This window comes from Buteo buteo, chromosome 12, assembly GCF_964188355.1.
Source record: "Buteo buteo chromosome 12, bButBut1.hap1.1, whole genome shotgun sequence".
Classification (NCBI taxonomy): domain Eukaryota; kingdom Metazoa; phylum Chordata; class Aves; order Accipitriformes; family Accipitridae; genus Buteo; species Buteo buteo.
This window is the reverse complement of record NC_134182.1, coordinates 5,887,678-6,028,622: the sequence shown is the minus strand read 5'-3', so window position 1 is coordinate 6,028,622 and position 140,945 is coordinate 5,887,678. Positions and strand designations below refer to the sequence as shown.

The following is a 140,945-nucleotide window of genomic DNA, read 5'->3' as shown; positions in this document are numbered from 1 at the left end:
ATTCCTCTTTTTGTTAAATAAATGTTCCACTTTTACAGTGAGGCACAGAGACTCATGGAATAAGCTTATAGCTAAGATAGAGAGAGGTGTGTAGTTCAGAACATGAATTCAGGTCTTGGCTTCCAAGACTTATGCTAACATTTCAGCTGTTGGGAAGCCCTACTATTCTGAAAATCAAAACCTAACCTCCTGGACTTTTAAAAAGTGAGATGGTCTCTAGTCAAAGATCCAAATTTAGGGAGGGACCTTCCCAATCTACCTTCCAGTTCCAAACATACTGCAAAATATGGCTGTTAGGAGCTTAGACTTAATTTTATTTTCAGTTCAAACCATTCTCCATTTGCTTTGAGACTCATTGCTTACACAGGTACAGGTCTCTAGTATGAGTCTGCTGTGTAAGTAGGGATAGAATGAAAGGTTTATTTTCCTTCTGTTTCTCTTCCTTGTATACAGGCCACAAAGGTCCTGAAGAATGGGCTTGTTGCTGGCCATGCCTACACTGTAACCAGTATTAGAAAGGTAAGACTAGCCCTAATGTCCTGGGTCCAGGTTTGTTTGGATGTCAGCAATTTTTATTGCAGTCATAGGTTCAACCCTTAATCAGGGCAACTACTGTATCTCTACCCCAATGCTCTTCTCTTAGTCTAAGGCTAAAAGAGGCTGCGTGGTTTGTAAAGATTCACTTTCAAGTGTGTCCACTTTAGTATCATGAACCTGATGTAAAGGACAATGGTTATAGATCAGCATATCTCTAAGGGTGGGAATGATTCACAGGGCTCTGCTGAAAGCATCACCTACAAATGAATCTTAGCTGTTAAGGATGAAAGAACTGGCCTTTGGGGATGCTGGGAGGATGTGCTGAAACCTACTTCAGGTAAAAAGCCTTCATCTGAAGTCAGAGGAGAGGCCATAGAGAAGTAAAGATAACTGAATACAAAGGCCAAAACATGAAAAACTGCAGATGGGAATGTGAGTCAAGGCTAAAGTAAGGGAACTGAACTAGGCTCCTGTGCAGAGTACCAGGTAGACCCCACTGACCTGCAGAAGTATCATTGGGAGTCCCCTAAGGATATTTGTCTAGGGGCAAGGGACAGTAAAATAATAGGTCCCAAAGAGTGGGAGAAGGCTCAAGCTTTCTCTTCCTGGATTGATGGATGACTATCTTGTCCAACGTCAAAAGGAGGTTGACAAGGGTAGTGAAGAACTTTATGGGGCTTTGTGGGTGAAAGCACATTCAGTACCTCTAGCAAGAGATACTAGGGAAGCTGGAAGTGATACTATGAGCTGGATGATGCACACCTGTCTCCCACACACAGCAGGAGGGTTTTAGGTATGGACTTTATCAGCGACATGTCTGTCAGTCTGGCTCCTCTGATGGGATGAAGAACCAGGCAGGAGTAAGGGACTGAGTGAGCACGTGGAGCTGTATGCTGCCAACAAAGCCCCTAGTCAGCCTGGCTCCCTCTTCTCCCACCATGGCATCCCATTTCAGGAGACACTAATCTATGTGGTTACCCCATGGGCTGCATTGTGCTATGCCATTGCACTGGGGTAGGACTTAGCTTTCACAGTAGTACGATCCTGCCCCCACATAAGCACAAAATGAGCAGATGTTGGAAAGGAAGAGGAATTTACGGACAATCCTCCAAATTAGGAAACTGTGAGGTCTCTGGTTTCAGTTATAGAAGGTAAGATAAAGCATCTTAATAATTTTGTGCCAGCATTCAGAGTTGTTCATAGATTTTTATCATCATACTTGCTGGCATTTATGAGAACAAACAAAATCTTTGTTAATATCTGACATAGTACAGTGATATAAACCAGATGAGAACTGCTGAGACCTTGGTAAGCACAGTGTTACTGTTTTATACAGGTGACCTGTCAATGTGGACCAGAAAACCTAGTGAGACTGAGAAATCCATGGGGAAAAATTGAATGGAAGGGAGACTGGAGTGACAGGTGAGTTTAAAAAAGGGAAGGTCTGATGCTGAGTGGGAGGAAGGGTTTCTCGGAGGAAAGATGCTGCCATCTTCAGGCATGAATTAGTGCTGAGAGCAGCATTAGGATAAGTAACAGTTGCTTGCACAGACCGTCTGGTGTCAAAGCAATGACTCAATAGATTTGTATTTCTCCAGCAGGTAGTGCTCACGTAGTTGGGCTCACTTCACACGTGCAGTTTCAACAAGCTCAGTTCTGCTTTTCCATTCACTGAATGCCAGAGGAAACATAATATGAACATCAGATGCCGACCATGTTGCTGTGATCTTGATGGCATGCAAAGTGACAGATAGCTGTGCAGAAGGCTCTAAACAAAAAGCATGTTTCAGGGCACACAATCCTTTATCACAGGAGGGACTGTGCTAAGTCCTCCATGGGTGGGAAAGTGTTGGAGCTAGGTGGCTGCAAAGGAGTCCTCCGTCCTGGCTGTTTGGGGAACTACAATTGTGTATCCAATCAGCGGAAGCAACTAGTGAAGCAAATGGGCCCTATTTTCATCTGCCTGAATTTTTTGACTGGGATCCATGAAAGACAGTGTTTTGCATTCTAGACCATGGGCAACTGTAGACTTGTGTCCTATTCCTCTTTGAAGTGGTGCATATTCCTTCCTTCCAAGCTTCACTTCATTCCCTGCACAGGCCCTGTTAGCTAAGGCTTGAAGATAGGGAGGAGGGAAGAGCATAGGGAGGTGTTGGGAATCTGAGTGACTTTCACCTTGTCTGCAGAGCAGTAACTTCTCTGATGCATGTCTGTCACATAATGACAACATACCAGCTGTTCCTGTTGAAGAGCATAATGAGCAACATACTGTAGGCCTGCCTTTTAAATGACTCCCAGCTGCCTCTTGTGCTGTCCTAGTCATTCATTCATTATGCCAAACACTCTTCCTATTATGTCTCCTTTGACAGAAAATTAACCAACAAAACAGGTCTAGATTTTTATATTTTAAGCACTTGGAAGCTGTGTGTGCAAGTGAATGGACTGGGTAATGGAAATGGAGCATTTCTGGCTTCTGCCAGAGAAAACTGGAACCACTTAGCTACAGCTCACGGGGACCAGAATGCTTGTGGAGAGTCTTCTGTGGCTGAAGGCATAGGGGGCCTGTGTTTAGTGGGGTATAAATGTGGAGATATATGGGGACAGGGATTTGGCCTCTTTTTGTAGAGGAAAGCTATGTACTCTACCTTGAATTTGAGGACATTTGGTTAGTCACCTCATGTTTTTCCCCTCAGCTCTTACAAATGGGAGCTGCTGAGCCCGAAGGAGAAGATTTTGCTGAGGAAAAAGAAGGACGATGGAGAATTCTGGTAATGGCATAATCTCGCCTTTTCTCTCCTTGCCAGTAGCTCTGGGGCTGCGTCTGGAGATGAAGCAGCACATTGCCACTTAGGTTGAGGCATATGTGATCTGCTTTATAACAGCCCATGCTTGCTTTCTTGCTCTCCTCCTCTGCTTGATGATGTGAGAAGCAGTAGCTGTGCTGACACAGAAGAGATGCACTGTTCTTCAGTGGCAAGAGTGGGGAGAAGCAGGATGCTGCCAGGTCTCCCAGGGCTCCTGGAGACATGGGCAGCTTTCAGGAACTTTTGTCCTGCCTTTTATTTTTAAGGTAGCTTTGGGAAGCTCTTGCTTGCCTTATATTTGTTCCTGGTTTCTCCACAGCTTCTGCCAAGAGGTGGCAATGTTGTTGCCTGTGTCATTTCACTGCGGTCCCTTTGGTGGCAATATTATTTTAATCTCTGTGCTGCTATACTTTGCTGAAATCTTAGTCGTGCATTTGCTACTGCTAGATGCTGCTGTTGGAGCAGACGCTCTCTTCTTTACTGCCTAATACAATATGAGCATTACCATATGTAACACAGAATGGTGCAGCTTCGAAGTTCCCTGTTCCCTTTCCTTTTCTTTTTATAAGCCATATGGACTAAACTAAACTGCTGACAAGATGTCTCTTGGCACTCTTTTCTCAGGATGTCTCTGCGAGATTTTAAGATCCATTTTGTAGATCTGATGATCTGTAAATTAACTCCAGACCTGATGAGCCAGGAAGATGGGAAGAAGTGGATGTACTCCCTGAAGAGTGGGAGATGGGTTAAAGGAAGTACAGCAGGAGGAAGTCTGGGATTCTGTAATGGTGAGAGGTGCTCTTTTGGATGACTGTGGGGCAACATTGCTCTGCTGTTGCAGTTACCAGCACCTTATACCTGTTAACACGAAATTGACAACAGAAACATGCTTTTCCTGCTTAAACGTCCACACAAACATCAGAAATAAGCAGCTGAAGGACTTGACTAGCTTCTGCTATCATAAAAGCTGCATGACTCGCAAACACAGGGCAATGGGCTGGTTATGGCATGAAATGAGCTGCAGAATCCTAGGATCAGTTGCCAACGCTGGGCTGCTTTGGGGCATTAAACTTGTCTGTTAAAATTTGCATCCTCAGCATCTCCAGGGAGTGGTACTTTAAGTAAAGTGAATGGGAAATGCAGAGCCTCAGCCTTTCTGGAAGCAGAGCAGGTGGGGTCTGAAGTCAGCTAGCCCATATACCAGAGGTGATAAAGGAATAGTGATACATTTGTAAACAAAATGACCTCTTAGTTGTAGGTGACTGGAAATGTAGTTCCTTGTTCCTGGGCCTTCCTCCTCTCTTACTTAGTGGTTGCACTGCTAAACTCGTAAACTGCACCCTAAGGTCAAATCCCTGCGAGGTCTTGAGATCCAGACAACCTGTGACCTATTCAGTCTGATGCCAGGCATCATGTGGGAAGCTGGCAACCAATTTTGTGATGGAAAATGACATAAAAATGTTTTTCTTGTTTTGCTTAGGCGCCTTTTGGATGAATCCTCAGTACTGGCTGAAAGTTTTACCAGCTGAAGACAGTAAGAAAAGCCTGGGTTCCTGCAATGTGGTTATATCCCTGATGCAGAAACACAGCAGCAAACACCGGAACCGAGCTCCTCACCTCTTCATTGGATTTTCACTCTACAAGGTGCGAAGAATTGTTTGCCTTTCTTGCTTTCACCAAATAGGAAAATTTCCAGCCCCTGTAAATTGTAGAGCTTTGCAGACCAAAAGTTTTGCTACGCACAGGGTGATCTGTGCTCTTTTCTCCTCGCCTGTGCCCAGTCTCCTCACATATCAGGGCTAGGCTACCTCAGGCTCTGTGGCCTGCTTGCTGCCTCTCCGGCATGCTGGGTGTCAGGCTGCAGAGCAGTGAGAAATGCCACTTGCTTCAGAGCACGCTGGGCTTTATTTTATTCTCTCTGAGAGTATGTGCAAGAGCTGGGAGAGGGTGCCAGGAGTCCACTTTGAGGCAGGGAGAGTGCTGCCATGGTAAAATTGTGCTTGAGAAGTATTCCTAGTAAGATGTGGCACCTGCCCATGTGTGAATACTGCTAGTTCTCTGTGTATCCAGGGGTAAGTGGATATCACTAGAAGGAGTGAGAGTTTCCCTGCCTCAATTCTCTGCTTATCTGTGAGCCTTGCAGAGCCACTCTCCTCCCGTGAACAGAGCCACAGCTCTTGTTGCTGCTGTGAGTTTACACAGTTATGGAGAGATGGCTGTGGGGCAGGGTTTTCAGGTGGAGGGGCTGACATTTCTGAAGGCAAAGACCCCAGCTGGGCGTATGTAGCTGCTTCCCAGCAGTGATATGGCTATGTTGTGTGAGACCCAAAGGTCCCTGTCTGACAGATGCTCTGTTTCTTCTCTTCCTGCAGGTGGGCCTAGAGGTAAGTCCCTTGTCACCGCTGCTGGCTGTTTGCTGGTGGACCTGGATTGGTGCAGCTGTTATGACAACACTGAAGGTGTTGTGTTTGCCTTTGCTCCTTGGCTGACAGCTAGTAACAGTGTATTTGAGTTCAGTGAGGCACCACAGTAAGTCACTATTAATGCAGAGCTATCCACTGACTCTTCCAAAAAGCAGCCATATCAGGAGGGCTCAGGGATCAGAAGCCTTAAAATGGGGCATTAGTTGTTCAGCTTCTGCACTAGGTCTTCAAAGGTATTAGAAGTGGCATCAGTGTTTACCTGATCAGCACTCCATCCCTGCTGCAATTGTAAGATGGTGCCCCAGTTCTTGGCTGTGTCTAAGCTGGACTCACTGCAGCAATCAGGGGAGCCAGAGCTACCTTTCTGCTGCCTCCCAGTCTTGGGATGAGGTGGGAACAGAGCCTATGTTCCATGCAAGTCAGGGGTCTCCTGGGGAGCTCAGGTTCCTTCCTGGCTGGGGATGCTCTGAAGCTGACACTACAGGTGTTTTCAGCTTCCTCAGGCCAGCTGAAGGCCAGCTTTCTAGCATTTTCTTTAGCCAGTAGCCTTTGGGACCTGAAGAAGGGCCCTGGAAGTTAAACCCTGATATAAGTCCCAATTTTGACCCTGACATCAGAGGGCTATTTAAAAGAGGGAAAGGTTTAGCTCCTTTTGTCTTGAAAGGGTATATCTTCCACTCTGTTACTACTCAGAACACCTCTGAAATGAGAGTCCCTTTGAATTTGGGCTGGCAAAGAGCTGGTTTGGGCGTATGGTCAGGGCAGCACAATTGTGTTCTCAGTTATTGTATTTCCAGCATGGTAACCATGAGGTAAGATGCTACTCCTTCCTGACTTAAATATTGTGGGCACTATCAGAGTTACAAGTGAGTTAAAATTCCTGGCAGAGGGGGTCTGAGTGTGGCCGTAGCACGCTGCTGTGCTGCACCCAAGGGGGAATGGTGGCAGCCAGGACTTTAATTTCAGGTTTGTAGCGGTCGCCAAGATCAATACAAAGAGATGGCAAGCTGAGAACATCTAAGGTATTGGAACTACAGTCAACAAAGTATTGACTGGAATATAAAAACTTTGAATTTAACATAAGGGGCATGAGGAGGAGTAACCCTGAACCCTTCAGAAGAAAGATTGCTCTATTAGTAAGAAAAATACTGGCAAAGGAAGAGGAATAGCATCTCCACTATGAGGCTGTGGAGTAAAATGGCTAAATGTTTTGAGGAACAGCCAAGATCAGAAGGTGACAGTGGGTTTAGCTAGCAGGATTATTTATTTGGCTTGTGTACTGGGCACTTGGTGGCATTAAAAATGAGTTCAGAGTTGCCTGGATCAACACTTTATCTATCCTCCTATTGCAGAAAAGTGCTGCAGAGCAAAACATCTATAAAAGCCAAGAGTACCAGGCAGATCAAGGACACGTGTGGAGTCAGGGCTAGGGATTAGGTTGCTCCTGCAGTATGCTCAGATCACAGGTGCTCAGAAAAACCCTCTGCTACCAGATCCCTAGTGCAAAAGACAAGCTGGGGACAAAGTGTGTGGTACCTATGGGATAGGAGGGGTGTTCTGGCTAGTGAAGAGCAGTCTCTAGAGCAGTTCTTGCCTGCAGTCATTTCTGCCAGTATAGAAATGACTTTTGCAGTAGCCACTCTGACAGGAGCCTCTTCTCTTCCCCAGTCTTTGTTGCTGTTACTTGCAAGTACTATTATATTGTTGATAAGGTTGCAGGAAGACCTGTTCTTTGTCATATTAACATTGGGCAGGGGCAGTGCGTAGTGAGAACCACCATGTCCTGGGAGGAGACCGAGTCCTTTGGGCCCTGTTATCTGCTTGTGCTGTAAAAAAAATCTGAGGTGTGAAGGCAGGCTGTCTATGCCATGCCTGTGAATTCTCTACATGCCTTTTGTCTCTTTGTTCAGATGGTGCAGAACACATTTCTCTTCTGTTTCTTCTCTTAACAGTACCAGGAAAGCAACAGAAAGCTGCCCCCAGCTTTCTTCACCCGACATCAGCCTGTGAACAAGCACCAGGTCTTCCTTGATGAGCGCGAAGTGACTCATGACTTCCACCTGGCACCTGGTATCTATGTGATTGTCCCATCCACCCTGAAGCCTCAGCAGGAGTCTGAATTCATCCTGCGGGTCTTCTCGAGGAAGCATGTTCTTCGGTGAGATGCTGTTGCCCCTCTGACAGTGCCTAATTCTCTGGGATGGTAGGATGGTCTGGTCTTTCTAGCCTAATGGAGGCAGCATAAAGACTTTACTCTGCAAAAAGCAGCACAATCTCTTTTGGAGAGGCTGGCTGTGGGTTTCTCAGACCTCAGGATTCTCAGTGGCTGAAACTGCTTTCAGCCTTATCCTTTCAAGAAGTGTTGAGATAGGCCCACATAGCATGCTCAAGTTTGAGACTGTGGAGAAGGACAACAGTTTTTAATGCACTATCAGTTTGCCAGGAGGCCCTGCTGGCGATGCTAGGATGGTTGCTTGTGCAGAAATGGTGCTTTGGAGATTTCAAGTGCCAGCAGCCCCTGGGGAGCCATGTGGGCATGAGGGCTTCCCTTACTGCAGGTGTTACACTAGGGAAAAAACCCATATGTTGCAACAGAGGGTTGGGGCCTTGTCTGAGGATGGGGGATACCACCTGTGACGAGACAAACGCACAACTCTGGGATATCTCCTTAAAGTGTCTGCTTTTTTGCATCTCCAGGGAAATGGGTGGGAACACCAGTTTCACCCTCTCCAAGGTGAGTGAGTATGAGGGGAGTGGGAGGTCTGTGGTTTGGTCTTCAGGTCTGAATGTTGGGTTTTTCCTGTTGCCCTGCCCTATCGAGAGGCTGAGAATGTGAGTGCTTGTGTTGCAGCGCTTTTGAAAGGGCATCTTGGGTTTACAGGCAGAGTCCCTTGGACCATGTGGACAGAAGCAGTCAAATGTTGGGGACGAGCAAATTTTTAGACACCTTTGTTAGTTGCCTTTTTGTGAACTTCTTTTAGTGACACCGTCTTACTTGCTCTGCAGTCTTTCCTATTCATAGCTTTTTGGAGACTCCTGGTCCTTTCTTGCACTTCTCCCTGCTCCTTGCATGCCTTGAAAGTTTTGAAGACATCATGGGATCTGAGCAGTATTGTTCCCATGCAGTGGTCTATAGGTTATTTTCAAAATAACTGAGCTCAGTGGCAGTGCATGCATGTCTGCAACTTGTGCCAGGGAGTTTATAGCATAGTCTGTTCCCCTGGCATAAAGAGGGCCATTCTTTCTTTCATGTCCTCTATCCTCCTGTATAAAGGAGGACAGAGACCCTTCTTTCTCTTCGTGGCATGGGGTGAGCCCCATCCTTTGTTCTTGCACAGCTTGTTGGGGGGGGGGGTGTGTGTGTGTGTGTTTCTTCTCACTGAGTGTTATATGAGAATTTCTTTCCAAGCAATAGCATTTCTATGAGGTGGAGAGCTATCTTAGCAGTGGGCTGTGTTAGTGATATAGCATTGATTGCAGTGGTGGGGAGAAGGTGGAAGGGCAGGGGATGAGAGTGCAGTTCTGGGAAAGCATCTTTACTAACTCTGTCTTGGATGGCAACATTTTTCTTCCTTGAGTTAATGATTTATTTATTTATTCATTTAAATATCTTAAAGGAAATTGTTGATAGATATGAAGGCAAGATTTGGGAGGATTTCTTCACAAAGCATTTTGAACAGGTAAGTGTGTGCATGAGCTGCCAGAGTAAACTCCTCCAGAGCTATTATGTAGCTCTGTGAAAGTTAAAGCATATGGACATTCAAGGGAGGTCTGGATGTGGAAGTGTGGGGAGCAGAGAGGGGCCACAGGAGGTTGGGCTGTGCGTACAGTGCTGATTCCATGCAGCAGATTTGACCGCAAAGTTTAGCAATGTGTTAGCATTGAGATAGGCATACTTCTCTACGCTAGGGGGTGTGAATGCCTGGAACTTAGTGCCACAGGGTGTTGTGGATGTGACAGTATCAACAGGCTCAAAAGGTATTAGCAAACTGATGGGCAGCAGGTCTGTAAATGAATACTAAAGGACTAGGCAGGTATGTACCCTCTAAGATCCATTTTCCAACAGGTGTGGGTGCCAGGAAAACAGGAGAATGGACTGCAGAAGCTGACCAGGCTCACATGCTCTCCCTAAACTTTAATTCCTATTGCCTGTATTGGGGGAAAAAGTGGTGGGCTGTGTGGATCCATCCTACCCTTTATGGTGTTCTTACGCTTATTGGAGAAAGTCACCTATTAGGGAATACTCCCTGAAATATTGACACTTATCTCATACATCCTTCCTCACAGTTTGATGGCAGCTAACTTGTTTTGAGAGGTAAAGTAGGTATCAGGTGTCCCATCACCTTTTTTCACTATTTTTTCTAGTGAAAGATTCTTTTTAATGATCTATCTGGTCTGATTTGGGATTGAGTTGACCTTCAGGGATCCCACTAACTATGGTGAGGGATGAAAGTGTTTCACCTTTCAGAAAAGGTGGCCACATTTATTTAGCAGTATACACTATATTTGACGAACACAATTTCACAAAAACACATTTGCACTTTTGATAGCAATATTTTGATGGAAGCAGTTACTAAAAACAAGCAATGCTTTTACTTTTTGCCACTTGTTCAAGATTTTGATTTTGAGAATGGTGTGGCTTTCAGATGTGCTAGAAATTGCCACGTATTGTGAGGTGCTGGTCCTTTGCTGTCAGGAGGTCCAAGTATGCACAGAGGTGAGCAGTAGTACCATTTCTTAATGCATTACCCTGGCAAGCCTCAGTGATCTGAAAACAGGCTTTTATTTTTGAAGGGTGACATTTAAAAAAATCCTCCAAACAAACAAATGTCACGGTTTCTAAAAAACCTTTAAACTTTAGTGTAACAAGGAGGAGGGGAAGTCGCTGCTTTTGAAAAGTTTAGGGAGGAAGTATTCCGAAGTTTCTATCTTTTTTTTGTTTGTAAATGATAAAAGGGAAATATTGGAAGCAGGTCTCTTGACAGTGTGCTTGATGGGACAGATGGCACCAGGGCTGAAAGGTTGACGGTCTGGATCCTCACTTAGTGTAAATCTGCACTACTGCATTGATCTGTGTGGAGCCCTGAGAACTTAGCCCAGAGCAGACTGCAGCTCTTGCAGGCTGAGAATCTTGTCATATTCAAAGGGAGTTTTTTCTATTGATTTTCACAGTGGCTGGAGTGGGGCCAGAAAAGCAGAGAATGAAGATGGGACATGCTGGGGAAATAAAAGAGGGAGAAAAGTGATTTAATAATTTAAAAAAAAAAAAATAAAAATTCTCTTCCATATCACAGAATCCTGAAATAAATGCTGTTCAGCTCCAGAAGATCCTGAATAATATATCTTGGAGAAGTAAGTGCTGAGAAGTAATGTTTCTGTAAAATAAGCCCTCTTAGAGAAAAGCCTCAGCTCCTGTATCTGTTTCTTGAATTCTGAGAAGAGAAACTGGCTTGAATCTGACTGAGCTGACTCTTTTGATGCCATGTTAGATTTCCAGAGAAAGGATTTGCTGGGGTGTGAATCAATATGGTAGAAATTTTGTAAGCGATGCTAATCTAGTTTGAATTTCAACAACTGAAAGAATGAGGGGGAAGAGCAAGCATAGATATTGTGTGTGGATGCAGACTCTGAATTTGACCTCCAAACCCAGCTTGACCTCAGCCTTGACTCTGAAACTGAATCTCATTTCACCCTGTGCCACTGCCACAGTCTTGGCAGCACCACTGCTAGAAGGTGTAGAAAGTTAGCCTGGTCTGCAGGCAGTTAGGTGGTGGAAGGGGGTCTTGTCTTTACCTTGATGTGCCTGGTTCATGCTCACTATTCCTATTTACTCTTCTCTGCTGTGCATGCATAGGGCTGTTCCTTGTTGTTTGTGTTTGGGAGACAGGAAGGAGGTGCAGGTAGCCTGTGCAACTTATGCTTGTGAGAACCAGGTGAGCCCTGGGGTTGTCTCTCTAGTGAGGACTGTGACATCCACTCTGCCAGTGGCAGCCCAGAGCGCTCCACAAGTTCATAGTTTGGTCCCTAGTTATAAATAATGCTACCTGGACAGCAGCGAGGTATTGCAGTGGCTGATTTCTCTGAACAGCAACAATGAAGTTACAGATACAATGATGAATCCAGTTTTTCTTGCCACTTTCTTCGCTGGTAACAACCGATGTGCAACACAGAAAATACACTGTCTGGCCATTATAGGCAACAAAGATGACGAACAAAAGACTGATATGATGCCTTTTCCACTTAAGCTGATTTTGACATTGCTCCCTTTTCTACAAAGGTGCACAAGGATAGCTCTTCTATCTTTGCAAAGTGACCCACCAGGCACTGTTTTATCTGTGAGAAGACTATGTTGAACAGAGAGTCTTTATTTTTCATAAGTCATCAATTTTAAGACATTAATTTAAAAATGTTACTGTACTTGATTCATATTTAGTAAACAGGGCTATTACAAGATTAAAACATCTTCACTTTCTGGAGAGAAGGTATTGGTGAGTTATGCTTCTGTCCCTTGCTCAGTGGAAGTCTACAGACAATCTATAATCATGATTTGCAGTGAGATTAGAGTCTATTTCTGTTACTCTTCATGTAACTTATGTATGAACCAGGAATGCTAAGCTTTGATGCAGCATCATGTTTTCAGTGATGCCTGTACTTTTAATTATATTAACAGAGCTGGCAGCGTGTCTTTGAAAGAGAGAGAGATGCTTAGCACAAAGGTTTCAATTAATCTGCAGTGCTGCTCCTCAAAGCTCTTCAGGTCAAGTGACTTTGCTCAAGGTCATGCAGTAAATTCTGTTTGGGATTATGGCTTTGGATGTCCTTTTCCTTCCATTTTCTCTTAATAGCTGGAGATAGTGCACCGTATTTCATTCCATATTACACGCCTGCAGGGAGCTCATATTGGATTTTCTGAGACTAGTAGAATCCATCCTGTTGCCTCATATTTTTATCATCGTAGATGATACGTCTTCTCAAGTGGGTGTAAAGTTTCACAAAGGCTTTGGGGCCTGAGCCCTATCAAGGGAGGGGGAATTTTGTGAGAGTCCATTTTTCTGAGAGATGTTCAATGACTCCTCAAAACAGTTTTTTTTTCTTCTTTTTTCCCTCCCTCTCCAGATTTCCAGAATTTTCACCTGAGTTTCAGTTTGGATGCCTGCCAGGGTATCTTGGCGCTCCTGGATGTATCCTTAGCATGAGTGATACTTCTGACTCATAATACTTCACTGAAGCATTATTTCTTCAGGCAAACGGGGTGTTACTGTGATTTCTTTACCACCAGGACATGGCCCTGCTTATTGAACTTCTCACCCTCCATAATAACAGTTCAGCTGTGACAGAATGGAACTGGTTTGGGAAAGGGTTGATTCCTACCGCCTCTGAAATCAGTGGCCAGGTTTCCATTGACTTTAGTGGGAGGAGGATCAAGCCTATATATAGGCTTGTGGGCTAAGAAATCATTATCCTCATATTATAATTGCGGGAATGTTAAAGTGGCTATGAGTTTTTGGTTTGTTTGGGTTTTTTTATGTAATGGGTGCTCTCTGACATTTAATTGAGATGTTCTGACCTTAATTGTCTCATGAAGCTGAATGCCTCTGGCACACTGAGTATCCAGGAATTGAGAGTCCTGTGGAAAAGGCTGCTTTTCTATTTGGTATAACAATAATTTCTGTGCCCCCTCGCAATATCTCCCTGCTCACAATCCCTTTGGTGTCATCTGTTGTTTTTTGAGGGGCTGTTTTGTTTAAAAATATTCACTCCCACCTCCCGCAGGAAGTTTTCCAGAAAGGAGATGCTAGCAAATCAGGAAAGCTCGACCTTGTGGAACTGCATGCAGCTGTACAGGAGGCAGGTGAGCCCACAGCACATCTTGGCAAGTCTCATCCTCTTCCTCATAAAGGCTGGAAAAAGCGCAGGGCTGGGAAGCATCTTGAGAATTGTAGGTAGAGCCCAGGAGTGGAAAATCTCCGTTTCGCTCTTTAGCTGGGTAAACACATCTGAAAATTATTTTGCTGTGGGATGGGCTACTTAATTTTGCCCCAGTGTGGTCTCATACTGATAGTTCTCCGAAACAGAAGTGTCTGTCTATTTTAGACCCAGTTTTTAAATCCCTTCCTGTTAGTTGCTAATTTAATTTTGAAAGACTGTGTGGGGTTGCGTGGATACATGCAGGAGGCCAGGTCTAGCTCATATTAAATTGCTACCTCTGCTGAAGACGACAGCTCAGGGACTGAACCTGGAAATGTGGGACTTGCAAAGAGGCAATACTGGTGCCAGACTTCACAGATATAATGTCTGAAGCTTGATCTAAAAATGGAAGATGATACATATGGGTCCAAATACTGGACCAAGCTCTGTTGCTGTTACTGAGTGGGGGCTTTGAGTGGGGGCTGGTACTCAGTCTTGTAGCTTCTTTTGCACACTTACAGCTTAAATATCACTCCTCCTTTTTTGGTGTGTGGTTCACCCAGTTCATCTGAGTCAGTGAAAGCACAGTGAGAAACCCAGGTGCACCTCTGCTAAAGCAAACTAAAATCCCAGGCCATGAATAGAAAATACTTTTATTCCTTGTAAATGCTGCTTGACATTGGGACTGATGGTTTCTGTATGAGCTTCCTCTGGAATTTCTTTTTCATCTCCTTTCCTACCCTCTTGTGGAGTATTGCTCTTGAACACAGCTGCTGTTATTACCCTCATACCCCATGAGCAAAGGATGCCTATGTGTATTTTATTCCAACTCTGGCAGGACTGTGAGTATAGGGGTAAGATCTGAACGCTTTTAAGTTTGCAGGAGATATCTCCACGTAGTGGTCTCACTTGGGCTGGCTAAGATTTGATTATCTTAGGGGAGGTTTGAAAAACCACGCTGTTGGCAAAGGGCTGAAGACCACTCAGTTGTGCATGCTTATAGCTGTGTGCACACCCACAGCTGTGCACATTCAGCTGTGTACAGCTGGGAGCTGCCATCTCATTCTCTTTTCCCTTTTTTTTTCCTCCCCCCCCCCCCCCTTTTTATGAAGGCATTTCACTCAGCAATGAAGTCTGTAATTTGATGGCAATCAGATATGGTGACCCTGACTTACAGATCAGCTTTGAGAGCTTTGTGTGCTTCATGCTTCGAGTGGAGATCATGGGAGGTGAGGCTGGCGTTACGGGACTGGCCAGGAAGCTGGGCTCTCCAGCTAAGCCCTGGCTCTTCTGATGCTGCTCCAGCTGGCAGTTGCAAGGTCAAAATTAAGAGTGGGTTTCCGAATAGACCAAGAATAATCAATTTAAAGCGAGGGACAGATATAGAGGAAATCAAGCTCTTTACCTTTCCACTAGTGGCTTTCTACAGACATCCAAGCTGTACATATCAGAGTGATTTAGCTCCCTGCAGGTTTGCACCAGCCTTCTGTAGGAGGAGGCAGGCAAATTACAGATGGAGGTTGCTCATTTTCTGGGAAGAAGAGAGCCTTGGCATATACCTTTGGTGGGACTGCAGTTGTGATGATGAGACAGCTGATACTTAGTCTGTGAGCTCATGCTGTAGACACTTCGCATGTGTCTCAAAACTATAGTGGGTGAGATTGGGACTGCCTGCATTTTGGGGTTTCACAGCTGGATGGACAGACAGTAACATGCCTGACTTTATTCAGCTGCTCCCTGTGTCCCAGCCCTCAGGGATCTTCCAGTGATAGAACAGAGAAGCACACATGCACTTGTGAATAGCCTACAAACTCTGCCTTTGAGGTTTTTCCTGAGACAGAGTGTCTTGGCTGGTGTTGATCTCTTGACTATTAAGTTAATGCTCTTTATTTATTTCTTTTCCAGAGGCCTTTCGCAACTTAACACAAGATGGCAAAGGGATATATCTCCGGGAATCTGAGGTAAAGCCTGCTCCCTGACTGTCAAATGTGGGCTCCTTCATTGCAAGTTAGCACTGCATGTTCTGTTCTGTAGCATTAAAAAAGGTATCTTTACTTGATCACTTACAGTGTAGGCTAGAAACAACAAGGAGCTTCAGGCTTCTAAGTCTTCTGCTTTTATTATGGCTTCTGCTCCTTCTGGAGACAGAAAATCTGCAATGCCCCATAGTCCACTGCAGTTGTGAATATTGCAGAGCTCTCACAGGAATGGATGAGTTCAACCCACTTTCCCCATTATTTTACAGTGGATGATGATGACACTGTATTCCTGAAGCAATGCTGTAGAGGAGGGGACAACACAGGCCTGTACCAGGATGATGAAGGCTGCTTTGTATCAACTTTCTGCGCACACTGGACTCTCTGGGCTCAGCCCTGCAATTTCCTTCATATGAAAAGTCTTCCCCTCAAGCAGACTTGACCTAATAATGACAGACTTGGTGAATTGAAGTTTTGCTAATTAATGTACTTATTTTGAGTCCTCCTTCACTTCAGACAACCTTTCTGAGAAGAGACTGCTGGATGCCAACCACTACAAGTGCACAGTGTGACACCATGGAGTGCAGTGGCTGAGTTGCTGGGGTCACTTACTTAATGCTGGTGTTACGCTGTCACTATTATAGGATGGCATACATTGTGGTAGTGCCCAGAGGCTGTGCTTGGTGATGGGGCTCTTGAGCCTGGGAGAGAAATGGCCCCTGCCCTGAGGGGCTTGTCGCCTAGTAGAGGAAATCCCAGTTCTGCAGCTGCTAGGCCCACGGTAGAGGGCAGGAGTCTGTGTACTTGTGGGGAAGAAGGGGTGGGGACTCTCTGAATGAACACTCCTCCCTAGCCACGACTTGGAAAGGTGATTTGCACGCATTTAAACCATCTCTTTTGCTTTTATAAGTCAGCATAGCCCTATTGAAGTGAATCTAAGTTGATTTGACCAAGCAATGAGCCAGGCCTCCAGCTCTTTATTGTGGATGGAGGCTGTGATGTCTGTGTATTTATTTCAGAAAGGCAGTGGGTTTTCTTTGCAGATTGAAAAGTACAGTACAGTGATAAGTAAACTGAACCCATATTGTCTTTAAGTCACCGGAGATTGGCATGGAATAGATGTTCTCTGTAGCATGATACAGGAGCAGTCTGGTAAAACGTTTGGATGTTTGTCAGTTACTTTTATAAAGCAGGATGAGAGAGCGTTTGTGTGTGTGCCTTTAAATGATGCAGGCACATGTAGGTTGCAGCTAATTAAATAGTGGAAACTGGGTGCGTAGCTGTGAACAGTGTTAGAGAACGTGTTATAAGTGGGACTATTGACATCAAACTGTGCTAGAGTTGCTTGATGCATCTGTCTGTAGGATCCTTTTTCACTTTCTTACCATTTATTTAATTGGGCTGGAAATGTCCATGCTAAGTGCCTGTTACAGGTTGTTGCTTCTACTCCTGCCCACTCCCCACCCCCCCACCCCCCCCCAGTCCTGTGGACAGCACAATTGTGGCTTTTTTCCAGTGCAGAGCCTAGTCTGGGTACTGAAACAGAGCTCCCATGGGAATGAACATACAATGAAAGACCATACTCTAATCCCTTTGTAGGAATGAGTTATATTAAGCTTGTGTAGGCAGCCTTCCCTCTGGCTTTTTGTGACTTTTTAGGTGCTTAATCTCATAAATATCCTTTTAGAGTGTGTATGAGATTCAGGAATGAGGTGGACTGTGGGTAAGAAAGTAAACACGAGCAAAAGACTGAGCTCAGGTATGTGCTTACTGCTGCATTGAAGCCTGTGCAACAGCATAAGCATATTTAGAGAGAAACCCCATCATGTATAAGTGTTCTCAGTCAGGAGGCGTTAAACAGTAAAAACAACAGTGTGCACTTTATTCCCCAGAACAGTCTGTTTCTAAACAGTACCATTTTCATACTGTTTTTATGAGAAAACTGTTAGAACCACATAAATAGATAGCTGCGTTTGTGCTTTATTACAGATGATATATCTGTCGTCTACTGTGGTGTCACTGGAGCCACAGGGTTCAGATCTGCGAAGGTTAGAGGGAGCTGGGACATCCAGGACCCTTGAGCAGCGGTGTTGCAGCACTGCCATCCTGCTGAGCTCCCAAAGGGCCTCTATTAGCAGCTCCCATCACAAAGCACATGCCCTCTCCCAACTGTCATGCCTCTGTTTTCTTTTGTGACTCACAGCTGAACACGATAGTGCAAACTAAATTAGCCTGATTTAATTTGCACTCAGCTCAGTGGGGGATATTATAAACACTGATTTACTGTGTGCAAGAGCAGCACTAGAAGAGCCGAAAAGGTTGATTGAGAGAGCATAGGTCTTACTTTTTCAGTGCACTCGGAAAAAGATGGTCCCTGGCACCCACAGGGATGGCTGGGGGGGTCTGTGTGAGTGCAGAGTGTTCACAGCAGGACTCTGCTGGACATGATGGGATGAAAATCTGTCAGTCCCAACTGGGTTTGTTGCACAGTATGTGTAACCAGCTGAGCAAGAATCATTAAAGGCTAGGAGTATGCTGAGCATAGCTCTGCCACAGGCTGTGCAAAACTGTGGTGCAGGACACCACAGTTTCAAATTGCAGTTCATTTTAATGTTGTACACATTGTTTTTTATATCAGATTTTGTACTTATTTACTTCACACCTCTTTAATGCAGAGCAATGTAATTGCAGGGAGATTATTTTGCTATTGATTACTTGATCCAGGAAAGAAACAGAATTCATCCATGCCATGAATCACTAAGCATTTGCAGCAATAAACTTTATTGAGCCATGTGACTTGCTGTTACAGAATTGTAAAGAATGCTTTACTGGAATGATTATACCAAACCGTGTACAATTCAAACTGAATTATCTGGCTCACAATAAAATGTTTTTGGCAAGGGCACCTACTCGGACACTGTGAGGCTTTTATATTGCTAAAAGAATAACGTTTTCTGGGCAATTCTGAAGATATATTACTCCTCATTTACAATGTGTATTGTGGAAAAAATGGTCTAAAAGGCTGCTGAAGGATGCATTCGCTTGTAACCACAGCATTTATAGAGATGCTGAGCTTTGCAGTGGGTGGTATTGCTCTAGCAGAAATGAAAGAAAAGTGGGGCTGTGGCTTGAGACTAGTATTGCTAATAAAGGTCCTTTTTGGAAAAGGTGGGCGCAGATAACAAGAATAGCGAATAATGGCTGGAGTGTGAAGAGGAGCTGGATGATGAAGTATACTGTAACAGTAAGACTGAGATGAAATTGAAAGGAACTAATCAACCCTTTGCAAACAAAATATTCAGCTAGAGCTTATTGGCACAAACACACAACTGGAGGTATTTCATGTTTCCTGGATATAGCTGGTGCACATGTTTAGTATGCAGTTGGGGTACAGCAGGTACCTGTCAGGCTCACTGCATGCATTCTGCATGGTCAGGGCTTCTGTCCAGATGGCAACAGGACAGGCTCTACCCTCAAGCCTAATAGGATTCAAGAAGGGACTAAGACTTACAGGAATGGCAAGCATGGCTGGAGCGATCATGGCCTCCGTGAAGAGCTGTGGCACAGACCTGACACCTGGCTTCAGGCAAAAGGGGAAGAGCTGTCCCCTGGGGACAAATTACCCCAAGGCAAATCACTCCAAGATCATGGGGCTCTTGCCCTCGGACAGCTAGGGTTGACCACCATTGGAGAGATACCAAGCTGGTCCAGGCTTGAGATGGAGTATTTCTGCCTATCTGTATTTCTTTCTGGGCAATCAATTAAAATTTGAAGGTCTACGTGCTGTTGAGATACTGCAGTGTAGTTCTCTGCCTGAAGGTCACATCTCTCCTTTTCGCCAATTTTACAGTGGGGCCAACAAGACTCCTGCCTTACCTAAAAGCATGTTACAGTCCTTTGTTGGGAGGTATTATATTCATGTAAGGGGCTACTGCACAAACCACCATCGTGCCTGACCAAGCTGTGCCAGTGGACTTTGACCATACCACGAGATGTTCTGTGTAGAATGAATAGTGCTGCTTTGTTTTTAATTATTAAGCAGTACATGTAATCTTAACTCCATGACCCACAAAAGGCATTTCTAAAGGGCAAGCTGTAATTGCACTGGAGCCATAAAAATGGGGACTTTGAAGCTTTTGGAAGGAAAAGTCTGTTTCTGAGGGCAGGCAGTGCCCAAAGGCTGGCCACTGAGCAGAGCGGGTACAAGGTGTCCCAGTAGCACAGGGCAGTGATGGAAATGAAGAGACAACATTGGAATATGGAGTCAAAGTCACTGCCAAATCCGAGTGTCCACCAGTCCTCGCTCACCCCCTCTCCAGTCCTGCAACCCCACCAGGACACTCAATTAAAACAATGGGATTTCAAAATTTGCAAACCTTAAGTCTTTCTTTATTTTCTTTGTGAATTTTCAGGCTGATATTTCAAGCTTTCTGCCCAAAGATGGAGGGCTGTGGAGATTTTTCTCCCAACATTAGTTCTGCTGGACTGGCTGAGTGCAACTCTGTGCTCCAATGTGGAAGAGGAGTGAAAAGCTGGAGTTTCCAACAGGTATGATGTTTACATCCACATTCAGAAAAGCTAAGGGCAACCCCCCCCCCGCCCTTTGTTACTATTTACAGTGCCACAGTACTGAGGGGAGGAAGGTCAGGTCCCCAGGGTGCTGGCTGCTGCGTGACCAGGAGAGCAGGACTTGTCTGCTTAGAAAAAGAAGAACCTCTGCAGTGCCCAGGGGGAGTGATCTGTCTGTGTTCAGCCTGGGGCTCTGTAGCCAAAACTTTATCTGAACCTCAGCCTCCTGAAGCCCAGCCCGCTAGCTCCTCTTCCCCTTGCGTACCAGAGCGTTGCTGCTCTATAATCCCCATACTGCTGTGAGCCAGACTTTTCCCATAAGCAACACTTCTTTCTGGCATCCAGGAGCTCGAGTTATGATCCTGTCCCAAGGGTTGGGGCTTGGCAAGAAGCCAGCAATTGCCGGGTAGTTCTTCTGCACCTCACTTTCTGCGCGCGCGCTCCTGCACACACCCGCGCATCCCATGTCACCTTCCTCAAAAATAGTTGCAGTGCTGTGCTGAAAAAGAAAGGGAAAAAGATGATCTTTATTTTTTGTCTTCCCTGCTCAGGGAGCAGCTCCTTGCGGAATGAAATGCTAACGAGCACCTTTGCCTTTCCTTCCTGCTATGTCTTACACTGGATTAGACCTGAAAAGCAGTATCACCAAGCTTGAAGTTCAATTTATCAATGCAGTCAGGATTGATTTGTTACACTACCTATTCTGGGGAAATGAATGTCTCCATCGCGCTCCCTTCCAATGCAGGCAGACCTTTGTTTTGCTCAGATCAGCTATGTAATGTAGGAAGCTGACGTTCCACAGATAAAGGAAAAAGCCTGCAAAATCCTGACTAATTCTACCCAGCCTGGCAATGCCAGACACTGATGCCACTTGCAAAGCACCTGCCTGGCGTTATGGTGGCTGCAGATACTGGGCAGAAGAAGTGCTCCCCACCTGGGCTTATCTCCTATATTTTTTGTTGTTGAAGAAGTGGTGGAAAGTACCATTATTGGAGCTCAAATTCCAAGGACCAAATTCCAAATAGTAAGAGTCAGGTTGAAAACAAAGTTGGGTTTTGTACAAATTTTCAGCTGTTTTGCAAGACAATGGAAATGGACTTTTCTACTGCTGTTGAGGAGGAGAATTTTACTCATAATCTAGCACAGGGGATCTCCGTTAAGAAAGCATGCAATTAAAAGTCCAGTTTTCTCCTGAAGCTCATGTTGATGGAATGTTTGCAGTGAACCATGTACAAATGTGGGAATTATATTTTCAGATTCAAAAGACCCAGAATGTGGATTGCTATGAAGAGTCATATTTTTAGAAGACCCATTTTTTGCTAACAAGTGCTGTATGCATCTCATGCAGAGGGAAGGGGTTAAGAGCTGAACACCCTGTGGAAACTTGTGGAGATCCTCACGCTCCTGCAAACGTGGCTACAAGAAGGATGTCTATAGCTGGTGCTCATTAAGCGAGACGAAATGAAAGAGGTAGTTACTCTAAAGTAGTTTTTTTTCCTCAGGTAAAAGCAGGATTTCTTTCTCATAAATACACTGCAGCTAGACATAAACCACTTATTGCTTGAAAGCAGCTCTGCGCTGCTGAAGAGCTGGAGCTCATGAGTGAGAAATTGGATCTTAAGCAACCCTGACCCAGGTGCTTTCAGCCTGGCTGCTGGCAGCAGTAACACTGCTTTTTGCCTTTTCTGAGGCTGCAGAAGACTCCTGCCTCTGCAGCTAAACGCTGAGTTTCCAGAGGATGTGAGCAGTGGGGTTATGTCTGAGAGCGCCTCGTTACCACTGTCTCTCCCATCCTGCTGCCCCCTTCAAAACCAAAGCGTTAGCTCTGCATACCGCACCAGAAAATGGGGCCATGTTTGCTCTGGGAGTTTCTAGATGCAGCCCCCTATTAGCATGTTTTCCCCAAAAATGGAGCAGGAGATGCAGAGCTTTGGAGGACACAACGAGCATGTCCCTTCCAGAGAAAGGGTCACAGAAATGGCCACGGGCCATTCTGGATGCAGTGAATATCTTGAAGGGCTGCACATCTCTCGGCATGAGATTTCAAGTTGCCTTCTCTGTAACTTGGGTGTTTATTGTCATATGATTATCCCCTGACCAACATTAGCTCCAGTTGTTCCTTAGCTCCAGCTCTGCAGGCTGATGTCTGAAGTTGCGCAGGAACCGGCTCACGTCGGAACGTGTCACAGCACCAGGGTCTGACCGCATCCGTGAGAGTGATGGGACAGGCCATTGGAGATCTTATTTTAACTCAGAGCCATGCTTGTCACAGACCCCTTTTCTGAAACCCAGGCGATGCCCTTGGTGAGCACATCTGTTGTCGCCAACTTCTACCAGAATTGTGCTACCTGCCTTACGGTGATACTGGAAAAATGTTGGCCTGATGTTAAGAAGCTCATCCTTGGGAACTGTGGAGAACCATGACTCCTGGCCTCCCAATGCTTATCGGGCAAATACAGACAACAGAAATAACCCTATGTATGTCCAAAGTAGTTTGATCTGAAAGGCTCATGATTTTTGAACAGCTGAGATGAGCATTACTGAGACCTCAGTTTCCACTTCAGCCTGCTCTTCTACTTGTGCAGGGCAGAGTACAGACGCAAGGCTTGGGCACTTCACAGCCTCCACTGTCTGGATCAATATTTTCCAATGTGCTCAAGTTTCCAAGAGTTTAAACCGCTGAGTTTTGCAGAACTTTAATTGTATAAAATACAAAAAAGAAAGGCATACTCTATCAAACTAACACATAGCTAAGCACGTAAAGAATTTAGGGGATGAATGAACAGAAAATAATTCATATGCTGCAAGAATAAATTGCTGAGTCCAGTGGAAGGAACCCCTATTTCTTCTTCATCTTTTTTTTTTTTTTAATGGTGCACAAGTACTTGGAAATAAAACATTGCAGGAGAAATTTGGTGGAAAGGCCATGTGGGGGTGCCATTCCTCAACACTACTCTTTACATTACTTAAAATGTTGCAATAAATTTGAAGAACATCAAAGAACTTCTCTCAACTCTGACCACCTGAAACAGCTGAAGGAAGCTGAGAAGTCCACATCGCCTTGCTGAATTAAGGTGCCAAAACCTGAGCGACAAACACAGCTGTCACTGGAGAGCGTACCGTGACAGGAAATCAAGCCCTTCCTGCTGCGAGGCAGACATTCATCCTTTCTCAAATTATTTAAAGCGACTAGAGGCAACAGATCCTCAGGTGGCTCACACTGTTGCATACGCATAAAAGTTAGGATCAGCTGAGTGTGTTTCTCCTTGATGACTTGGTATGTAGAATCATAGAATAGTTTGGGTTGGAAGGGACCTTTAAAGGTCATCTAGTCCAACCCTCCTGCAAGGAGCAGGGACTTCTTCAGCTAGGTCAGGTTGCTCAGAGCCCCGTCCAACCTGACCTTGAACGTTTCCAGGGATGGGGCATGTACCACCTCTCTGGGCAACCTGTTCCAGTGTCTCACCGCCCTCATCGTAAAAAGCTTCTTATATCTAGTCTGAATCTACCCTCTTTTAGTTTAAAAACATTACCCCTTGTCCTATCACTACAGGCCCTATTAAAAAGTCTGTCCCCATCTTTTTTACAAGCCCCCTTTAAGTACTGAAAGGCTGCAATAAGGTCTCCCCGGAGCCTTCTCTTCTTTAGGCTGAACAATCCCAACTCTCTCAGCCTTTCCTCATAGGAGAGGTGTTCCATCCCTCTGGTCATTTTTGTGTCCCTCCTCTGGACCTGCTCCAACAGGTCCGTGTCTTTCCTGTGCTGAGGACCCCAGAGCTGAACGCAGTACTGCAGGTGGGGTCTCACCAGGGTGGAGGAGAGGGGCAGAACCCCCTCCCTCGACCTGCTGGCCACGCTGCTTTTGATGCAGCCCAGGATACGGTTGGTCATATAAGAAGAGCTGCCTCTAGTTAACAGGTTCTTGAGGGCAAAGCCTAGTGAGAAGGTCTCCTGATTGTTGGTAAAGCTGCTTTTCTAAGAGGCTGTGCTGGGTGCTTGTGCCTTTCCCAGCATGGGTCCAGGAGCTGAGCTGGCTGTTTTGCAGGGGTGAGTGGCAGGGTGAAGGTCCTGCAGCGTCAGCTAAGGCTGCCTTTCTGCTTTTCGTGTTAAGTCGGTGTTTCTCCCTTGCTGAATGACCCTGAGCTTGGGATTGCTGTGGTGAGGGATGAGGCTGTCCCGATGTTAATAGCAGGTCGTTGCAATGCGATCAACCCCTTCTGCATTGCTCAGCTAGCAGGGTGAAGGTACCCCAAGGGTGAGCACGCCAGGGGGTGGCACAGAGGGTGGGAGGTGGGCACACGGCGTCTCCATCAGTAGCCCAGCTCCTGGGGGCTGCAAGGCTGTGCTAGCCTGCCCGGACATACTATTGCCCCCCAAAACTGAGGATACTCCTGGCTACTTCTGGGCTGTGCAGGGCAGAGCCAGCCTGGGACCTGAGCCCCTCCTTGCATCCAGCACGTGGGGGAAGAAAATGAAGCAATCCATCCTCCCAGGTCAGGCTTTTTGTACAGCTCTTCAAACCTAGAAACCGCTCCTCTTTCTCCTGCCACTAGGCTCAGCTTGCTGAAACAAAGATTAAAAGCCTGAATTCCTGTAAAGGTACTTTAATGGCAGCCAAAACAGGCTCCCTAGAGAGGATTAACTGTCCCCTGGACTGAGGGGAGTTTGAGCTTTAGCAAAATGGACTGGTGAGAAAAATATAGCTAGTCCTGCAAAAATGAATTTGATAAAGGTGCGCAGGGCATAGTGAAGGCATGAGACGCTGGTTAAGTTTTAGCTTTTATGTATAGCTGAGTTCTAGGTCTTTAGACAAGACTTAATCTTTTCTATAAACAAATAACACATTCATTTACATGAATAATCCACATTTCTTATGCAAATCATTTCCCTGCTGCTGTTGCTACTGAGAATAATATTCAGTATAATTACCACATTTATTTAGTGAATCTATTTACACAGGGTAGCTCTCTGTCCATGAATGCTCTTCACCAGAGAGGCCCAAAGAGCAACAGGGGAGCCCAAGCTGCCAGTCATGTGCACCCTCCGCTTTCTATTTTTGTTCTGATAAAGCATTTTGGGACCGTTTGAGATGTCTCGGCAAGAGCAGAAGCATGTCAGCATCCTGCCTCCGTCCCAGGGAGAGCACCTGCTGCTAATGGAAGGCAGCTCTCCCCTGCTCGCTAGCCTGCTGTTTGAGCTCCAGCTAACTATAATGAGGCAAGGCACTTTGAATAATAACTTTCCTTTGGGTATAAGGCTATCTTAATTTTTTGTGTGTTTAAGTTGGTAATTGCCATAGAGTTTGAAAATCTTCCAGGTTTTACCACTCTTAATTATGTTCTCATGCATATGCATCGTCTGCTTGTGCGCTCATTACTGCAAGGAGATCAGAACCTGAAACTTTGGAGCTGTTTCCTCCAATTATCTCCCAAATGCAGAATTTCCTGCGAAATACCTCTCCTGTGTGGGATAGCCTAAGCTGTTTGGAGCACATCTTGCTGTCCAGAGCACATTTTGCTCTGTGCGGTTAAATCAAGACACGTTTCTTCCCTCGTGTGTCTCGCCTGGGTTGCTCCTACCTGGGATGTCCCCTTGCTGTAGCGCCAGCTGTTGAAATGCTTGTTCAGGGGAAGTTATTATGGTGTCCTAATGGAAAATATTTCAACTTTCTAGGACCCTGATTGCCTCTTTACCTGCTCTGTTTGCATCTATTGATCGTTCTGGTTCAACAAGAGCCTCTGGGACTAACAAATTCTAACAGGTTTGAATGCATTAATGAGGTGTTATGCAGGGAAGGAAAAATAATGCTGTTGGGCTTCTAACTTGTTCTTGCTCAATAACAGCAAAACAAATGTGTGCAATTAAACATTACTTTGTTTTCTAAACAGCAGCCTTGAAATTTTGTCCTGCTAGTGGGGAAATCAAGCTGCTGCTTTGCTTTCTAACCAACAGCAATGATTTGGTGATGGGAAATGAGATGTTAATCCACCTGAGCACATTCAGGGTAGAATATCGTTCCCTGGTAGGTAGGCAGGCAGGATTTGTAGCACCGTGTGTGTTTTCCTGTAGGAGATCACAGTGGATCCCATGAAAAGATCGATGTAGAGCACGTGTAGATCTTGACGTTATGCACTCTCTTTGCACAGAGTAACCTCTTGCTTTTAATTCTTTTTCAAGGAGATGCAATGTTAGTTGTTAGCCCCTTGGAGCTTTTGCGTTGAGAGCAGGAGATTGCCTCATCAAATATAAATCACTCCATCTTTATACTTAAAGCGTTGGATTGTATATGGAAGAAATGTCTATTCCTAGACTCTTCACCTAAATAATGGGATTGAAAGCTTAAGAAGTTAGGTGGCGTGTGGCTCACTCTCTTCAGTTTTTGGATCCCTCAGGAGAGGGGAGGGATGAACAGTCAAGAATGTTTTCTATGAAAAATTTTCTAGGAGGAAGATGAGGGTAAAACTTTTCATCCAGCTGCGAAAACGCTCCTTCCCACAAAACGCCTGGTGCAATATTACATATTGCCAGCTGTGTTAATAGATGCCTAAATCCCAGCTGGCATCAGGCCACGCTTATCACAGAAGTAGAGCTTTGGCTCTGGAGTCTGCTTAACACCTGCACACAAAAGGGCAGAGGCATTAAAGGTGCTTTAAGGACAAAGCTTTATTTTGGCTAATGTGTTCTCTCACCCATCATCTGACTTGTTTTTTATTCTGCTGAGTGTCACCTGTCCAAACCACAATTATGGGCTTGAATGTGTCTGAGGGACATAGTCCTGCAGCTGGCTAAAAGGACTGATTTAGCATACTCAAAGTAACAAAAAGGGCTTGGTCTGAATTCTGGCAGGGTTCTCCGCTTTCTTAGAGATGGATGGGGGGTGCGTGCCCATGCATGCGTGCACACAGGAGCACATCTCCTTGGGAGGCAGCTGAGCAGCAATGCTTCCCCTGTAGCATTACAGCAGCACAGGGTGCCCAGGACCTTACAGGCTCAGGTGCTACTGGTGACGAGTCATCTGCCCTGTGCTGTGTTTGCTTGTTTGTGCTGGTGTTTGTTGTGATTGTTTGCTGCAACTTGGCCCTTAAAGCTATCTGCTGCCTTTTGTCTCAAAAGCTTTTTGTGGCCATTTGCAGCGGCTGCCGCTGGTTGCTGATGCAGTGACCTGGTTCCAGACAGCTTCCCCCTGGCCAAAACACTGAAAACAGGCTGTGGGATCAGCAGCCATCACTTATCCATGGGCTTTTCCCAGAAAATGCCTGTGTTGGGGAGCATCAGGAGAGACTATCAACCACCAGAGGCATCTGGAGACAGACAGGACCCAGAGGACTTAACTCTATTGTGGCAATAAGCTACACAAAAGCAGGGCTGGTCAAAAGCAACCAGTGAACAGCACTGGAGGTGGTCACAGTGGAAGAGCACTGCCCAAGGGATCACTTCTTGTGCTCCCTAAAATGTCCCCCAGCCACATGCTGAAGTCAATGTGTCTGCCTTCAAATCTCCCATTGCTCTGGCCCTTGATCCCACACCTGCTTGTACTGGCACCATTGGGCACCTGGAAATGCTGGGAGCTAGTAAAAAGGCTGCATCTAATCCAGAAAAACTTGCGCTCCGGCAAATGGAGACAAAGACTGTGGAGAATGTCAATTAAACACAAGTGCAAGTGGGTGGCCATTTGATTGCAGTTGGTAAAGATGCAAGATATAATACCTTGTCGTAGGCAAGAATTCTTTCACTCTCCTCCAGTCTCGCTATGGAGAAGTCTTTGCATTTGTCCCAGTGGCGAGGGAGCTCAGCACTACCTCATGCATCGGTGCCACACGAGCTAGGCTGAAGGTGAATGCAGGTGAATGTCTGGATGTGTGCTGGTGCCCATCTACTCAGGGAACAGCTTGTGTTCATGCAGCTGACTTGTGAGAACTTCAATTAACAAATACTATTAAAGTATCTCTCCTCTTTATTTTATTTTTTTTATGCATAGCGTTTCCTGACAGCTTAAACCTTTAATTAACTGGAGATGCCATCGTGGAAAGTTTGCTAGAGAAGAATGCTTGCAGTTTAATTAAAAACCAAAAAAATCCTTTACGGTTACTGAAAAAGATCTGCTTGCAACACCAATAGTGGCAAAAAGCCTGCAGCAATTCCTCCATTTCCCTTTCTGATTGAAGCAGTAGGTGAGGAGGTGCAGAGCGATATCATCGCCCGAGTGGAGAAGGTGAGAGCTTCACGTTTGACCCTCCAGTTAGGCTGCAGATGTAGGACAAGCTACAGTTCTGTTACCTCAGTGAGGGAAGAGAGACAGCCAACTCTAAAGCTTTTAATTTTTAAAGAACTTAAAATTTTCCTGGTATTAGGCCAGAGCTGTCTCTAACGTTTGTGGTCTTCTCTGAGGGCACACAGGGAGAACATTGTGGGTTTTTTTTTTGCTTCCCATTACAGCACGAAAGCAAAGGTAGAGCTTACCTGCCACAAAAACGTGGGATAATGTTCATAGTATCTTCAGCAGCCGTCATGGAAGCTGCTTTTTGAGATGGTAGGGTACTGCCTGATGCGGCAGAGAGTCCTCGCTGCCGTTCAGAGCCCTGAGGGCTGTGTGCGATGGTAGCTGCAGCTAGGAACCACCAGCTCCGCACACGCTTGCACCCTTGCGGCAACGTGCCGTGGGGCCAAGGCACGGCGGTGACGAGTGCCGCGGAGCCGGTGGAGCCCCACGGCAAAGCCACGATCTCTCCTTGCTCCCGTGCAAAGGACTTGCTGGCTTCTCCCCTTCTTCTGGCAAAGCCACGATCTCTCCTTGCTCCCGTGCAAAGGACTTGCTGGCTTCTCCCCTTCTTCTGCCCACGTTGACTGGATTAGGAACAGACCATGCGACCTGGAGGCTTTTGAACAGCTGCAGATCCAAAAAGGGATTTTTGTTCCTGTATTAAATATAAACCTGAAAGAGGCACCGACACGACTGTTTGCATTCAAAGCACAGCTCCACCCCTAGACAAGTAGCAAATGGTTTCTGAGTCATCCCGGGGGAGCAGGTCGGGGCTGTTGGGACGGTGCCTGGGCCAGGGGCAAGCGTTGGCTTGCTCTCCTGGGGGCCCCGCACCTCGGCTGGCACCCCGGCTGCTGGGTGGCGAGGGACAGCTGGGCTTCTTGTGAAACACGCCAACGCTCGGCACTTGCCAAAACAGCTATTTGGGAGCAGCTCGATGTGCTCTCCCTCCTCTCCTGGCCCTGTCCTCAGCGTGGTTGAATTCAGTGGGTGTAGCACACCCTCTTCCAGGGCTGGCAGAGAAACTTCTGTATTAGCTTCTTTCCCCAAGCCTGGAGCAGGGACCACAAGGGTGCCATTGACCACTGAACGAAATCCATCTCCCTGTGTAACCACATATTTCCCTGCTGACCCTTTCAAACGCTGACCTCTTAGTTTTGCAAACGTACTCTTTCTGATATATCTGCTACCGCAAGCAGCACATCTTCGTGGGGAACCTGCGCTGCCATGAGCAGCAGCGAGAGCTGGGCTGCCCCAAACCACTGACCGTGCCAGATCCTACCCTGGCAGTGGCGCTCCGTGTCCTAGAAGCCCCTTTTCAGCCAGGGCTCGGTGGGGTTATACCATCTTACAACAACATGGGATGTTCAGCCGAGACTCCTCAGCATCCCAAGTTGGGGACAGATTTTGATCCTTTCACCTGATCACTTCTTGAGTGTATCTGTTTAAGCCCCTTGCAACTTTCTCAGAACAAACTGCAAACTATTTGCGATTCTTTTGGAAAAGAAACATGTTTTTTCTCAGTGGATGGGAGTCTCAGACGTGAACCAAACTCAAACCCAGGAGTATTCCTAGTAAAAACTGCACTGAAGCAGTGCCCAGCTGGTTCGTAGACCTGGTGAGATGAAATTCCCTTGAAATGTGCTTTACAGATGCCCTTGAACTAGTGAGGAGAGCTACTTTCCCTTACCGCCATTTACTTAAAGGCAGGACTCTGATGAAAAATTAGAAAAACGGGGAAGATAGGTATCAATAATAAAACAGAAGATTTTTTTTATTGCCATGGTTTTAATGGAATTGCTGTAGGATTTTTATACATGTCTCTGAAAGTCCATGACTTCAAATAACGCTGAACCTAGAGATTTGTACTCTTGCCTTATTCTTGTTTAAATAGCTGTTACCATCGTCTGCTTGATATATTATCTGTCCCAGCACACACACACACACACGGTCAGGAGGAATATACTTTCCTGGAGATGGCATGCATTGCTAGAGCTCCTTGAATCTCCCGTCTCACCACGGGACCCCTGCACAGAGCAGCCCCAGGGCTCCAGCAGGCAGGGATTTGTACAGCGTCACCCTCCGCGCTGGTGTAACGGCAGTGCCAGCGGGGAAGAGTCAGGCCTTTGCCCGTTATCTCGGCTGGGCACAGTGGGTTATTCATCACGGTGCCAAGCCCTGCCAATAAAGCTTTCCCTCAGCAGAGGGAGTTGTTTCTCAAGGTAATAAGATAGCATTATCTGATTGCATTTTTGTCAGGTCTGTCCTATTTATTACCTTACCTGTAATGTAATTTGTAATGTACTTCCCTGATATTTTCTGTATTTCCCCCCCTATATTTTGTAATAACTTCTGCTGAAAGTCTGACCTACAAAAAGATGATGTTTTTAATCCAGCTTTGAATGATAACACCCAGGTGCCTTTATCTGGAAAAACTCTCCTAGCATGGAGCAAGGTCTGGTAGGAAAAGCTTAGCAGCCTCTGCAAGCGTGTTGGGGGAACGCTGTGTTACAGCAGCCGAGGTCGCTTTGTCCCAGCCAGGAAAATGCCAGCAGCTACTTTCTACTTGTGGCAAGATGATCTTTTTGGTCAGAAAGCCATTCCTGCTCTAAAAGGGTTAGAGGGAGGTATGTGAGAACCAGCAACCAGCCTATGCCAATAGCTGGGTTGGGCAGAAGGTAAGAAAATAACTATAAGCCATGTGAAAGGCCACCACTGATGTGCCTCAGCTGCTGAAAGTTGCTCAGGTGCTTCACCTTAACTTTCAGGAGAAAGCACAAAGCAACAGCCTGGGGAAGAGAGCAATACCTGCAGGTTCCCTCTAGGGTGGGCAGAGATGTCTCGTGGCAGAGCCAGAACTTGGTGGTCCTGCTACCCTGAGCACCAGGCTGAGGAAGGTTAATTAGCGTGACAAATGATGGGCACCATGGGAAGAGTGGCATTTTCAGGCTGGTGTGGGCTTCCCATGCTATGTCAAGCTGGTGGCTCGCAAGGGCTTGAGGGTTTTCCGCTCTCTTCCCACCCGGTTAGCTCTGCTCCCGCTTGGCTGTGCTGCTGACGTTGCTGTAAAACAAAGTTCAGCCTAAGCTTGCCTGCTGGACCTGGATTTCATCATTCTGGTAAAGGCATTTCAAAGTCAGATGGCCTTAAAACAAAGAAAGAGAAATGTCCCTTTTTGTGGATGCTAATGAAATTTTTATCTGGGCATCTTTCTGTGAATGTTGGGCCTGAGAGGCATGGATTATGTTAGGGGAGAAGGGCTTACTGAGCCCTGGAAATAAATCAGAGGAGGACAGAGGATGAAGATCACAAATGATAAATTAGCAAGTGACAGAAAACAACTGCAGGAAATAATAAAACCGGGAGGAGTGTGTGGGAAATGCATAGGAGAGGTTGTTTACAACATGTGCATTGGACTTTCCAGCATTTGACATCTTATCTCCAATTCGTTCCATATGTTACTTTATGCATGGATTCCTGTTTTTATGGGGTTTGTTCCATAGTTTTTCTACTAACATGAATGACTCACATCTGCTCCAATACTTAATTTATTCTCTAATGTCTTCTGCAAGGGATTGCTCAGCTCGTGCAATGCTTGTCAGTGGCAGGATCGAAGAGCAGCCAGTCAGGCAGGTGAGCAGGGACAGCTGGGTGAGGCAGCTCTTTTCTGGAGTTTTTTTTCTGGTTTGGGTTGTGGTTTTTATTTTTTTTTCTTCCCTTAGCAATGTCTGTAATTCGCACTTTGGCTGCCCTGTGCGGCCAGGCTCGCGGTGCCGGGGTGGCGTGTGGAGCCAGCAGGGAACCCCCCACGGGACAGGGATGATGGCTGAGGGCCGGCACCGAACTGCTGCCGGCATACTAACAGCTGATGATTATGATTTTATTTTTTAAGTGCTCTTGACAGCTCCGGAGACTCACATCTTCTCTTCTAAATCCAGTAATTAAATTCCACCTACCTGAATTCCCCCTGCTGTTTCAATTGGATAAATTAATCTTCCCGTCATGTCTGAGCCTTCTCTGTGTGTTGCTGAACCGTGGCCTCCCCTCGCCCCGCAGCCGGACCGGGACCGGGACCGGCCCGGGCCAACTTCGCCGCGGCTCTGCCCGGCCCCGCTGGGCAGCGGCCTGGACCCACTCGCGCTGCGTGGGAGGGGAGAGAGATGGGCGTCCCCGCTGACACCCCCCCCCCCCCCGCCCTCCATCGAACCCTGTGCTCGGTGTCCCCGTCCCCGCCGGCGCTGTGCGGTGCCCGGCGGAGCGAGCAGGGCAGCGGCGCGGCCCCGCACCTCCCCCGGGGTGCCGGGCTGCGCTCAGCACCTTCCCTCGGCGACCGACTCCCGTACCGGCTCCAGCCCCCCTCCTCCTCCCTGCCCGGCGCCTCCTCCTCCTCCTCTTCCTCCTCCTCCTCCTCCTCCTCCCCTCCCCTGCAGAGCATGCACAGCCCGGGACTCGCATCGCCGGCTCCGAAGCGGGCGGGCGAGACCCTCCTCCCCGCTTAGCCCCGCTCCCTCTGCCCCCGGAGGCGCCCACCCCCCCCCCTTCCCTCTCCCCTCTCCTCCCCCCCCCGGCCCTTCATCCCCCACCGCCCCCAGGCCACTTTTTCCCCCCTCCCCTCCCGAGGATGAGGCGGCCGACGCGGCGGCTGGCGCTGTCTCTGCTGGGGGTGCTCTGGCTCGCCGCCCTCCTCCTCTTCTTCTTCGGGGCGAGGAGGAAGTTGGAGGCGGCGGGAGCCGAGGGGCACACGCCGGAGGTAAGGAGGGGTCGGCGGGGACCGGGGCCGGGGCCGCCCCGGTGGGACGGGGGCGAGACGGAGCCGGCGGGCAAGGGCGAGCAGCCCGGGGAAGAACTTGCCGGCGGTTTGCGGGACCCCCCCTTACCCCACGGCGGTCCCCTTTAAAGTTTTGCACCGGCTCTGTGGCCCTGGCAGGGGGTCGGGCCCTTTCCTTACCCCCGCCTCGGGCAGCGGACGATCCCAGCCGCCCCGCGGTTCACCGGGGGCTGCGGCCGTCGGGGGGTCCCCGAGCCGCGGGGGGGGGGGGGTGGGAGACCTTCTGCCCCGCCAACAACTTCGAGCATCCCTCGGGTCTTGGGTTCCTTGGGGGGACCCCAAGAAGACGAAGCGGCGAGGTTTGTGTCACGCGTGGGGGACGGGCGAGACCTGGCCCCGGGTGAAGGGGTCACGCAGCGTTTCCGAGCTCTTTCCTAAACGAGAAGGGCTCCGTCTTCTCCCTCAGCCGAAGCGAGAGGGGAGAGCGTTCAGGTGGTCCACGGTCGGCTGGCAGGGCTGCAGGTACATCGGCCGGGTTAAACCTCTGGGACTTTTTTTAATTAGGGTTTTTGTTTGAAGGCAGGGCGTGGGTGGGAGCGTTGCCCTCTAAGTCTCAGCCCGAGTGGGAGAAGGGCGCAGTCGCGCGTTTCTGTGGCATGTTTTGAGTCCCCGGCGTGCACCGGAGTGACGGCACAGGCGAGATGCGAAGAGCATCCCACTCGACACAGGGAGCGAAACAGGAGTTTCGCTGCCCAAACGGTGTGAAAAAGCAGGGGAGCTGCAACCGGCGTCGTTTGAGCAAGGTCCCACGTCCTCTCCTCTCTCACGGCTGAGCTTAGCTGAGGGTTAACTTTCCAAAGGAGGCGGATTAGATGCTGCTCTTAGTTACAGTGTTGTAAATCTTGAATAAATTAATCGGGGTTAGAGCCCGGGTCCTGAAAATCTGCTGAGATTAAGGGTTATCGCAGCAGAGGAAGGCTGCGAGTCCTCAGCCCCTTTTTTGCACCGATGACACCCAACTGAGCGTTTGGCCCGTGGCATACGGCAACTGTACGTGTTGGCCAGGTCTTTGGAGAGTCTCATATATGTGTCACCTCTGCAACTGAATTAATGGCTTGATTGGGAAAAAAAAAAAAAAGTCAGAACTCATAAAGCTTACTTTGATTTTTTTCATCCTGAGGAATTATTGGTTTTCCATGTTTTTTAAATAAAAATGATTGAGGAGGTTTTCTCAGGCTTTCAGAAATCTTTCAATCCTAGCAGAGGGGAATGAATCTATGCAATTTCAGGCCCCAAAATAAATAATTATATATAGATTTATTTATTTATTTAAGCGGGGGAAGGCAATAAGTCACTGAAAACAGAGTTAGAAGACAAGCCCTTTCTTAACCATAACTATGCTTTGGTGTCAGTAGGTTTCTGTTGGCACTGCGTTCTTAAAAATTGCAAAATAAGACCTCCTCTGTTTGATGCGAGCTCCTATATTCTCCTTGAAATGAACCTTGCTTCTCACTTAGCAGCAGCTGCAGCTGAATTGCTGCCGTTTTGTAGCCCATTTGGCTCTCTGCTCCCGTTCAAGGCTCCCCCCACCCTGAGGTGCAGGTTGCTGATGCTGTTAGGGGCCAGGCTGGGCTCCCACAGCTGGCGAAGCAAACTTCTCCCGTCACGCAGGATCAGGCCCTGAGTTTCGAAGCTGCAACTGCCAAGTTGCCGTAACTCCAGCAATTTGACTGCTAAAATTGCCTCTCCTTCATTTCCTCTGAATTTTCCATCAAAACAGTTGCATCCCCTTGAGATCCATACAGTGCTGATTTTTTTAAATTTTTTTTTTTTTAATGCGTTACGTTTTTTGGCTTTGGAAACCGCTTTTGAGCAGTATGAGTTATAAGCTGGTTGTGAGCGCGGGGACATGGTGTCACTTCAGTTAACCTCTCTGAACGGCTGCAGAGCTGACTTGGGTACCAGAGGCAGGGATGCTTTCGTCCAGAGAGGAGCCTGGCGGTGTGTCCCGTTCCCAGCCAGCGGGACCGGCTGCCGATGATGGAAACTTGAGCAGAGTTGTCCTCCCGAATTCCTCAAGAAACGAGCGGAGGTAGCAGGTTGCTAATGGCAGTGCAAACTTTGCAAAGCAGCTATGGTGGAAAAATGGAGCAAATCCGCATCAACTTTCCTGGCAGCGTTTTCTGATGTGGGCTTTTTTTTTATCCCCCCTCTCCCTTCTGCCTTCTCTCTCAATCAAGCTTTATTTCTGTGGCCATATGCACACCATATATCATGCCTCATGTGGATTTAACCTTTAGACCCTTCTAGTTAGGCTCCAGCTGGTAATGCCTCCTCCTGCCCGTGCCAGTTTCCCAGCAGGGCTCTCGGCACGTGTCCGGTGCCGGAATGCCGTGGTGCCCGAGCTTGCCGGCAGGCTGTGGCGTGTTGGTGGTTTGCCAAGGGCCAGCGGCAGAGCTGCTGCTCGCGGAGCTGCCACCCTCGGCTGCACGGAGGGCTTGCCCATCCATCGCTGTTATTTTGGTTTGCACCCCCCACCCCATCCTTTACCCCTAATCTTGTGCCGGATCCAGCATTCATCTTCCCGAAGGAAGACTTGGGATGTTTTTCCTGTAGCCAGAGAGCTATATGTTGGGGTCGGCAAGGTATCCAAGGAGCAGGCCCTGGGGGTGAGGGGTCTGCTGCGGTCTTTGGGTCCTGCCTACCCTCGAAACACACTGCTGGCTTGGCCTCTCGTGGCCCCAGCGGGACGGGTGTTCAGGGCAGGTCCGACGGCGGTAGCTGAGCTTTCCCGAGCTGCTCATGCACAAAGAGGTAGGCGCAGTCATCTGTTTTAACTAACTTGGCTTCACCTCCTCTTTTTTTTTTTTTTTTTTCCCCCCCTCCAATCCTGTCTCCGTGCATCTCTCACCGCTGCCCAGTGGCAGGCAGGCTCAGAGGGCCCCCCTTCTTCTTGCCAGCCCTTGCTCCCCTCAATCCCTGCCGCCTCCTTTCCCTCCTCCTCCTCCTCCTCCCTGCCGCTTGCAGCCGCTGGCGGTACGTGCCGGGGCGGCCAAAGCAGGCTGAGGCTGGATTTTTAGGGTGTGGGACTCCCTCCTGGCTGTGGGGTGTAGTAACCTTGCAGGGCTGGTAGGGTATGGAAGAAAATAACTTGCTCCATTTAGGACCGTGAAGCTGTTCCCGGGACAACTTCCGCAGTCCCTCCGGTGCTGTTATTACTGCTGTCGCTTGGGCTTTTTTTCTCTTTTTCAAAGGGCAGGTCAATTCCTATATAGTGCGGTAAGGGAAACTTGCCCTTGCCCTTTCCCTGCCCTTTATAAAGTCCTGTAAATTGGCCGAGGAGCCGTAGCGGTGTGCCTGCCTCTGCCAGGGTGCGTTGCCCGCACGGCCCGGCCGGGTGTCTCGTTAGCTGCCGTGGGCTCAGCCTGGAGGAGAGCCGAGTCTGACGGCTGAAGGTGTAAGGACGCGGGGCTGGTCGGGGTCACGGATGAGCTGGGACTCGCCGATGCCTCCTGCCCTCCCTGCCTTTTGGCAGAGGGTTTCAAAATGCTTTGCAAGCATTAATTAGTTCCAGCTTGTCTCCCTGCCCCGGCAGTTTTCCGGCAGGATAAACCAGGACCTGGAGAGGTTAACTGAACTTTGTATCCTTCTGGCTCTCGTTGACTCCAGAGGAATTGGAATTGCTCAGCCCTCTTGGAAAATCAGGCTGCCGGTGACCCACCTGAAGTCACCCAGGGAAGCGGCGCCGGGGCTTGGCATGGGATCCGGGGATCCGGGCTCGTGGCCGGGCAGTAGCGCAGGTCCATCTCCCCTGCCTCCCTCTGATCCGGCCCTTTGCTTTGGGAAGGGAGGGGGAACGTATAAATTAATAACTTAATTACATTAAGAAATAATGAGAGGAACTGATACGCGGGATTAATTACAAGCAAATTCCCAAATCGATTTGTGAGGAGTACGTGTAGTTGGCTCCGCAGTGATGTTTTGCTAGCGTGCCGGTGCCCGTGCCAGGCTGCAGCCGTGCGGCCCTGGGGGATGCTAACGAGGGAGCGGGAGACGAGTAGGTGACAACCCCTTGGTCATCTCATCTTCTCCCCCTGGTGAATCCACATCAGACCGAAGCGGGGAGCTGGCTGTATAGCAGAGCCCCGCAGCAGTGAGGGGCTGGCGGGGGGTCTGGGCTCCGGTGCTCGGGGCCAGCAGTGTGTGCGGGAGGGGCACAAAGAGGTTTTTTTTTGTTGGGTTTGGGGTTTTTATTTCGCTTCGTTCCCTCCTGCATGCTGGCTTGCTCCCTCTGATGAATGGCTGGAGCACAGCTGACAGCCTCTGGAGGGAATGCGGGTCCGTCAGGGGCTGGATCACAGGAGAAAAGCTACCGCGGAAAAGTTCCTTTTATTAAAAAAAGTGAGCCGATCTACTTGACTTGTACTAGTGTTCCCAATGCAACAGCTCCTTTCCGAGTGCGTGCAAATGCAGCTGGGGGGATGGCTCCTGGGAGATGACGAAAGGCTCAGCACCCTTTCTGCCTGCTCCAAGTGCTCTGGCGTGCTCAGCATCCTGCAGGATCGGACCTCGATGTGAAGGGACGCTTGCCAGCTTTGCGCTTGTGTGCCTCGCACCAGCCTGCGCTTCCTTCTGCATCATCGCCATCTAGAAAGCCTCAGCACCTGGAGCTCAGCTGACAGTCTCCAGATATTAAATTCCTGTCAGTTTTATCGCAGCAGAGCCACTTAACAGATTAAAATAACTGTGTATCTTGCAAAAATTCAGATCTTAACAATTATGGGATTGAAGTGGCAAAGCTGTCGGGAACAAAAAGGCAGAGCGTTTAATACTGGGGAAGCTGGTGTTGGCTGGGGGCTTGGCTGGGCGCATGGGTAGGTCCAGGATGGGAGAGAAGAGGAAACTTCTGTCATGCTTTGCTGGTGAAATCCCACCCTGAAATCTCTAGGAGCAAACCCAGGCTTTCTAGCAAGTCCAGACCTTTGCTGCTGCAGGAGGTGGGGTGGAATCCCATTGCTCTCTACTGCTGATGTATTTAGTGATGGATGTGGCAGTACAAAACAGAAAACCATGCCCAAGCTGTCCTCGTCTGTGGGACCAGATGGGACAGGTCTGGTGCATCGACGGGTGCCGTTTCTCAAGCGCTTGCCTTCCTGCTGGTGGGCTTGGGAAAGAGATTTTCCCAGCACGGCCACCTCCTTGTTCGAATACCTGCATCCTCATGGAGCAGGAGCGAGGCGAGAAGTCCTGCCAAAGCCAGCACCCAGTCACCTCGGCTACTAAACCAGCTGCAGACAAATGGTGAGCAGCCTGTCTTGTATGTCTCGTTTAATTAATCTACCCACTGCACATCAAGGTGCTCTCTGAGATACCTGTGAAACAATAAGCTGTCAATGAAAACCCGGTTAATTTTTCACTGGTAATTGCAATGAATGAATTTTACCCCCATTATATTCTGGTAGAGCTCTGTGTTGCGGCTTTGACTGATGGGGGCATAAATATTGATTGAACAAGACCTGTTTGCGTTGCAAAACAGTGAGCATCGGGATGTCCAGGTGCCTTTCCTAGCTTGGTGCTTTAAAAAAAAAATATATCAGGGAAGGAGGGAGAAGATGCAAGGATTCTGCTTCTTTGCTGGTAAGATACTAAATAAATTTCTATGCGGCTGGTCTGTGTCTTGTTGACAAGAGATGTTGAGCACCAGAAAAAGAAAAATACTTTTTATTCTGCTCTGGAAGGATAGAAAGAGCTGGAAAAGTCCTGCCGCTGTGCTCTGAAGGGGTGTCGGAGGTGGTGATGCTCCCAGGGTGAGCTGGGCTCAGGAGTTTCGTGGTCTGTCTTCTAATCTGCTTCTCCTGGCAAGGTCCCTGCGGAGCACCCCACGTGTTGCCAGCGGGATCGCTCTGGGTGCAGCGTCCCTCGCCGGCTGGCATGGCAGTGCGGCATGGCATCCCCTTGGTAGGTGACAGGGAAGGGTCCAAGCCTTTGTCCCCGCAGCTGGGTTTTTAGGAGGGCTCAGCTCTGGCTCATTTGTGGCCCTGAGCCTTTAGTGACCCTTAGGAGTGGGCTTCACAAAAGAAAGTCCTGCTTTTGAACAGGGAGGTCTCCGAAATCAGTTTTGTGTCTGGATGCCGAGGCATCCTAGACACAGCACAGATATTGTGAAGTGTCTCCATGCTTGAGAAAGATGCTGACTGTCAGGGGAGATATTTTTTCCTATTTATCCTCTCACCACCTCAGATACTATCCTGGTTTTGGCTGGGGTAGAGTTAATTTTCTTTCTGGTAGCTGGTATAGTGTTAAGTTTTGGGTTCAGTATGAGAAGAATGTTGATAACACACTGATGTTTTCAGTTGTTGCTAAGTAGTGTTTAGACTAAGTCAAGGATTTTTCAGCTTCTTGTGCCCAGCCAGCAAGAAGACTGGAGGGGCACAAGAAGTTGGCACAGGACACAGCCAGGGCAGCTGACCCAAACTGGCAAAGGGGTATTCCATACCGTGTGGCATCATGCCCAGTATATAAACTGGGGGGAGTTGGCCTAAGGGGGGATCGCTGCTTGGGAGCTAACTGGGCGTTGGTCGGCAAGTGGCGAGCAATTGCATTGTGCATCACTTGTTTTGTATATTCCAATCCTTTTATTAGTATTGCTATTTTATTATTGTTGTTATTACCATTATTAGTTTCTTCCTTTCTGTTCTGTTAAACTGTTCTTATCTCAACCCATGAGTTTTACCTTTTTTCCTCCTGATTCTCTCCCCCATCCCACCGGGTGAGCAGCTGCGTGGTGCTTAGTTGCTGGCTGGGGTTAAACCACGACAGATACGTGGAGAGGTGGGTTATTTACGCAAAAACCCAGGCTGTTTTCTCCTTCTCGCTCTTCTCTTCCGTGATAAGAGAACATCATCCTGATTGATTTTGATGTGCTCATAGCCCAGGGCCTGTCTTGGCTGGGTTTGCTTCCTCTTGCTCTGCCGAGACGTCTCTTGAGCCTGGCTCTGCAGCGGGATGCGTGCCTCCCCACGGGCAGGGGGACTTGGCACGCGGGTCTGCGGAGCGTTTTATGGTACGGGGACTAGAGTTTTTCCATCCCTCCCAAAGCTGAAAGGTTGCTTTTAGGCATAGAGCAGAGGACGCAGGGGACGCTCTGCTGAGCGGCTGTGGTTTAGCAGGCGTGAGCTGGGCGAACGCAGGCGCTGGGAGAGGCAGCCTTGCTAACAGCACCGTCTTATAAGCCCCTGTAAGTGCAAGTGCAGCATTTTTTGTCCCAGGCTAGCAAATCCCCGGGTAGCTGAACGCGGGGTTTGAGCAGAGGTGGTGCGAGCAGAGTGTTCTTCTTGTGTCCGGTGCGCGCAGCCCACGGGGTGCCAGATTGGTACTTGTGGGTGCTCTAGTCTCTTTGCCCGTGGAGAAAGCAAGCTTGGGAGAAGCCATGGAAATGCAAAAGCAACCTACTGCTGCTGGGAGAGAGAAACGCAGTCACAACCATTTCCCTTCCGTGAGGGCAGCCCAGCATTTGGTGCAATAAAACCAATTACGGGGAATGTAGCTGCAGAGAAAGCAAAAGCAGGATCTGTTTAAGAAAGATGTTTGCGTGAAGGGGTAATTACGTGTAGCCTAACGACAAAGGGTGCAGCGGATTGACTATTAATTGGAGTAGCGTGAGCGGGAGATTGCTGGCGTTAGCTCTGTGTTTCTTGCTGGCTTCCTCCTGTTTAAAGAAGGAAGGGGTGAGGAGGAGCAGATGATGGGGGGGGGTTGCTCTCAATCCACTTCCTCGTGCAATGAAAAAGCCATTTTCCCCCCCCTTTCTCTCACAGCGAAATGTTCAGATTTTGCCAGCAACACTTAGCACAGTTGCTTACTAAGCTGCAATTAAATTGATTTCCCACCCTCTTTCCCCTTTTTGGTTCCAGAATCTCAGCAGAAGTCAACGTTAGGGAAAGAGTGAGCTGAGGAGGAGATCTTGGGCCCCATCTTCTGCTTGTCTTAAATCGGTATTGCTCCACTCTTCCTATGTATTTCCACAGGAGCCGGGGAAGGTGGGCTGCCTAGATAGAGGTTTTCCAGTATAGCTGTTGCTCTGGTGGGGAGGGCACCCTTAGGTCGGGCTGCATCGGTCTATAGGGTACCTGGGAAGCTGTAGGGTGCGTGTTGGATGTCCTGGGTGCCCCTGGCACAGGGGTGCTGGGAGGAGGAGGAGGAGGAGGATGATTTCTCGTCATTAAGGTGTGCTTTTGGAACATGATCAGTGGTGACAGGTTCAGCAAGAGTTCACCGCTTTGTTTGTGGAGGCGGCATTAGTAGTACTAATAGTTTGCCGTCAATCCCGCTGTTTGGAAGCTCCTTATGAGCCTTAATTAACCCTTACTGCAGCCCCGAGGGAGCGAGCGAGGCGCAGCCGTCCTTCGGGTGTCACAGAAGCGTTTGGGGAAGGGACAACGTGCCGGCTTCACTTCTCGGTGGCGGGGGGACACGCTGGGCTGGGGACCGTCGCCAGCCAGAAGGGATGCAGAGGCATCGGTGGTGGCACCCGTGGGGCTGGGGGGAGCCTCGTGTCCCCCGCCAAACCCTGCCCTGCCGCACGTAGGCAGAAATTAGTGATGATTTACCGCAAAGCAGCTCGAGCTCCGGCTTTGTGATATTATTTGGAGGAGCAAGCGAGCTAACGATTGCATCTCGTCTCAGGAAGGGCCGCGGGAAGTGCGGTGCTGGAAGAGAAGTGATTCAGAAGCAAAACAGGTTCCTTTTCAGATCAGGCTGAAAGACAAGGGAATGATAGATTGTTATTATTATTCTTTTTTTTTTAAATTTTATTTTTTTTTTCCCCACCATCTCAAGTACGACTGAGGGTTTTAATCTTTCCCTCCTTGGTTTTCTGGTGGAAACACCAACAATAAACCTGACTGGAAAGTGATACAAGGAGAACAGGATTCGTGTCGTGCAAAAACAAACGAGCTCTGAAATCACCTACTATTCTCTAAACATTTTTCACAGAGCCAAGGAAATTGAGATGGATTATTCTTTTTTTTTTTTTTTGAAGCCACTGAAGGAATAAGTCCAAAGGATGTAATTTGGCCCAAGCAAGGAGAGCAAGGCTGCTTTGTCTTGGCTTTCTAAATATCTTTGCCTGCATTTAGACACACACCATTTCCTCCTCAAGGACCACTGTCGGCATCCGCCGGTTACAAACACACCTCATAACACATTATGGAGGCACACAGCTTGCAAATAAGACACAAGTATGTTCAGTGGCGCAGGCCTCGGTTGCAGCCCCCCCCGGGCCAGGGGGAGTTCGTGCACATCTTTTCTTTCTTGTGCATTGAATTTTTAGTTGCTTGTCGTTAGGTGAGACAGAGAAAAGCTGGGAAGGAGGAGTTACAGGTGCGAGCAGGCTCGTTTTCAATGGCTTGGGTCAGTTCCTTTTATTAAACATTGATTTTTTTTTTTTTTTTTTTTTAGTTTTATTTATTATTTTTTTTAAAGAGTTTTTTTTTCCTCTGAGTCAGGGTAATCTACCCAATGTGTTGATTTGGGGTCCTTCAGGATGGAATAATATCCTCTGGTATCCTTTGGGACCTGTCTCGCGGGATGTTTGGGATGCAGCCTCTTTGCACTTTGACCTCGCCAAGCCGAAATGCGAACCTCGGGATCTGGTTGGGGAAGGCGGGCGGTTTTTCCAGCGGGGTGGGCAGCGGGAAGATGCAGGGGGGCTGCTGGAGCTGGTGTCTGGGAGCCGAGCTGGGAGGGAGCTGTCGTGTCACACGGTCCTGCCTTTTGGCAAGAGCGGAGCTGGATGGGGAGGGAGCGGTGAAGAGCCGTGACTTTTATAATGCCCGCTGCATTTTCCTGGTGCCATAATATGGTGTAATTTGGAGAGAAAGAGACTCAAACGTGCATTAAACAGCCATCTGCTCCCGTGACTGGGATCGAAACGGATGAATATCCGTATAATGCTCAGAGTTAAACCGTGTACAGCGCGTAGGCAGCGTACGGTGTGCTCCTTGTGGTATTGCGAAACGCTTTGTGAAGAGCCCTCCCATCCCGCCCTCCCATCCTGCAGGAAAATCTCTGGTTTAGGTCTCTTAAGAAAAGAAAGAACCACCCACCGTGCAGCCCTTGGGGATGGGTGCTCAGCCCAGCGGTGCCCCAGCGGTCCCGTCTGCTGGCCGTGGCGCAGGAGGAGCAGATTTTGGGGTGGAGATGACAAGTGTTGCGTGGGACCGGCCAGCACCAGCTCTCCCTGCCCGGCTGCCGTGACATGGAGCAAGGGAGGGATGGACAGACAGCTTGCTATGGTGGAGGGATGGACAGACAGCTTGCTATGGCAGAGGGATGGCACCTGTCTCGGGAAGCTGTTAGCAGCGATTCTGCTGTGGGGTTGAAATTCTGGGAAATGAGAAGGAAAAACAATTTGCCTTTTTTTCTTAAGTTTTGACTTTTTTTTTTTACCATATAATTAAGTACCCACAAAAATACTGTTCTGGGTGTTTGAAGACCAGGACTGAGGTTTTAAAGCGGAGCGTGCTGCGGTACCCATCACCACTTTAATTTAGCCCCTATTAAGTGGGTGTGGTTTGAATCCTGCCTGATGCAATGATGTACAAGAGTACCCGCACAGCATGCTGGATGGCCTCTGCTCCCTCTTCAAGAAACTTTTTTGTTTTATTCCTTACTCCTTCTTGCTGACCCCAAGCTCGCAGGTGGAGGACAACGTTATGCACTTCCACGCAGACTTCTCTGTCATGCTCGATGCTCTGGCAGCCAAGGGCTTCACGAGCAGTAATAATTGTATTTGCACAGCTTCTGGATAAATAAGGATGTAAGTCCCCCTTGCAGAGGTGATACGTGAAGGATTTGGTCAGCGCTAGAGATGGTGAGAAGACGAAGCCTACAAATAGTCTGAAATCTGCTGAGACTTCAGCTGCAGTCTTAGGAAGCGTCAGGTATTTGTGCAAAATTGGGCTTTGCAAAGGCTTATCACTTTGCCTGGTTTGGTGGCATTCTCGGGGGGGAAAAGTGAAATACCCGAGCCCATTAGAGAGGCTGTCATCTGCCTGATTTGAAGTCCCAGCCCCAGAGCTTGGAGAAGGAAGGACATCTCAAAACATAGGGCACCAGGCTTTTGTAACAGGACCAAACCAACTTTTTCCTTCCCTGGTTTTGTTATTTGAGAGTCTGGTTCTCCATGCCCAAACCTCAATCGCACTGCAGTAGAAAACTAGCCAGGACATTTTTGAGTGAAATAGCTGAAATCTGAAATTAGACTTGCAAGTGGCAAAAAAAGAGAATCGGATGACGAGAAGAGTGGTACGCTCGTGGTCCCCACTGCTGCTGGTGATGTGGCCTCTGTTCCTGCGCACAGTGACGGATGTATCCCCTCAAAAGGGACCTCCTGTGTGCGTGCACGCACTCGAGAAACATGACATTTCCAAAATCAAACGTAAAATACAAACACAATCTGCCTTGCAAGGCGAGAGCAAGATCTGGCAGGCATCCGAATGCTGGGGAAAGTCGTTCAGATGTTGTTCTTCACCTGCGGCACCGTGGGGCTCGGGGAGGTGAGGACACCTTTGCCTTCTGGAGGCAACGTCAGCGAAGGAAAGTCGCCTCCAATTTGGCCTTACGAGCAGAAGCTCCACTAGTGCGTGTGAGGCAGGAGGAAAACGCATCGGCACTCGAGGGCACCGGCTGCTGGGAGGTGAAGCGCGGTCAACCTTCCCCGACGGGCACGAGTGGCGTTCTGCGAAACAGGATTTCTTTACTCTTGGTGCTTAATTGCATCCTTTGGAGATCGGGTCCCGCTGCCGGCATCATGGCCAAATCCTGGCGCTGGATGCATCCCAGAAGCGAAGAACATCTCTGCTATTTAACCAAACCCTTGTACATCTGCTATTTAACCCGAGCGATGTACTTAGACCGCAGTTGTCGAACTGGGGTGGGAGTTGGTATAAAGGCACTTGCTGCAGGTGGAGCGGCACGAGCAGGTCCAGCCCTGGGGTTTGCCTGTGCAATAGCTGGAAATGAGCACGTTACATAAAGTGTAATTTGCACCTTTTAATCTCGGTGATACCTGCGTGCGGGCACCCCTATTTGGGATAAAAGCTTATTCTGCTTCAATTAATTTTATATCAATGTAAGCTGAATAATTAAAGGTGTGAATGAAAGGCCAGGTAGTTATTTCCCTTCCCTCTGGTGCACGAGCTGCGCTGAGAAAGCCAGAGAGGTGGGAGCACCTGGCAATGTGGGTGTTAGTCCAGCCAAAACCTGCCTGCACCATCTCACAGCCAAACAATTCGGAGTTTCTGTAGGTAAATAGCAACTGGGATCAATAATTTTTGATGCAGATCTCCTGGTATTAACACCAGTTTGGGCATTAGCACCAGCTGTGTGTATGGCCTTGGGCAAGCCAGCATCTTTCTTTCTGAATGTAGGCTTGGGTCTCAAGATGTTCTCTCCATCTTCAGGCAGAACTAGCAGCCATTACTGTATCCAAAAGATAAAGCAGGTGAATTCCCACTTTTTTTCCTTATTTCCAGAAACTGTGTTTCAAGTCCATAGGCTAGGGCTGGCTGTATTTTGTAGGCATTTCATTACAATAGGCTGCAATAGGTAACTGGCCATTTCTGCATCAAAATCACAGGGAACTTTTCAGAATTATATTAATCCAATAAAAGGGTAAAAACTTTTGAAGTGTAAAAGTTGGCGATCTTTTTCCTTTGAGAATGGACTAATGCTTGACCTGAAAAGTATGATACATCTGTAGTTCTAAGGTGCAGCTAAACTCAGGCTGTGCTCAGGATTTCTTTTTCTCCTCCAGTAATCCTTTCCCAGTGCATCAAACACAGTTACAGGAGATTAATTTGCTGAAGGTCTTCATGTTTGCTGCGTGTTACAGGGACCCAAATTCCCCACGGGGCCGGCTTTGACTGAAGGAGGCTTTAAAGCCACCCAGTTCATCCCAGCACGTGCTTAAGGGCTTTTGCCGCGTGGGATTCGGTTTTGAGAGAACGTACTGGGAAGCCAACGCTCGCTTTTCTGTAAGTGGGGCTGATTTCGGATGCTGTAAGGAGCATGGCAAAGTTTGATAACCCAGCAGCGTGGTTTAGTGCCTTCCCTCGTGCTGCCTGCCTGTGCTCTTGCAAGGAGCCACAGCATGATTACAAGGGCTGTTAAATGCCCTTAATATTCATGCTGTTAGAGGGAGCATTACTCCTGCAGGCTCTGCTGTCTGCTGCTGTTTGCAATAGCGTTGCACTGATGATTAAATCACCGATGCCGCATTGAATAGCGTGTGAAGCCCCTCCAGCCAGGAGATTCAAAGGCAGAGTTAAATCCCTCCCATTTGCCCACCTCCTTTTTTCTCTGTCTCTTAAGTAACAACTTTTTTTTTTTTTCAGGAAAAAAAAAAACCCAAAAACCAAAACACCCACAGAGGGAATGGTTCAGAGCTGTGAGATGAGATGGGAAACGAGCCCTTTGCGGAGAGGTTAAGAGAACAGGGCACGGGTGCAGCGAGGGAAAGGAGCCGGGGGGGTCAGGGGACACAGGGGTGATGCAGCACTGCTCTACGCGCTGCTGCTTCTCATGCTCTTTTCAAGTGCGGTTGGGAAAAGTAGTGTGCTGAGTAAGATAGATAGATATATATATTTATGTATATATATACTGATATATACTTGGTAGTGCAGCAAATGGGAGGGTGGCAGGGGTGCTACGGCGGTGGCATGGGGAGGTGTTTGGAGCTGAAGCCAGCAGGTGCTTATTGTGGAAGGGCCCCAATCCATCCTAACCTCTCTGGATGCTGGGGGGAAGCTGCTCCCTCTTGTTTTTTTTCTCTTCGGGTTGGTTGATTTGGGAGCATCCATTCCCCACCGTGCCTACACCATCGCCCCAGCTCCCGGGTTTCCTTGGCTGGTGCCGGGATGCAGCCGTTTCCCCGTCAAAGCCTCATCCCTCGCACGCAGCCTCAGATGCTGCAGAGCGGGCTTCAGCCTGTCCGGTTTTTTAGGGAAAAGAGCCAAAAGCGGCTTCTTGGTACCCTGCTTCACTCGTTTGGCTGCTCCCCATCCCTCTCGGTCCCCCAAAACTGTGTCCTCTCTCCCCTGCCTGTATCCCTGCTCAACCACAGGTATTGGAAGCGGGTGGCTTGTCCCGGAGGTGTCCCAGTGCTTCCCATTCGGCCCCAAAATGTGCGGTGTCCATCTGGCCATCTAGCTCACGGGGCCAGGGGCTTTGAAAGGCCCGTGGGTGTCTGGGAAGAGGGGTGCTGAGCCAGGCATCCTTGACCGTGGGGAAACGCTGGGGGCTTTTCCGAGAAGGACGGCGGTGGCCTCAGCAGCCCTGCTTTTCTGCGCTGGTATTGCCGGGGAGAAGGCTGGCACCTCCACAGATGACTCGTTGTTGTGGTTTGCTTTCACGGGGTCTTGGTGAGAAGAGTCCTGACGGGGTGGCCATTAATGAACCTGTCGGTTAATTGCTCCCCCGTCGGTTTCAGTTAGAGAGAGCAGCGTAGCGGGGACGCCTGGCTGGGCACCGGCAGGAGACTTTGCTCAGGGTTCGCCAAGGCTCCATTGATTTTTGAGCTTGTCACGCCATTCATTAAGAGCGGGAGAGCGAACTAGGTGTTTAGCAGAAATGCTCCGAGTTGATCCTGATGGAGCAGGTTTCTCCGCTGCCTGGTTAGGGGAGGGGGGAAAAAATCGTCTTGCCCAAATCTCCTCTGCTCCTAGAGCGTTCAGCCTCAAACCTCCCATCTTCCAGGGGTGCCAGGCAGGGCGTCTGTCCATCTGTGCTGGCATTGCCCCATCCTTGCAGATTTGCTGCAATGAGAGAGAGTGAAGAAAATTGTGCTGTTGGTGCTCTTGGTTCACGGGATGATTTTCTGCCCTATCCTTCCTCCTTGTCCCACCAGGCTCCCGCGGCCGGGTCCCTGTTGCATATTGGGCTTGATGCGTCCCTTTTTCGCGCAGCTCATGCTGGAGCTGTGCTGATCGAGGCAGTAAATCAACTTGTTGGTGCTGTGGAGATAAATGATGGCTGTAATGTGAACTGAGGGGGAGCGGATAAAAAAAAAAAGAAATAAAAAAAAAAGAAAAAATTGTGAAGAAAATCGTGTACTCAACGACGGATGGGCTACGAAATGAAATATCTACCTCGACCAAGGCCCCTCGGCACAGCAGCACGGTCCTAGCAATGACTTGAGGTGCTGCAACGGGACCTGCTGGGAAGCATGGGGAAGGAAAAGGGGGTCCCCGTGTGTGCAGGGCTGCTCTGGCACCCCACCTTCCCCCCAGCTCCTTGACAGCTGCTAACGGGTGGCGGAGATAAGGATGAAAGCCGGTATCTGCAGCGTGGGCTGAGGCGCGGGACTGAATAGAGGGCACCAAATGGAGCTAAATCATAGGCCAATTTATAGTCTCGCCGTCTACAGCTGCAGGGAAGGTTTGAGCTGAGATACTATTGTTTGAATGTCTCTGCAGCTCTTAAGGTTGCAACCTCTCCATTTGCTGCCTGCCTTAGCTGGGTGGTTTTTTTTTTTTTTTTTTTTTTTTTTTTAATTTTAAAGCACTTTCCTGCTGGTGAAAGGCTGACAGCGCTCAAGGCTTAAGTCTTCTACTGATTTCTGCAAGCGGCGGCGCTTGCTGGGTCCCTGGGCTGCCCGGACGGTGTCCCTCAGCCCTGGCCTCCACTTTGGGGATGGAGAAAGGTGTTTAGAGCTGAGTCAGTGGCATCTCCACCGGTGGGTAATTATCCACTCGGAGCTGAACGGAGCCCGGCAGCTCCCCGTGAGCCACAAACCAGATGTTGGGTGGCAGTGATTTAAGGCCCCTGTCATCTGGAGACAAACGGGTGATAATGATTCTCTTTTTATAGATGGGGACTTCAAGGCACGGGAAGATTTAATGTGGGGATGCTTTGTAAAATTAACTACTTAGCTAAGTTTAGCAAAATCTTAGCCAAATTAACTAAAACTGAGCTAAATTTAGCTAAAATCATAGAAGAATTGTCATTCTTGATGGGGAAAAAAGCAGAAATTGGAGGGAAAAGTGAAGAGTTAGTAACGCTGATGAAGTTGTGGCACTGGTCGGTAGTTCAGGAGCGTGCCCCTGCCTTGAGTATGCTGCTGAGTTTTCGGCATCTCACTGGGATGGGACCTGGGTTGGAAGAAATTAAGGTGGATGATGGAAACTTATTTGCAGGGAGACAGAGGGATTTCACTAATGGACCTCACTGCTGATGGGCTTCTGCAGGGTCGAGCACTTGATGCCTAGCAGCAGGAGGATTTGACACCTGCGTGGCTGTCCTCAGCCACAGCTTTTATAAGAGGAGGCAAAAGAGATGGCAAAAAAAATAATCTTGTGACTGGAAGCCGTCTCTTGCTGGCAAAAAACTGGGGGAAAGCATCACTCGTAAGGGAGTTGCATCTCGTTAAGCAGTGTGGGGAGGTTTGCATCTTCCTGGCCGGTGTCGGAGGCAAGGTGTCTGGTCGGATGGTTTGGGAATGATTTGTTTTCTGAGGTTGGGTGTGGAGGAAAATAAATGCTGTTGTAGTCCCACACCCTTGGAAGTGAAATGTAAGGACGGAGAGACGAAGAAAAGCCTCTGTAGCTGAAGGAGGAGGTGAAAGAGTGTAAGTTGAAATTCAATTCTGTGAGCCTGGCTGTCGACCAGGAGGCTGTGGTGAACTTCTGCCATGTGTCTTGGGATTTGTCATGACTGGGTGCACTTTGGAGCTATTTTTCCTACAGCAGAGCTGTATCCTTCTGGAGATGTTAAGCTGCCAGAGACGAGACAGATCGTTGCAGGTGTAAAAAGGGCTTGGATGTACGTTTTTCCTTTTATCCCAATTTATGTTCGAGATAGTTGTAAGCCCCCTGGAAAATTATTCCTGGTAGAGGATCTGGTGATGTGCTAGTGGCTTTCCACCTTTTGGCTTTTCCAAGAGGCAGTCCCAGCGGACTAACCGAGGGGTGTCAGTGTTACTGGCCACCAGTGGCGAAGCTGGTCTGTGGGGTCACCATCTCCTCTTGCTCTGCTGAGGAAAGCTGGGGAGCTGATGTCCCCTGTGGATCAGGAGAGACCAGAGACGTGGTTTTGTGGACCGTGCGTGCCTGACCTGGCTGTTATCTGCCCATCTATCTTCAGCCCTTGGGGTCAGCGAGTTGTTGCATCTGAGCAGTACGGATGAAGTCGGAGTCAGGTGGGCTGATGCTGGGGGGAGCTGTGTGGCAGCATCCCTGCCTGCACCCGTGGGGCTGGGGACCGCAGAATGGGACCGAAGGCTAACCCCGGAGCCTGCACTGCTGGGAGGTGAGACGAGGATGCAGAGCTGGTTCGGTGAGCAATGCAGGGGTTAACCCGGCATCCCCCCCTCGCTTCTGGGGCAGGAATTATTGCGGCGCTTTCAGGAAAGTGGTCTCGGAAGAAATATCCTTGTGGAGGCAGAAATCTGAATAACCTCTCAGTTTGCAGGCTGCTCTGATAAACTTCTGTTTTCAGAAGCAAGAAACAGGTCGCACAGTTTTTTGCTTCCTCCCAAAAAACCCACCCCCTGCCATTAACACAGCGGGTAGGGCGAGGAAGAAATATTTCTTTTTTTTCATTTGCTCTCATTAAATATTTTATCAAGAAACATTCACCTTGGCCTACCCAAAAGCACTGTTTTAGTTCATGAATTTATTTCTTCCCTCTGGAAACCCTCGTCTGACAGTAGTCCCCCCCGCCGGCAGGGCAGACCGTGGCACTGCAGCTTTCTTGGGGTCCCTGGGGACGAGCCCCGGCAGCATTTTGCCATGGGCAGTGTTCTTTTGCAAGCGTGGCAGCCGCTCTCGAAGGGACGGGGATGCTGGTGGATAATGGCACCTCATTTCGGTTTGATAGCCCCTGTGCTGAGCGTGGGGCTCGCGTCCCATCCTAACCTCGACCTTGGTTTTCCCCCTCCTCCTCTGCAGCTCTTGTGTGCCCATCAGGAACACGGCGCGGTCAGGGCAGCTCTCACAAGCAAGCGTCACTCTTTTAGGTTTGTGGGTAATAACGAGCCGCGGTGTGAAATAGCAGTTTCTTTTAAAGCATTCTTCTCTACAAAAGTCCCCTTGAATTTAATGAAGACTTAGAAAGTTGTTCCTGAAATTTTTACGCCGGCATATAGATATCCATAAAAGAGCCTTCCCATAAATGGAACAGAAAGGAAACCATTCATTTTAGCGTCTGTGCATTTATGGATTGATTTTTACAGAATCCTATTAGTTTCACTGCCAGTAAATGGCACGAGGACTCTATTTCAAACCAGACAATGTCAAGGTATAGAGGTGGACATTAAATATCGTCCTACCTGTTGCTGTTCAGCTATAGTTCCTGTTTGTGTCAGAGCAGAATATAATTGCAGAGACCAGGAGTGCCAAGTCAATCTCCTTTCAACTCTTTGATTAATAAAATCATTAGGAACCAGGTTAATATAAGAGGTTGGCATTACACTGTCTCAATGGCCCATTAAATAGATCTGATAATTTTTGCACGATGCTTTCTTAAAAGCAAAGAAATAGTCTCCTGTAGCCATTACTTGGTGCCTACTTTTGAGAAAGCAATGATTCATGAACCTCTTCCTAAATAAACGAGTTACATACAATGAAAAAAACCACCTATAAACCGCAGACTGCTACTCCTCCCCATAATGCAGACAATTTCTGGATTTTTTTCACCTCTCCCCCTTGCCAGGTGGAGGACAGAGCATCCTCTCCCTGCCCAGAGGGCTGCTGCCAGCCCAGCATTACGTGACCGCAGATGGCACAGCGACCTGTTGCAGCGGCCATTTACACTTTACCTTCACGCGGTGTTCAAGCAGCTGACAGCCAGATGGTTTCATAAATAGCCACGTCTCCTTGGGCCAAGGATAGCTCACCTTCCAGTGTCATTACCAGTCTCTCTCAGATTATTACGAATGAAAATATGCTATTAATGTAATTTCCATTTTTTGCCCCCTCCCTATTTAAGCTCTCTGCTTTGTGCATCTTGCTCGGTTTTGGCAGCGCAGTGCTTTGATTTTCGCTGATAGGCGGTTTTACTTTTCAATTTCGATTCCAGCTACATTTGGTTTGCAGAGCGTGGGGACTCTGCAATTAAAACCAAAACCGAGCCACACACATCGAAGCAAGGCGGGAAAAGCAACAGGCGAACACTTTCAGTATTACTAAGTTTTCTAAGGGTCGCTCTACAGCCTGGGGAAGAGTGGGCAAATTTGGTGCTTCAGATTGAATATGGCTACGCTGGGAGCCGAGGGGATGGTTTAGGGGGCACCCAAACCTGCAGTGGCTGGTGTGCTTTGGGGTGCAGAGTGGTACCCTGATGCTTCACCCCCCCACGGAGGGGACCGACTGATGCCACCCAGCATCACCTCCTCTTCCCTGCGGTCCTGCTGCAGGCACGGTACCTTACGGGTCCCTGTAAAGATGATGCCGGGATAAATACAAAGATGGTGGCCTGATGAAGAATAGCAATATTTCGGATCTGTTTCAGTTGGTTTGCCAAGGAGATTTAATCCTCCTTTCTGGGATGTCCAGCGGGTCTGGTAGAGAAGAGAGGGTGCCCGGGGCTCAAGACGGAGAGGAGGGTGGTACGGCAAGTGGGGGACACTGCTTAGCTGTGGGCATGTCGACCTCCTGCTTGGGAAAAGCAAATCCGTGATGCTTTACCGAACTGTTTAGAAAAGGCAAAATAATATGAAAGTCATATATATATGTGTATATTTTCTTATACATAGGTTTTCTCTAGCTGAGAGGGAGGGGGTTGTTGCCAAGATCAGCAGTGTAGCCTCAGACTCTGCGTGTTATTTAAGGAGCTGATGCTGCTGGTTTTCAGCCTCCTGATCACAGACACAGAAATGTGTCTTAAAGTCATTTCTCCTGTTTCACCTCTGTGGGCTGCCCAGATTGTCCCTGCGTTGAGAACAACCTCATTGCAGCAGAGGCTCTGAGGATGTCACTGCAGACAGAGGAAAGGACATTTCTTGGAGGGGGGGTTGGTGGAAGAAAGGAGAGGGTTATTAATAAAGGAGCCTGGCTCTGAGCTTATCCTCTCCTCGGCTCTTACCCTACTGCTCGCCTCCTTCACCTGCGGCATCTCGCAGGCTGTGGAAGGAGAGAGCCATCGGGGTGGCCCGTGATGCCCGACCGATGGCCCCGCTGTTCCCCTGGCCACGGCAGGCACCTGCCAGCACAGCCTTGCCGCAAGTTGTTTTTTTTTTCCTGCCTCAGTGTTGGGGAATAGTTTCTGGGATGGGAGGAGCACACGGCTCTTCTATCCCTGGGCAGCCTCGGGCTTCCCCGCCGGACTGAGTGAGGAGCCCCTGCTCTGCCTGGGGACCAGTAAAAGCCTTGGTAAGCCAGATCAGCACCGAGCTCTTAAAGGCGATGACGGCGCTTTGAGCTTGCCCGTTTTGCCATGTGTAATTTAGGAGTGCGGCGGAGGCTGGGAGGTGTGTTTGGGGTGGGTTAGCGCTAGGGCACCCTTAAATTGCAGGGCTTGGCTCCTGGCAAGAATAGAATCTGGCCGTAACATCTTCAGCCTAAATTTCAGACTGTCCCAAGGTCTTTGAGTCTATTTGGAGCTGGGATTTTAAATTTTTTTTTTTTTTTTTTTTTTTTTAAGCTTGAATTGGGCTGTTGAGCCTTAACCAAAGCGCTGTAGTGCAGCACATATACCTGCAGCTCTGGAGAGCCCAGCACTTGGGCTAACAGCTTATAGCGCATTCCCGGTGTGTTTATATCCCACGGAGAGTTTCTGAGCAACTGTGGGCAAAGCAGTTACTGTCACTGCACTTCAGCTGCTCCGTCGGGATGTGGAGAAGGGATGGAGAGCCCTGGGGGAAGCTGTGCTGTGCCCTGGGGGTATGGGGCAGCAGCCGAAGGGAGCTCCCCACACCAGCCCCACAGCTCTGCGCTTCCCGACAAGGGGAAATATAGTCTGGGAGCATGGCAAAAACTTGCTTTGCTGCCTGCTTCACCCACTCTGAGGGTTAAAAGCAGCTTGGTAGCACCCTGTGTAAGGCCATAATGAAAATGATTCTCAAAGCAGGGCTAAAATCCCATTTGTTTTGCCCTTTAATTATTTAATTTATTTTCTATATTTAACACGCTTGCTTTGTGTGAGTCAACTGAATTTTTCTGTGATATTTTTTTCTCAAATATTTATCCATGTTGGCAGAGGGAACATTTTAATATGAGCCTCGCAGAGCTCGCCCTAGATGCCCTAGTGTTTCTTCTGGCTTCTCCCGCTATTGAGCCAGAGCGGTTACTCACTCCACATTTCCCACATGTTTTCCCCGCTGCTTCCAATACAGATAAAATGTTAAATTGAAACAAAAAGAAGAATTTTTATTTTATTCCCTGCGTTCACCGCTTTTGTCCTGGAAAGTAAGGGGCCAGTGGGCTTAGCCTGGTGCCAGCAGCAGAGCCCCACTCTGGTAGCGTTGGCTGCCCATTCCCATTCAGCATCACTGGTGCTGGACGGGGGGGGGTAAGGGACAAGCCACAGCTCAGCTGTGGCACTGGAAATAGCAAAGCCCCTGCCAAACACCTTGTGGAGGGGAAGAACATCTTGTCCTGCTGTACCAGGACCCTGGTGCCTTTTAGCAGCCCGGACTCGTATTTTAGAATAATGAGGCTTTTGCTGCTTGTCTTTTTGTAGTCACATTTAATTAGCAAGGCAGAGGACAGGACTGTTGAACGGCCTCTCCTGGGCGACTTATGCTTTTTTTTTTTTTTTTTTTTTTTTCCTTTTTACTGTGCTGCTGGCGAAGGCGAGTGATGCTCTGGGAGCGCAGCCGGCCCCGTAGCAAGCGCCGAGGGCTGGAGCGCGGTGGGCAGGTCAGTTGTGTTACTGGTGAACCATGGGTGGGCAAGGAGGGAGGGCAGGCAGGGTGCTGCCACATGAATCCTTGGTGGATCCTGCCTGCTTTTTGCTCCCTGCCGACTTGGAGAGAGGGCTGTACAACTGGGAATGGTGCGGAGAGGGGGGACACAGGGTGATCTAGGCTTTGGGGTGGCTTCTCTGCGGGAAGTAGGTTTAGCCTAGGATGGAGGAGGGGGCTTGTGTTGGAGATCTGGAAGATCATTAATGGCCGAGAAAGGGTGGCTAGGAAATATCTCCCATCAGTTCCCGGACAAAAGCTGGGGTCATTAAAGGAAGCTGTCAGGGGCAGGTTCAGTGTGGCTGGATGCCCTCCAACAGCATCTTCTGGCTGCTGAAAGCCTGCATGGGTTCAGCAGTGGCTGGACAGATGCATGGGAAAAAGGTCCGTGCAGGTATTAAATGAGAAGATGGGAGTGTGCTGGCATCAGCAGGGTGCTCAGAAGAGGTGTCCCTGTGCTCACTCGCCCATAGTTTTCCCCAGGTCTTTGCTGTCGAGACTGCCATCAGAGATGGAGTATTTAGGCAGATATGACCCAGCACCGCTGCCTTTCTGAGCAGCCCTTCGGTGCGTGACTGTCACTCTGCTCCCCGGGGGCTAGATTTCTGCTCCATGCCCCCAGCACATACCCAGGGCAGCTCTAGCAGTTCAGTTTGGAGGCTTTTTCCAGGGAAGGGTGTGTAAATGAGCAGGAAAAACATGGTGTGCATGCATATATATGCATATACACCGATATATTTAATTTACCACATCCCTGTAAGGAAACTGGGCTGTGGAAAGCTGGGGCTGGGTGTGGGAACGAGCAGCTCGGCAGGGAGGGAGCTGTGGGAACACTGGTCCTTTCCACCTGGGGTGTGGAGGGAAGTCTGCTGCGGGGCCGGATGGGGACCGAAACCCTCATGCCTCCCCCTGCTGCTCCGCACCCCTCCTCTGGCTGCTTTACACCGCGCTGGCCCTCAGCTGGGAAATACCAACCCCTGGCCAGGCGCTGCCATGCGTGCCCTGCCTGCACCGTGCCCTGCCTGATGCCGCTTGCTGGGCAGAGAGCCCAGGAGCAAGACTTAAGTTGGCGGAGAGGAGGAAACCTTTTAAAATAACTTTTTTCCTTTAGCATCACTAGATTTTTTTTTTTTTTCTTTCTTTCTTTTTCCCTGCTCCTCCGAATACCGCATTCCTCAGCTCAGCGGTTTTAGAGCCGGGGGGTACAACCAGGCACAACCCCGTTGGCCGTACCTGGTGAGGACGAGACCCTCTGCCGACACAGGGAGCTGGGCAGACGTTGCTGGTGCCCATCCAGGGCAGGGAGGAGGGTGCACCCGTGCCGCCGGGGCTGCCGCGCATCCTCCCCTAAAGCATTAAGCGGTGTTGGAGACAGCTTACCGGGGACCGTAGCACAGCACAGACCATTAGTCTTGCTGAGTACGGCTATGATCGTACTTAGTGCTGCCTTCCTATCTCTCGTTGCTGAACCATAGAACACTTTGCAATGATTAATTCAGCATGAGACTCTTAAGTGAGCATTATTGCCCCTGTTTTAGAGCAGACGTAAAGGTTGCTGGCAGACCAAGAGCAGAAACTCTCTGCCATGCAGATGTTACAAGCCACCGGTACCTCCGCTGGCCTTTTCTTTCCGCACTTTTTGAGGTCCATTTCATTGCCCTTGAGAAGTTGTTCCTTCCTCTGCAAAAAGCGGGGATGCATTCAGATGCTCAGCTGTACCCGGTAGTTTGGGATTAAAACTCTCCTTGTCTGCGTAGGAGAAAAAGTCTTGGCTTGTGTAACCAGTTAGTTCTGGTGCATCTCTCCAGGAATCTGTGTCGATGTGGGCAGCGGCAGCATATGCTGTCGGCTGCAGAAGGACCGGTCCCGTTGCCATCCGCGCACAAGCTCGCTGGGGCTGCGGCGGGCGTTGCAGCCGGGGCTCCGCATCCCTGCCTTTCCCAGGGCCGTGCACGAGCCAGTGGCAGGTCATCCGGCTCAGAGCCGGGAGCCTGCGGTGGTGTGTCCGGAGCTCTTCGCACCTCATGAGAGTTTTTTCTCCTTTGGGCTCCAGTGAGGGCAGAAAGAATAAGAAAATGCTCAGCTGGAGCTTGTGCTCTAGAGGTGCCTTTAAAATCAGTAAATCAAATGTAAAAGCAGTCGGGGTTTTTTAGAGCAGTCGGGACCAATGCTGGTTGAGATGCGCAAGCCTGCCTGCCCCGCAGCTGGTAGGACCTGTGTGTTGACTGCTGTGTTTTCGGGATGGGTCTGTGAAGTAGCACGTCCGCTCCTTGGCAGGTCTTCTCCATCCACAGGGTTTCTGCTCCCCACCCTTCCTTCCACGAGGCGTTGTGGCTTTTGCTTGCTCCGGCATGCCTGTCAAAGCCTGAACATCCCCCCGAGCCCTTTGTATCACCATCTTCTCCCCTCCGTTTGAAGGCACGCCATGGCTGGTGCCAAGGGCTCGGGGAGCGAGGGGAGGTAGAGGCATGCCTGTAGCATGCCTGTACCTGGGAGGCGAGAACTTCTGAGCAATGTAGGAGAAGGTGAGGATGGAAGAATACCCGGGGAGGAGAAATAAGCTAGTGGATGCCCAACATTAAGGGAAAAAGCATCACTCATTTGGGGCTTGACTCATGCTTTCAGGACCGTCCAGACAACAAAAGGATTTTTTTTTTTCATCTCCAATTAGGCAGACCCCTGCAGGGGTGGTACGAAAGACTTCTCGCTGGTGGGAGGGAGCCTGCCTGCTACTGCCACTCCTCACCTGCCCTGGTTTCCACCAGGAAGCCCAGCTGGAGACGTGGCTCCTCTGCAAGGAGAGTCCCTTTCCCCTGTAGCTGCGGGCCACCGGGCACTGTAGTGGTATATCCAAACCTGTGGGCGGAGAAGCTGCATTAGCCCGGTCTCGGCTGTACCCCTCTTTTCCTCTCCTGCCTGGCCAGAGTTTAACTGCATCTCGTTTCCCTCCAGCTAGGAAGACTGGCTCCTCCTTTCTTTGCAGCTACTGTCAGCAGCAAACGCGACCTCATTTGTATTATCCCGTGTCTGATCCCGCCTAATCCTTAACGCAGTGCTGCCGGCAAGGGGAACGTCGCTGCCGGAGCAAGGGGGATGAAAGGCGTGCGGGACATGCCGTGGCCCAGCCAGGCGGTGGGGCTGCCTGACAGTGGTCCAGCCCCTGTGTTCCACTCCTTGCATCGTGTGAGCCACTTCCCTTCTCCCCCCCCCGGATTTCTAAGAGCAGGGACCTTCGCCTTCAGTAGGTATTGCACAGCTTCTGGTGGAGCTAACGTGTCCACCCGCTGTGAAATGCTCGTTGTTGAAGAGAGCATCGGGCTGTTTCGGTGCTGCCTCTTTGATTTTGGAGGTCCTGGAGGTGTTGCCTATCGACTTGTTTCTGGTAGACGGGTGAGCAAGCCTTGTGTGGTGACACGTCCATGCTGCCATGGCCAACGAATGGAGCATGTGTTGACTTGCCACCCAGCTGTGCTATGAGAAGTTGTACCATGCCCGCTGCTACCACCCCCCTCCAAGCCCAATGCTGCTAAAGCATCAAGAGCCAACAGATGTAGGGGGGGCTTATTTCTGCCTTGATTTGAGCCCTGCCGCTGGCTCGTATCAACGCTTGCTCTGCTTGCCCGTGTGCATGGTGCCTCCTCCCATCGTGTGCTCATACAGAACGCCATCTACGGGAGCGCTTTGATGTCTGCGTTGAAGAGGACGAGGTTTTGGGGTTTGATGCATTACGGTACGTGGCAAGGCTTGCCGCTTCCAGGCATGGGTTAGCCACGGTGTGCGCAGTCATGGTGGAGCTGAGCAGGAGTGTGCCCGGAGCCATTAGCTGTACTGCCTTGCTGCGGTGGAGGAAATGTTTTCCTGCATCCACCAAGGGGGCTGGTACATGCCCAAGCAGAAGCTGCCTGTCAAGACTTCCCTGCTACATTTTCATGACTGGTGACTCTAAAAATGCTCTTTTCCTTATTGCAGTGAAAGGTCTGTATGTGTGAGAGAGAATGAGTGCCAAACGCAGATTTTATTTTTTTTCCAATAATAAAACCAAAGCTCGGTCCCTGGTTGCTGGTTTCTGTCCAGATCGCCATGCTCTCAGGAGGTGTTTTGAGTTTGCTGCATCAGGTGACTTAGCAGTGGGTTTGTTTTTTTATTTTTGAGTGGTTTTTTTTAATTATTTTTGTTTTTCTTCTAGAGCTGTGCAGAAATATTGATCAGATGTTGCTAATGTGTTAGGAAGGAGGGAAGGGAAGGTTGTCCTGTGTCTCCGGGCTGTGACATAGCAGTGCTTTTCGAACTAGCGTCCTCCTGGGTGTGAGAGCTCCAGTGACGGGCCCTTGGTGGTAACACAGCTGTCCTCCAATTTACAGATGTCATTTCCTACAAGCCCAATTACAGCTTTGTTTGGGTTTTTGTTTGTTCCCCCCCCTCCCTCTCCTGTTTTCTTTTTGTATCTCTGATCTTTCTAGCAATGTGGGAAGCTGTGCTCGTGCCTTCGCGTGAGCACAGCAGGAGCGGATGGTGGGGTGTGCGTCTCCATGCTCGTTTGCCTGCTTCTCTTTTTGGGAAGGATAACGCTGCTTAAGCCTGTCCCTCAAGGGAAGCAGGTGGCTTTTGCGATGGCAGAAGGGGGTCTTTGCTGCAGAAGAAGCTGTGATTCTTTCCCAGCACCATCTCTTTTCTCCCTGTGGGGATGATTTTTGGGGGCAAATTTGCCCTAAAATACTGCTCAGGCTTCAATAGGAACTTTGGCCCGTGTTGTCCTCGGGCTGTCCCTGCTGCGTGGACCTGGCATGTCCCACGCCCCAGCTCCCGTGCCCAGCCGCAGCTCTGCTCAGGGTTTGCTCCTTCAAGCAGCAGCGCCGTGCTGCTGGAAGGCGGCCAGACCTTGGAGATCTGCCTGGGATCCTCCTGGCCGGGCCACACCAGCTGTGTCCTGCCTCTGGGTCTCCCCCATCCCCATCCCCAGCTAAGCCCGCATCATCCCAAGGCGCAGCACCCTTCTTGATGCTCCCGCAGTGCCTGTGTTTGCGCCTGGCAGGGACCCGCAGTCCTTCCTTACCAGGCTTATTTATTTTCTAACTCACCATACCTTGCTACGGCGCATTTCTCACTAGCCAGGGTTGGTTTTTTTTATTCCTATTACTGAGCTGAGATAGGAGAAGGTTGGGCTGACACATACGCTCTAAATTATGCTGCTGTATCTCCGGTGCTGTCAGTCATGTTGCTCCCAGGCCCGGGATCTCGCAGACGCTCCAGCAGCAGGTACCTAAGGATCAAAGGTTTAGATCAGTTCTTGCTGTCACAAATGTTTTATATCTAATTTCTCCTTGAGGAGAGTTGGGAGGAGGATGGGCTGGCAGCTGAATAGTACATGCACCCTGGAGCATCGTTGCCGTGACCTGAGCTTCATCTCCCTCCGCCTGGGTGTTGAGGACCAGCTCTGGGTTGCAGAAACGCCTGCCCCTCTGCAAAATGTGTGTGTGTGTGAGATGAGGAGGTGGGTCACCGGTGCTTTTCGATGGTGGGATGGTGTCTGACAGGCAGGCACCGCCAGGTCCTGTGCTCCGGCTGTGCACTGAGGGTGTGCAGGATGCGCCGTGGGTCGGTGCCCCACAGCCTGCACTGCCCCTGCCAGCTGCAGAAAACCTGTCCCTGTCTCCTGCCTCCTCTCGATGTGGGGTAGGGCAGCCCACGTGTTTTCTGCTGGTGCTCTTAAGTATGTTAGAGAGGTCATGCTCTGACCAAGAATTTCCCCACTGGTACCAGGGTAGCTGCTTGGTATGGTTTGGGCTGGGCTGGCCTTCAGCACATCACTGCACGGTGCGCATACAGCAAGAAAGCCCTCTGAGAGGGCTGGGGGCATTTTAATTAGTCCCCAGCAAGGGTTTTCCTCCACTCTTCCCACTTTGCAAAGAGTGAGAGATGGGAAGAGAAAAAAAAAAACACCCTTGTGCTGGAGCTGCTCAGCACAGGTGATGCTCCCTGGGGAGCCTCCCACCAAGCGGGAGCCTTGTGAGTTAATTGTAGGAGCAGGGAAACCGAGGCACGGCTGGTGGGGCGGGGGGAGTCCGGGGCTTTTCCAGAGCTGGAAATTGAGTGCAGGAGTGGGGAGTTTTGACTGACAGCATTTCTTGTCCTTGCGGAGCTCCTTCCTTGGAGCAGGTTGTGCCTTGGTGCCCACTTGGTAAAGCTCTGCTCCTCAAAAGCAGTTAGCTGACAGAGGGAGAGGGAATGGCAAGCTGGTGCCTTCCTGAAGACAGCTAAAGCCATGCATGTAAGTGCCTTGTGTATTTGCAATTATTTTATTTTGCTTGAATATCTATTTTTCTAATCTCTGGGTATTTTTCCCCTTGTTAGAATAAACCGCAGTAAAATAAAGACTGAGCTTTCTCTCCCTTGGAGGCACTTTTCCCTTCACATTAATACGCTGCTGTTATCCATTGCCCCTCATTGCTGCTTGGTTTGGAAGGGTGGCTGCTCAGGGAAGGATAGTAGCATTAGTTTCTAAAGCTGTGTAAAGATCCCCATGGAAGCAATTACCAGATGGATTACCCCTGGCTTTGCTGCTGTGAAAAGGCCGCGTCGGGTCGAGGATGCCGAGTGTATTAACAGCACGATCCCTTCCTTGCTTGGGAGGTGCAGTTCAGATTGGGCGCCTGCTTTTTAAAGGGCTGGGTTCAGAGCAGAACTCCGGCTGCTGGTTACTTTACTCTTTCCTCTCTGTTCCCCTTTCCCTCTCCCTTTCCCCCCGATGCGCCCTATCCCAGGCTGTCCTCCAGCATGTGGGACCCAGAGCTCCGTGGGGAAAGGGGAGACCTTCTCCGACCTCCGAGATGCTCAAGCTGGGTGGTTTGGTAGGAGTTTTGGCTTCTAGGCAGGAGGATGAGCAAAGCTCAGCTGGAGACCGAGTGCAGCTATGGGCTCCTAAGTACTAAATCATCTGCTGCTCCTGCTGAAGCCTGGGAAGGCTGGTTTGACCTTCATGGCTGGGAAGCAGCTCTTGTCTGTCCTGAAAAGGCACAGAAGGAAAACAAAGCAAAACACCGTCTGTCCACGCAGGAGCTCCCTTTTGCCATTTTTACCCACCGTGGGTCTGGGCTCTACCCAATGTGTTTGACCTCTGATGATCCTGGGAATGAGCTGAACCTGGCCGGCGTGAAGGGGACACGGGATGCTGCCTTCATTTCTTTCCCAATTAGTGCCCCATATAATTGCTGACGACCTTTGGGGAGCAGCACTGAGTGGTGGCAACAGGCCACGGAGGGGCTGCCCGTGGTGCTCCGGTTAATGCGGCGCAATGGCCGCAGAGATGCTCTCTGCCATCTCCTGGCACCCTGGCAAGCCCGGAGCGGGGTGCCAAGGGGACCCCCTCTGGCAGGGGGCAAAGGTGCCTGGGGGGGCTGGCATCAGCGGAGGATGGAGAAGGACTCAGGGGAGTCGCGGGTGTCCCACTGTGGATGATGGGTGGCAGCGGGGGCACCGCGGGGGACTATTGCCATCGACCTGGAGGGGCTCACCATGGAGCACAGCTGCTGCCAGACCAGCGGTTTTCCACCTTTTTTGTTTTTTTAAACCTGAAATCTTAAAAAAAGAAAAATTCTCAGTGGAAGAAGAGACTCTTTTATAGACTCTTAAAACTTATTTGGTCTTGTTTGCCGTCCAGAATTACTGTTTGCAGACCCATTAAAAGGGTTCACAGGTGCCAACGGGCTTGGGCTGACCTTGCTCATCCTTTCTTGCGGGGGGCTGTGGGGGAGCTCAGAAGATCTTTTTTGATGGAGATTTGGGAAGACTGATGCAGCCCGAGCACAAGCAGTTGAGAGTGAGCAGTTGAACCGAGCAGTCCCGCAGCATCTCGGGGGAGCCGCAGGCAGGGGGAGGAGGAGATGACCAAAAATCCTCTCCATCCTCCTGCTTGGCTCCCAGCACAGACAGAGCTGGGTCTTCTCTTTTCTCCAGTCAGCAGCTTGGTTTGTGCTGACCTCCTAAATATTCAGCTCATTATACAGTGTAACATATAAATAAAACAGAAGCAGGCAGCAATATTCTCCAGGAGGATATAATCGGCTTCCTTTCCTTTTTAATTATACAGGATTTGTCTTCATGTGTCAGGCTATCCTACCGGCTAATTTATTATTTTAAAGAATTAAAGTCTGTGTTCTTTACGCAGCGAGACACTTCTGTATGTACCTGATTTTGGGGGTCCAAGAAGGGAGAGCATCTTTCCGAGTGGGACCACAGGGAGTTTTGTAGCTGAATGTTGTTTCTAGAGGTCAGTGGCCTGCGTTATGCGCTCCTCTCCATTGTCCCGGGGAGGCAGGAGGTTCCTCAGCATGTTGGAGATGATGAGGGTCACCACGGGAATTCCTTGGGATCTGACTGGAGCGTGGGATGCTGGCTGGCAGCGTGCGTTGCCTCTCCCCCCATAGAGGCAGGGCAGTGGGCTGATGCTGCAGCCAGCAGACAGGAGCATCGTCCACACGTGAAGCTCAGGCCCAGGGTGCCTGCAGGAGGTGGGGATATATTTTAACCTGGCACCGCTGCCAGCCCGGCGAGTGCTCGCTGATAAGCGAGGTGTGAACTCTGAGCTGACTTGCTTTCTCCTAAGGGAAGCCCTGGAAACAAAATTTGGCCTTTCATCAAAGCAATGAATCTTTCATCTTTCCCTCCTTGCGACTCCGAGTCCCCTGCTCTTGATTTGCAAATAAATTCCCCATTTTGGTGGCTGCCCTGGCCATCTGTTTTAAAATTAAAGCTTTGGTGCCCTTACTGGAAAAAGCATCAATAATTCTCCAGTGGCTTTTCATTCCATTGTATTTGGCTGGAGACTTTAGCAGATTTAAGCCTCTGGAGGGTGTTTCAGACCGTGTATATCGCTTGCCACAGACACGGACAAGAAGATACACAAAGAGCTGGTTCTAGCTGTGATCGACTTAATGATGGCCCTGGGTCAGCTCCTTGCACCGAATCGGTGGCCAACAGCCTGTGCCGATGCTAGCTGAGTGTGGGGATGATAAGAGGAAGACACTGAAGAGCCTTCTCCAGATCCTGAATTGGGGATGTTTCCATCCAGGCAGTGGTTGTAGTTCCTGAAGGTCAAGTCTTCTTCCGTGGCCACTTTCCAGCCTTCGTCAGTCCTGTTGGGTGTCTCGATCGCGTAAACACGTGCGTGCACCGCAGGAGAGATGCAGACGCTGCCCACGCAGGAGTGAGCGTTAGAGGAGGGGTTGGAGGGAGACAGGTAAAGGAAACTGGGTGGTGGGCAGGAAGGGCAGTAAAAGGGGGTGATCGCATGGCCTCGGCCTCAGGGCCAAGTGAGAAAGTGGGACACTTACTGGAAGGTCCTCAGGGACTCGTGTTCCCTGCTGAGATAGCAGAGGAGGAAGCAATGCTCCGTCCTTTGAAGATGGAGCAGCATGCCTGTGGATGTGCACGAGCAGGGAAAGGTCACTGGCAGCGAGAAGCTTAATGGTGAATGCTTGGAGCTTCTCCAGGGACCCCAGCTGCAGGACAGGCTTTGCTGGAGAAGTGCTTTGCTTTAATTAGGTATCCGTATTAATATTTAATTTGATTTTTTTGTTGTTGTTGTTGATGTTCTTTCTTTTCCCAGCAAGTGGGGTCAGAGCAGACTCAGATCTGCAGGTCTCCCTTGAGAGGCAGTAAATTACCTCCAAGCAGTGGGAGATGCTGGTCCTCCTTGGGGCAGGGTCGGATCCTGGCAGAAATGGGTCTCCTGCGCATCCCCGTAGGGTCCCGGAGGAGCTGCCACCAAGGTGCATCTGGGTGTTGTGCCCAGCTATTAGTGCAAGAGGAAGAGGAGCTTCAGAGCCCTCAAATAAAGGAACTGGAGCTAAAATCCCCACGGGGCAGAAGACTAATTAAGGGCGGATGATAGCTGGGGCCCAGAGCTACCTCCATTTCCAACGTGTGGTTGGTGTCAGCACAAAGCTGGAGAAGACGGCACCGAGCCAATGAAGCACTTAAGCAAGTACTTAATTTCAAGTGTTTAAACAGGGATTTCTGTGGGCTCCTCCAAATGCCTGGAGTCACCTGAGTTTGTAATTAAGTGCTTGATTGGCTTGGGGGCTGTGCAGTTTGGGGAAGGGGGATAAGAGAAAGGAGGTGTGGGACGTGACCCTTCCAAGGTCTGTGGCGGTTTGCTGCTGAGCGGCACCTGATGCCCTGGAGGATGTGCTGCAGGATGGGCACGAAGCCTGTTCTCCAGAGACCCGCAGCCTGATTTTGGCACCGCTACGTGCTCTTCGGACAGGGCAAAGAGCGTGGCCGTGGCGCTCCGTCTGTCTCCCCCTTGTTTCTTGGGGATGGGGCCATCGGGATGCACAGCACCGCGTGCACGGGGCTAAGCCAAGCCGCCGGGGCTCTGGCATCGGGAAAACTACACCAAAGCTCGACTGAAGGATCTTGTGCTTCGATGCTCCGTCTGGGCTGTTTGAGGAGACCGGGAAGGGGATGGAGGCAGCATGATGCCGCCCCGCTTCTTTCTCCTGTGGGGCTGCTGACCCTCTTAGTGCATGCACTGGCACCGGGGGACGAGGAGGGATGAGCCCTACCCTTTTTGAAGTATTATAATCCTTTCAGATGGCATTAGCGCCTCGGCCAGTAACAGCTCTATAATTGAACCTCCTGCTTGCGGGGGGCCTGCTTTTCAGTGAGATGTTTAAATCTCATTTGTATAATGCCTGGTTGCAATTCCAGCTGAAAGATTGCCCTCCGCCTCCAGCGCCCCTGAGCTGTGCCGAACACGCGCGCCTGCTCCAACCCTCTGCGGGCAGGGGAGCAGCCGAGTGCGGCCGGGCAACAACGTTTCTAGAGTTTCTAGAGTTTTTGCTTGTTTATTGGAGCTTTTGCTAGACTGATGTATTTTTTTTTATTTCCTTCTCCCCTTCTCTTTTTTAACGCCTGAGTCCCAGGAAAGGCAGGACGGAGGCTCAGCGGTGAGTGCTCCGTCAGGGATTATGTAGGGATGAGATTTTCCAGGGCAAGCTGGCTGTGAGGGGGCACATTTGGCTACTGCCGCACCCCCGTGGGGTCATCGTTGCACCTACACAGGCAAATCCCCTTTGCCTGGCCAAAGATTGGGGCTCCCCAGCAAACCCCTGCCGGGCTGGCTCGGGTTTGCTGCCTCCTGAAAGGATGTGCATGGTGCTGGTCCGGTTCGCCTTGGTCTAATGGCAACACTCAGCAGCCCCCAAAGGAAAATGGCTTTTATTTTAGCAAAGGCTTAAGTTCTCTATCTTAAAACAGTGCCTTGTAAGAAGAAAGTGAATCAGAGTCCGCTTTTGGCTCGCACCACCCACTCCTTTTCTTCCTGGGCGGCTGGAGGCTGGCCCTGGGGACTGGTGCGACTTGCCCGTCCTCAGTCGCCGCTGGCTCTGCTTTGGGCCAGGCTTTTCACCCGAAATGCCCTTTCTGTGCTGGCGATGCACTGGCCTCCTGCGCTGGCGAGGGGTGCCGGGGGCTGCCTGTGGGTGCAGGCAGGATGGGGCAGAGCGTCCTGTGGGACGCTGCGGACCCGCAGCAGCAGCCGGCTGCGTTCCTCCTTCCTCCTTCCCGCTCCAGTGATCCCCGCTGTACTGTAATCACACAATTATTGTGCCATTAAAATGTCATATTCGCAGAAATCCACATAAACAAGGCATTAGCAGTTGCCAGAAAATTGTAGTTTTACTGCTAATGACCCGCTCTCCCCCCCGCAGCACCACTCCTTTTTTTTTTTAATATTATTTTTTCCCCCTTTTTTTTTTTTTTTTTTTGGTTTCCGAGCTGTGATTTAAGAGGCAGATGACGAATTAAGTCTTTGCACCGAGAGGCTTTCGAACTTTGATGTGCAGTTGTGGTGAATAGCTGCCTCTGTGCTCGCTCTGGGGGTTTGCCCTTCGCCAGCGAGGCGGTGGGCAGTTTTGCAGGGGTGCCTTTAGAGGGGGGGTTTGGGAGGGGTGCTTTTGGTGGGCTGGTGAAGAAGCCGTTTGGTGAGCCCCGTTCTTGGCTGGGCACTGGCGTGAGATGGGAGCTCCTCTCCTCAATGAGTTTTGTCCGTGTCTCCTTGCCTGGGGGTCCCTCTTGTTGACCACCCTGGGACCCCCCCCCAGTGTGGTGTTGGAAGGGGGTGGCACTTGTTTGCTGAGAGCGGCCGGCTACCCCTTGGATGTTTTTTTTCCTCTCTTTCCTGTAGACTCATTGAGTCTCTCAAATTCTGTTAAGCATTGACTGTGTTTCCTATAATTAATACCAGCCATTAAACTGCAATGTTGAAAGAGAAATTACCTAATTCCAAGGAAAAAAATGAAAATTTATTACTAGTACATGAGAGAAAATGAATATGAAACTTGGAGAGAGGAGCCCTGTAGAAGATAAATAGAAAGGCAAGTGGAGTATTGACTTGATCCTTTTCTAGTGCAGGGTAATTTGGCTTCTAAAGTGAGTTAGATCATAATAAATTAAATTTAGATTTCTGCACATCAGTTATTTAACTCCCAAGACAGAATTCTGGTGTGAGGAAGAGGTGATAATACATGGCGGAAATATTATAATGAAGACCTTACTCAGTAACCCGTAACTGATGTGCTGTCCCTGGGTGAGCGAAGGGGATTTCTCCTTACACTTTAACTTGCTTTCCCCGTCCCTGATCAGGTGCTGAGAAACAGGTGAGTCCCTGCGTGCAGGTTGGGGAGGTCTCCTGCTTCCCACCGCTTGTGTAGCCGGAGCCTTTGCATACGAGGCTGCTGCCTCGCTTTCCTTCACTGATTGTGCAGGTATTTTTTTGCAGAGGTCGGGGTGTGTGTGTCCGAGCATCCTGCTCCGATTTTGGTTACCCTTGCAGGGAAGCTGGGGGTGGAAAGCTGAAGAACGCCCAGAAGATTTGGACAGGAGTTGTAGATGGAAAGCAAATGACCAAACCCGGGTATCTACTTCTGACTGAGAAAGTTAACCAAATCCCTGGGCTTGTTTTGTGGCCAGATAGTGGTTAATATAACTCTTTAATCTCTGTTTGGCACCTGTTTGCTCTTGATCTCAGATGTGTATTTAGCTACCTGATATTTAGGAACCATCCTACTGATAGCTTTCGTTGACCCAAAAAGGAGAGTGAAACCTGGGTGAATCAAGGTGGGCTGATGTCTTTCAGGTGGAGACTTCATGGGGGGTGTTAGTTATGCACTGGAATGTGAACCAAGAATGCAGCACTTGGATGCGAGGTATATCCAGGGCAGGATGAGAAGCAAATGCCGTGGGATAAGGCACTGGTATTTGTCCATGTATCCATTTACCATTGGGACCCCCCAGTAACAGGATGGTAGTGGGGTTAGATGGATGCTGGGAAAATGCTGTCCCAGACCTCGAAGCACGTGCCAGGACCCTCCCGCACGCCGACCCCCTGCTTCTGCTGGCCTGGCCAGAGCCTCGCTGCCCTTGCAGCATGTGTAGAAGCTCCAGTTTTCCTGGACCCACGGCTGCCCGCGGGAATCCGCCAGCCCTCCTGTTGAGCCTTCCGATGCTTGCCCGGCTGCACTCTTCTAGTTGATCCAAGGCTATTGGGTTGAAATGACATTAAAAAATATATCTATACACATCCAACAGCCCTAAGTGCTACGTGGCCGCTTGTAGAAGCCATTTCTCTTCTGATTAAGTTTGATAAAACAAACTTTTACTTTTCTTCACAGCATTAAAATTTAGGAACTGCAGCTTGGCGGCGGTTGTTTTAACGGTACCAGGCCTCCCGCGGTCATCATGAAATCCTATAAACGTCAGGCTGTCAGTGGCTCTGTGATGCAATCGGCTCGCGTTTCCCTGATCTTTTACTGCAGTGGTAAATCACATTTTGCGAGACGCCTTAGAAAAAACATAAACAATATTTATCACGCTGTGTACATCGGTCCTCCCGAAAGCCCGCAGGCAGGTTACGTACATCCTCCTCGTAAACTTTCTGCAGTGACCTTACTGGTTTCATAACTTTCTCCTAGCCTTGAATAACTTTCTCCCGGTCCTGAATAACTTTCTCCCAGTAGAGCTGGTGGCTCAGGGGTTTCTTCTGCTCTTCCCTGCACTGGGGTAAGTGCTGGAGGAGGTCCTGAGAAGGCCCTGGGGTCACACAGGAGGAGGATGCATACGACCCTGTGTCTGGAAACCCCTGCATCTCTGGGCTCCGTCAGCTTTTTGGGGGGGCTCGTGTGGCTGTGACCCGGGGTGGTGTGGGACATTGTGTGGCTGGAGGCACCCGGCTTGGTCCTGCTGCAGTTCAATTGCAGGAGCCAGTGCTCCCTCCTCCCCTTCCTATGACTCGAGAAAATGTGCTGCCAGATGCGAGTAAAATCAATTACAGGATAAAAATCGCCTGTTTCAAAAGCTTCATTTTGCGCTATTAGCAGGCAAAATCGGCTTTGAGATGGTGTGAACTGAGGAAGGGAAAAAAAAAAAGAAAAGAAGAAGAAAAGATCAATTATGGGATAAGATCACAATTTTCTTTAGGGCTGAGATGTCTGTAAATGTTTGCATCTCTCCGTGTTACATGTAGGCTGAGATCAAAGAGGTTGTGCTGCTGTAACGATGAGATCTTATCGGGCGCTGCATTGTGCTCGCTGGCTCAGGCACCGTGCCACCGAGGAATGCCTAAACCCCCCCTCCGCATAGCGAACAGCGTCATGCTGCTGAGGGATGCTTAACCCCCCTGATGGCACCAAGCCACCAAGGGATGCTTCAACCCCCTGATGGCTGTCCGAACTGTCGGGTAACCTCCTTTTGGAGTGGGGGGAATGCATGGGCACATGGTTGCCCGCTCGTCTCCCTGCCGTAGGGCTGAAGTCCTCGGTGGGAGACTTGTTGCGGCAAAGACGGACTGAAATCGGGCTGGGAGGGCTACGGCTCCCTTCTTCCAGGGTCCCGTTGCTGGAGCTGGCCCTGGGGCCAGGGTACGGCTGTGGGAACGTGGGATTGTGCTTGAGGAAACTGCTCCCGTCTGATGGCTCTTTCCCGCCTGAAGGGTTACAGGGATGAGAGGGCACGTGGTGTAAAATCCCTTTGTTTTTTGGCTGGAGAGAAATTAAAAGCCTAACAAGACCTTTGCGCTTTTATATTCCTTGAGACCGTGCTGTTTGAGAGGGGGATCCACCAGAGGCCTGAATTTGGTTTCAAATTAGTCATTTTAAATTCAAATTGGCAGGCTCTCTTTGACGTGCCGTTTCAAGACCTAGGGGAAAAAACCAAAACCCGAAGACCTAACGAGGCTTCGTGTTAGCGCGCTGCTGTGATGCTTACCCATGCTGTGAGGCCGGCTGACCTCCGGCAGGGCTCGGGAGGACCTCCGGAGCGGGGTCGGACGTCCTCTGGTCTCTCCTCTCTCTAACGGGGCTGACTTTGTGCGCGCAGGGCTCGGACGTGGACTGGGACGACCTTTGGGATCAGTTTGAAGAGCGGAGGTACCTGAGCGCCCGGAGGTGGAAGGGCGGAGAGGACCCGTACCGGCTCCATGCCTTTAACCAGCGGGAGAGCGAGAGGATCCCCAGTGACCGTGCCGTCCGTGACACCCGCCATCACAGGTTCTGCCTCCCCCCCCGGTTTCTCCTGATCTTCCTCACGAAACTTCGTTATATGGGTGGATAGTCCCATTCCTCTTCAGGGCCGTGGTTTTGGGATGCTAGGTGGGTCTGGGCCCTTCACCCACGCCAAGTGGGTGCGCTTGGGATCGTTTCTGCCTGGGTTGTATTTTTAGGATTGAATCTTTCACTTTGCTTGATTTCTTGGCATGTCTGGAAGTCCTAAACTTAAAAACCTGTATAAATTTTTCCAGGACCATAGGGAAAGAAAGGAAAAGCCTTTTTTTTTTTTTTTTTTTTTTCCTCCTTCAGAAAAGTAGTGGGTGCGCAAGAGCACATCTCCATGATGTGCGAAGCCTTCACTGGTGCTGGGAACACTTGCTCTTCAGAGGATGCAATGAGATGGTGCAAGGGGGATAAAATAACTGCTGAGCGCTTATTTTGCTCCGCAGAGAGGAGTTAATGCGGGGAATAAGGGACTGTTGGTGAGCGAGGGGGAGAGGAAGGTAAGAACTCGTTGGGATCTCCAGCACCATCGGGGTCAAAAATACCCTTTGGCACCCAAGGGACCTCTTGGGAGAGGCCGGGAGGGTTGCAGCAAGGGTTGCCTTGCGGGACCCGCGCTCCCTTGCTGCTGTCGGCGTGAGAAGGGCAGGGTGGGAGTTTTGGTGCACCCTCACTTGCTGTGGGTGCAGTTGTGGTCTCCCTTCCCTTGCCTTTCCAAACTCATCAGGGAAGAGCTGCCCTTCGCAGCTGCAGGTTGTTGATGGTCGGTGGGGTTAATTGTTAGTCTGCTGGATGGAACAATGCCGGAGTGTCCCACTGGTGTAGGAAATACTCCCAAGGTTCTCTTGATGCAGTTTTTCTCTTTGTCCTCTGAGGGCACAGCGTATACCCAGCCCCTGACGGTGGTCCCCAGCCCCCAGCCATTGCAAACCCTTCCCAAGGAGCTGTGCCTGGCATTACGTGCCAGCCACAGCCGTCATCTCCTGCCTTCTCCTGGGAACCCTTTGGGGGGAAGTCCTGCTCCAGTGGGAGTTCTCTGCTGGACCCAGCCACGGCACCTTGCTCCCAGGTCAGAGTGACGCAACTCCCAGCATCTGACCCGACTCTGAATTTTCCCCATTCCAGTCCAAATGCAGCACTTGGGCTGAAATGCTGAAACAGCACCAGTTCTCCAGCTCTATAGCAAGCAACCTGCTTATTTATTTATTTATTTATTCTTTTAGCTCCGTTTTGTAGTAAAGACCAGATGCTCCTTTCTCCAGAGAGGGGTTGTCAGCCCTGATGGACGCCTCTTATAGCTGTGCAGAGAGCGAGTGTGCTATTCCTGGAGGGAATTAATGCCAGGGATATTAACCATCTGCCCCCTTAAAAAGGAAGATTGACTCGGCTGCCCCCTCGCCGTACCCCCGCTGCGTGGTGGCAGCCACCTTGTTCCCGGGCGGGCGGATGCGGCGCTGAGTGCTCCCGTGAAAGAAAAGTTCTCATTAAGGAGGAAGCGAGGGCACAGCACATGGGAGGGGCTGGGGCTAATTGCATTTGCTTCCAATTTCCTTAACCCGGTAATTGGATTCTGATTTATTGAATATGTCCGAACAATGCTGCGGATGATGCATCATTAGCCGAGCATTAGTGCGGCCACGGAGGAAATGGGGCTGCCGGGAGATCTGGGGGAGGCGGGCGCTGATGGGGGGGATGGAGGAGGGAGAAGAGTCCAGGCACGGTGGTTGACAGGGAGAGGAAGGTGCAGAGTTTGCAAAGCTCTCTCTGGAAAGAAATCCTTGCTCATAGTCTAGGTGTCTGGGGAGCTGCCGCAGGCGATGCTCTGGCACTACCATGCAACCTAGGAGAGGGTCCCGATTTGCCCAGGGGAGCCGGGTAGGAAAGCATGGATCAGCACGACCTGTTCTTGGAGCAGGGAGAAATTGCTGGTGGCTGTGCAAGAAGCATGTGTAAAGAGAGTCCAGCATGGAGTTGACGAGGAGAGGTCCCTCCTGCGAAGCGGAGGGCAGAGTACCACAGACCAGGCTAGAGTGAGAGATGGGAAACCCCCAGGGCTCACGCTGCGTGACCCGCTGGAGGCTGTGCTTAGAGACTTGGTTTCAACGGCAAACCTGGCTTAGGCTGCTTTGTGTGAGCCAGACTGGAAGCGATCAGGCTTTTTCGTATGAGAGCGAAGCCAAAGAGTTGGACCTCGATTCTGCTCCAGCTGACCTTGGGGGATGCTACGTCCCCGCACCAAAGGGCACTGCCATGCCAGGAGCTGTGCTGAGGGGCACTGCCATGCCGAGGGGCTCCTGCCCAGCTCACACAAGGGGCTAGGAGGCTTTGAAAAGCCTCTTGCCCACCTCTTCAGCTCATCCCCATGAGCAAGCAGGTTCTCCTTCAGCCTCTCGGACAGGTGTTGCCCGAAGCAGCTTGCTCTGCTCTGTGACCAGGTTTTCAGCGTGTTTGCTCTCCATCTTTTATCCCCCTCTGTATAATGCGTGACAGCACCGAGACACAGCGACCTGCAGACCGTGGTAATGCCCTGATACCAGCACCTCATAGTCCTGATCCTAGTGCCCAGGACGTGGGATTGCTGCTCCTTACAGCCTCTCTGTGGGGTGTTTTTCACCAGGATGGTTGCAGATTTCCTGGAGTTTTCTTTGCTAATCCAGCCAAGCACCTGCACTTGCCAACGATAGCTGAATATACAAAATCTGGCAAGGGATGAGCAGCAAGCTCCTTGCCAGAAGGTCACGGAGAGGGCAAATACTTTCGGCAGGGCGGGATGTGGCACTGACAGCCAGTTGCTTAGTAATGTTTGCTGGATTGATTTTGTTTTTAAATTGCAGCCAGTGGAATAATTTCAGATGGAAAGGAATCACAGCGCTCCGAAGAATCGGAGCTGGAGAAACCATGGTGGCTCCCCGGCCAGTGTGGGGCTGCAAGCCTGTGCTTGGTTTGTGGGTGATTTCAGCTGGGGAAATGCCACAGCTTCCATGGGCCACATCATGTCCCTCTGCCTGGGAGATCTCACAGCTGGAACATCACTCCTGCTGTCCTGCCCGCATTTCCCTGCCGTTAACTGTGTTCCTGGTTGCATGTTGACTAAGCCCTCGGACCCCGTGAAGGGATGTCTTTCTCCAGGAGAAGACCGTGTACGGTCCTGTGGTGGTGTGTCCCATCCCCACCATGAGTCAAGGTTAAAAAAATCCCTGCGACCACAGCAGCGAGCTGGACCCAGATCTCGCTGGCGTGCCCACGTCATGCGGAGCCAGCTCATGCTGCTGGAGTGGGTGGCTAGTCCCCCTCCGCTGCGGTAGCCACACGCCGTTGGGATTACCTCATCTCCACATCCCACCTTCTGCAACTCCCACCGGCAAACCGCAGGACCAAAACAGCAGCGAGTGAGTCAGTGCCAGGCGCGCGCGCGCGGGGAAGAGGAGCTGAGGTTTCCAGTATTGCTCAGCGGCTTGGAAAGCCGACAGGGAGGATGCGTTGCCCGCAGCCAGAAGATTTTTGTCGTGATGGCTCCTGGGCTTTTTCCATCTGTAGCAGACAGCTCCCGAGGAGGCCGGTATTCGCCACACAGTTGCTCCATATGCTGCTTAGGCTGACCTCCGCCTCCCAAACGCTCCGTTAGGTTTAATAGATGTGCAGATGCTGTTGTGGCTGCCAGGCTAGGCTGGGACCGCGAGTTGCAGCCAGCATCAACCTGGGCTGGGGTTTGTGCTCGCTGACGGCGGTGAAGCAGAGAGGTGAAATTGGGGACAAGGAGACTAGATGAGAGGATAGTGGCTGGAGGAGAGGTAAGAGCCTCCAGCAGACTTCTCTAGCTATTGCAAATCACGTCAGCCAGCCTCGGGCATCCCCCGCTGCCTGTTTTCCTCTATTCGTCTGGCTTTTTTCCTCTGCAGCGCCGATACGAGTTTAGTAGTGCTGTCTCGAGCTGGTAGAGCAAGGAGGCTGGGGATGGAGCCCTCTCAAGTCCTGGCATAAGGCAATAATCCTCTGAATTTTTGAAACTCCCCCTGCTCCCCGAGTCCCAAGTGCTTTACAAGAGGCCCTACCTACCCAGCTAAGCTTGAATTTTACAGCTGCTTGATGGGGTGCGTTTCTGTGTGTATATGCGTGTCTGAGAGAGAGAAAGCAGCTGCTAAAATCAAGTTGCGATTGAAATGCGAGGCTGGCAGGGATACTGGCAGATAGGAAGACCAGGCGTTGCGTTGTCTGCTGAAGATGAGAGCGTCCTGGCAGCCTGGTCACGCCAACTTGTGCTCCCTAGAAAAGTTCTGCCCTTGTAGTCTGTCCTGTTCCCTTTTGCAGGGAACAACACACACCGTAAGACTTCTTGCAGGTCTCACCCAAACCGCAGCGCGGTGCCAGCTGGAGACTGTCCGCTGGGGGGGAGAGCTGCCCAGGGCTGGGGGCTCTGCTCATAGGGACGGTTCATGGAGGGATGGGAAGAGGTGATGCCTGTGACATTCCCCAGGGGCAGAGAGCTGCCGGTTTGAGTCCTTAAGGTCCAGAAAAGTCAGGATTTCAGCCCCGAAGCGCTACGTGCTGCAGCGTTATTTTGGCCCATTAATTGCAGCGTGCATCCCAAGGGTGCAGAGGCTGTACGTTCAGCATTGCGTTGGAGCAGCTCTAGTGGGGGTAGTTGAAAAATACCTGACTGTTCGGTGCATGGGGATGACCGGGAGGAACGTGCTGTCCCGAGGGCGGTCCTACCTCTTCCAGGTGAGGTTCCTGTGTACATGGGGCTGAGCATGCACCTCTGCCTCTGCACGCCTTCCAGGTGTCCCCGTGTCCCGTGTGTACACGTTTGGTGCACGGCACGTGGAAGCATGCGTAGACATCCACGTGCAGATTGCGTGAGGGCAGCTGTATCTCATGCAGGTTTTGAAGTGGCTCTGTTTTTGGCTGAGTTGATGATTGCATCCCAGGAGTGGCAAGCAGTCAAGTGCACTGAGAATATTGTAATATCTTCTTGGAAGCAAAGAGTCGAAGAGGGGAAAAGTAGATTTTGACAGCATTGCCTTTGGCTTAGCGTGTTTATGATCCCCTTGGACTTCTCGCATTGCCTTGTCTTCCTTCAACTTGCCCGCTAGACCAAAACCACTTTGAGATGAATTGAGGTGAAAGCTGGGTCTCAACAGCTAGAAATGCATTTTGTAGCCCACATAGGGATTTAGGCATCTTATCTCTCTTGCCCGGTTTCTTGAGAGTCCCCAAAGGAGGAACTTAATGTGTGGAAATGACATGTGTGGAAAAGCCCATCTTATTCCACAGGCAGGACAGAGGTGGGGCTCTGCTCTGCCATCCTCAGCGGTACCTGAACATCAGACCTGCAGAAGCAGGTAGGTACCTAGCAGGTGGCCAAACCCACTTGGAATTCAAGGGAAGGTTTGCAGGAACGTTACCCGGATGGACCTTGAACAGTTGAGAGCAGAACCGAACCTAGAGGTTTTCCTGGTCTACTGTTGCGTTTCCCTTTGCTGACTCCATACATTTCTCCCCGTGGCCTCTGGACTGTAGCTGAGCTAATCCAGTTTCCTGCGTAATGCAGGCTATAAGTCCCGAGGGGTTCTGTTATTTTTAAAATTTGCTTGTTCAGGCAGTGTCTTGCGAGTTGCTGACTCTGGATGCGCTGTGTTGTAGACCGGGGCAAGAAGTGGCGCGGGTACGGGTGTGCGTGCACGTGGGCTCCCTGTGCCTGATGCTGCTGGGTGCATCTGCTTGGGGCAGAGGGGTGGTGGGACCAGCAGGGAGCAAGGCATGTCTGAGCAGAGGTGCCTTGAGTGCCGTGGGGGTGGATGAACCTCTGTCCGTGAGGACAGATGGAGCTGTACAGTCTAAGATGTGAAGGAGGGAGCCAGGTGAGGAGGATGAGGGAGAGGGAGTGCTCAAATGCTGCCACATCTCTGGACTCGGCATTGGTGAAAGCTGGAGGAGGCGTCTTTGTACGGCCACGTGTGTGTGCTGCTGGTTTTGCTCTATCCTGCACCCTCTTGTGTGGGCTGGGGGTCCCTGTGTGGGTGCTCCCCTGTGAGAAGTGTGTGATGCCCTGGGGAGAGCGGGCTGGCACCACCTTGTGTGGTCTGGGGGTGGCTGGAGGCAAGGGGGTATGGGTCTCTTCTTGCTTTTGAGGTTCGTTATTAGCTGCTTTGTGACTGCCAGCAATATTCGAAAGAGTTTTTCTGTCTCTTGATCTGTTATTTCAGCTGTTGCACTGTTCTCTGGGCAGAGCAAGGGCATTTGTGATTTCATTACAAAATAAGATTTATCACATTTGGGCAAAATTCTGTATGCGCGAGGGCTGTCCCTGGATCTCTTGCCTGCAGAGCATACTCTGAGGCTGAATTAGCTGAGTAAGAGAAGATCTGGGATCTTCCTGCCTTTGGTCTTGGTCTCCTTCTTATTTCTAACAACAGCCAAGAGCACAGCATGACCCTACAGGCGAGCAGTTACACAAATGAACGGTGGGAAACACATCTGAGATGGAAGTATGTCCATTAGGAAACAGCATGATTGCTTTTGTCTCTTGGACACCAGGCTCTAAGAGGTTAGCGCTCGACACTGTGTTTTTCCATCACCTCCTTAGGCTGAGATCTCTGGGGATGAAGAAATGACAACAGTCCATCAAGTAGAGCAGGGGCTGGTGTGTGTCTTGGGGATAAACTAGAACTGCCTGTATTGGACAAGGTTTTGTTTCTGCCATCGATCAGCTGGCTTTTGTGGCCTAAGTTTGAAACTTTCACAAGCTGGGCAATGTCTTAGAGAGTTGCTCATGCCTCTTCTGTGCAACCTGGTAACCCTTTGGCAATGGTAGAAGTAGCTAGCACAGGTTGGTGATGTGAAGGAAAGTATCTTAATGTGTTCCGTAGCTGCTTCTATCAGCAGCAGTTGGGCAGCTGAAAGTCGGTGAGAGAGACAGCTTTGGGCAGCCAGCTCGCTCTCCACGCACTATCGCCAACCACTGATCAACCGTTTGCTATCTAGCCATACCATCTATGTAAGAGGGGATCGTCATGTGATGCTGGGATTTATTTTTTTTTTTTAGGGAACTGTTGTTATTATCTCTTCTCGCCATAGTTATCCTGTTTTCAAGCTCTTCAGCCCTCCAGGAGTTCAGACCTTTGCTACACAGACTGGTTAATAGCACAGTTAGTTCCCCTAGCTGGGAAAATTTGCTGTCTGCTAACAAAAGACCTGGTATGGAGCTCCCCTTATCAAAACCCACTACCTGTAGCTTTGTGCTAGAGTTTATACCTGCTGTCACTCACAGTTTGGACCTATGTATTGCTGGAGAGCTGAGGCTTTTGAATGGACTGAAGTGTGAATCTCAAAGTGCAATTTAGAGGATGCAAACTGGGAAGGTCCCATCTGGCCAAAGACTTAAGGGTGAGGCATAGTTTGAGTAAGAGTGTGCACTGTGTCCCCCAGACTACCATGCAGTAGTTATTTTGGCCTCCCAGCCCCTGTCAGACAGCTGAACCAGCATCTCATGGTTGTGATGGCCAGTTTGTTGCCCATTGCTCCTGGGCCAAGACTGGCTTTTGTGTGCCTGTTGGCTAAACCGAACCAACCTATGACTATAGTTGGGCCAAAATCTGAGCCTTTCGCTCAAAAGAGCTCAGTTCTGCACTTTGTCGATTCAGTCCATCTGGAGTGCTCACCACACCTTGTGGCATTTTGCACTTGGTCTTCTGGGTGAATTTGAACTTTAAACTCCAAGGAGGTTTGAGGAACAGGTATGCGATCAAAACACAGACAGGTTGTTTTCAGGTAGCACAGAGAATAAGGAGTATTGAGATTTGCAGTTGTTGGCAGCTAAGCAAAGAAAGCAAGACAGCTATTAATCAGAAACAGGCACTCCATAAAATCATAGAATAATTCAGTTTGGAAGAGACCACAGGAGGTCTCTGATCCAGCCTCCTGCTCAAAGAAGGGTCAGCTATGAAATCAGCCCAGGTTTCTCTTGTTGCAGAAACCACTGAGCCCTCTGGGGTTCCTGCCTCTCAAGCTTGGCCCAGGGTTTTATAAGAGCTGGCATAATTTACAAACCCTGATTGCAGCGCACATAATTTGTACTTCTCCCCCAGCTGCTTGTGTTTGTGTAACAAGCTTTGAAGTTGCTTGAGTTGCTGTCCTTGCAGCACTTGTGGTACCCGTATCTTTCCTATCTTGCAGACACTATGGGCCTAATTGTCCAGTCACTCACAGCGAGTGCATTTAAACGAGAGGAGGGGTAGGTGCACATCAAAGCGTGCTTGCTAAAGCCTCCCATCCTCGCTGCCTGCCATCTTTTCCAGGCTTGATCATTATGTCAGTAGCAAATCTGTGTTTCGAATCTGTGTATCACTGTGCAGTTGCCCTGATGGAGGACTGCTGAGGTGACTGGAGACCTTCATCCATGTGATGAACGAGCAAGAGTCTGTGCTACTGCTTGCAATCTATCCAGAATTCTACTCAGAGAACACTGTGGAAAAAATCGAGGGGAAAAAAAAAGAAGTGACCCTGACTCCTCATTTCAAACTGGAACTGAACTCCTGAACTTTTCTGTTTCCTAAGGCTTGAGAAAACTCGGTCAGAGACAAAAATCCCATGGAGTCCCCACTCCATGATGTTGCCTGAAAGTGGAGAAAAATATTCACTGGAACATTTTAGTGCTGAAAAACCCCCCAGTGTTTCGTGTTCTCCTGCTTCTGCTGGAGCTGGCATCTTGCATGGATGTGGGGACACCTGGTAAGAAGTCAGTAAGGTGCCTCTTTCCGATAGCTGCACCTATTGCTTCTAGAGAGCTCATGCAAGAAGCATGACAGGTCTCTCCAGGGACTTACTGGCTGCGAACTGGGCTGGAAATGCACGGTCCTGGGAAATGGCTGGTGCGTGCCCAAGTCCTCATACTGGGAATGGCTGTGGCCACCCCGACATGCGACAGTGTCTGTGACGTTTGCTGCCCCGTGTTTGTTGTCTGGTGGCCTGTGGGGCAGCTTGCCAGGAGGTGGAGGGCTTGAGGAGCAGGCCAGCTAGATCTGGTGGCTTCTGAGACAGGGGCTGGTGGCTTCAGGAGTCAAAAGTTGATGAATGCGATGATCTTTTGCGAATGTCTTTCTATGTAATGTCCTCTTTTGAAGCTTTTTTTTTTTTTTTTTTTTTAATGGGGTGGGGGGAAGGAAGAGTTGATGATGAGAAGGGTCTGCATGATGTGGGATTATGGTGGGCTTGAGCACTGAGAGAAGTTGCATCTCCCCTGAGATGGCTGCCCGTGTCTGAGCTGGGGACTATCCTTGGCCAACACTGGCCAGATCATCATCCCAATATCCACTTGTCCTGAATAGCCTGTTCTTCCCTCCTCAGATGTGACAGTGCTTCTGCCACAGTCCATGTTGGCTCTCCCAGTGCTTCTCCTGGGCCTCACCGACATCCGAACTGCCCTGCATGACTTGTGCAGACCTCCCTGGAGAGGAGAGAGGCTTCCAAGTGCCGAGACCCCAACCCCAGACTTTGCTGTGATGTCCGAGGCAGCCCGTGATGCCACTCTGCCCTCCAAGCCCTGCCTAATCACTCCCAGGAGCTGGAGGTGGTGGGTCAGGTCAGTCAACGTCGCCTCTTTGGCAGAGACAGAGGGTTATCATTACCACCAGGCTAACCGCATCACAGCAAAAGGACTGCCACCCTTTTGGTTTCGGAGGTCTTCCTCACCCTGGCAGCGCAGTGGCTCTGCTCAGGTTTTCGGACCACAGCTCAACTGATCCCAGGTTGCAAATCGTGCCCCGGAATCCCGGGCTCTGGCGCTGGATGTTCGTTGTCACCAAGGGGCAGGATATGAAGTGCTGTGAGATGCCGTGGTTTTGTATGTCGAGGGGCTGCCCCTAGAGAAAAGGCAGGCTGAGGGGCTTTAATTAAAAATGGTACTGGGAAGGGTTGCTGGGGCGGGGGTAGGGGGAGGCTGGTGTTTCTTCAGGAGCAGCGTCGGTTGTGTCTCGATCATGGATGCTGGAGGGAAATGGCAAATGTGACAGTGCTTATTTTGCAGCAGTAGATTTGCAGTGCTATTCCTCCCCCCTCCTTTTCTTTTTCTTGAGTGAGAAGGATGAGGGCAACTCTTGGGAAGGAGTTGAGGAGTGAGCTAGACTGCATGAGGAGCTGATGGAAATGTATAGGCGGGTGTTTTGAATGCAGGAGGATGTGTCAGTTAAGTGGCTGTGTTACTCATTTTTTTCTGGAGGGCAAAGCTAGTTATATCTGAAAGAGCTGTGCTGGGAGTGTGAGTTATGGCACTTGTCTGCACAGTGAGCAGAAATGATTCCTGAGCTGTGTTCTTGGCTAAAAGGTGTCTTCGGGGCAAAAAGGATCGGCAGTGCGGGTACTGGGGGAGCTTGTAGGACCTCGGTGTCTCAGAGCCTGGGTCCTGGTGGTGGGGGTGACTCTGGACTGTTCCAGCAAACACCATGGTATAATATTAAATTTCCTGCTGCTGTGTTTTGTTTCTGCAAGTTGTCCCTTGTTTCAGCCCCACAGTGCCTCCCTGGGTAGGAAGAGCATCCGCATGGGATAGGCATCCTCCTGAAAAGTGTCTGAGGAGCTCACTCAGGAGCAGGCACAGCCTCCATCCCAGCTGTCCCTTCCCTGGAAAACACCTTTATTTTGGTTGGACTAATGTTTTTCTTGCCAAAAATTGCTGTTTCAGAGAGAAATAAAGCTGAAAACAGTCTCCCCCCCCCCCCCAGCTCCATGTAATAGATTTCCTTCACCTAAGTTATTTTGGTTTTGTTTCCCCATGAGACAGTTTTGATTTCACTCTGGAAATTCCCCACCCACCCGTCCATTGCATTTTGCCAAGACAAATGCATGCACAAAATAGTTCTGGGTCGATCTGAAATGACCCTTTCCCTCGTCCTTTTCCAATTCCTCCATTTACCCTGCTTGCATCTCAGCCCTGTTCTTAGCAGCCTGATGGAGAGATGTGGTGCGCTGTACCCCCCGATGAGCACTGCCGTGCAGGCACTGGGGGGACCTTCTTCTCCCCAGTCCCCGTGGGAATTTGCTTCAGCAGTCGGTTCCCCCCATGAGAACGGGTTTGTCATTGGGATGGAAAAGTTAGGAGAGCCCTTGGGTTTTCCCTCTCGTTGTGTAGATTGGGGCATTGGAGCGATGAGGGAAGAGGGTGCCTGGGGACGAGGGGCTTGGACTGGTGCTCCGGTGCCGGAGCTGTGAAGCTCTTAGCGGAGTTACAGTGCCTTGGTTTAAAGCATCCCCTGTACCTGAGGACAAAGAATAGGACAAGGAGAACATGTACAGCCTTTGGAGCAGGGTTTTGCCTCTGTTAATATTCTACGGCAGGTTAGTTTGTGTGGAGAAGGAACCACTGGTTAGATGGATGTACTGTTAGCCCAGAGTTGAGATGCTGTCTATCCATCAATACCACGTGTCTCTCTCCAGCCTCCAGTTTCTCACTCAGTCCCTTGGGAAACGGCAGAGCTAGTACTGCCAGGGCTAATTATTCCTCAAGACAGAAGACATGTGATAAAATATTAACCTTTTTCAAAAACAGAGCCCCAGTTAATTAGCTCTACTTTTGCGACACATTCACCCGGAGATAAAAGCTCATTCCCCAGATATCTGTCTGTGGCAGCATGATCTTTCTGCGTGTCCCTGTCATGATGGGGGACGGGGAGGGGGAGAGCTGGGAATTTAATAAAAGACAGTGACCTGCCAGTCACTGGGCCCTGAGGACGAACCGCTCCATTTCAAGGTGAGCGATGTCCAGACACAGGCACTGCTGCTTTCGTTTGAGAGGCTGAAGCTGGAAACAGAGATGGAGTGGGTGGTGGGATCTGCTCTGATGCCCACACCTGGGTTATGTCCGTGTTGTCAGTGCCACATCTCTGGAGCCTGAATTTGGGGATTATGCGGGTGGACAGGACTCAGTAGAGCTGAGCGAATAACCGTGTTTGGTTCTTTGGTTATTTGAGAAAAAGAAAAGCCAGGAGACAGCAATTTCAGGATAAACCAAAAGCAAAGCTCTCTGTGAATCTCAAAATAAAAATACAGGAAAACTTAAAGCCAAAAAGATCTGTTTTTCTCATCCTGAAAAGGAAAAAATTTCATTTAGATCTCAAATGTTTTTGACACTTCTAGTCATCTAAAAATGACAGGCTGTATTTAAAAGCAAGTGATTTTGAGTATCAGATGAAAAGTACACATTGGGCTCCTCTGGAACAAATGATGTGCTGGAGTGGAAGTGATGCCGCGACGTGTGTCGGCGGCTGCAGCAACCACTGGTGTGAGGATGAGGTATCGCCATGGCTGTCGCTGTACTGGGGAGAGGGCTTCTTCCTGCTGGAGGGAGGGATGGGGGGTCTCTGATAGACCACCATCAACCGCAGCCCCAGCCGTGGCCCTCAGGGCGGGTGTGCCAACACCAGTCAATCCATGGAGGCACGGGCTCTCTTCTTTAAACTCCATGTGCCTCCTTCTCTGCAATGGACAGCGAGGATCCTGGGGTTTTTATGGGGAAGAGAAAGCCTCGCTTGTCTCGGTGTCCTTCACAGGGAGCGATGCAGCGCCCACCTGAACCCTACCAGGGCCCGCTGATGACTTTGTGATGGACATCACTTCATCACCAAGTGCTTCAACATTCCTAGGGTGCCATTGATCACTCTCTGCTAGAGCCATCCTCTGCCTTTGACTGCTATAAAGTATTGACCACTTGTCTTCTAGTTATTACATGCCATCGATTACTTTGATAACTTGTTCCAAGTAATTCGGACAGAATGAAGTTGTTTGTTTAACTTTCCTGCTTGTCGCAGTATTTCTATTGACCCAGTATGTTTGCGTAGGCTGAAATCGAAGTCGAGTATTAGTAAGCCATGGAACTAATTCTCTGAGGCTCACTACTATTGATAATTAAGGCCATGAGACAGTTTCTTCCATCAAACTCTTGTTTGTTTTTTCAGCTACCCAGCACCTTAAAGTCCTACTCCATCAACTGTAGCAAAAGGACAATCACAGGCGATGTTTCAGGGCCATTTGGGGGGATTTTTGCTGTAAGCACTGCAGATGTCTGCATGCTTAAAGTGTTTTTGACCTATCACAGTGTGGAGTTGGGTTTGCGCTTCTCCATTTTTGACTAAGGAGGAGTTGTGGGGATGAGGACTTTCTCTGCTTTGATTTGCCACGTGGTGCCAGGAAGCTCTGGTCAGAAAGCATCCTCCCTAATGAATCTTTACATCCGTGGTTCTGACCCTCTGAAATGTAATTTCAGGTTGTCCTGGCTTCTAAAGATCTTTAATAAAGGATTGGTGGCTTTCCAGGAAGGTGCAAGGTGCCAGATTTTGCTTTTACTTTCACCAGATGAAAACCTTTGATGTCAGCTCTGGTATTCCAGTAAAACTGGCATCAGAAATTTGGCCACAATTTAAAATTCTACTGAAAACAAAGAAGTTTCTTTTTTGTTGTTTAGGTTGGGTTTTTTTTTTCACTTTTGTTAGCTCCTTTTTTCTTTTTGCCTGAGTTCTGAAGAAGGAAGGGTGGGGGGAGTCAAGAAGCAAGACAGACCCTGAGTCTGTGTGGAGGGCCCTAGAAGTCTGAATTATTCATGAACTGCTTTGAAAATCAAGACACACAATCTGGTTTAACTTGTTTTTAAATGCAGCCATGCTATTCTCTCCTTCCTTTTTAGTAGGTTCTCTTTTTTTTTTTCCCCTCCCCTTTTCCAAAGACAAAAATCCAGTGAATTTTTAATAAATTATAAATGCATCATCTCATCAGTTTTGAGGTTCGCAGGCAGCAGCACGTCATGTGCACGGAAGGTTATTTTTGCCTTCTTGCATTTCCCCCTTTCTTCAAATTTAGCCGTTTGATTAATTTTTTAGATATCTATCTTGCAGGGAAAAGAAAGAAAGAAAGAGACTGAAAGAGGCAGTGAGTTAGAGAAAACACTAGTTGTGCACTACCCAAAGATAGCACTGTTTCAATTTCCAGAAGCTGCGTAGAAAAATGTCCTTCTTGGTCAACCCAAGAAGGCTGACCTCAGGTCAACCCGCAGTTGAGTTGACCCGGGGTTCCCGTTTGCAGGTCCCTGCCCTGGTGGGCAGCGTGGGCGGTCGTCCCCAGCCAAGGCTTGGAGCTGCTTGCCATCAGGCAAGGAAGGACTAGCTGTAACCGTCACATTCATGGTAGCACATCGACTTCAGAGCACGGAGGCTGCAAAGACTTCTTTCATCAGTGGCAGCATCTTCTGCCCTCCGGAGCGTTCTTCTCTTTTGCCCGTTTTTCTAGTATTTTTTGCGGTGGCGTGTGCTGGGGAGGGGAGAGGTGGGGACTTGGACAGGTTCCTCTGGGAGTCTAGTCTGCAGCCAGAACTGATTCAGTGCCCTGGCAGTGTTTTCCCGATGGTGTTCCTTACAGTTTTATCCAATTATGTCTAGTTAAAGCCTGCTAAATAATTCCTTGTCAGCTGTGATGCTAACCACCATTGAATATTTGTTGCAGATGTGCCTCCTCACCCTCACCCAAGCATTTGCACACCCCCAAGTTGTCTACTCAACCCGGGATTCCTCTCTTGGGATCGCCCCTGCTTGTCCCAGCCTCAGCAGCTACTGAGCCTGTTGCATGCCACCCTGGGGAGTTTTCAGTCCCTTTTTGGGAATGCAAACCTGAGGTGCATGCCAGCCCAGCACAGAGAAATCCTACCGACCTTTCTCAAGGGTGTTTTTTCACTTTGGCAAGCCTAACTTGAGCTGGCGTTCCCTGCAATCACGTGGCATCCCCAGCTGACATCTGACTCCTCGCCCCCTCTTTCCTTTTGGCACAGTTGCTCTCCAGAGTCCTCTGCCTTCCAGCTGGTTTTTCAGCCTCTCTTCGCTCTAGGCCTTTTGGTATTTCGGTAGCACCAACCTGCCCACTGTCATGGCCAGCTTGAGGTGGACCTGCAGGACCAGGATGGGTGCGAGAGGGTCTGTAGGCAGTGCACGCAGAGCGTGGTGCTGCTGGAGATGTGCAGCAAGGTGGACCGTGGTCAGCCCTCCATTTGGGAGCCTCATCCCGACTGAGGGGGTGCAGAGCATACCCATGGAAGGAGGAGGAGATGCTGGCGTATCTTGGGAAGACAAAGTAGGATTTTGAAGGTCTCCCAAAGCTGAGTGACAAAATATTTTGAGGTAACGTGCAGGAAGGATGGCTTGGGGAGAGCCAAGAAGGACTGAGGGTGGTGATGGGAGGTGAATGTCATGAAAAAGGGCACGGACCCCTCTATGTGCTTTGGTCGTGCATATACTGAATTGTCCTATCCCACTTACACTGTCGTATGAGACCGATGCACTGACTGTAATGTGAATGGCGCTTCTTGGATTTTCCATCTCTGGAGGGCACAAAGTAATGATTTTTTGAAAGGTACTCTGCAGTCAGACACAAGTCACTGGGCTTAATGCATGGATAACTGAGAAATGTACAGATAACTGGGAAAAATGCCAGAGACCGTATTACTCAGAGGTCAGGTGAGACGGTGCATGGTCCTGTCCAGCAGTAAGCTCTATGAACTCATTAGTTTCCATACGAGTTGGCACATACATTGCTATATAGCTCTAAATTGCAACATGTCCAGGGTCCCTATTTTTAGAGTATTTTCATGGAACTCGACTGTAATTTTGCTTCAGCTTGAAGATAGGGTTTAGGCACAATGGTTTCCCACTGGCGGGGGTCTGTGCCACCCTGAGAGGTTGTCCTGAGAGGTATGACCAAGGTGCCCGCATGTCGTGCCATCCCTGCAGGCGTGCGGAGCCCGCGCATGTTCGCTGCTGGCCAGAGCAAGGCAGTTGGGGCTCTAATCTCTTCCTTCCCACCGGTGGCTGTTTGCTTGCCTATGATGGGCAGCTTCCTCGCTCCCTAGGGCAGTAATTTTTGTTTTCCTCTGAAGGAGTAATTTTTCACACCTGGTTGGTTGTCAAGACTTGCTCCGGTTTCTTCTGGGGTCCTGGAGGGAGGAATTGCAGTGACTACACCAAGGACACCCGGACGCAATAGTTAGGTGAAGCAGCTCAAACCAGAGAGGGCTGAGCTGGAGGAGAAAGAAAAATGGTAAAAGAAATCTCTCCTTGTTTTTCTTTCCTGGATTGCCACCCATTTCCAGAAGCGGGCTAGCTCCTGTCCCTTTGGTAAGGTATAGACATGTTTTCAGCATCTCTGGTCTTTCTCCTCCACTTTCCCTGCTGCTCTGTCTCTCCAGCTGGGTGTGGGGTGACAGCAAGGTCCCCGGGAGGTCGTTGTTGACCGACTGGTGTGTAGCCTGAGCAAATCTGTAGAGGCTTCTCCCAGGCATGGATGACTTGGTCCAGCCCAAGGCCAGGCTGGAGCAGAGGCTTGCTGCAGTCCTGACTGGCTGAGTCCCTTCAGAGGTGTGCACCAGGCTGGCAAGATCTCTTCTTCCAGCATGGGTGTGAGCTGAGAGCTTTGATGTTAGTACTAACTCTCCCTTGAAGTTGCTGTGGAGATGTGTGTAATTTAGTTCCCTTTTTCTGCGAGCTAAAAGGACTTTTTATGGTTTTCCACTTTCTCCACCAAGTTCTTCTCCGTTTCTGGTGGAGCGTCCAAGTCTATAACATGCAGCTCATGGTAGTTGCGCTGTTGTGACATGACTCTTGCACGTGTCCGCTCAAGACAGCCACCAAGCTTGGAGAGCTAGTCAGACTCAAGGAAAGTCACCTGAAACCCAAAGTGCTCCTAGGTTTGTCCGTCAGTGGTGGTGTGAACCCATCCATACTGTTTCTGATGGCAGGTCCCTGTCCTCTGGGTCAATGCGAGAGGGAGAGCCCTGCGAGTGCACAGTGTGGAGACAAACCCAAATACTTGTGGTTTAGATGTGTGGTGACGAGACTGCTCTCCCACGGGTTTCCAAGGAGAAGGGAGGAGCCAGGAGGGAGTTGAAAGGTGGCGTAGCTCTGAATGATGCAGCTGGCTGTTCAAAATAAATATGCAGAGAGCGCTTTGGAAGTGGTGAGCTGTGTTAAGGGAGAGTTTGGACTTCATGGAAAACGTTAAAAATTCAAAGCAGAGCTGTTGGCAAGTGATGGCCATCAAAGCAGAAAAAAGGAATGAACAGAAGGCTGGCAGGGGAAGCTGGGGGAGCAGGATGAGGATAATCATCTCTTGGGGGAAGTTAACGAGGCGCGGGAGAGGGTGAGCCTGAGAGGTGGGTTTCAGAGACGTGGCGCAGCTCTGTGGGTGCATGATGGCAGATGTCAGGGAGCAAACACACTCTGGATGAGCCCGGGGGTGGACCAGGAGGGACTGAGGAACAGGGTTCATCTCTGTTCGCACCATTTTTTTCTCACCAGGAGCACAACGGTCGAAGCAACCCAAGAAAAAAAGTCTTTAGAGTGAGAGACTTTGGGGGCCTGTTGAGGAACACTGGAGTGTCCAAAGTTTGGGACTTTGCGGGAGGGCTTTGTGATTCCTGCGAGGAGTGCAGGGCTCCGGCTGTCTGCTCCCTGTCCCCGCAAACGGGTGTGCTGTAATTTATTCCTGAGCTGTTAACGGCATATTGGGAAAACGGAGAAGAGATGTGCTGCTCCTTCCACCCTGAAGGATGTACGGCGAGCAGCCAGTCCAGGCTGGGATTTTCCAAGGGTGATTCTTAAGGTGTCTGCAGCCAGAATGCCCCTTTCATAACTTTCTGATTCTGAAATTATTTCAAATTTGAACGGGAAAGAACGTTAAAACAGAAAAGTGAAACTTCCCATCAAATGAAAGTTTGACTTCTGGGTTTGCAGGAGGAACTAATAATTGTTTCTCCAGCTGGATGCTCTCTCTGGGGTGTTTAGGGCAGGCCAGCCTAGCTTCTGTTTTCTTTTGGCCCCCCAGAAGCTGTGAGCTGGTGGGCAGCCCACGTTGCAGGCAGTTCAGCCTGGCAGCATTCCTGCTAGCACTTGCTGGGCTAAGATTGCTCCCCAGTCCTGCAGCAAGGTTTCAAAACATGAAACTTTAAATTACTTTAGCCAGTGAATTTCAACACACTGCAAATATAAGCAATGCAGTTATTACTTTTTTTTTAACTTTTCTTTTTTGGAACGATCTAAAAGAAAAGCAACCCTCAAACTTTCATTGGTTTCCTGAAAATGTTGTGGGTGTTGTTGTTGGTTTTTTTTTCATGTTGGCAATTGGGTGACCTATGAAATACCATAAGCAGCACAAAACGTTTATCCAGTGACAGCCTGAGGTAGCACAGGCAGCTCTTAGCGGGTTTATTTTCATTATTACAGCAATTTTAGGGCTGCATGCTGCAATTTTCACTTGCAGTGAGGTATTAAATTGAAATTACCCCAGATGTAATTGTCACACAAAATAATTCTGGACGTGCTGGATTTAATGCTTTTCCAAGCTGTGGTTTTTATTACCCAAGCAAGTGCCAAAAAAACACTTGTAGTCAACAACTTAAACTGAAATCTGCCTTCTGGGGAGCCAGGATGTTTAGCTGCAGTTACACTGGGGGAGGAAGGGAAAAAAAAAAAAAGGGACCAACTGAAGGAAACTTTGGGAGGGCTCCTGAAAGGGTCCAGGTGTAAAAACCTGGGCAAGGGCAGAGTCAGGGCCACACAGGGACCCTGGAGGAGCCCTGGCAGATGCAGCAGCTCAGCCTAACCCTTTGCAGGCTGATTTTGGGGAGACGAGTCCCACCTGCGGGGCAGTGCTGGTCACAGAGGCGAAGCGAGGCTGGGGGTGCTGCGGGGTCCCTGCCTGCTCCGTAGCAGCAGCGCAGTCATCAGTCCCGTCTTTGGGACGCGAGGAGCCTCATTAGACAGAACTCGGGTTGAGTCGCAGAGCCAGTGACCAAGCTCTGGAGGTGCTCGTATATGACATTTCAGTGTTTCCCATACGCACATTGTCTAGTTAGGCTGATCTGGTGCATAGACATCTGGAGTTTTAAAAAGCAAGTTGTTGTCATGCACGAGGAGCCTTCATCACCTCGCTGACAGGCTCAGCCAGCGTGCGTATCCCCAGCACTCCCACTGGTGGGTGATACAGCGTGCATCCATTGCAGCTTTATTTATTATCTCCTTAACTATCGTAATAACATAAGTATTGATGACTTTGTCTTTTTCACCCTCTTTCATTTTTTTTTCCCCAGAAATAGCTTCTCTTGTTTACTCCGCAGAACCCCTTCTGATGCCGTGCTGGAAGTGGGTGGAAGGACACGCATCTGGGAACAGTTAGGAGATAATGGTGTATAAATAGCACAGGGAGAGCAATTGTCATAGTCTGTCCCTGCAGCTCTGCAAAGCAAGCGAGAGCTGAGCCTGAGCGTGGCAAAAAAGGCACTGAGCAGCAGCAGCAGCTTCTTTCTCATCGTATCAGGTTGGGAAAGCTCAGTTGGAGTTGGTTACTAGATGATGCAAGGGGCCACAGTGACCCAGGCGAGCAGCTCAGGGCATGACCCGGTGCTGTTTAGTAATTCAGCAACCCACTGTTTTTAGCATCCCTGAGACGTAACTTTGATGAATGAGGGTGTTGTCGCATGGGGCGATGTTACTGAATTTTCTCCTGCATGCGGAGTAGCTGTGCAACTTTGGCGTCCTTTGAAGACGGACCTAGAATTAGAATTGGTTCAGTGATGAATTTCTGGGGTTGGTGACTATGCGGAAAGAACCAGGTAGTAATGGGAAATCTGCTTTGGCCAAGTTGAGGCAGGATTTGAGAAAGGTTTTGAGTGAAACAATGAGAGAAAGCAGCAACCGATTTAGCGTGAGCTTCCACATATTTTGTCCCACTCGAGATGTCCTTTTTTCCTTACCTCTGGAATTATTTCACCTGTTGCGCACTCATTTTTCCCTTTCATTGAGTTCACTTTGTAAATAATCAGAAATGCAATTTCAAAATGAAAAGATGAAAAAACTCATTAAAAAGAGTATCTCAAGCATTTTGGTATTTCTGAGGTGCAACATGCTGTGCTGATAGCATAAACCAGCAATATCTGGCTACTCTTACTTACTTTCCCCTCTCCATCTCCAACTTAATTTTTCCATCTGTTTTGACTTTGCCTTGCAGATACTGTGGTCCAGAGCTTTGGGGGAGCAAACTGATGGTTTGTTGAAAGAGTGGTTGCTCAGTCCTCTTTGCTGCTTCATTTGAGGATGGTAGTGGTAACACCTGGGCAGTGACACGAGCAGTTGAGTGGCACGTGGATGGGAAGGGACACGATGGCTGTGATGGAGAATTCCTCAGGCTGGGCATGGGGTGCCCTTCTGCCACTGGTGTGTCATCTCATGGCCATCACAGGGACTGACAGGGACCTGGAAAGGGCAGCAGGGATGTAAGAGGTATATCTGGATTTCCTGAGCTAGGAATATGTTGGCGTCGGTCTATAAAAGCCACAGTTTTCATCAGCTAAAGGTCAAAGTAATTACAGAGTCTAGGATATTTCCTCCTGGGAAGGAGGCAGCGGGGGCTGTGGTTGCAGTTGTGGGTTTTCACCTTCTGCAGGGTGGCTTGGAAAGTGTTAAATCCCAATCTTCCCTGTAGTCAGGTTATGCCATTAAGGCAGAATGAATGAGGAAACAATTTAGAAACAGGACTTGGCTTACCTTGCAGCCGGCTGGTGGAAATTGCTGCCTTGTGAGGTGGGAGTGAGGCCGCTCAGAGCTGGAGCTGCAGCAATGCTCTCACCTCTGCCGGGGTGGGAGCCAGAGTCCTTGGGCCCCTGCCTCACGTTAAGAAAGAAAAAAGCCTCACCACAACAACCCAGTACTTCTGGGATGACACCAAAAGCCCCGTGAAGCTCACAAAGCCACCGAGGCAGCATAAGACTTGCAGCTGGCCTTCTGCAAGCACCTCACCTGCGCCTTACCTTTGGCGTGAAGGACTCATTTCTGACCCCATCATGCTGATGTCAGCGAGGAGCATCTTTGCTGAAGCTGGCATTGCCCTAACTGGCATCAAAAGGGAGGGCCTTTATCTTCCCAGTACCTGTTGGTGGGGGAGGCCGGTAGCACCAGGAGGGTGTGCTGGTTGGGAAGCAATGGTCAGAGAAAAGGGCTGCAAGCTGGGTGCCTCCTTTCTCATCCCTTCCTGTTAATGGCGGTTAAGCTCTTTGTGCTGCTTTAATCCTCACTGACTTACTTGGCAGTTTCTGAACTCCTTCAGAAAGCATTCACGCAGCAAAGCTCTTCTTTTTTTTTTTTTAATAGCAGCTGGAGGACCGTCTACTGACGGACTCTGCTGCCTGTGTTAATGAATTGAGCTCCCACTTTGAATTCCAGTGCCTGAACGGCCTCTTTCTCCCTCTCCAGGTGTACGACTTTGCACTATCGCCAGGACCTCCCACCAACCAGCGTCATCATCACCTTCCACAACGAGGCCAGGTCGACCCTGCTAAGAACAATTCGGAGGTAAGAGCTCCTGGTTTGCTGGAAATGCTCTTATTTATACACACTCTTAAAAAAAGGATGAGTGGGCTAGAGATTTTCATGGATAAAGGCAGAATCTGTTGGCACTCACTGCAGCAATGGGACTGGACCTACCAGCTACAGTCTCAAATGATTACCAGGAGAAATTAGCATGAAAGCTGGTCTCGGAGAAGTAGGTTTTACAGTGGGATGCTCAGGAACATAAGTAGCTGTGTTCCCTTTGCAGGGTCTATCACGGGGCACTCTTGGGGGAGCGGCAGAAGATTAGGCAGAATCTGGGATAAGAGGCTTTATATCCAGCTGGGTATCAGTGCTCAGCTGTATTTTGTCCCAGTCCTCTAGGGACAGCTATGGTTCTGCAGATGTCTGCTCCGGTACTGCTGTTTGAGCTCCTCCAGTGACCCGTCGAGTGCCAGAAAGGTTTGCTAATTGAGAAGCCCTAATGGTGCACATGCAGACTAGATTTTCAAGGATGGTTTCTGTACTCCTCTGGATACACGGTGGAGCGCTCTGGGCATGTGGCCATTCCTTCATTTGCTGTAGGGGATAGACTAAAGGCTTCATTTTCATTGCAGGTTTTTGAAATCGGCGTTTAACCCCAATGTGTGCCTTGAACCTGCAAGTTCTCTTGTAGGAAGATTTAGTGACCGTTGAGGGGTCTGTCTCCAGGTCTCAGCTGGTGGGTTCCTCTGTAGCGAGCTTGGGTGTGCTCAGCTCTGTGCCAGGAATAAGTGTTTTGCAGGTGTGTCTCATGCCCACATAGGGAAGGTTCGTGCCCTGCTGCAAGCCTTCTCAGTTAAACCCCGGCATGCCCAGGGACCCCTTGCCATCATCGGTACTGGTCAGACTGGGGTTGCTGGTTGCGGGGAGACTTCCGTTGTGCCCTGTTCACTGTCATGTCCTCACTGGGGTCTTATCTGAAAACAGCAGCCTGAGGTGAACATATCCAGTGCCACAAGTGAGTTTGATAGTCCTAAAACTGAATTACTGCTTTGCTTTATGGTTTCATGCCTGTTGTGCTTTAACCCCAGACGGCAACTAAGCACAATGCAGCCGCTCACTCACTCCCTCTGACCCAGTGGGATGGGGGAGAGAATGGGGGGAAAAAAAAGTAAAACTCGTGGGTTGAGATAAAGACAGTTTAATAGGACAGGAAGGAAGAAAATAATAATAATGATGACGATGAAAATAAAATGACAATAATAATAATAAAAGAATTGGAATATACAAAACAAGTGATGCACGATACAGTTGCTCACCACTCGCTGACCAATGCCCAGTTAGTTCCTGAGCAGCGATCTGCCCCACTGCCCGGTTTATATACTGGGCATGACATCATATGGTATGGAATACCCCTTTGGCCAGTTTGGGTCAGCTGTCCTGGCTGTGTCCTGTGCCAGCTTCTTGTGCCCCTCCAGCCTTCTTGCTGGCTGGGCATGAGAAGCTGAAAAATCCTTGACTTAGTCTAAACACTACTTAGCAACAACTGAAACCATCAGTGTGTTATCAACATTCTTCTCCTACTAAATCCAAAATATGCCACTATACGAACTACTAGGAAGAAAATTATCTCTATCCCAGCCAAAACCAGGACAACGCCCGATCCCATCTCCTTTGCTTCACACTTAATAATCTGTCACTGCTTTCTCTCTCTAGGTTATGTGGATTTTGCATGTGCATAGCACTGACACTTGATGCTGTGTACCGCTTCCTCGATCCTGGACCTTCTCTTATATCTTTACAGTGCCTTGCATAGGTTTACCATCCCCCAGAACCCATTGTAACAGAGATGGCAAGGGAAAGCCAAGTGCAGTCCTCTAGCCCCTGAGATATAGGATGCTTATAACATGTAAAGTGCAGGGATGGACTTTAATCTCATTTCTCCCCATAACTCAGCACTTGACTGTCCTGGCAGGTATGATCATGAGTGGTGTTGTCACATGAGAGATGTTAGACCCATGATACGGCTCTTATGCCTGGGTCCCCCATATCTGATTTCATTAGAGAACTGTTCATTGCAATGATGGCAAGGTTAGAAATACAGGTAGTTTGAATTTTTCCTCCTTCTTCTAGGATATTGTCCTCTGAAGTTTCTGATTTACCATTATAAAAAGACTTTCTTCCTTGTTCCTCTTCTTTTCTTTGCTTGACTTGATTAGTTGGCTTTACTGCCTTTCTTACCTGGTTGCGTGTGATTTCCACCACAGCTTTGTCCCCGTCCACTGCTCCTCCCCGCTCATGTGCCCCAGCAATTCCAGTGCTCGTGTTTTGTCTGTGGGGAGGTTTTCCCCAGCTCTGGGGCCCCTTCTGAGCCCTCTTTCCCGTAGGCTGATCTCCAAATGGTGCCAGAGCCCTGTGGAGCATCCCACTGAGCTGCACCGCAGAGGCAAGCCTGGGCAGCGAGGAACCGAGATGACAGCCTTGGGTCCCCATCTCCCCTGCTTCTCCCTGGGCTGAGATCCTGAGCTCACTCTCCATTTTCTGGTCCCCACAGTTTGGAGGTGGCCTCCTGGCATCAGGGTTCACTGTTTTCCTCCTGGATGCAGTACTTAGAGGCTTGCTTTGATCCAGCTGGCCCTAAGTCACACTGGTGACGTGGCTCCTGCTCTGCTCCTCTCCAGCCATGATTGTGCACATATTGCCTGCCACCTCCCTGCCTGTTTTTGGACCCAGCTGAGAGCTCATCTGCCTCTTCAGCCTCTGTAGGTTAATTTGCTGTGCCTTCTGACTGCTCTGGGTTTTTTTCCCCTTGCTTGGCAAATGCTTAGTTTAATTAGATCTTCCAGATAACTCCATCCCACGGTGGCTGTAACAACATGGATCATTTTCCATGGCAATTCAAAACAAACTCTGTTCTCCTGACACTGCTTTGTGCCTTTTGTAGCAGTCTGTGGCCAAGTGTCTCCAAGCGCTTTGAGCATGGCGGTGAGTAAAACGGGCACCTCTTCTACACTGTTCTCCCCAGTACATCTCCATGGTGCGCTCTTGGTATAACCCAGGTGACAGACGGACAGACTGAGGAACAGAGAGGTGATTTGTCTGGGGCTGGTGGAAGATTTTTGGGTTGCAAACCTGATTTTCTGAGTTCCAGCAAGTTGGGTTTTCCAGCCTCATTGCAGAATGAATGTTCTCACTTAACCACCGTGGCAGGAGCAAGAAACAGGGCAAAGGGACATTGCTTGGCTTGTCCAAAGCCATGGGTGGTGGGGCATTGTCCCCCCAAAGGGAGCACTTCTTACAGGACCCCATGGAAACACGGAGGAGTGGCAGAGGGAAATGCTGGTGAAGGCACCCTCTAGCAGGGGAGGAAATCAGCTCTTGCAGAAGGGACCGCGTACATGACAAGCAGGAGGGATTTTGCTATTCCTGCGCTTTTCCGAGATGCTTGAGAGCTTTAATGCTCACCGAGTGCTGAGGCTGAATTGTACTGCAGGCTCAGTGCGTTGCATGTGGCTCTTGGTGAGGCTGCGGGTGCTCTGACCCATGAAGCAGAGGTGCCAACACGTGGCCTCCGCAGCACCCTTTACGCAAGTCATGTTGCGAACATTTGGGACGGTTCGTTTATGAACAGTTTGCGTCGTCAGAGCTATTGAGAAAAGCTAGTGGACTGTGTTGAATAATGAATTAATTTAAAAATTTCATGATCTTTTCTCTGACTGTTTGCCAGCTGGAAGAAAAGGAGCGGGGGGAAAAAAGCTAAATTAATCGAATGCCCAAATCTCTGCAAATGATATAGTCAGCATTTATAAATGCTTTATGTAACTATGCTTGTGAATATGTACAAGTGTCCAGGTAGCAGGGATGGGTGCCATGAGAAAGGGAAATAGAAAAGGGGAGAAGAGGCCAGAAAGGAGCAAGTGGTGAACAGCAAAGTAGCTCTTGAGAATTTTTTTTTTTTTTTTTTACTGTGCAGACAGTGAAGAAACTACCATTGGGTTGTTGTTTCAGCCACCCGCTTCTCGAATTACCTTAGGCAACTTTCTCATCCCCCTGCGGTTTGGTTTCACGTTATTTCAAGCTCCAAGGCTCAGTGCATTAAAGATGGTGAGAGTCTCCAACAGTACAGGGATGGGACTATGTGAGTAAACCCAAGGAGGGAAGGCAGGAGCAAGGGAGAGAATAAGCAATACAGAGGCATTTAAAAAAAACCCAAACAATTTCTTTCCTCTCTTTCCATCCTGTGCTAGCCTGGATTTAGGAAGGGAATCCAGCTCATTACCCAGCTAGCTCTAGCTGCCCAGCTCCTCCGGCAGGAGAGCTTAAGGATGTCCCCAAGGCCATAGCAGTCACTGGAGGAGAAGGAGCAGCGTGGCCAGGAAAGATGCACTTCTCATCCCCTGGGGCTGGGCTGGGTGCTGGGATTCTTGACAGCGATGGGTGATAGTGCCTCCCCATCCTGTAACCCTCTGTGGTTAGGGGGATCTACTCCATGGCTTGCTTATGAGAATATCGTCCCTTTTCCTTTGCTGTCCCTCCTCCGCAGGCATCGGCATGCTCACATGCTGAGATGTGGCCACCGCTGGGGGACCAGTTGTGCTTTCAGGGCTTGATGCAGCGTGGCATCCCTTGCCAAGGTCCACGGGGGAGCAAGGCTTGGTTCGTGCCCCATCCCTGGGAGCATCCCTGGAAGCGACAGAGAGAGAAACACTGCCTGCCCTGGAGGCAGAGCTGGGGAAGGCAGAACTGCAGACAGCCCGGGGTGATGCTCTGCTTTGCTCCTGGACCATCAGAGACCACCATGCTGTGACTTTCTCCAGCAGTGCAATTTTAGGAGCTTGATGGCTGGTCAGCGCTGGCGCAGGCTGGGCAGGAGAGAAGTGTAGGAGGCCGTCGTGCCGGCGACCTGCCAGGCAGAGGGTGAGACAGTCCTGTTTACTCTGCTGAGTGGTCTTCATTCATTTATTCTTCAAACTTGCAGCTGGGGAGCTCAGAACAGGAATAAGGAGACTTAATTATTTACCTCTCGCTGACAAACCAAAAAACAACCTTTGGCGAAAGTCCTGATGCGAGTGCTGTGAATACCACATCAAATATTTAGATCATTAATTAGTGGGGAGAATATCATGCCTTTCATTTTCCCATGCTTGTAAGTAAGAGAAGTGAGGTTCTGGACAGCCAGCACCTTGCACCTTCCCCTCACGCCACTACCTTGTCTGCATCCAGACGCATCTGAGACAGGGAAATGACAAAGACGCGCACCTCCTTCCGTAGGTAGTGGTGACACTGTATGGAGCCTGTGCCATAACTGAAACGAGTCTGATTAAAGAAGCAAAACCAAGCCAGGTGTTGCACAGAAACTGTATAATTAGCACTTTGTGCCAACTATTTTCTAATTTTTTTTTTCTTCTTTTTGCTTAAACCCTGGACTTTTTTTTTTCTTCTTAATTTGCTAATCATCTCTCACGGTGACTAAGTACACAGCCCTTCATGCGCTTTTACCTTTTGATGTTAACACAAGAGAACTCTTGAATTTCAAAGAGCTTGGTGGGTATTTGAAAGAATAAAATGGGAAAGCTGCAGTGTAATCAAAGCTCATTATGGTTATTCTTGGTGTGATGTCTCTCTTCCTACATAATTAGCTATTTTGGGTTGTTGAAGCAGTTCATTTTGGTGGGTACTTTGTCTCCACGCTTTCGGTCTGATTTTGATAATTGTGACCCTTGGCTCTTTCAACACTTTATTATACCCCCAAAGGTGTATTTTTTTCCCCTAACAAGTCTCAATGTCTTGCCATGGAAAGAATTAACAGGTTCATGAGTTCCCGAGGATCAATGTCTACAGTCACCTCTCTAAAGCAACTGGTACTCTGGGTGATGACCAAAACCATACTGATCTTCTGTCAGAAGGTCTGAACTCCTCCGTGGAAACATTTTCCATGTCTTACGTGTCAGGGTGACTTTTGCACTGGTATTTATTTGGAGATGAAATTGTTGGATCCAGTGCTTACCTCTGGGTAGGTGGAAAAGGATCCCAGCAAATTGTTGAGGAGGACAGAAGAGGGACCTTACGGTGAAAATTTAAGGTGAAATTCTCCATGGCTACATCTGCATAATGTCTGCTAAATCCATTGAAACAAAGAAACTTTGAGTATTAACTTTTCAAGATAATTCAGCAGCAGATCTGGTCTTAATGGGTTGAGTAAGCGTAAGCACTTTCTGGACTAGAGGCATGAGTTTTCATTTCAGTGGTAATGGGTCTTTTGGCCATTTAAGGGAGAAAGTGTTGTCATCTCTGGCTCAACAGAACTTGAAAGCTGTTTTGATTTGTTAAAATATGTCCATCACTGCAGTATATCTACTTACGTTTGATTTCAGGGAAAAAAAATCTATAAATACCAGAGGTACTTCAAAGCACTATAATATTAATTGTCTTCTGATTTTACCCATATAAAAGGTAAAAAAAAAACCATGCACACACATAAAGAAAAGAAAGTATTAAAAAAAAATCAAAGCTGAGCAAAGGCACAAGTAATAGGAAAGCTGGCTTTGAATTTTTAAAAGTGCTTTTATGTCTATCTGAAAAAACCAAACCTGTAATGTCGAAAACGTGCAGGATTCAGTGCCTTTGTTTCCTGTGCTCCCCAAGGAGCGCCGCAGGAGGGATGTTTATAATCTCCCGTGTCTCCAGTGGCATGGGCGCATTACCGTGCGATTAATAGAGCACAGGTAGGAAATACGTTGGAAACGTGAATTTGGCTTTGCTGAAAAGCCGGCGTACTTGCCCTCGGCTGTGTTGGGAAGTGGGCTGCGGTCACGGCGTTGCAGCTTTGGCTGTGGATCTCTTTGTGCCTGCATCAAGTGGCCCTTAGCTTCGTGGCAATTTGGGGGCTTGCAGGTGCACAGACTTGCAAGGGCAGTAATGAGCTCAAAGCCCGCTGAAATCAGTGGACATCAGGGTCCTTAGAGCCACAGTAGACGCAGCCTTTGGACCACCCTCACCAGGGCTTTGTTCACTTGGAGTTTGGGAAAGTGTGGCACGGTGAGGGAGTCCCACAAGGGAATTGATGGGAGAGGGCTGCGATGGTGCGGGCTGAGGCTGCTCGCAGTGCCGGGGGATGCTGCGTCACTCACGGGGGTGTCTGTCATTAACCCCGTGGAAGGATGACGGTTCATGGAGCCAGAGCGGTCCTTGGAGACATTCTTCCCTTGTCAGTCAGCATGCTGACTTTTTCCCCCTTGCTCTGGTCAACCCTCTGCATCCCACAGATGGCCGTCGTTGGCGTTCAGGGGACATCATCCCTGATTTACGGGGTGGCAAGCTGAGGCACAGAGTTGGCAGCAAATGGCTTGACCTGGGAATGGCAGGAGCCTGCAGCTGAGCAGAGACTGGGCTGCACATCTCCCCAGCCCAGCGCCTTGAAAACGGTCCATGCTGGTTTTTCTTCCATAAGAGGAATTCCCCTAAGGCACTGAGTACCGCTATGAGCCCAGGTCTGAGTCTACCACCCAGGGCAGTGGTTTTGGTTGAGTTATTCTTGCTGGTACCAGCAAAAGTAGAATTAGCCCCATTGCGACCACCTTCCTGTAGAGTTAAGCCCTGCATTGCACTTCCAGCGGCCGAATCTATAGGGGAGACTGGGCAGAGGCAGGCTTTGAATATTCAAGTTGCCCGCTGCCTCCCCATCTCCCGCTCTTGGAGGGTTATTTATTTATTTTGCTGGCTTTTTTACAAGTCTGCTTCTTTCCTGCAGGTTTCACCAGCTTAGGTTTCCAGGCAATCAGCGCTTGTTATATATTCCACTGAGCATGATATTGCTCTCCTGTCTCTCTGTACTGGTGCTCAGCTGCGGTAATTTGCTGAACTCAGCTCTCGCATATGGGGATTTTTTAAAAATAACAAACCTATTAATAATAATAATTAAAAAACACTTGACAGGTGGGAACAGCACATCTAAATTGTTCTGTGTGCCCCAGCGGGAGGAGGGGCATTCAGCTACTTTTTCTAATATTTTGTGCAAGCTGTGGGTGTTGGTGAGGCGGTGCTGTCTAAACCTGCTTGGTGCAAGCCTTAGTGATGCCGGGGTGGCCACAGCAGCTCCTGGCTCTTAGGACTCCCACCATGACTGTTGCTTAGGGGACAGAGGCTTTTTCTTCCTCCCCACCCCGGGAGGCTTTCTCTTCCTGCCCACCCCTTATCACGCAAGGCATCTGAAGCAGGGGGAGAATCATGGCTTTTGCCAAGATCCTGAAACTGGAGGAGGCAGGGATTGTGTTTCCAGGGAATGTAGTTCTTGGAAGTGATTTTTGAGGAGCTCCACAAGGGAGGTGCTGGCCTCACCCACTCTGGTCTGAGATAAACCCCCCTGTTTTTTTCAGGATTTCTGCTGGGGAAAAAAACCCCAACCAAACAAACCGTGGAGGGAGGATCCATTTCAAGCATCTGCCTTAAGATGTCCTGTTGTCCTTCCAAAAAAATCCAGCTCAATTCTTTCTCTCTGGAGGGTTGTAATTCCAGCACCTGGTGGGGTGGGGGTACACCAGCGCAGGCAGCAGGCACCTGGCAATAGGCATGGATACTCCAAGCTGTCCTGCGTGGGGTGGGCTTGTGGTTTCTCAACAAGAAGGTTTCACCAGAGAAATGCAGCCCTTTGGCTGAATGTCCTCAGATACCCGAGGGTGATGCCGTGAGACCCCTCGGGGTTCCTGCCAGCCGGGCTGGTGGCTCCCGAGCACCCAAGTGCCCTGGGGATCCTGCCCTTCAGAGCCCTCTTGGCTGGGGTCGGGGCCAAGGGAGATAGTTTTCCAGACTTCCAGGCTTTTTGCCGGAGCTTTGGGAGTCTGAGAGACTGGGGAAACCTGTCAATAAGGGTCTGGAGGTATCAGGGGCTTCAAGGTTTTTAGCCCGTGGGGTGTCTGCCCTCTTATGCCAGTGGCAGGTTTGAAGGTTTTGTCTAACCCAGACCAGACGGCAGACTCAGGTGGGAAATTTGACATGGGGGGGATTTTAAATCCTGTGTGAAAAAGGAACCACACTGAGGATGAAGGCAAAGAAGTTTAAAAGCTGGAAAAGCCCATACAGCCCAACTGGCATTATCAAAGCCCAAGTCAAGTGCTTAGGAGATTTTTGGGATGGCCTGGGGTTTGTGCTTCAAGAAGTCAGCCTTGACCCTCTGCTGGGGCCGGATTTTAAACACTTGTAATTCTGCTGACCTCTGCACCGTGCGAGAAAGGGGAAGAACAGGTCTAGGTTTTTAAATAATAATAATAAAAATAGTAATAATAATACCACCCTTCGTGGCATAATTAAGGGAAGATTGCAGCTTTCAGCCGCATTTCAGTGTCTGTCCACCTGGAGGGAGCTGTGAACCACATCCTCCAGCCTCTCTCTTTCATTAAATAGGTGCGCTCCAACCGTGCTCTTATCCTCTCGGCAGTCTCTAAAACACAATCAGCCCACAGATAAAAACAGGAGTTGTCCTGTCATGGCTGTGAGCTCTGTAAAGATGGGTTTGAGCTGGGTAATTTTCTCTGTGTTGGCCCTGCTGTCGGTGGACACTGTATCATTAGCCCCAGGAGAGGTGGTGGGGTGACAGCAGCTTTGCTGTAAGCCCCGTTAGGAAACTTGGTGCGATGTGCGTGTTGCTGAAAAGCCGGTTTTCTTGTTTCCCCTGGCTTTACATGGTGCTCTGCTTTTGCTCACAAAGGTGGTAAGGGTGAATCTCAGCTATTTCCCAGGAATACCGGGTGTTCAACTCTTAGATCAGGCTACGGGAAGCTGATAGCTGGGCACTGTAGGTTACTGGGGGGTGGTTTCTGGGTCTTATCTAGTATATACTTTCTGGAAATCCAAGACTGGTCTTCTGTGCTTTGGCAGGGATCAGTTCCTAGGCTTTCCCGCTCCATTTGCTGAGTTGTTGAGTTGGTCAAGCACTGTCATGGATTTTCTCTCTTCATTCTTTAGCGTGCTGAACCGCACCCCAGTGCACCTCGTCCATGAAATCATACTAGTGGATGACTTCAGTGATGATCGTAAGTGACCCTTTCTATGTTAAAAGTGAGGGGCCAAACCAAAAGAGAGTGTGAGAGGCTGGGATTTATGCAGAGAGGGGGGAAGAGTTTGTCAAAGCGGAAGGAAATTTAAAGCTCTGTAGGTGTAGAGAGCAAACCCCGCTGTGCCAGGTTTGCATCGCCGCGTGAAGAATTCAAATTGCAAATGATCAAACCGCTTCTCATGAATATAATACAAGAAAAACGCATGGCAAATAGTTTTTATGCCCAGTAGACGTGAATCCAATCCTTACTTGGTTGTATTCTGCCGCAGCTATGGTGTGTTTAATCTGGCTTTCAGCTGCAGCCAGGAGCAATTCTGGGTTGACACCACTGGAATTGCACAGGATAATGATAGTCTGACCCTCCTGATGTATGCACATGTTCTGCATACATTTATGTAGGTGGCCAGCAACTCTTGATTGTTTTTTGTTTGGTTTTTTTTTTTTAATTCACCCTCTTTTTCACCCACGTAAGGAGGATTTCCTGCATGGGTTGTCCATTTCTGAGATGCACCATAAATAGCACTGTACACCACAGACAGCCCACCTCCTCCTGCCATTCTCTCCCAGTAAATAGCGTGACTCAAGTGCAATCAATAGGTCTGATCTCTAGCAGAAGTCAGGGGCTTCCAGGGAACCATCCCAGCTAAAGACCTTGCCTGGTGAGATGGGTGAGTGGAAGATTCAGGTGCTGAGACCAAGTGCTCAAAAAACTGTCTTAGGCATAAAAAGGATGATAAAATACACTTAAGACTGAGCTGTCCATGGCACTTACATTTCAAGGAGCTGCAAGATGTAGCCACTTACTAGGAAATATGAAAACTAAGCCAGAGAGGTTAAAAAAAAAGGATCTATGCTTTGCTCTTGGGTATTATAAATAGGCACTGCCTCAGAGAGCATTAGGGACAGGTTTCACATGAGACCCACTTCTCGGCATCGACACCTCCCTGGGGAGTCGCTGAAGCCGGGGGAAGGGGTTGCAGTGATTACGGTGAGCTTTGGAGCGACTCCAGTGCATGGGGGGCCAGGCTGGGCAAGCCTGAGGACTGGCAGAACGGCCGCGATGGAGAAAAGGAGCAGGTGCAAGGACTCGAGCTGCCCCGGCGTACAGCAGAGCAGGCTTTTTGAAGGGGGGAGGAAGTAAATGCCAGTTATTTGGCTAAATAGACAAGGCGCTTGCCTTCCTGAAAGGAGAAGGGTTTGTAGAAATGCAGTTTTCCTGCCACAGCACACCCGATGGCGTGAGCCTTGGAGAAGGAGCAGGGCTGGGTTTAAGCTCCTCTCGTTCCTGGGGCACCAGGGGGAAGCCTGTTTCCCACCTAACTTAGAGTAGCCCCTCGGCTACTCGAAATCAGTGCTTCTCAGCTGTCTTACATCTCCTTTCCTGTGATAATCTGAGCCTGCTGGCATCTAGTCTGCATGCATTTACATAAAATACATCTATTTGCATAATACGCTGTATACACACGGTCAGTTTTTTCCCTGCAACCCACCCCAAGCAATTGGTGCTTTTATCTCATGCCTAGTTGTGTCTCATTTCTCACCTCTCTCTGTCCGTTGACCTTTTATTCGCTGGGATGCAGTTGTTCTGCACGTGGGTGCCCGCACTTCCCAGCAAATCTCCATGGTAGGTCTGTAGCCAACCCCTGCCGCTTCTGCCCCCCTCGTATGCGCAGAGCAACGCAGCCCTGTACCCCAGTTGTTAGGGATACTGGTACGGTGATGTCTCTCGTCGACAAAGATTTCTGGAGGGGATGAAAGCACTCAGAGGTCCGCGTGGGCTCACGGGGTGGGTGCCAGGGATGGGGCACATGCACGTGTGTTTACGGTGCCGAGGAAGAAGAGGCAGAGAAGCAGTGAGAGGTATGAAGGGGTTGCAGAGGTCATGGCGTGGGTGTGCGGAGGTAGAGGGGACTGTGATGGGTGCAGATGCCTGCAGAGCCAGCTCTTGCTGGGAGAAATCTGGGTGAGGAGGGATGCTGGGGCTGCAGGCACCACCGGGGTGAAAGCAATGGCAGCAACTGCATGTGGGATTGCAGGAGCTCCCTAGCTCAGGTGGGGGTGGCTGTGGGAGCTCTCTGCCCCGTGGAGCTGCTGCCCCAGGTATGAGGAGCCCTTGGATGCAGCATGGGACTCTCTTTGACCATCATTTTCTCCTTGCTGAGGGCTTGCGGGCCCCCTCAGGAGGCTCCTGCCCCTCCACACAGACACGCATCAAACAGCTTTTGTGTTGCTTTGCAGCTACCAAAAATAGTCGTTTGCATTAATGTGCAAAAACTCTGACTCTGTCCCCAACCACGGCTCTTCTACACTGACTTTCCAGTGTAATTCAGCTGTTCTCGGTGCAAATCTGCTGGGTTTACACTGGTTTTATGAAAAGTGCTGCTCTGCCAGTCCCGATTTATACTGCATGAGCTGAGGGGTAAGACTGTTGTGCCCCAGCAGAGCAATCGCCCTAACAAGCCATCAGCCAGCCCAGGACGGGGTCCTCTCCCTGCTCCCAATCTCCCCTAGGACCATTTCTGCTGCCAGAGCCACCACGAGGGCTGAGGGTGACGTGTCCTCCCTTTGTGTTTCCCAAGCTGATGACTGCCGCTTGTTGGGCAAGCTCCCCAAGGTGAAGTGCTTGCGGAACGGACGGCGAGAAGGTAAGAGCTGCCTGCCCGAGACCCAGGTGGGAAACCCAGATTTTGGGAGGTGTGAGAGTGATGGAGCAGGGGGGGAACCTCCATGGAGTGGGCGACAAGGGAGGTCAGTGGCTGCTGGGGATGGGGGGCCCTGATAAAAGGAGATGTGATAAAGGGCTGGGATTTGAAATAGATCCCCCCTCTCTTGCTGAAAAAGATGGGACTATTAAGATATCCAATGAGGCTCAGCTGTAGCTTATTAACCAGAAAATTAGAACAGGCAAAACAAAGCCCCGGGTCTTTTTTTTAAAAGATGTTTGCTCTAATGAAAGAGAGGAGATCTGCTCCTGCTGCTTCTGTGGGATTTATTTTTTTTTAAATAATTAATTATATTTGAAAGATTAAGAAGGACTATATGGAGGATGAATGTATGTCCTATTGGGCTGTGGCTGGCAACCTTTTGAGACATTTTCCAGCTCCCTATAGTCTGAATGGGTGTTTTCAAGTCCTGCTTTGCAGTATTAGGAAAACAAAAAACAATGAAGTTCTTTCATGCTGAAAATCAAAGGCGTGAGTCCAGGTGTGTGTCAGGTTGTGGTGATGGAGGAGTGGAGAGGGTTTGTCTGTGGATTCTTTCTGCAGAAGGTTTCAGATCTGCAGGTCTGGTCTCAAGGTGGCATCACCTCCCCATGGGTGTAAGAGTTATACCTGCTTTGGCAGGAGGGTAGGGGAGGTCTCCATAGACCTGCACCTCCTTCTCACCTTTCTCTCCTGTGTTATGGGGGTACATATGTGCTCACCCCCAGCACTGGATGGAGCTGCAGGTATCGGTGCTCTATAAAGCCATTAGGATTTGGGTACTGTTGTGGTTTAACCCCAGTCAGCAACTAAGCACCACGCAGCCGCTCACTCAACATTCTTCTCATACCTAACTCAAAAACATAGCATTGTACCAGCTACTAGAAAGACAATTAACTCTATCCCAGCTGAAACCAGGACAGGTACCCAGCCTGGAGGGCTTACCTCACTTAATACATCACTGAAGCTGTATCCTTCATGACCTGCCAGGATTTGGGGAGGGCTGGGGTGGGTACAGCAGACTGTGTCTACCTGCAAGATCGTAGAAGTTGCAGAGAGAGATACAGGAACAACCTAGGTTGCAGGAGGTGACCTTGGCAAATGCTGGATTGCTCCAGGGTTTGTTCTCCTGTCCCTCTCCCTCCTCCTCAGAGGCTGTTCCTTGACCCCTTTCCTCGAGGGAATTTTAATATGAAAGTCAGTGACCTCCTTCTGCATGGACCTGATGCGTGGCTGCTCCCTGAAACGCTTCTGTCTCTCTTTATCCGCTCCTATCTCCCTTTGTATTACCATTGTTTCTCCTTCATCAAGAAGCTCTGCTCCCCTTGAGCAACTTGCGTGTCCTCTTGTTTGCCAACGGACCATCTACTTTCTTACGTTGCGCTTCACTTGAGCATTGGCTGCAGGCAGGAGGAGTGTTGGAAAGCCAGTTGACTCCTGCATAAATAGGAACAGAGCATCTTCAAGAGCGGTGATCTTGCCAAAGAGTCTAGTGTGAAATCCGTGTGTGCAGCTGTTTTCCATGGCTTCCCTCTTTGTTCATTCTTCTCTCTCACAAACGCACGCAGCGATCCATCTCCAGCTCCGAAGGGCTCTAAATTCACCATCAATGTCCTGATGAGCCAAGCAGGCTCTTAGCACCTTGAGAGCCGACCCTCTTTACGTGGTGGAAAATGTGTTCCCATTGAGCTGCAGATCAGCAGTGCCCCCAGGGTGGGAGAGAGATCTGGGGGTCACTGGGACACAGAAAGGGGCACAGCAGGGAAAAGTCAGCAGTCTAAGAAAAGCCTAATTCTGGCACAAGGTGATCCTACCCTCGACTCCCCTGGCCCATTCCCCACTGACTTACATCTATGTTGGATTTATTACCTGCAGGGGGTTATGAAAGCATTTTGAGTCGTGTTTTGCCCCAGAAGGTGACAGTAGAAATAATTGCACAAATTAAGGATTGGCATAAATGCCATAAGTCATTAATCTTGGTGGAGCCGTTTATTTGCTTTGGTGACCTTGGGAAATGGTTGACATGCCCTGCAGTGCCGGGAAGGAGGCAATGAACCCGAACCGTGTTTTATCCAAGTGGGATTTAGACGCGTCACAACCCAGGAGACGCACAAGTGCAAGAGACCGTGCTGGAGGAGCCCGAGGACGTTGCCCATCCATCTGGGCAGCAGCTGACATGGTGTGTCCCTGAACAGGTCTGATCCGGTCCCGAATCCGAGGGGCGGATGTGGCACAAGCAGGAGTCCTGACCTTCCTCGACAGTCACTGCGAGGTGAATAAGGACTGGCTGCTCCCTCTGCTGCAGAGAATCAAAGAGGTGAGTGCTCCCGAGAGACCAGGGCTGCCCTCAGGGGATGCGTCGCTGATGTCCACCTCCTCTCCCCTCTTAATGGGCTTGACCACCCAACTGTAGCCAACCACATGCAGGCATCCCAGTAAGAAAGCGATGAGCTTCTGGGGTGCAAAGTGGCCTTCGCTGGTCTTCCTCTACCCAGCAGCCAGGTGGGGTTGTCTCCATGACTGGGAGAGCCTGTGGGTGCCTCTGGGGGCCGTGGGGCTCTAACTGGCAAGCACAAGTTGAGTGGTGAAAGGGGAATACGTGGGCAGTGCTCCAGCGGAGTTTTTAATTAGGCTCATGTAAAATGCTCAGTGCTGATGATTTAAGGGAGTGACGGCTCCTAGAATAGGGGCCGAATTTAATTTCATGCAAATTAAGCACTAATAAATTGATTTAATAGGATTTAAATTCTGCTGATTTCAGAGCAGACAATGACATTCGCCTTTCGCCGGCGGCGACATTCTCGCCAGACGTGCGCGCGGAGGCTCCCGGCGCCTTGTCACTGGAGTCGGAGGGGGCTCTGTGCTGGTGACCTGCTGGCACGGCGCAGGGGATGACGCCTTCGGCTCCGGCGCGGACGCACGGTCCTCGGTCCTTTCCCTCCGCTGTGCCTCTTTCCTCCACCCTTGCTACACCTCTGGCTCCTGATCGCTAGTATTTATTACTCGGTCGTTTTAAAACTATGTTGAAATAATATTATGTTGAGATGGGCGGCTGAGGAGCAAGGGGAAGCCGAGGCGGTGGGTTACGGAGAAACCCCCTCGGCTGGTGTTCACGGTGCCCCTTGTCCAAGGCGTCCTGCTTTTCACACCTCTATAGGTGATAGCCCTGCTGGCTGGGCTATACATCCCCTGTGTGCAGCAGCGATGGGACAGGGGGAAGGGGGGCACAGCACCAGGTCAGATCCTGCCAGAGCGGGCGAGGGCGGTCGGTGCCGCTGGTGCTCGAAGCGCAGCCAGCGCTGGAGAGGTCCCAACCTCGGTTTGCAGGCTGGGCCGCAGTGCTGCTGATAAATGGTAATATAATGAAAATGGCCTTTTCATATTATCGATCGCAGCTCTGGTGGAATTATGAGAACACCTGCTATAATACCCCACTCGGGCCTCATAGCCGGCCTGCCCCAGGGTGGGATTCACACTAAACTTTACTGCATCGGTTTGTTCCTCTGAGCTTTTTTAAGGCAAGCATTCCTCGTTCTCTGCCAAAGCCCTGCTGTGTTTTGGTGAGGAATATCCAGAGCGATTGCCTCTTTCCCAGGCAGAGCTTTTGATGTGTTTTGGCAGGAGAAGGGCAGCAGTGGTGGCAGGAAGGGGACAGGCAGAGCTGCTTTCCCGTGCAGCTCCAGGACTGTGCCCCGTGTTCGGCACCCGTGGGGTGGGTGAACGTGGATGCCATGTGTGGCATCGCTGTAGGAGTTTCACTGCATCGTGGTCTGAATGTAGCATCAAATGTACGCGTCACCTCCGTGAAGTTCTTTTTATTTGTTTTTCTGGGTTAAATCTTTCTCTGGCTGGAAGTAAGGCAGTCTGTAAGCTTGCACTGCTGCTCGGGCTGCTCTTACCCTGCCCCATGTCTTGCAGGCCAGGCACAAAGGGAGACTTCGTATGAAGAATGTTGAAGGACTTGCAAAGCAAGTGGGATCCCACTTGCTTGCTTTTTAACTGCTTGCAAAAGCTGCAGGATAAGGGCAGAGAGTCCTCAGTTTCCTTCTTCCCAGGCCCACTGTACCCATCCTTTCCATCAGGGTTAAAATATTGATCAATGAAGTGTATGAAATGTTACTGCTGCCACCTTCAGGCTGTGCTAAAGAGATGGCTTCCCTGTCCCACTGCTGCGGTGAAGATGAGCCGCTTAGAAAGAACATTTTCTTACCGCGTTACTCCTAGGAACAGTCTGCTTTGAGCTAATGTGTTTTAAGTTTCAAGCAAAGGAGAGCGGTGATTGCCTCGAAGCACGCCCGGCACTTTCGCCACCACCAGCCACCCCGCGCGTTACTTCTCTTTTATTTTCTCAGCCAGAACAGCTATTCCTACAGCCTTCCATGGTGCAAAATGCCAGAGCCCATGTGTGCCACCATGCACCGGCGTGAAGGTGCCCCTCAAGCCCCACGTTGAGTTTTCCCAGCAGACGATGGCATCCCCCCCCAGGCTGATGCTCACTTTCAGGCATGGGCAGCACGTGCCCAGCATATGGATTTGGAAACAAGCAGGACTAGAAAGTCTAAGAGCAAGTGATGGGGTGTGGGGGGGAAAAAAGGGGGTGCAGGGGGTCTCGGACCTGTGCCTGGGAGGGTGCGTGTCCCTGGGAGTGGCAGTGACGGTGGGTGTTTTGTACCAGCACGTTTGCAAGCGTATGACTGTGAGCGCGTGGGCACGGGCTCTTGTTTTTATTTACGGAACAAATATCTCCTAAAGCCATTAGCAGTGCATTTCGACTGAATAACTTTTCTGAAAATGTAATTATCCAGCCCAAGGCGTTTTTACAGTATGGCTCAACAAGCTCAGCCCAAAACCAGATTTGCAAATGGTACTGGGATGATCCAGTGGATGGTGACCCACTCACTTCCAGCTCAAGCACCCCCCCCAGTTTGGTGCTCTCCTAGGGCAGGGGGAGGCAGATGATGGCCCTCTCATCTTGCCTAATGCTGCTGAGGGGCCTGAGGAGCAACCGTGGCCCTTTTTGTTGACCATTACAAGGTCATGATGTAGAGGTTGGGAGACAAGCTGGAGTCAAGGTCCTTTTCCAAGGTTGAAATGCATCCGTTGTCTTCAGGACCATTTTCAGAGTTTTTTCCTGTTGATTTAGTTCCATAATTCGGTTTGTTTGAGAAGTGTATTGGAGAAATGCATTCGCAGGTTTTTGAGAATTTCATGTGAAAGAGGGTTGAAGATTTGGGCGTTGCTAATATTAACATGCCCTGGCGTGGGAGGGTATAAAAAAAAAAGAAAGGTGAACCTGCCTGTAATAAGATCTGGTGCTCAACCCAAAATAAATCATAGCAACAGCGCTGTGCTCTTGAGCATGCCATGCTTTTCTTTTGAGGGTCAGAGAGACCTTCACAAAAGCTGAGTAAATATAAATGTTCCCAGGACATGGCAGGGAAAGTGAGGCAGGGAGAAGGTTGCACTGCTGAAGGCTAGCATTTTGCAGTAGTGCACTCAGCCAAGATGTAAAGGGGATTTTCTTGCAAGAAGTTGTGCCGTGCAATGGAGTGGAATCGAAATTGGGGACCAGTGTCGGCTAGTTACAAGTGCTCACCAGTAAGATGCTTGGGGGGCAAGTCTGAAATGACTAGATACGATCCTTTCCCTGCAGTGTTCAGCACGCAAAGCAGATGCTTTGCTCAAAACCTTTCCCCTACCCTCAGGCAACTAAAACGTGCTTGGGTATACTGAGCTGTGGCAGCTTGGGGGACACTATGCAGCAGCTACAATGGGTTTGAAAGGCTCATCCTGCTTGGCTGTGACTTGAGTTTCCCCACGCGGTATGTAGGTACAGCAGACCTTGCCCTTTCAGTGGGATGTTTGACTCACAGAAAGTCATGTTAAGGCTCCTGACTTGTCGTTGTTATGGAAATACCAAGTATTTGTCATGCTTATTTGGAAAACCTGAGCTCTAGACCAGCTCCGAGCTCATGGCCTTTGGTTGCTTTTTCCTACAGCTGCGTTTGAATACTTTTGTTAGGACTAATTTCTAAAACAAAGTCTTTCTGAGTGAGAGAACAAGCCCATGTGTGCTCAGATGCTTTCCTTTGCATGGCTGTGAAAAACAATTTGATCTGGTGAGGGTAAAAGCTTGAAGTTTGAGCTATAATTGGAGTTTGGGATTTTTGAAAAGAGAAAGGGAGATAAGAGAGCAGTCAAAGCTGTCAGAGTCTCTTCCTCCTGTAGATATTTTTGTTCATAACTGTTTGTATAATCTCTTTGTCCATAACAAGATGTTAATTAAATCACCACCAACTCTTTAAAATAATTCAGGCCTTTTTTTCTTAACCCTTTCACACATTTGGCAAAACTCTAACTGTATTCCCATAGCTTGTACATTTAAAAAATACCTGTATTTAAGCTGCCTGACTGCCTGTGTTTTTCCTCTGTTGTTGCAACCGCCTGTTTGTCGCCATACTTCTGAAATCCAGTAAAAAGTATTTGAGGGAGGTGAAAGGGGAATACGTCGGTGAATTTGCAAAAGGTGGATGGAGCTTTGCATCCAGCCAAGTTGGGCACCGAGTGCACGCACAACCTACGGAGGGAGGGACTGTGGGTGAACTCAAAGCCGGTGAGAGATGCTAGCTCAGCAGCCCAGAGTCCTCTTTCCCAGGAGAGACAGTGCCTGTCTTCCCAGCTTCTCTCACCGGCGTGCCCCTGGCTCCCAGTAATATCTCTGCCGCTTGGTGCTGCTGCCGTTAATTCCTAGGTTGAACTGATGTGATGGCTGAGGAGGAGGAGGCAGTAACGGGCACTCGTCCCTGACAAACCTGAATGACACCAAGATTTCCAGCCACCTGGTGTCTCCAGGAGTTCAGAGTATCCCTTGACCAGTTTGAGCGACGTGATCTGAAGTCACGGGTCATTTCGCTTCTGCTTTCCAGGATCCCACCCGAGTGGTCAGCCCTGTTATTGACATCATCAACTTGGACACTTTTGCCTATGTGGCGGCTTCCTCGGACCTCAGAGGAGGTAAGTCCAAGCTGCGTGCGTGCCCCATGGGCGTCCATCCCGCGGCATGAATGTGCACTGGCCCGAGGAGCTGGTGGCTCTGCACCACACCGCTGGCTCCTGCTACCTTGCAAAAAGTTCATTAGCACTGTTCAGTACTCCCCGCTGGCTGTTTTCAGGCTATTTTAGAGACAGGTAAGTGCGGTGTGAGGAATGGTGTTTGCTACAGTGGATAAAGCGGTCAAGCAGGAAAGAAGGGTCATGTCGAAGCCACCCTTGGCAGCACTGAAAGCCGGGCTGCTGACAAGAGGAGATGGGGGATGTCTAGGCAACAAATGGAGGATGCGACTGGAGCGCTTATTAGTATGCCTGTGCTATTTGTAGCATGCAATATCCATCAGAGCGTGTATCTGTGTGCACAAGGGGACAAAGTGAGGTTTCAGCAGCATCTTTAATTCTGACTTTTTCTGCCTTTGGAGTGCTTGACTGCAATTGTAATGCAATGTGTTGTTTCTTGTTCATATGCAGTAGTAAAATATGTTAGTCATTGGACTGTTCTCCCAAGAGCTGCATCTCCATGGCTTAGGTCAGTTGAAAGTGGGGAAAATACTCCATCAAATGTGGCTTCTGCAGCCTGCATTGCCTCCTAATCCATACCCATTTCTACTTTCCCCATGGTACTTCTCTACTTTGGTTTTAGGTTTTGACTGGAGTCTGCATTTCAAATGGGAGCAGCTTTCCCCAGAGCAGAAAGCCAAACGACTTGATCCCACTGAACCCATTAAGTAAGTCAAGAGGGGGAAGGAGGCACCTGAGGAATGTGGGGCAGGACAGGCGTCTCATCTGACCTCATGTGTGTCACCATGCACCATAGCAGTGTGATAGTCCTTCCAGGACGGCTCTGAACATCTAATAACTGTAGCGAGCTCCTGGCTGGCTTGGGTTTTGCAGTACAGCTTCACCTGCCAACACTGAAGCCCGAGGGTGCTACAAAGGTAGAAGGGGTATATTTATGGTTATTTGTGTTTTGGTAGTGCTAAGGAGGCTGAGTATGGTTAGGGAAAAAGCCTAGTGCTCTAGACTCCTGCTTCTCTCAGCTCAGCTATCACTTAAAAATAAGGCGGTGTCCTCAGCCCACTTGACAAAAACGTGGTTTTCCAGACCAGCGCTGCTCTTCTGGACCTCGCTGAAGGCTCCTCAGAAATTCAGGATGTGCAGGAGAGATAGCGAAACTGAACGGGAGAGATGCCATCTGTCCTCATGCCGTGGGATGGAGGGAGTCCTTCATTCTGCTGAAAATCTCTCCTGGCAGCAAGCCTAGTGCTGGTGTCTGCATCCCCAGCCGTGAAGCGCCGGGGTGTGTAACACGGAGGAGACCAAATGTTGGAGGAAGCTCAGGGCCTCAGAAAGCTCTCAAGGGAGCAAAGCACTGCTTCTCCTTAGGATGCTGTTGTTAACAGGAGCTCTCGCTGGCTTCCCAGAGGCTCGCCTTGCGTTCCTGGTCATCCTGCCGTGTAGGGCGCTGCGGAGACTAGCCTGGGCGCAGCAGTCATCCCAGCTCCTCCCAGGCTTACGCTACGGCATCCACACTGTCTGCAGTTGAATGGAGACAGGACTTGCGCCAGCAAATGGCGAGTCTCCTCGAGATATCTTCTGGCTCTGCCCTCCCCTCCTCCACAGACCTTCTCTGTGCAGTTTTCTTAGCTAATCCAAGGAATGAAAAATAACCCTGTTTTGAAATAAAGATCACACAGCTAGTGATGGCTTTTAAAAAGCCCTTCTGAATTGGCTTTGCCTTCCCCTCCTCAGTGCAATGGTGCTCTTAATAGGCTGGCTCCAGGCAAAAAGACCGTCTGAGTGAATAACCCCCTGAGCGCTAAGTGCGTTTTTGATGCTGAAGCCTACAATCAGGGCTGTGAACTTTGGGCTTGTAGGAGTTGTGCTGACGGGTGCATTAGCCAGTCATTAAGTGCCAGGCAATTTATGATTGACAGCAAAATACCAAGGCAGCTGAAAGAAAGACTCAGATGCTTTTGGAGATGTGTTGTCCTTGTCTGGCGAGGAGATACTTAGGTAACGTCCTGACAATGGAAGAGGAGGCAAAGGGAAGGGCTGCTTCTGTGCATCCAAGTGCTGCAGCAGTGTTTGAGTATGTGTCCTCTTCCTTTACCGATTCTGCAGGACTCCCATCATTGCTGGGGGGCTGTTTGTCATCGACAAAGCCTGGTTCAACCACCTGGGGAAGTATGACAGTGCCATGGACATCTGGGGTGGGGAGAACTTCGGTGAGTCACTCGTCTTCCTCCTATGCCTTGCTGTGTTGGCTTCTCTTCCTGAGTCATGCCAAATGGATGACTGGGGTCATCCATCAGGTCACTTTTGACTTCGCTTTGAATGCTCTGCATGGTTTCCCTCACATTCATAGGTTATGGCCTCAGGTGAGTAAGGAATCCAACAACCATGAAGGATGGGAAGTGAGCAATTGTTAGCATCTTCCACACTGCTTTGTTTTTCTATAGGTAAATACCCTAAACCACAAAATTTTCAGCTTTGGTGTTACCAACAGGTGAGAGAACACCACATGCACCCTCCTATTCCTTCCTGATCTTATTTTCTGAGTAATAAAGCAAAGATGTGTCTTATTCCATTGTCTGACGACAGCATTTCAAAGCTATGAACTGAGGCATCGGTGCCTCCCTGAATTTGCAGAGTGCCTGAAACAGTAGCTCCATCGGGATGCTGCAAGCAGGTGGCAAAGTGACATGGCTGCTTATCCATTCCTGTCTCACTAGATGGCCGAGCGCTGCCAGGCTCTCCTTGACACTATCATTTTTCCTGCACAAAAAAAAATTCAGTCACCTCTGCTCATTATCACAGGGCAAGACGGGCATTAAATCTCCTGCATGCAAACTTGAGAGGGCACATGAAGGAGGTGTCCCCTTGTCCCCCGTGTCTAGCGGAGCTGGATCAGGCTGGGCTGTTCTCTCTTTGAAGCCGTAGCAATGCTGCAGATCAGAGCAATAGACTGTATCCCTGAAAGCAGGGGAGGCACTCGATGTCAGGGAGGCAGATCAGAACCTGGCTTTAATAGCTCACACCTCTGGGGAGCACGACTAGCAAGGAAGGAAGGATCTTGTGTCTTAACGCATACAGCGATGCTGTCAGTCATCCAAGGGAACAGATGCTGCTGCCTTGCAGTAACCCATCCGCTGCCTGGCACTGTTGTTTCCTTCACATGCCTTTTTCCTCTAGCATATTTTATTTATTTATATCTCGTTAAGCAGTAGGATCTCACTCCTTCGTGCTTTCTCTCTGTGGGTGGGTGTCTTGCCACCAGACTGACCCAAAGCATCTGCTCCTCTGAGCGGGGTGGCTCTGAGAAAACCCAGGAGGGGAGCGACAGCCTTTCCGCCTCCCCCGCTGGATCAGCGGCCCAAACAAAGCATTCAAAAAGGGAACTAGACGGGAGGAGAGGGACTGCCGTGCGGTGCCCGACCCGCTGTCCGTCTCTGCTCATCGCTCGTCTCTGACAGCAGCGAGCCTCCGCTGCTCCTGGGAGATGAACAGTGACAGGGCAGCCTGCCCTCCGGGGAAGCTCTACCCCGCCAGCTTGTCCGATGCCCTGCAACGGCAGGCGTTGCGCTCCTTATGTTGTGGTCGTGGCCCATCCTACGGAGTGCCTTGTTTCCCTTACTGGTGCTATGCCCTGGGAAGCTGGTCCCGATGGAACACGCGGTGGCTGTGCTCCAGGGTGTACTGCTGCCTCAGGGCACTGGCGTGACGAAGGTAAGCCAGGCAGGTTAACACTGCGACAAAAAAGCGCAGGTCTGCATAGCAGCAGGGCAGATCCCGTCTTGCCCGTCGCCCTGAGAGCAGAAGCGTGCCCGGCTCAAAGCTGGTGAAGGGCAGCGCGTCCCACCTCTCCTTCGCTCACAGGCGAGGGCAGCTGTGGCCCTGCTGGCCCCGGTCACTTCTGGGCAGCTGACAGAGGGCAGGAGCTGACCAAGCAGCTGCTCATTTTGGGCACTTGCAGTGAACCGTGCTTTTTCTGGTAGCTTAGTCCTGAGGGGATGCGGGACTCCGGTCCTGGGGAGCATCGCTGCTGCCTTTAGTGTTAGTGACTGGTCAGCTAGAGGGGGCTGGAGACTTCAGGCGAAGCAAAAGCAAGTGTGATTGGGTTAGAAGGAGGACATTGTAGGTGTTTTACTTTTTAAATTTACTTAGTCCCCTGGAGGTGGATTGCTGAGCTATGGCAGAAGGACTTGCAGGCCAGTAAGACGTGCTAAAGGCATTTTGCCAAGCTAAGGCCAAGCCCAGTGCACCCCAACACGTACTGCTCGCATCTCTCCTGGGGTCACTCGGAGGGGCTACCTGCACTGGAGACATCTCTGGAGGGTCAGGTGAAGCATGCCGTCGGTTCCTGCTCCCCTGGCTCCTCTGAGCTGGCCCTGTGCCATGCCTTCGCTGGTGCCTCAGTTTACCTCCTCCCGAGACATTTAGCTCTCGGCTGCCTGTCTGGAGACCTTGTTTGTTAGCTGCCACGGATGGCTCCGTGGATCGTCCCTACCTGCCAAAACCTGTGCTTTAATTGCTTCTGCTGGGACCGGAGCAGGGTCTGCAGGGTGCAACATGTCTGAAGCAGAGAGCTCGGACTCCTCACCATCTCCTGCCTCTGGTTCGCAGTGCACAGAGATCACCTCAGCCCACCTCTTCGTTAGACTTTAAATCAAGAGCAGGCGAGAACTGAATGGTGCAAGTCTTTCCCTTGTAGTGCTTCAGGGAGCTGCTCTTCTCCCGGGCTGAGCAGAAGGACCAGAGGAGGGGAAGGCACCAGACAGCAGCCACGCTGTGGTTCACAGCTGTTTGGCTGATTGTCCCCCTTTATCAGGCACCCTTCTGATTTACACAGCAGCACTGGCAGCGTGGCTGGCGCTGTGACACGCAGGCAAATGTCTCGGCAGCCACGTGCGAGGGGAACCGAGCGCAGCAGCTTAGAGCGGCCACATCCTGCCATAATCTCATTTCCCTGCAGCTGTGATTAAGGTTGCTCCCAATATAGCACCAGGACACGGCACAAGGGCATGTTTTATTGGCCTGTTAATACCCAGCGCTGGGGAAAGTGGTGAGGCTCCAGCTGCTGTTGCAGCACTTGCCTGTAAACACAGCAGTGAAGGGAAGGGGAGGGGATTTGTGGAAAAAAAGTACTTTTCCTCCCTGCTGTGCTTTCCCACCGCAGCCTTTGCTGGCCCCTGCTGCTAGGGCCAGCTGTTGGGGATGGGCTCAAGACTTGAATTTTGGATCTGGGCATCAAGGTGAGAGGGCTTTGTGGCTGTGCCAACCTCCCATTTCCCTCAGCCTGGGAGCAGGTGGGTGTGCTGGCAGCGGGGATGGGAGTGACGGGAAGGTGGCTCCTACCTCTGCAACGACATACACCTCGTGGCTGAGCCACGTGTCCTGAGAGTAGGTGGCTTTGGATGCCAGGGCTCCAATTCTCCTTTGCTCCTTGAAGCTGTGAGTTGTTTTCAGAGGGATGGCAGCTTTGCGGGCTGGCAGTGGAGGAGGAGGAGGACTCCTGTCCGTGCTGCCCAAATGGCTTTCCCACCACAGGCACTCATCTTGCCAATGTCCAACCTGGGGACAAGTCATCCTTGCGCTGGTGTATGTGAGGGGGACTGCCGGTAGTACAACCTGGCAAAGATGATGGGTGGCCTCCTGTCTGACTTCTGTAGTTAAAGGGGGACAGGGAGTGAAAAGGAGTTTGTACTTTTGGAGTACATACATGCTACGCGTAGCTCTATACTGTCAACAGATGATAAAATAGGATGCAAAGAACTGCAGAAGCCTTTTCTCTTTTATTTCATTTTTTTTCCATGCTGGTTCTGTCTAAGCATGACTTTCTGACAATATAGCTGTAGATTCATAGCTTAACAGGCGTTAGGACCAGATGGACCTGTTAGATCAGCCATTCTGCTCACCCGTCCTACCTCGCCAGCTAGGATTTCATCCAGCTCCCTGCCAAGAGCCCCGTAACTTCTGGTGTCAACTGTGCCACAGGCTCGTTTTGCTCCAGAAGGGCCCTGTGGACCAGCCAGAGAGCAGCTTGGGGCAACTGGGAGACATTTGCCATATTGACAGCTTATCCAGATTTTTAGGGGATAATCCCTCCCACCACTGACCTTTGCTTGTGTTAAGGTGTGTGCCTTGTTGGACCACAACGTTGGCACTCACGGCCCGGAGTACATGCCACACAGGGTAAGCTCCTGTCCATTTTGGGGCAGATGATGGATGCACAGCTCTCTGTTCATTTTGCAGAATCAGTGGTGGATTCATAAAGATAATGACCATTGTAGTCATTAATGGTGAATTCATGGCGTCTCCTGGTGAACTTGACAGCCCTTTGGAGGGAAGTGACTCTGAAATAGGCAGTGCAGAAGTAATTACAGGAGCACAAAACTGGCAAGATGATTCTGCGATGTAAGCGGGGCTGCATGAAAAGGGACCTACTTACCGTCTCACTCTTGCCATTGTGATAGCACCTGCTGTGCTATAAGCAGGTTTCAAGTGCACTGACTTCAAACAGATCGCAAGAAGCTTTGAAATGCGCTTTTAAGGCATTTGTGCCTAGGAAAGGCCCTCTGGTAATTGATTTACCCCAGTTTAATGTGGCAGAGGATGAAGTGAGAGGTAACACCGGGATCCAGTCTGCTGTAGGACAGAAAGACAAAATGCTGAAGCTGCTTCTCTTGTAGAAATCTCTTTCCGTGTGTGGATGTGTGGAGGGAGCCTGGAAATCATCCCCTGCAGCCGCGTTGGACATGTCTTCCGGAAGAAACATCCGTACGTCTTTCCAGAGGGAAATGCCAATACATACATTAAGTAAGTGTTTTGTGCTTGCTTTGTTTTTTTTGTAAAACAGAATCAGGTGCTGCTTTGTGGGGAGGGGGGAGCAGAGAAGACAGGGAGGAGAGTTTGTTTGGAAAACTTTGAAATATCCCTGGGCAGGAGTCTCCTGAGCCGAAGAAAATGCAAGTCAGTACAACTCTCCCTTAGGCTTTCTACAGTGCCGAGAATATGACAGAAATAGGACACTTATATGGTACCTTTCATCAGCACAGAAATAGAGGGACAGCTCCAGCATATCCCTGAGCACTAGCTACCGTAACAGCAAATGGTTTAGACCCTAAGGTCATCAGAACGCATTTATAACGACCTGAAATCAGGCTGACAGCAATGCCTGTCAGTACCCAATGACCTTAGCTGAGGGCTGAGCGTGGCTCAGCTGAACCAGAAAATTTGGGTCCCAATGCCTCTCCAAGAGGGGAGCCCAGCAGCATGCCAGAGGGGGTGGCTTCACCTCTGGGATGGTGCTGTCTCTTGAGCAGAGGCAGAAATGGGCTGCACCTCGCTGGTGGGGATACCGAAGGAACTGCCAGGGCATCCCAGCTGAAGGGGACCTGTCCTCACACACAGGAACATAGACTGAATCAGGTACTGAAAAGAGCAGCTGAAGTGGGCTAAGATCCTGGAAATAGCAGGCAAGGAAGGAGGTGGTCCAGAAGTGGGAATGGGCATGGGAAAGGTGATGGGAGCAGCTAGTGAAGTCAGGAGGAATTTCTTCCTTTTTTAGAGCATGAGGCTGAAGGTTGTCTGTTGTTAACTAAATGACAGAGAAAAACACTGGGGGTGCTTATACTTAATGCAGGGTTGTTTCTCAGCTAAACTGCATTCGTGTGTGTTTACACACCAGGCATTCCTTTTAGTGTGGGTTTCCCAGTGTTATAAAGAGCCAACAGTATTTGTGAAGACCCAGCTGCCTGCAGCAGGGTTACCACTGGCCCAGGGGCTCTGCAGCTTCCCCACGCTTTGCATGAGGCAATAAGCTGGGGGAGTGCAAATTACACTTCTCAGTTATACCTAATATGTGATTTCCAGCCACGCAGTGTGTGGGGCAGGAAGGAGACCTTGTCACCTTGCTTCAGGAAGACAGCAGTGAGGGGCACAGGGCATTGCTGGCATCAAGGAGGAGAGCACAAATTTGAGAGTTGTGAGGAGGGCTCTTGCTTTTAGTAGTGAAATAAGACTGCTACAGAAGAGGCTGGGATGTGGCAAAATCTCCACTGTTGGAGTCGCTGCAAACCTGAGTGAAAAGGCAGGGTCTGTGTCACATCACCTGCAGGAGGACCAAGGGGAGCTTGAATGGGTATGGCTCTTCTGGCTGCACCCCAGGCACAGGCACACGGGGACTTTGGGGAGGTCTGAATCAATGCCAAGGTGCGAGCCTTGGCATTTATCCCCATGTTTCTTATAAACCCAAACGAGATGAGGAAGCCAAGACAAAAAAAACCCTGAACTTTGGGGAAGGCTAGATACAGATGTAGACACTGTGTCTTCGGCATCTCTTGAGCAAGAGCACTTAGACTATTGCAGTGGCCTTAGTGAGAGGAAGAAGCAACATGAATCAGCAGGGGACTGAAGTGATCTGGAGAAACACATCTGTAGGCATTAGGAGCTGGGATTTTATTAACCTTACGGTAGCTATCAGCCTTAAACTTAATGTTGTAGTATATAGATCGAGAGGAGAAGCAGCTTCTGGCAACCTGATGCTATGTGGTACCTCTGTTTAAACAAAGATGTTAGCAAAAAATATCTCCACCTTTCTCCCAGATATTGATTTTTTTTTTTTCCACACAGCCTTTTCTTCAGTATGAGAGACAGCTCAGGCTCCAGTGTTGTGCTGGGTTCATGTGCAGACTATCTCCTGTTCTGGCTATGTGGGACATGTGGCCCCACAGTGCCCACAGCCCAGTGGGATGATAGCAATAGCTTGGAGGCACTGGTCTGCCTTGGAGCAGGAGTTTGGAGGACTCCCCTGACCCAGACTGGGATGGGTGGATAGGCATGGAGCAACAAAGCCATTTGCAAGGAGAGTTAGAGTCATGTGAAGTCAACAGAAGATTTTCTGAGGTTCATAAACCTTCTGCAGATGCCTGGTTGATGTGGAAGACTGACATTCATGCTACAACACTATGGCCGGGGTGGTTTCTCTTGAATACTGTGATTTGCCTCAGTGAAATCCAGGAGGGCAAAGCAAAAGAGTCAATATGGGATTGACACAAAGGAAATATTTGCTTTCAGTCTTTGGCACATTATGCACCACTTTTCAGAGCTCCATCCCAGCCACTAAATAAAACCCAGGCACGCCTGCCTGGGAGATGACGCTTAAGAGAAGCTTCAGTTCTGAGTCCGGTGGATGCAAAGCATCCAACTGAGTTTGAAATGGTGAATTCTTCACCCAAGCTTTGGCCTGTTGTGTCTGGTCCTTGGAGTAACGGGGAGGAGGAGTACCTTCTCTAATAGCAAGGGGTGGGCTGGCTCAAAGGTGGTTTTGGTGAAGCCAAAGACCAAGTTCAGGATGGGAGGACAGCAGGATGAATTAGTCGATGCATTTTAGAAAATGTCATCTTGGAAGCTTCTTTGGTTTCACCTGTCTTCCATTGCCTCCTTCAGAAACACCAAGCGCACAGCGGAGGTGTGGATGGACGAATTCAAGCAGTACTACTACGCGGCTCGTCCCGCAGCCCAAGGGAGGCCTTATGGAAAGTAAGTGTCTTTCTCTGCTGCCTGTGCCCTGCCTGTGCCCTGCCTGCTGCAGTGGGTGTTCACGGTGACATCGCCCTGCTGCAGAAACCCACCTGCACTGTTTCTGTAGTAACGTTCAATTAAATGCTAATGGTAGGCAGATGCTATGAGCACAGCAGTGAAACACGTAAGCAGCTAGTTTATATGCTGTGCTAGTTTATCCCAGTGAGTGAACTGAATCCAGGTGGGGGAACACTCCCTCTGCCCATGTCCTGCCCTTGGCGTTAGGTACAAGTACTTCTGGTCTCAGAGCGGAGTTTGGCAGGGAGAGTCCAGAAGTCTCACTGGCAGCTGAGGGGCAGGAAAATCATCAAATTTTGGGCCCGCTGAGGCTTTATTGGAAAGGAGCAAGTGCTTTGTATGCAGGGAGTTTGCCACTCATTCTGTGAACAGTTGGAAACACCTCCCTGTCAGGAGGACTGTAAGTATTTGTGTTAATTTCTCATTTTCATATGCTCTTCCTTCCCTTAGAAAGTTTCCTTTGGAGCACAGGGGGTTCCAAATAAAACTCAAATTCCTTGTGGCTACTCTTCAATCTCCAGGATAAATAAATTGAAGTCCTGGTGACTAACCTATTTCCACTGAATTCATATCCTCTTCTCATCCATCAGCACTGAATGAAGTAACAGCTCTGTCTTGCTAAATGTATGAGGGTGTAGAGAAGATAGCCCATGCGAAGGGAAGGTACTGGAGGCTTCCTACTGCTCTGTAAATGCCAGCTCCTAACAGCTCCATGGGTAGAGGCTGGCCCAGGGAGGAGCTGGAGCTTGGAAAATGTCACTATACAGCATGATCCCTCAGCAGAAATTTTGCCCTGGTTAATGAAAGAAAGAAGTATTTCACCGTATGATTAACTTCTGCTGACTTAAAGGCATATTTAGTTGCTCTTGGAAATCAAGGCCTTCTGTAGTCCTGTAAACTAAGAGTAACTGATAATAGCATATATTAATTTCCTAGTACATTAATATATTAAATTAATGCTTATTGCAAATGGTAGATAGCATACATTATTTTAGTAACCATTTTTAAATGACTGTACTTTTCCACGAACAATTTCATCCACCAAACTCCAGGCTTCTTGTTAAAATGGCAATATGTCATCACGCCATTTTACCAAGTGAGACTTCCCAAGAGACAGAGATCCAAACGACCACCCAAGCTTGTGCTGAAGAGAGCAGAAAATATTGCTGCTGGTTCTCTTGTGTTTGCCATCTGTGCATATCTGTTAGGTTTCTCTGAGCCTCCCTTTTTGGTGCGTTGGGTCTCACCTTCATGATTTCCATTGTATCCCTACAATATTTTCTTCCCACAGCATCCAGAGCAGAGTGGAGCTGCGGAAGAGGTTGAAATGCCACAGCTTCAAGTGGTACCTCGAAAACGTTTATCCTGAACTTCGGTATGGATGTGCGATCTTCACCTGTCCCTAGCAGGCCAGCGGGATGCCCCGTCCCTCCTGCCCCACAGAGCTTTCCTCCGCACCTCCAGTCCCCACACTTCCCCCTGCCCCAGCAACACGGGCATCCCCTCCCTTGGGCTTCACAGAAGGGTATAGTGAATTTTGTGCTGGCTTTAAACACAGCTTGCTCACAGTGTGACATGGTTCATTTGTGATCCTGCTTTCTCTAAGCAGTCTTAAAGACTCTGTGGCTCTTTGCTGCAGGGCTGGTGAGGGGCAAAGTACCAGTTATTTCTCTTAGGGCTTCCTCAGGTATCCTCCTGCCCATGCTGTGGGACAGGTGGTATAGGGAAATAGCCAGTTTTCCTGACAAAAGTATGGTGAAAAATCCACTGTAGCCTCTGGTGGGTTGTTTCAGTACTTAATGACTCTTGCTTAAAAGACAAGCACCTCATTTCCAGTCCTTTCACACTGTTCTGTGATACTTAAGACTTCTTTGTTGTGAAACCATCTACTCTAGGTGTTTATGACCTGTGTTTAGGTGGCTCCGCCTTACTCCTAGCCTAATGCTTTGCTTAATATGCACTTCCAGAGTTGCTTTTATACAGATACCTTTTAGTCACCAAAATTACTCCGGAAACCATTGCATCCATTCCCTTGGTCACTATCAGGAGCCATCCTCAGAAAGGATGCAGAAGTTTTGAAGATACCTCCAGGGACCTGCTGGTGCAATGTGCAGAATCACAGGGTGAAAATGATTTATAGCTGTTTTCTTGCTTTTTTGCCATGTGTGGCATTGCACAGCAGCATTCACAGGGAATGCCAGGGCTCTGTGGAGGTTTGTTATAAAGTTCCCCACTCCTGTAAGCTGAAGGCTGACCTTCAGCCTGCTCACAGTCTATTCTTTGCTCCTCTGTTTGCCTTGTGCAGCGTTATTTATTTTTTCCTCTTATAAAGGCCAGCAATCCATCTCTGAGTGCTGCTTCTGCAGCGTCCCTGTCCATGTACTGCTCTCAGTGATTCAGTATTGTGTAATAGATCTTGCCACTCTCATCTTCTGAAGGTGAAATGGTGCGACTGCACCCTCCTTACCCCACACTAAGCCTCCCTCCGAGTGCTCTGTGTGCCTGCAGGAGTAGGGATGTTGTTTTCATGCTGTTCCCACAGGATTCCTGAGGAATTGCTCTATCAGACGGGGATGATCAGGCAAAGGCAGAGCTGCCTGGAGTCGCACAAGTCTGAAGCCCAAGAGTTCCCCGTCCTCAGCTTAAGTCCTTGCATCAGCAGCAAAGGCACGGCAGCAACAGCACAGGTAAGATGTGTTGCCTATCCCCGTGATGCCGGCTGAAGAGCCAGCGCCGGGGAAGCTCCAAGGTGATTTCCTAAGTTTGCTAAAGCTCTGTTGGAGGATTACCCGTTCTGCCAGCCCCTTTCCTAAGGCAGCACGTAGTTAGATCCTGGTAAGTCCTCCTTACCTCCGGGGAGGCCCTGGGCAGCAGCAGGGACTGGTGCAGGAGCCACAGTCCAGGGCAGAGCGCTTCTCTCTGTGCTAGCCTGCGCTGAGCACTTGCTGCTGCTCAGGAACGCCACGCGCCGTTCATCTGCAGAGATCAGAGAAAGACAGAGAACTATAATTTCCTCTCATCTTCCAGCATTTCTTTCAAAATGCACTGAATCGCAATGGTATTTATAACTTCATAGTCTGCATTCTCTCAGTATTAGATTCTCCATTAAACTAGTGAGAATTTAATGAGGATGATCTCATTTTTTTCAATCTCACTGAGACGAGAAAAAGCCATATGAATCAGTGTTCTCAAAAGCATATTCTATGAAATGTTAGAGCCAAGAGCAGCCACGTGTGCCTTGCAGTGGAGTCGCTGGAGCAAGACCCTGAAGACACGGCTTCAAAACCTGCCTTTGCTTCAGGCTCCCTTTGTGATTTTGGGCATGTCAGGAAGTTCTGTCACTATTCCCATCTATGAAACAGGGAGGATAACAATCACTCGCTTCTTTGGGGTGCCGTGAAATAATTTAATAGGCAATGGCGTGCTTGCTTCCACTTGACTGTACATCCTTAACCCTCACGGTTACATATTCAAACCAGGTAGCTATGCATATAAAAGGCCCAGCCTGGAGATGCTGCTGAAAACATCCCTAGTTTGTATGTGCAAATGAAGCATGTCATTATGTGCATCTCTTTCGCATGCAGTTGCATGCCTGCCTTTAGTCAGGAAAATAATATCTGCTTCACGGTCTGGTAAAATCAGCAATGACTACTTGAATTCTAGTCAGTTCAGAAAATACAGCGAATATAACTGCAAGTACCACATAGTTACAGTTCTTATGGTTTAATTGGTTTCCAGGTTTTAGAGTTCTTTTTCTTTCTTCCACTGCTACATGGACTTTTTACACAAACAGCAAGAGAAGTGAGATGATGAGAGCAGATCATAATGTTTTGCAGGGTCAAGTCTGCTGAAGGAAAAAAAATGCTTTAGTGGCAATTGCAATTTTCAATTAATTGGATGTTTTTAAAAAAACTGGGAAAATCAGAATGGAAAATGCTGCTGCAAGCTAGCATTTCAAAATGAAATGGCATCGGTCTTTCTGAAATATCAATTTGATGTGATATTTTAAAATGAGAAATGTCATGCCAACAAGTTGGATTGTTTCATTCCCATCAAACACATTTTGTTTTGACATTTCTGTGGAGTAAATTTGGGGAATTTTTCGTGCCACAAACTTTTCATCTTCCTATTCTGATTCTGCAGCAGTTTGCAATGGGTCAGCACTTCCCACTGGATGGCAACTCCATTTCTTGTGCACATCCAGGACTAACTCTGCAGGGGAACAGAAAAATGCACTACAAACGGATTGCGGAATAGCTACACTCAATACACAGGCAGGAATAGAGAAAAACCTTTTCCTTTTATCTTTATCTGTCTTTCTAGGATAGTTCTCTGTTACTTGTACCCATGGAGAATATTTCAGATGAAAGCAGGCTATTTAAATTTTCATTGTGAATAGAAACTTGTATTTTAATTACACAATTGTTACAAGACCACCTGAACTTGTGGATGATGTGGGGGTTATAGTCACCAGGCTGTGTAGGATAGATTATGCAGCAGTCCTGAATGCTATGTAGCTTCGTATTTAGTATACCAGAATAGAGCAATAATCTTCACTTTTAATGTACTGAAGTCACATCTTGTTTACCCTAAGCTTCATTATTTGAAAAACAGGCTTAGCTAAATCAAAGCTGTGCTTTTCTGGCATTCAATAAATACTATGGAAATATCCTGACTATCCAGATCCTTTATGATCCAGTGTTAGTAGCATTAATTTGGTTGCTTGATTGCCCTTCTGTAGGTGTCTCCCTGCTAGACTCCCCAAGCCCAACATTACATGCATGAAGTCCTGGGACCAAGTGTGAGAAGATCCGAGCTGTCATACATCACCATGGTTTGAGGAGAGAGGAACAGGAGCTGTCAGGTGGCAATCAATTGCTCTTTAGTTTTTTCTGTCTGTAGTGCAGGGGAAGGCTATTGTGAGCTCTCTGGCCGCATCCATAGTTTGGGTAAATAGAGAAGAATACTCTGACTGCGGTGAAATCAGATTTACACCCCTAGCAGATCTCACAAACCCTCCCTCCTGGTGTCTGGTGTTAGTCCTGAATTACCAAAAGGGGCACTGAGGCGCAAGATGACCCCTCATCTTTGTGTAGGAGAGCTCTGTCTTCTCATCCCTGGGATCCACTTGGCCCTTCCCTCTCCAAAAGGTCTGGTAGCAGTCAGAACAGGCTCTGTCTCCGGGGGTGGCTTTCAGAGGGACCTGCTCTTGAGACAGTGACTGGCAGAGATCTTTATGCAGTGCTGCCCATCCCCAGGGCACAGCGGACTCTGTGGGCACTCCTGCCCACTGGAGCCTTGGTACTCTAGGTCTTGTTGTGTCTCATTTGCTGAATGAACTGATTGATTTAATTTTTCACAAGGGAAATGCATCTGAGAGAAGATAATTGATCATAATTTTGCCCTGGTCTATCTGATGAAGATGTGAGTGATTGCTTTCTTTTCAAACTAAGTGTCAGTTGATATTAGTACATACATCTTTGGAATAGACATCTGACTCTGGGATTTATTTAATAAACCATTAATCATTAGCAGTTCCATGAAACCTGACATATTCAGATAAAAAAGCAGAAGGCGCTTTGGCCCAGTATTCACATATGTAAGCAGTAGCTGCAAGATGAGTGTAAAGTTAGTCATCTCCTAGACAGGTGAGGAAATACTGGGAAAGTTGCAGCATCCGTTTCCCTGGCCTGCATCCCAAAATATCTGGCCTGCACCCCAAAATATCTAGGCTTTGGAGCTGAATGGCTGCCATTGCATTTGGGTGGCGTGTCCTTGACTCTCATTGTGAAGGAAATGCAATGTGATAATCTGCCTGTTGTGACATTGAAGCCTACCCCAGTTGGCTGGAGGACCTCTGTGGGCTGACTAGATCTGCGCTTTCTTTGGAGAACATTTAGCATCTATCCAAACTAACCTGACAGTGTCCCTCCTGAGATACCTCGACCACAAAAATTCACTTCTGACCTTCCTCCCCTCCAAAGTCTTCGTTCTCCTCCTCCATGGGCACGTGCTGCCCCAGCTGTAGCCTGACTGGAGCTGCGGGAGCTGGGCTGAGCTGGCAGAGCAGAGGGGCTGGCTGGCAGCAGTGTCACCTCTGCACCTGGGCTGCCATGGGCATCTTCTGTACTTTGCTTTCCCTCTCCTGAGATGTACGTAAGTGCTAGTTGCATCCCAGGGCCTTTTGACGAATGAAGCACTTTGATATCCTTAGGTGACCCATGCAGTTGCGTGCCTTGGGAAATCCTTCACTGTGATTTTAAAATGATAATTGAGGGCTGAGGTTGTTCCCGGCTTCTTCAGAAATATTTTTCTCTAGCTGCTACCCCAGCTTTAGGGTATGGCGGACCTCTTGCTCGACAGCAGAGCACATACAGCTCTGTCACGTAATGCTGGGCTCCCATGGGGCTGCTCCTTGCTAGGCTGAGGGGCTCCTTTCTCCTTCTGCCAGCCAGGCTATGCCAAGCCAAAGGTCACATTTTAAAATAATTTCCTCAGTTCACAATGATGCTGAGTAACAGTGACAGGTGCCTGCTCAAATGATGCTAAAGCCTTGAAAAATAGTCGCAAGCCTCAGATGGGGGTTAGTGTTATCCGAGGCTTTGGAGGCAGGGGATTGCTGGTTGTGGTGTGCAACTGGTAGCTCTGGTCTCCCAGTCCACCCACTTCTTCCTTGCTCCGCCACCACTTCATCTTTGTCTTTGGAAAGGCAGGAAGTCTTGATCTCTGTTTCACCTCATATGTCTGTTTTTCCTTGGTGCCAGGGTCACCTCTAAACTGCCAGTCTGCAGCCCTGAAGCCATGTGTAGCTTCTTGAAGGTCTCTCTTTTTAGGAGTACCCTGGGCTTCCCCGTCCACCACAACCTCTGGGGTGCGAAGCTCTGCTGTTGTTACTGCTGTGCTGGCCACGTGAGTGCTCAGTGTGCCAGGGTTTAGAAGATAAAGTAGTTTCTCATGGGAAAAAAAAGCAGGAATTTTCATCCCACCTGATACAAATAAGGGAAGAGATGGGGTAAGATAAAAATTTGCATGGCCATTTGCCTGTATTTTAACTCAAAGGTTTTCATGGATTCTGTGGTGTTCAAGTGACTTTCCCACCCCCCAGAATTTCTTCATTTTCTGCGTCATTTTCTCTGGCTTTCATCTGGGGCTGAGAAGAGACAAGACATGATTAGAACTGGATAAAACATTTCAACAGGACTAGCTTCCATAAAAAGCCATTCTGCCAAAATAGAAGAGCCATGTGAAAATCTGTCAGTTTAGATAAAGACAGCAGCAGGACAGCCTGGGGGCAGGAGGGGAGGATTCAATGTCAACTATCGAACTGACGCATATATCTAGCTCTGAAGGCCTCACTTCTTATGATGAACAACAGCTTAGCAGAGATGTTTACCACCACCCAGTCTATCCAATGGCACTTTGCTGAATGAGAGGATGGTCCTGCCTTGAGAAGATGTGAATATCGGGAAGGCTTGAACAGAGCCTGGCCTGGAAGAAAAGCATGGAGAACCTCTGGGAGGAGCACTCCTCCATGAGGTGCCTCAGTGAAGCAAGGAGGTTAAGAGGTCAAAACAAACAAACAAAAAGTCCCATGGCCTGAGTTAGTTGGGGGATTCAACATACACACGAGTTACAGGATTAACTTGCTGCTGCTGAAGAGCCTCATAGGTGCAGCTCCAGCACCCTGTCCTGAGCTAAAACGATGAACAATTGGTTAAAAATGTAAAGCAGGTTTTCAAAGCAGCTTGTAGCAGCGTGGGCACCAAGAACAGGTGTTGGAGCTTGCCCCGTAGGGCTTGATTCTTCACAGATGCAGGACTAATTTGGCACCTGATTTCCCAGGCTGGTGGTTTACACGGCAGCTGACAGCATGCATGGTTCGGATGTCTGGAACGTGTTCACTGTAGGATCAGGTAAACTCTGCTCCATCTGACAAAGAAGAAGTAGTTGCCAGAAGGCCCTTTGGGTGCAGACTACAGCTTTGAAAATGAATGCTTGTTATGTGCCGAAATACTGGGCAGCTCTCGCTGAGAAGCCTGTGGGCAAGCTGTTCAGAAAGCCAGGTTTGCTTTCCATTAGCTGGTGGGGAGTAGTAAGCTAAGAAGTACAGGGTGTGAGGATCACAGTGTGAAGTCCTTGTGGATCTGGGTCTGCTGTGCAAAAGCCTGTTTTCCCTTCCAGGTGGCTAAGAACCTGAGTGAAGTGGGATTTATATTCCCAGGAACTAAATGCCTGTAGCTGTCTGTTTTGAAGCCGGGGAGAGGAGTTAGAGCTGCTGATGGTGACAAATACCAAAGGGGGGGAAGCGTTTCCCTGCTCTAATAACTCATGCTAATGCAACCCAAAGCCTCCACCATTCAAAGTCAGGGGGAGCTGCAGGCATCCCAGCTCTGAGATCAGGGCAGCCATTCTTCACTTCCCCCTCTGGCACTCAGAAAGGGTTGCAGTCTCCCAGGAGCACCTTTTACCCTTCATTTTTCCAGACCCAGCTTTACTGCCGTATGTTTGAGCACTGCCTTCCCCTCCGCTGCCAACACTCCTGCTCTCTTCACTCCTCCCGGAGCTCTGACTCCTCCATATCTGAGCTCTCAACTGTTTTGCTTTCTCTCTGCACCTTTTCTTTCACAGCAGCTTTCCCAGTTCTCATAGCCTGTACCCCGTCAAAGCATTTGCCTTCACCTTTGGGCCCTATTGCGGAAACCCTCTTGCTCCCTGGCCCTGCTCTCTCCGGCGTGGTTATCGCCTTCTGCTAGTGAAACCAGCCTGCTGTTTGTCGTCCAGTCCCGCTGACGTGCCCTGCCGTGGCTCAGCAACCTGCTTTCCATTTGCTCCCACTGCTGCTCAGAGCGATCAGACTGCTATCTCAGAGCGATTTACACAGCAGGAGCTGATCCTGCTTTGCTCCCTGGCTAGAGGGCCTCAGAAACCCCTTCCAGCCCTAATTTTAAAGTTAATACTTGCACAAAGTTATCAGCAAAAAACTTGTTCCCGAAGTCAGCCTCTGGAGTAATGTAAAAGCGTGGTTTGCGGTTTCCTGTAAGCCAAAGCACCTCTTGTCTGCTTGTGTACACACAGAAATAGCAGGAGACATCCCTGCCTGGACAATCTCAGACCCACAGGAGGTACTCTTCGGTAGTATGAACGCAGGTGAATGATAGAATATGTTCAACTGGAGGAAACATTGGAGTAAACTTCTGTGAAATACTCCTGGGCTAAGCAGTGTATCTGACATGCATGATGCTTTGTCTAGCACATTCTGAAATCCTGGTTAAACTATCAGCTACTTCTCTTTTTCTCCCAAGAAAAACATCCATGGGTGACAAAGAGGATGATACCAGAGAGCCCCTGTTTTATGGTAACCTTTACACAGGACAAAGAGTCTCTGCCCCCCAAAGATTGTTTCTGGGGCTGAGGAGCTGATAAAAAGCAGGTGAACATTAAAAGCAGCATGAGAAAAATCCTTCCAAGCCCAGGGGAGCAGGAATAGCAGTGGTCATAGTAAACCAGTACAGCAAATGTTTGGAGTTTGGTCCCACTCCTTTGATATAAAGGGGAGCTTTATCCCTGATTTTTGTTGTATTTGGGAACAGAATCCTGGGAATTGCAAATATTTGCTATGTATCACCTTCTCTCTCCCGCTGCCAGCTGCAAAGCATTTCTGCTGTTCTTCCTCTCAAAAAGAGGAATGCACATTGTGTGTAGTATTTCTGCCTCTCTTTTGCCATTTTTCCATCCCCCTGTTCCCCAACCACAGCCCAGTTCAGGCTAGGAAATCCTTTGCCTCATGAACCGTTTTCTTCCAGCAGCTTTTGTAGATGTTTTCTTTGGTACATGCAGTCCCCCAATGACAGCTGCAGTTTTGGGGAGGCTTGAAACATCCTAGTGACCTGTCCTGGAGCCTCTTGAAGTCAGTGAGGTTTGTGCTTGGTTTCAGAGGGGGCAGGATCCAAGCCAAAGTGTTTGCTTTCCAGGTGGAATACCAAGAATCAACCCTGATCTCTCGCCTCCCTTGTTTTTCTTCCTCTTTGCAGGAATGGACATACACATACAACCACCAAGTCCGCCAGCAGCAGCTGTGCTTGTCTGTGTACACCCTCTTTCCTGGTTCCCAGGTGCTGCTGTCACCTTGCAAAGAAGGTGATAACAAGCAGGTGAGCCCTGTGATTGATCCCCCGTTTTCTTTGAAGTTCTCTTTCTTTCAGCATAGTATTACTGCGCATCAAATTGCCCATGTGCTCTGACTTCCTCTGGGAAGCACAGTCTATCTGGGAGTACAGACTCTGGCCTGTTCAGCCCTTTGCCTCTTAAATGAGTGTGTTGATAAGGATGTCTATTAGTGCGGGTGGTGATCTGGATACTTATCTGCAGAAGTCAAACCAAAACTGGCAATTTAGTTCACACGGGCTGCCAGTCAGCCAGCAGATGTTAACATTTCTCTGCAGTTAATCATCGAGCTGGCATTTGAACCAGTGACCTGGGGAAAAAGCTGTTAGTAATATATTATCTTCCTGAAGCCAGGCAGAGGCTGAGCTTAAATGAGTGTGCTTCTGATGGGAGAAATGCTCAGCGTGTGCTCCCCTCGGAGTGGGTTTGGGGACCCTGTACTTCCCAGCATCAGGCCACAAAGGCTTAGTGACCGCTGTCCTCTTGATGCTGGAACAGTATAGTAAAAGCATAATGAGGAGGAAGCTTGTTCACCCCTGTTTCTCCTCTTGTGTGTGTCTCTCCTCAGCGATGGGGTAAAGTTGGGTCACACATTGAACACATAGCTTCACGCTTCTGTTTGGACACTGAGACGATTGGGGACACGAATGAGAGTACCAAAGAGCTTGTCATCAACCCTTGTGAGAGCACAGCCATGAGCCAGCGCTGGGACATGGTGATGTCTTGACCTGCTGGAGGACTTACACAGCGGGGATGGGCACTGAGACCTTGCTACATGCAGCCAAGATGCACCAGATGGAGCTCAAATGCAAAACCTTTGGGGGTCCTTGTGTACTATGGGAAAGAAGAATCATTCAAATAAAAATAAGGACATGGCGCTCCAGGTTGAACAATGGGTGTTGTCTGCAAGACATGCAGCTGGTATTAGCCTGTTGGCACTCATACATTCAAAGAGAAGGGATGGCAAAACACCAAACTTGAAATGTTTTAGAGGGATAATGGGGTTCCTGTGATGGGCCCTACAGAAGTTCAGTGTGCACAGTATTGATTAATCTCTCTGGAAGAGCCTTGGAGACCAAAAGGAGACTTGGACTCAGCAAAACAAACATCTCAATAGCTTCTGGGGGGTGAGGCAGGTGCGCAAGGAGGGATGTGCCAAGGGATGCTAAGAAACTTCGCCTGGGATCAAGTGGAAAACACTGAATTATCTTTGCACTTTTCATTGCTGTGGATGAATTTGTCTTCTGCAGACAGCATGGGTAGAGCTGTGTTGCACGTTCGAATTTGTATCTGATCCACGTACATGTTGTGTATACAGAGGCAGGGCAGTCATTTCTGGCTGTGGCCAGGGTCAAACCAGCAAGTAATGGGGGAATCCTGCTCTGTGCTAACTGCACACAGGGGTTGTTGAATCCCCAAAGCCCAAGCAAACAGAGGATTCAGTGTGTGAGATTAAAGGATATAAAGTGCTGTGAAGCTGGGAGGAAAGGCAGTAACATGATCATTTTTCCTCTCTGAAGGTCATGGGTGAGCCTTGGTGACTGAAAACTCCCCTATAATCTCACTGTGTGTCTCTCACTGCTTCAGATCTGGAATAAGTCAAATTTTCACTTTTCTTCCATAAAAGTAATATTTTTGGTAATTGAAGTTAATTGTGTCATATTTCTGTTTCCCAATTTCCCAACTACAGAAGAGGGGACTCCCATGAAGTGCTGCTACTGAAGGAACAGAGGAGGTAATTAAAACTAGAGACTACTCTGAGAAAGGAAAAGGGATATTACCTGGGTTTGATTCCCAGGTATCTTGTAGCCCAAGATGCGGAGTACTGAAGAAAAGGTTTGGGATTCCCCTAGTCACACCTGTGAGCAGGGAACCCTGGGTCACAAAGTACCTCTCTCCCGAAGTCATTTAGCATAGACAGACTTGAGAGAAATTATTTCTTCAGCTTTTGGAGATAAGTCATTAACGAGGGATCATGTCAGGTGATATCACTATGTGGGAGTGAGGTGACTGCCAAAGGAGAATAGGACAGAAGACCTCAGAAGGGATCTTAGGAAGAGAAGACTGGAAGGTCCTTCCCAGCCTGTCCTTCAGAGCAGCTCCCGCTACAGCAGCAGGTAACAGGCAGTGAATCACTCAGAGCTGTGCACACAGCTCTTGTGTAGTAACAACTCTCAAAGAGAACTTTTGCAGGACTGTCAATGTGACTTGGAAAAAAAATACAGTTTGTGTCTCTAAAAATGCTAGGGTTTAATGAAAATCCTATCCTTTGTTTCCTGTGCTGCAAACTATAGGTAAAATACCATAAGCTTTGAGCCTTCAAGTGCTCTCAGCATCCCTTCTTGAATAAATTGCTGGCTTTCAGGATTTTACTGCCTCAGTTTCTCCTCCCTCAGTGCTGGGAGAAAGCCATACGTGTAAATCTCCCTTGGCTTTAGAGGCAGGACCAGTATAACTCTTTATGTACAAAAGATCACAGGGTATAAATGCTTTCTGTGTGCTACAGTGATTACTAACCTCATCAAGCTCCCTTGGTGCAAACCTCAAGGGCTTCTGTTATGAAAGGGCTGGAGCAAGCTGTCATTTCATGGTGGGAGATGGCATTGTTTCTGTGTCACCCCTTTGCAAAGGAAACAAAGGGAACCACTTAAAATGGAATGGACCCATTTCACAAAGAAGGGTAGTGACCTTGGGCTCCTTCTATCACACCTGCTTTTCACACCAGTGATGATAGGCAAGTGGTAGTAATGCCCTGTCTAGTGCTTACAAGGGAAAGCAGCTCCCAAGAGCTTGAAGCTTAACGTGTTCACAACTGTACTGTGCCTACAGCCTGGGACTGCCCAGCTGCTGGCACTTCAATTCTGAAAAATCAGAGGGACAAACAACTTGGCATCTGTTTTGAAGTCCAGCAACTGGCAGGTACACTCTGAGCAGGACCTCAGACCTATCTAGCTTTATTATTTTCCACCAAAGCTGAAAATATCCATTCTGCTAACAGCCGAAACTCTCTAAACAGGTAATGCTCTTCTTTGCCTTAGCAGAAACAGCTATCTCGCTATACATGTGTGTGCTTGAGCACGTGGACCCATGGGACCTGCAGGGATGTATTCCAGGAAGAAGTTGTTTGACCAGCTTTTCAGTTCTCTTGCCTTTTGTGAAAACCAAATGCTGTATCAAGCCCCTTGATTCCAAAGCAAGGGCTAAGATGATCACTGTAAACTTGTTTGGGGGCTGTGGAAGGCAGGCAGTGGGGAAGGTGACATCAGGCATGGTGTCCCCTACCAGAGAGTAGCATCATTCAGCTAAGTCTCTTGCAGGCCCAAAAGCCACCAAGTACCTAACAGACCTGGGGAGCAGCAGCCACTTGGCAAACTGGTGGTTGTGTCTGACGCATCCATTGGCTGTAACCGTGAGACTACAGCTTGTTTCATGGTCCAAGAAATTAGATTAGACCTATGGATCAGCAGTGTTTTCAGAGAAGCCTGAAGTTATCAGCCTGACTCCTTGGAAGCTTCATATAAGCAGGCAACGGACTGGCAGTCTCTAGAATTAGCCCCAATATGGCATTTAGCAAATCTTCTGCTTACCGTCCCTGCAAAGAGACCTTGCGTTGTGTCAGGGGAAAGGTTAACTGCTGCTGAAATCCAGCTCATACCTTTAGGTTTATTTCACTTATTAAAATACACTGGAGACAGATGAACCTTTTTTGCTTTGTTTTTGTTACTTGCCTAGACTTTTTTTATCATGCTGTGAACAGAGATACACATGACATTGGTAGGTGTCTCTAGATGGGCTCCTATGCCTTTACCTCTTAAGTTCCTAAAGTCACTTGGTAGTAATGCTTTTTGGTAACATTTTGCACTGACTTGAAAGAACAGAAGATAAAGTAGAAAATATGGTTCTAATCCTGGCTGTTGAGCTTTGTGACAGCCTTTATGGTCTCCAGGTAAGTCACTTCTTGTGCCTTGGGAAAATTAGATTCAGAGCAGGAAACTCAGGGCTAGAACTACTACTGCCTTTTAAAGAGCCAACCAAGGCTATGCAAAAAAAACCCCAAACAAACCCAAAAGCATCTTAGCCTTCCCCTTCCCTCCCAAAGGAGAGCAGTGTTCCAGTGAGAACAAATCTATCTGGTTTTAGTTGGACTGGGGAAGCCTTACAGTCCCTACCTTGCTGCTTACATGATTTCCAGGTTATTTTGTGCTCCTCCTCTCTCTGTACCAGCACAGTACCATAAGATAACACAAAGCATCAATGCTTGGAACCTCAGTTTACAATATGCCAATGTAGTAATTTAGTAGTAAAGAGATGGAAACTGAATTCAAAGATCTTTGATTATCCAGTGATGCAATAGGAAAATGGGGCTGGTGGATGAAGACTGGAGGACTGTGGTTCAACACAGGCACCAGCCCTGAGTGCTAATCCCTTCTGCTTCTAGGAGTGACTTGGGATAGCTTACTTCATTTCCCTGCCTCAGTTTCCCAAGCTTTTAGTGAAGACTGAGTATTTTGAACAGAGAGAAAGCCAAGTATTAGTTTTTGTTGCATGCAATACCAGCAGTGTTGGACTGGCAATGGACTGGCAGTCTCTGGAGTTAGGTCCGTGGACCCTTATTATCTGTCTGTACAGGGTCTGGTTCGGATAGAGTTAAATTTCCTCATAGCAGCCTGTATGGTGCTGTGTTTTAGACTGGTGACCAAAATGGCAATAACACACACAAATGTTTTAGTTACTGCTGTGCTTGCACAGTGTCAAGGCCTTCTTCACCTCTTACTCTGCTGCCCCAGCAAGTAGGCCAGGGTTGGGCAAGAGATTGGGAGGGAACACAGCTGGGACAGCTGACCCAAACTGACCAAAGAGATATCTCATACCATATAATGTCACACTCAACAGTAAAACTTGGGGGGGAGTTTTTCCACAGTAGTTGTTGCTCAGAGGCTGGCTGGGCATCAGTCTGCAGGTGGTGACTGACTGCCTTTACATCACTTTGTGGGTTTTTTTTTTCCTTTCCTTTTCCTTCACTTATTAAACTGTCTTTATCTTGACCCACAAGTTTTTCTCACTTTTGCCCTTCTGATTCTTTCCCCCATCCTGTTTGGTGGGGAGTGAATGAGTGACTGGGTAGGGGCTTAGCTGCCAACCAGGGTCAACCCACCACACTGCCCTAAGCAAACCAGGGTCCGTAGTGTAACAGGCTGGTATTCTTCATGGCTTGGACTCTGATCACAACTGTGCAATAGGATCTGTGCTGCTCATATTTCAGATCTTAAAAGCTTTAGTGAAAAGCTATGGGCTAGAATTGTTTGTAGAAATGGTAAAGGAAGCAAAATCAAGCAGATTACACGCAAGCAGCAGAAGAAACTGTAGCTCGTTAATGTTCTGGCTAAATTAATTTTGAATGATCAGTCCAGCTCCAGCTTTAATATTATGCATCTGCTTTAGATGGCTGAAGAGTTTAAGGAAGCCTGGTATGGCTGTCCAGCTTACATTGAGACAAGGGCTGAAATCCAGTGGAATTATTCCGGATTTATAGATGTTTTCCATATGTCCACTGTTCTGTTACTCACTGGAAGTGCCTTCAGAACCCTGTAAGAATAAAAACCTGTTACAAGCCACTACCTCTCCAATGAGTCTAATTAAGTTTTGAGTTGAGCTGCATTTTAGCTTAGAGCTGACGAAAAGCAACATATAAATTTGCAGGTAAGAATGCTGCTTTTGTGGTGTAGGGGGCTGTTTTGTTTTCTCTGGTATTACTTGGGCACTAAGGAAATCCAATCTGATTGTGTGTGATGTACAAAAGAAAACATGACGGAGTTTCAAGGTTGGATTTTGCATAAGCGCTTGTCTAATAATTATCTATCAGCTGTCCATCACAATAAGTGATGTCTCTCATTTTCCTGTGATTTATGTGAAAGAATTGTCCAGACAAGACATTGCTACTGCACAGGGTTAAATTCAGTTGTAAACCCAACCAACCAACCAACCAAGGAGGAAAGAAAGGAAAAGGAGCGTTGAAAGCTTGTATGTAACCTGATAAATGAAATAAAAGAAAGATATTGCAAATCAGGACTGTTCCCAGGCTGAAAGGTTTTGGAGTCTGCAAGTCAGTAGGAATGTGTTTAGGGTTATTTTTAGGAGAAGGGTGGAAAAAAGATCTTAAGTGTGAACAAATTTACTGATTGTAAACCTACTTTTTCCTGCAGTCCCTGTGATCCAAGCTTTCTTACCTTGGGCTGTGAGCTGATTGCAGACAGAAGTGTCCTGGCTAGCCTCTTCCCACCACTCAAACTGAGAGAGAAGTGGGAAGAAGCAAACTCCCATCTAAAGGTCAAGTTGATACAAGTCTTGTAGTTTTAAAATTTCTTAGTTTTACCCTGTGTGAGGGAGAGCCGATTTCCCTGTAGGATAGCAGCTGTCTCTGCTGCAGCAGGGAGTCCTTTGCCAGGAAGCTCAGAGCACACGAGGCACCTTAATGCTGCGGCAGGACCTTCTGCAAACAGGCACCGTGACCTCCTGGCCATGGGCTGGAGTGGCTGTGCTTTGTCCGAGTGAGCTGTAAATTCAGCCCCAGCAACTCAGAACTACACTATGGGGTCAGGTTTGTAACACAGCACCAGAGCAAAGTCCCCCCGATCCTCGGTTTTCTTACTGAAAAGAGCATGCGAGTCTGCAGTGGTCCTTCACAGCAGCTGTGTTTGTGTCAGATATTAAATATGCACTACATGGTCCCAACTAACTCAGACCATGGAGACACATAATGATCCACACACGTGTTTCTGTGTCTCTGCAGCAGACGGATCCAATGCCATGCGTCCTCCTCTCAGCTTTGGAGAAGTTGCCTGAGCCTATTTTAGTGGAGGTTGGCATCCTGGTACTGTAATGCTGTTCTTGCATTTTGAATGTTTTTAGATGAATCAGTGTTAGAAGCACTTTGAGCAGTTTTCATGAATTCTGATCCTACTGACAAGTCCTGAATCACCCCCATGGACACCCAGCCTGTTTCCTCTAGCAGAGATTATTGTTTTCTCTAAACGCAGAGTGACACCCAAAGTCTACATGCAGTCACAACCTGATCCAAGGGTATTACTAACATTAACTCTGCCCCTCTTGGGCTAAGCCAACACAGTTTCGATACCTATTACAAGTTTTACTGGACTTTAGCTACCCGAGGCCACTGACAACAAGGACACGAGCAGCAATGATGATTTCACAAGAAGCAAAAGAGCATACGGTGTTGGGAGAGAGTGCCCCTGATCCTCATCCTGAGGGTTGCTTTCACCCCCTTACTAATCCTTGAGAAGTTGACCTGGGGAGGTTTGTGCACAAGCTAAGGTGAAAGGGAGTTTTCCTGGAGGTTTGGCAGTGGTGGGAAGCACTGGCAGGTAGTCTGACTGACACAAGACCTAACGGAGGGCAAGGCAGATGGGTTCACAAGATGCACAGTAAGTTGTGGTGTGAGGCTGTCAGGTGAGACTGGGGAGTAACCAAGGATGTTATAAATCATCTGAGCATGAAAACACCTGCTCCCAGGGTAACAAAGCCTGGGTGGATCTCAGGTCAGCACCCCGCACTTCCAGGGTTTTTTATTTTGACTGGTAACTGATCCAGTGGCTTGAAATGGCTGCCCCAGAATGCTGTAGGGGTTAAAAGAAATTTGCTTATCTGGTCACAACATATTTTTGCTTCTGTTAGTGAAACTCTGTTGTTAGAGTGGCAATGGATTATTCAGTGCCTTGGAAATGAAGCCTTGATTTGGACACGGCACATATGTTGATAATGTGCATTACTTGTCCTGTCCCTCCAGCTTTGCGTTACCAAACACATAGTATGTTTGCAATGGATCCTTAGCTTGAAAGATCACAGCCATTACATCTTGAAATTGATTTTCTTCTGTGGAGAGATGTTTGAAGCAAAAACCAATTTGGTATGTATAAACTACATTAGATATAAGAAGATATCCCTCAGAGTGCACAGGATCACCTTTGAAGCCATTTTTACCCTACCATGAATAACAAGTTGCACAAAAAGGAATTTCTTACAGCTGATCTGATCTCTACCCATCCGTGAGTTGGCTCTGAAATGAGATAAACCTATCTACTCTAATTCAGGACAGGTGTAACATATTTCCCAATCATATTACAGAGGCTCATGAGGCCCGGTGGTGTAATCAGAGCATATTACCAGGGCAAGTGAGGTAGCTCTATCTGCTTTGAAGGACTTGCCTTGCAAATAAGATGCTAGGCTGCTGCCACTGCCTTCAGGAGGTAACAGGCTGGTCTGTGGGGTTCTACCTGGGCTGCCAGTAAGTAAGCAGTGGCTCTGGAGGGTCATGCATGCGGCTTGCTTTTTCTCTTTGGATAGATTGTCTTGTATCTTTCTTCTCCCGTCCTCTGGCTGATTCTGTCCTTACAGTCTGGTCCTCAGCTGGTGCCTGTCTGTTTAGGTACTCTGGCAGCCAACCTACAGAAAACAGCAAAACAGAGAGCATGCTTTAAAGGGAAAAGCAGTGAGGGGGGGAAAAAAAAAACCCAACAAAACCACTGTGTTTCCCTCCCTCCCTTCTCCCCATCTGTCTTGGCCTTCTGTAATAAGTTTTCCTGATGTGTGCTAACATCTAACTTTTAGGGTATCTAAGAGGTATCAGGGCTTGGGACACTACTTTGATAGTGGAGATATAGGTGCATTTGCAGTGCAACTGCTGTCTGGAGCTATCCCCTCTTTTCCCTCAGCACAAGGCTGCCAGCTCCAGTTGTGCCAAGACTGGGTATGTTTTGTGGGTTCTGCATTGCTGTTTTCCCTTGGCAGGAGTGCCAGGTTGGCTCATGAACACTGAGAAGTTATCCCCAAACAGCAGCAGATGGATTCCTAGCAATAGATGCCAACTCACGTTGTCCCTGAGACAACGAGGAAAAAGACCCTGGCTGACCAGACCTGGGGTGGGCACTGGTCGTTCTGCAGGGGACAGGGTGACATTCACAGCTGAGCTTGTTGCCTTCGGTGGCAGAAAGCAAATCTTCTGTTGGTTTCCCTGTATGCAGCTGTGGAAATGAAAGGTCTCATATTCGTGTATCACGATAATTGATGGTAGTTGTCAAAAGGTGCCTGAGAGCATAACCATGCAGAAGGGGAAGGAAAAATCCATGGTGCCTCAACTGATTTTGTAAAAAGTAACTAGATTGGGAGAAGAAAAAGAACATGTCCTTAACCTGATTTCAACTTTTTGTGGCAGCTGTGAGTGGGTGGATAAGTGCGAAGGGACTGCGTGCTATCCAGTCTGTGATTTAAAAGGTCAGCCCTGAGCTGTTTTAATGTGAGGCAATGGGGAGTTAAAAGCTCTGCTTTCTAAATCGTG

General features: G+C 49.3%; 2 protein-coding genes across 2 annotated transcripts in view; both read left to right on the top strand.

Annotated features, from left to right (window-relative positions):
- The window catches only part of CAPN14 (calpain 14), a 21,946-nt gene extending 6,002 nt beyond the window's left edge, over window positions 1-15,944 (top strand). Inside the window, exons 6-20 of the mRNA XM_075042010.1 lie at window positions 454-519; window positions 1,874-1,959; window positions 3,231-3,305; window positions 3,966-4,129; window positions 4,822-4,997; window positions 7,717-7,922; window positions 8,462-8,498; window positions 9,382-9,444; window positions 11,059-11,116; window positions 12,881-12,945; window positions 13,350-13,418; window positions 13,538-13,616; window positions 14,785-14,901; window positions 15,578-15,633; window positions 15,918-15,944. Of these exons, the coding sequence (XP_074898111.1) occupies window positions 454-519; window positions 1,874-1,959; window positions 3,231-3,305; window positions 3,966-4,129; window positions 4,822-4,997; window positions 7,717-7,922; window positions 8,462-8,498; window positions 9,382-9,444; window positions 11,059-11,116; window positions 12,881-12,945; window positions 13,350-13,418; window positions 13,538-13,616; window positions 14,785-14,901; window positions 15,578-15,633; window positions 15,918-15,944 (1,344 nt within the window). The remainder of the gene's footprint in view (window positions 1-453; window positions 520-1,873; window positions 1,960-3,230; window positions 3,306-3,965; window positions 4,130-4,821; window positions 4,998-7,716; window positions 7,923-8,461; window positions 8,499-9,381; window positions 9,445-11,058; window positions 11,117-12,880; window positions 12,946-13,349; window positions 13,419-13,537; window positions 13,617-14,784; window positions 14,902-15,577; window positions 15,634-15,917) is intronic.
- A 17,154-nt stretch (window positions 15,945-33,098) lies between these two features.
- GALNT14 (polypeptide N-acetylgalactosaminyltransferase 14) lies at window positions 33,099-134,062 on the top strand. Its single transcript, XM_075042492.1, has 15 exons — window positions 33,099-33,227; window positions 70,522-70,691; window positions 91,967-92,065; window positions 101,984-102,051; window positions 104,654-104,719; window positions 106,972-107,093; window positions 111,703-111,790; window positions 112,470-112,554; window positions 113,951-114,054; window positions 118,519-118,645; window positions 121,277-121,369; window positions 122,721-122,804; window positions 123,972-124,116; window positions 131,461-131,580; window positions 132,162-134,062. Exons 1-15 carry the CDS (start codon window positions 33,099-33,101, stop codon window positions 132,318-132,320), a joined length of 1,659 nt encoding a protein of 552 aa, XP_074898593.1. The 3' UTR covers window positions 132,321-134,062.
- The last annotated feature ends 6,883 nt before the right edge of the window (window positions 134,063-140,945 follow it).

What these genes read in the sequence shown, in the direction of transcription:
- GALNT14 (XM_075042492.1), top strand. Translation starts at nt 33,099, where the DNA reads ATGAGGCGGCCGACGCGGCGGCTGGCGCTGTCTCTGCTGGGGGTGCTC. An exon ending in TGCTGCAGAGAATCAAAGAG is followed by an intron (nt 107,094 to 111,702) that starts GTGAGTGCTCCC and finishes TCTGCTTTCCAG; the next exon opens with GATCCCACCCGAGTGGTCAG. An exon ending in TTCCTCGGACCTCAGAGGAG is followed by an intron (nt 111,791 to 112,469) that starts GTAAGTCCAAGC and finishes CTTTGGTTTTAG; the next exon opens with GTTTTGACTGGAGTCTGCAT.